This window comes from Pinus tabuliformis, chromosome 6, assembly GCF_031772625.1.
Source record: "Pinus tabuliformis cultivar Carrire ecotype Pingquan chromosome 6, CPIR1, whole genome shotgun sequence".
NCBI lineage: Eukaryota > Viridiplantae > Streptophyta > Pinopsida > Pinales > Pinaceae > Pinus > Pinus tabuliformis.
The window spans coordinates 1,456,465,582-1,456,609,760 of record NC_142292.1 but is presented as its reverse complement, the minus strand read 5'-3'; the positions used below and the strand labels follow the sequence as shown (position 1 = coordinate 1,456,609,760).

The following is a 144,179-nucleotide window of genomic DNA, read 5'->3' as shown; positions in this document are numbered from 1 at the left end:
TTCCATTTATTTTTGTACGTCAAAAACTTTTAAAATTCAAAGAAAATTCACATCCTGATGACTACAACTTCAAAATATGGATGGCCTCAGTCCTACAGGATTTGTTAGCCAATTGGTAAAGACAAAAAGACACAAACATCAGCAAAAGAAAACTAGAATACCAAAGACTGATTGCCCAAGTGGATCAAAATTGTCCTAGAACTAAAATACATAACATAATCATCATTAAGTATCCATTTTACCCGTATCCAGGTCATTAAGGCCACCAAACCTAGGTTAAGAAAACATTTAATATGCATGTGCCTGTGTGTCATTCTCCCTTAAAATTTATCCAACCGGTCCTAGAGACGCTTATGACCTCTACGAAGGGGGTGTAATGGATCTATCATATGCCACTAGTTATGTATCCATTTTACCCGTATCCAGGTCATTAAGGCCACCAAACCTATGTTAAGAAAACATTTAATATGCATGTGCCTGTGTGTCATTCTCCCTTAAAATTTATCCAACTGGTCCTAGAGACGCTTATGACCTCTACGAAGGGGGTGTAATGGATCTATCATATGCCACTAGTTATGCTAGATATCATTCAGAAGAAAAAAAAATAAAAAACCTTATTGCAGTCATTGTGTCGATATTTGGGCAGTTGTTCTACTGATGGAATCAGTTGATGAATTTGAAATTCAAGTGAAATGAATGGCAGATGCAGGTGAATGCACCCAGGGGAAATGACGTTTTGCTTCACTAGCTTCTCCCCTTCATCTAGGTGGTGCACATCATGCACTGCTCCATGTCCGTAGAGACTTGCCCCTCTCCAAGTTTGGCCTCGCCGATGAATTATAACCCACGGAATGGAAACTTTGCTCATCCCAAACTACTATTGCTTGCCAACTCTACAACTCCATGTACAATTGAACTGGCCCCAAGCCGAAAAGTCTCTAACTACTGACACACCTGTGCCTCACTCCAAAAACCCACTATCAAGACATTCCCCGACAACAAAAATTCTACCCCTTTAAAGTCACAGAAACAACAACCTTGAGCCTCACTCTGTTTGTTGAACCCACTAGTAAAAAAACCACCACTCACGAAAATGCCTATAGGGTCTCCAACCATACCTACTGATTCCAACTGGAACAACATAGACAAGTATACCACCTACAATCGACCCTTTGCCACACCACCCTTTTGTAGAAAGGAAATCAACATAGGACAAATCACACACCACTGCCGAGGTTTTCAATTTCTAATTGGCCACCCTAGCTTGACCCCAGGGCTCCCACAACTTTCCTCTAGGAATAAAAAATGACAAAAACCAAGATACAAAAATAGAAAAGCAAGAAAATGAGACTAGAAAAACTAAGTGATTTGAGCGACCACTGAACAAAGGCCTCGAGGATAAACCATGGGCCCTAGAGACTCACACAGACATGTGAGAGCCTATAGTAGGGCCAAACTCAGATGAACTAAACCATGGTAGAAAGAGATATACTACAATTTCACTCCATCACCAAATATGTACAACACTTTACTATGCCAACCATTTGGGGCATAGAAATTCAATATGGTAGGATGAGACATATTACAATTTGAATCCATCACCAAATCAACGTAGTCTTACTGTAAGACAATTCATATTTGGTGTGTTGTGATAAGGCTTGAAAGAACATATACTACAATTTCACTCCATCACCAAATATGAACAACACTTTACTATGCCAACCATTTAGGGCATAGACATTCAACATGGTAGAATGAGATATACTACAATTTGAATCTATCACCAAATCAATGTAGTCTAATTGTGAGACAATTCATATTTGGTGTGTTGTGATAAGAATAAGCATCCCACTAGTATGACCTCTTATCCTTTGCTACGTCATAAGGTATATCTAATGTGAAATATTGAATATACTAATAGTAATTGAATAAATTATTATAAATTACTATTATATATCCCACAAACTAGGGATTTTGGTATACCTCGTGCTGGATGTTATCGTAGGGTTCTTCCATTCCCTATCATTTTCCGCGAATTTCAAACTGTTTATGTTCCTCGTATTGCTTTGATCAGAACACATATATTCAAACCCATTTCTCTCTGCGCCCACTGACGCACCAAATCCCATGTAGAAATCTTCCAATTACAGAACGTATTGCAGTCAAGTGACGATGACTCGTTCAGATCAAACAAATTTCCGTGTAGTGTAGCTCCATGTGCTGCAAAAATATCGGAATGGGCAGATTACTGGTCAGCTAAACTCAACATATAAAAGCTAAGAGTTTCTAGTTTGATATGGGACATCTGTCAAAGGTGATGGGTTTGGAATCTGTGGAGATATTAATCTTATTATTATGCTTTTTGTTAGCTGTTGTTTTAAATATTTCAGTTTCATTTCAGTTTTAGTATTTGGCTTTTGTGGTTCCAAAGATCAGGTTGCAGATATTTTCACAAACTTATATGAGATTAAAACAAGAAGTTGAGATATTAATTTTACTGTCTATTACCTATAATCACATTTGATTCTATTGTCTAGTAAACATAGTAGACAATTCAGGTTTATTTGAGTTCTATTCAGTAAATGTAAAATTATACTTCAATCATTTATTATTAATCTATTTAGTTATTATTATTCTATTTAGTTATTTTAAGTATTAAAAAGAGTAATATCTTGTACGTGTTTAGTTTTATACTCCAGTCATTTATTATTAATCCATTTAACTATTTTAAATATTAAAAAGAGTAATATCGTTCCACTTTTCGTTTTCATTCTTTCACATAATAGTCTTATGTGATGGAATCATTCACAAGTGGACTGCAGCCTGACCGGTAAAAGTTTGCATTTTGTTCAATAGGCTACAGTTAGAAGGCATAATCTGAAATTATAGGATTACTGCGGCCATTGGCAGTTACCATTTCCATGTGTTTCGCTGCAGTTCTGATTCTGACGTGAACATGTGACCTTGTATTGGAGAAGGAGATTTTGACATCGACTTTGGTGGTTGTGATTCGTCCATTAACAGCTTCTTAGGTGGTTTTGGTTCGTGCAGGACAGGATCTTGCGTCACATTTACTCTGCCGTTTTTTCAAAATTTCTACACCCTCACATGGGGAATCAATAAATTTTACTGCATCCATATACCATCGTCAGTCATTATCGAATCTCCACATATCAATTTCTGAGAAGGAGACGCAGCGGAAATGGCTCCCAATTTAATGCGGAGAAGAAGACAAGTTAATGCCTGCAAAACAATTGTTGTCACCTTATTTAGCCTCTCAATACGATTTGTTGTCATCTTATGTAACGGATTCGTTGAGATTCACGTGATTTTGGGGTACTTTTCTCCACCCACCATAGCCATGAATTCGAATGTACTCCAACAGATTCATAATCTCCTGGGGGTTCCAGGACCCCCTGTTGACGTGACCTGCAATTTATTGGTAGGACTCATGTATCTGCAACAAATTAGATTTATCGATATATTATGGCAGATCCGCCCCGTCTAAATCGAATGGCTAACCTTCGTCGTCGTACACTCTTTAAAAAATTCTCAATGATGACGAAAACCGACAGCAACGTTTGACAATTCAGACGGAGATACTCCAATAGAAACAACTAATGTGAGCTGATTTCCAAGTGATGACTGTGCTACGTGACTTGCGTAAATGTTTGTCTTTCATTTTGCTGTAACGTATATTTTTGGAATCCTTTACTACATTAGCTTTTGTCCATACTTTTTCTTTTTTAAATTTAAAACAAAATAGTAGAACGAAACCCGTACAAAAAGTATTACTTTTTTCCTTTAAAAGAACGTAAAACAATAATACACGAATATATTCTTTAAACAATAATAAATTAAAATATTTATGTTAAATAGTAAAATACACTCAATTCATTAAATATTAATATTTCCTCCCTATTTTCATGCTGTTTGGTCATATATATATAAGAGTTGTCTATAATGCGACTTTTTATATATATACAAGTGTTATAGACTAGCTCTGCTCGCTGGGGCCCCTCCCCTCGTTAATGAATTCTTCTCTGCACATCGACCTAGTCACTTATTCATTGCTTTTATGAGTAATATGATTATAGTTCTATTGTTTTCTAAATTTCTCATACTGGAAAGGGTTACGAGTCAATATTGCGGCTTCATTTAAGCTTGAAACTGGGTTATTTTGTTCGTATTGGTCAGCAATTGGGGTACGTTAATGAACATTAGGATAGTCACATGGGTAGCATGTTTATCGATTCTTCTTATTACAAAAATTATTAATGTGCGGTACTTATCGCAGTTGTCCTCATTGTTAAGTTATAAATACAATCCACTACAAAGTTATTAAGTTAATCGGAAATTTAATAAATTTTCATTTTCTTAGTCACAAAAAACACTAGAAGCAAGTCTGGAACCAAACGAAAACACTAGAAACAACTCTGGAACCATAGGAATTGTACGTAGCACCTTATTTCGCAGTGGTCAAAATTTTAATTTGTTTAAAGCTGCAATATTCACAATTATATCGATATCTTCATATTGATTCTCAATCTGAAAAGTGATGCCACACCTATAGCAATAGCTTTTATACCATACAATTACAAATTAGTTAATGACCATTAGGATAGTCACATGGGTAACATGTTTATCGATTTTTCTTATTAAAAATAATATTAATGTGCGGTACTTATCACAGTTGTCATCACTGTGAAGTTATAAATACAATCCGCTACAAAGTTATTAAGTTAACAGGAAATGTAACCAGTTTTCAATTTTTTGAGTCACAAAAATACACTAAAACAACTCTTGAACCAAAGGAATGGTACACAGTACCTTTTCTTATAGTGGTCAAAATTTTAATTTGTTTGAAGTTGCAGTATTCACAATTATATCACTATCTTCATATTGATTCTCGATCTGAAAAGTGATGCTTCCAATCGCAATAGCTTTTAGACAATACAATTACAAATTAGTTCAAACGGTAGTCTTCGCTAATAATACTAAAGTGAAAAACAATTTTTAAACTGCTAAATCAGTATGAATGTAATGCCCCGGATAAATGTAATTATTTGATTTTACTATGGTAAATGATGAACTGGATTGACAACATTATGGTTTTGAATTTAAATAATATTAGTTCTTTTTTTTGAAAGAAAAATTTCTAAGAAATGTTTTCAAAAGAAACTGGCCACTTCTCAAGGGGGAAGTTAGAGGCAAGAAAGTTGCCATGATTCCCAACCCTAACTATTTTTCCCCTGACTAGAAGGGTTTCCAAAGGAAAACAGTAAGGGGAGAAAGGGAATGCTCTGTGTGACGGAGGAAAAAGACAAAATGAAATTGGCTAAGTCTGGTGATAACCAAATAGCCAGGCACTAAGTGCGAACATCTTGTTGTGGAAAGTGGTCCTGCAAGAGAGCAAGGGGGGAGATTCTGGTCCCGGAGGACGAATCTCATGGACGAGTGGCAGATTGAAAGCAAGAGAACAGAGATGCACAGAGGTAATCTCAGCTTTCAAGTAATTAACAAGCAACAGTGACCCAGGTAAGGACTGAATTGTTCTCTGTTTCTTTTTACAAAAAAAAGAAAAGGAAACTCTAAACATTGAGGAGGCGTGTTGTATTAGATGATTGTAATGTTGCAGTTATTTATTTAGAGATGGGGAAAATGGATAAGAAAATAGATGGTAGCTATTATTGTAGGCTCGGTAGTAAGGGTTGAATTGCTGACGGCAAAAGAATGTATAATGTATATTGTACTTATACCCAGAACCCTAGGGGCAGGGTTCTATTTTTCCCAAACCCTAGGTGTAAGGTAGTATTTCTAGAACCTCAGATATAGGGTATTACTTCTAGAATTGCTCTAAGAATTAACTGTGGCTAAGAATGAAGCCGAAAACACATTCACAGGGGAAGACCGTTAACAGAATTAGCTTACTGTCCGGTAAAACTATAGACAGGGTGGCTACGCTACTTCTGTTAGTTTATAGCCTGGAAACTACTCTTTTAAAACAATCAAGTATGCTCGGTGGCCATGCATAAATCAAAACCCAACAATCACAATCTGTTACCCTCACTTTAGGGATCCGAGATAGACACATGACTGCACAGAGAATTTATACCACAATAGACAAGTAAACCTCAATTGAGGTGTACTTCCAAAATGTGCCACAAGGTAATTGGGACAGATTCATATACACAAAAAATACAATTGAGTGACTGTAGTTATAATTCTTAGGGTGAATCAAGCAAACAGCTCTCAGGTGAGAGCGCACAAGCAATTCATTTATTATCAAATAAAAAAAGTTAGTAGGAAATTAGAAGAGCAGAAGACGTAGAAATTGTAACTACGAAAATCCTATCACTGTGCATGAAGCTGGTAATTCAAAGAAAGTAAGGCATCATAGCAAAAACTGTAATGTATAACCAAACACAAAGGAAAGCAAGTATAATCCATAGATGCATTGACCCAGGAGGGGTAGATTTGTTATTGATCAAATCCGAACAAACCATTCAATAAACTGAGTACTGTATCATGACATTTCGAATAGTCAAGAAAATCAACAGAACCATACAATATTACAGCCAAATCCATTGTAAGAAGTCAGGGAACTTGATAAACATATGTATATATTGCATGAATACCAAAACCGACTCGTCTAGAAATTGTAAGAGTTTGGCTCTCGGCATGTGTCACTAGGCCGAATACTACCCAAAGCGAAGTGTTCCTTTAGATTAAAAAAAACTTTACATTCAACCGGAATAATACAGTAGTTACATTTACAGAAAGTAGGGAGAGCCAACAGAGGGCTTGGTCCCAATGTCTTCATGAAACCTAGCATGGACCCAAATAATTGAAAGCATAAATACAACTGAGCTAGCCAGAGGCGTTGAGCCTGAGAGAGGCCTCGATGTGGGTGGTCCCTTGTATAGGACAAATTGTCAGAGAACCTAAGCATCATATACACAATGTTAAACACAGTTCCAGTATAGAAACCCTCGCGCAACATTTTTATAGGAGAAAAGAGGGAAACAATTGACGTATTTGACCAGCCTTAGACCTCATACCTGGAATGCCTGAGCTTGAATCCATTTTTGTGGGACTGGGTTCCCAAGAAAAGCCAAATCTAAGGGCGGACGTGTGAGAACCTTGCACAGAAGAAACGGTATTAGCTAGTGACTAAGCCATAAAACATTATGCTTCATACAAGGCGAGTAAAACCAAAGAGATTCCTAGCATTTGTAACAGTGGCACACGATGCCGCATGTGGAAATAAGAATGGCTTACCCATAGCCGAGTTCGAGTGCATAATTCAGGCGGTAGCAGCATAAACACCACCTGATAGCAAATTGGAACCCAAGAGTCGAACACACAGACCCATGACTGAGAACGACATTCAAGCAGCAGCCTGGGCAAATGGCAAATGAATGAGCTTCTGTGAAGAGACCATGCAATGTGAATAGACCTGAACTATCTACCACCATCGGATCGACGAGTTGACTCCCAAACCATTGATTGAGTAAGGATCCCGAGGCGATAGCTGTGTTTGAGCAGCGCTACACCTGCCATGTACAGTGGCAGTGCAGACATTAATGAAACATACCAAATCAACAACAGTAAGGTGGTGGAGTCGACGGTCTCGGACTCATGACTCATCCTCCCACACCCAATCGACGGCGTATAACAAACCTTTCTATAACTAGAGTAAATGCTGAGGATTTCCATCTTCGTTGGGAGATGGATCCTTGTACACGTAGGCAGAAGAATTAATTTACTTTGAAATTGCATAAGTTTAATATAACACGCCGAGCGAAGTAATGGCATGAGAATATGTGTAAATGCATGGTATTTAACAGTGACAGTTTACATAGGTGGTAAATGCTGGTAATTTAAAAAAAAAATGTTTAGGGAGTATGACAAGTGGTATCAGAGCCACGTTTTCAAAACTGTGGCCTCTGGGGAATAACTGACTGAAGTAAATTCACTATATATATATTCTGCATTTCTAATTATATTCAAAAAAAAAAACTGTGTCATGCTAAACCTGTTCTCTGCTCAGATTCTTAGGCCAAGACCAGGACAAAACAACAGACAACCAACATGAGAAGGGCAAGCAGTGGACCACACAGATTTGTAGTAGGACAGGGACCTGCAACAAACCCGGGAGATAACCCAGAATTATGGGTACAACTCGGAGAGGAAGCTCGCAATACAAACCAGGCTATTTTGGAGACAGTGCAGGAATTGAAAAATGAAATGGCCCGGTTACGTGAAGATAATGCACGACTAACGATGGAACAAGAGAGAATTATAAAAAGCTTGTCCGACAAATAGAACTAGCCGCCAGCTAATCCCAGTGCGGAACAACAAAGAATGTCTGAAGAAAATAACCACCACACAGAACCTAAAGGGTCGGAAGAGAGGGAGGAATGATCTGATAATGCATCTGAAAAATAGACCTCAAAAAGGAAACAAATAGAGTTGCAAGGAGAGTTCCGTAAGATTAAATCGCCGCACTTAGACGGGGAACATGAAGAAGCAGTTGAGGCATGGTTTATTAATATGAACAAATATTTCGAGTTATACGAATACGATCACAACCTTAAGGCACGGCTGGCCATTTTCCAACTGTAGGGAAAAGCCAACCTGTGGTGGGAAGAAGTTAAGATCGTAAAGGGAGTAAGCGAATAGACCATAACTTGGGAAAAAATTTTCAAAGGTACTTCAAAGAAAGATACCTGACCGAGCGTTTTTATGACGAAAATGCAAGGGAATTCCATGAATTGCAGTTGGGGCAGCAGACCATGGACGAATTTACCACCCGTTTTACTTCCTTGCTTCATTATGTGCCTTATATTAGAGCAGAAAATCTAAGGTGCAAAGATTTGTTAGTAGTTTACCCCTGTATATGCGAGAAAGGATTGATTTTGACAATCCCAAGATAATGGACGAAGCCATACATAAAGCCAGTATTTGTTACCAACAAAGTAAACAGAAAGGGGAAGTTCCAGGTAAAAGATGGAATGATAAAAGAGGTAATATGTCAGCTAGAAATAGTAAAGGAAATCGCAGTGGTGGAAGCAAGGGAGTTGGCAAGGGGTAGAACAACAGAACTATACAGAAAAACTCATTCAAATCCAAGCCAACTAGCGAGTCCAGAGTCGGCGAACAGCCTGCAAGATTGGACAGCGAAGGGACAGCAAGACCTCCAGTATAGTGTTGGGGTTGTGGAGGGCCTCACTACGTCAAAAACTGTCCACAACGAAAGGGAACCGAATAGTTATCCCAAATTCATGAAGCATCGACGGTCAGCGACGTAGGACGTAGCCTACTGAGGATTAATGCAACCCTGGATGATCGTCAGGAGGAGTACCAGCCGACCGTGGTGGAATTCGAAGGTAAAATCTCAGACCTTACTATAGCTATTTTAATTGATCATGGAGCCACATTAAGTTATATTAGTCCTAAGGTTGTAGAACATTGTAAACTACAACCTATTAAATTCAAGAATCCGTGGCTAGTACAGCTGGCTACGGGGGCCAAGAGGCGGGTGCTTGCAAAAGTCAATAACTGCTCTTTAAAAATAGCAGGGCAGCCAGTAATGGCAGATTTAAATGTGCTTCCCCTTGGTTCATATGATGTTCTGATCGGTATGGACTGGTTAGAAAAGCACTGGTCATTGGTCAACTGCAAAACAAAGACTATTTATTATAGGGATGAACATGGAGCAAGGCAGGAAATGCAAGGAATTAAGTGGCCAGTGCAGGTTCGGCCAATAATTGCATCTCAGTTAGCGAAATGCATTAGAAAGGGGTGTCAGATTTATGCAATTCAAGTGGGCTATGTCAACTTGAAAGATAAAATAGCCACGTTGGACAACATCCCTATGATACAAGAATTTGTTGTTGTGTTTCTAGAAGAGATTCCCGGACTGTCACCTAAGAGGGATATAGACTTTACTATCGAATTGGTACCTGGGGCAGCATCGGTATCTCGAGCACCCTATAGAATGAGTATACCTGAGCTGACAGAGTTAAAAATGTAGCTACAGGAGCTGTTAGACAAAAATTATATTCGCCCCAGCGTGTCTCCCTGGGGGGCTCCAGTATTATTTGTTAAGAAAAAAGACGGGACCCTTCACATGTGTATAGATTATCGTCAGTTGAACAAACTGACTATCAAAAATAAGTATCCTCTACCTCGGATTGACGAACTTTTCGACCAAGTGAAAGGTGCAACCGTATTCTCCAAGATCGATCTGCGATCAGGATATCACCAAATCAGGATTAAGGAAGAGGACATAGCTAAAACAACTTTTAGGATAAGATATGGACATTACGAATTTGTGGTGCGACCCTTTGGGTTAACTAACGCCCCCACCACTTTCATGTGCTTGATGAATAGCATATTTCATCAATATTTGGATAGATTTGTGCTGATAGTCATCGATGATATATTGATATATTCCCGCACTATGGAAGAGCACAAGGAGCACCTCAGGTTGGTGCTGCAAACCCTCTGAGATCACCAGTTATATGCCAAGTTCAGCAAGTGCTACTTCTTCAAGGAAGAAATACAGTATCTGGGTCATATAATCACAAAGGAAGGAATCGCGGTGGACCACAAGAAGATAAAGACCATAATGGAGTGGCCTGTATCGAAATATGTAGAAGACATCAGGTCGTTTATGGGGTTAGCTAGTTATTACAGATGATTTGTGGAAGGCTTCTCAAGAGTAGCATACCCATCACTTCCTTACAGAAAAAAGGAAAAGCATTCAAATGGACCCAGGAATGTCAAAAGAGTTTTGAGCAGCTTAAGCACCTGCTCGCCACCGCACGCATTTTGAGCATAGTTGATCCTAATAAGGACTATGTGTGTGCACTGATGCAAGCAAGGAAGGTGTGGGAGGCGTGTTGATGTAAAAAGGGAAAGTAATTGCTTATGAGTCAAGGAAACTAAAAGAGCATGAGCAGAAATATTATGCTTATGACTTAGAGCTCGCAGCCTTCATACACGCCTTGAAGATGTGGCGACACTATCTCATGGGAACGAAATTTTTATTACTGACAGACCACCATAGTCTGACCAATTATTTTAGCCAGCCCACTTTAAATGCGAGGAAAGAATGGTGGGTAAATTTACTAAGTGGTTTTGACTTTGACATCAAACACTTGAAGGGGAAAGAAAATCGGGTGGCAGACGGTTTAATTCGAAAATTACAATGTTTGTATGAAATTTCCTTTAGCGAATGGAAAAGCCCCTTCGAGGAAATGATTAAAGAGGCAGCAGAACCAGATACTGTATACCAACAAATAAAACAGCAAGTACAGCAGCCTACCAGCGAGGAGAATCGGCCAGGCTATGAGGTAGATGATGCTGGAATGTTGTATTACAAAAAGAGGCTATATGTACCCAATCAAAACAGTCTTAAAAATCTGATTTTGGATGAATTCCACATCAGTCACTATGCTGGACACCCAGGGTATCAGAAAATGATCACTGCGCTTCAAAAAGAGTACTATTAGCCGGGTATGAAGAAGAATGTGGCCGAGTATTTAGCACGGTGTTTGGAGTGCCAACAAATTAAGGCAGAGCATCAACATCCAGCGGGGCTATTACAACCCTTACCCATTCCGGAATGGAAGTGGGAAACCATTTCTATGGATTTTATAATAGGGTTGCCTAAGACCAAAAAGAATAACGACTCTATCATGGTGGTGGTGGACAAATTGAGTAAAGCGGCACATTTTATACCTGTGAAATCCACCTACAAAGCTATACAGATTGCCCATATCTTCATGCAAAATGTGTTTAGATTGCATGGACTACCGAAGACGATAATCTCAGACCGTGACGTGAAATTCACATCGGTCTTTTGGAAGACATTATTTGCAGAATTAGGGACACAGCTGAACTTCAGTACAACGTATCACCCCCAGACCGACGGACAAACAGAACGGGTGAACCAGGTGGTAGAAGACATGTTAAGAGCCTATGTAATGCAGCAACCAACTCAGTGGGAGGAGTATTTGCACTTGGTTGAGTTTGCATACAATAACGGCTATCATACTTCCTTACAAATGAGCCCCTTTGAGGTCTTGTATGGGCGGAAATGCCGCACACCCTCAAGCTGGGGTGGACCTGAAGACAAATTAAGGTTAGGGCCAGAAATGCTTAAGGAGATGGAGGAAATGGTCAAAAAGGTACGATCCAATTTAAAAGTTGCTTAGGATAGGCAAAAGAACTTTGCTGACCAGAAGAGGAGGTTTAAAGAATACCAAGTCGGTGACCATGTATATGTGAGAATTCAAGCAAGGAGGAGTACACTGCAATGGAGCAGGTGTGCCAAGTTGGCGCCCCGATATTGTGGACCATTCCAGGTCTTGGCAAGGATTGGGCCGGTGGCTTACCAGCTCACCCTGCCAAGTCACATCCAGGTCCACAATGTCTTCCATGTCTCTGTGTTAAAAAAATACGTTTATGACCCTAAACATGTGATCATATGGCAGGATATTCAGGTGAGAATTACTTCCAGTAGACCAGTCTGAAATTTTTTTTTTTTTAACTGATTTAGAATATTGCATATTGCAGGTCGAACCGGAAGGAGAAGTCTTGGTTGAGCCGCTGAGCATTCTCGACCGGAGAGAAGTATAGTTGCGGAAGCAAGCTATTACCCAAGTTAAAGTGCAATGGCAGCACTTTGGGCCTGATGAGGCCACCTGGGAAGATGAGGAGCTCATGAAGAAAGCTTATCCAGAGTTGTTCTTGGTCAACGGACATCGGGACGATGTCCAATTTCAGGAGGGGGAGATGTAATGCCCCGGGATAAATGTAACTATTTGATTTTACTGTGGTAAATGATGAACTGGATTGACAACATTATGGTTTTGAATTTAAATAATATTAGTTCTTTTCTTTGAAAGAAAATTTTTTAAGAAATGTTTTCAAAAGAAAATAGCCACTTCTCAAGGGGGAAGTTAGAGGCAAGACAGTTGCCATGATTCCCAACCCTAACTGTTTTTCCTCTGACTGGAAAGGTTTCCAAAGGAAAACAAGAAGGGGAGAAAGGGAATGCTCTTTGTTGTTGGGACAGACAGAGGGGGGAAAGACAAAATGAAATTGGCTAAGTCTGGTGATGACCAGATAGCCAGGCACTAAGTGCGAACATCTTGTTGTGGACAGTGGTCCTTCAAGAGAGCAATGGGGGAGATTCTGGTCCCGGAGGATGAATCTCATGGATGGGTGGCAGATTGAAAGTAAGAGAACAGAGATGTGCAGAGGTAATCTCAGCTTTCAAGTAATTAACAAGCAACAATGACCAAGGTAAGGACTGAACGATTCCCTGTTTCTTTTTACAAAAAAAGGAAAAGGAAACTCTAAACATTGAGGAGGCATGCTTTATTAGATGATTGTAATGTTGCATTTATTTATTTAGAGATGGGGAAAACGGGGCCTTAACCCAGAGTACTGATAAGAAAATAGATGGTAGCTATTATTTTAGGCTTGGTAGTAAGGGTTGAATTGTTGACTGCAAAAGAATGTATAATGTATATTGTACTTATACCCAGAACCCTAGGGGTAGGGTTCTGTTTTTCCCGAACCCTAGGTGTAGGGTAGTATTTCTGGAACCTCAGATATAGGGTATTACTTCTAGAATTGCTCTAAGAATTATCTGTGGATGATAATGAAGCCGAAAACACATTCACAGGGGAAGATCGTTAACGAAATTAGCTTACTGCCCGGTAAAACTATAGACAGGGTGGCTACGCTACTTCTGTTAGTTTATAGCCTGGAAACTACTCTTTTAAAACAAATCGAGTATGCTCGGTGGCCATGCGTAAATTAAAACCCAACAATCATAATCTGTTACCCTCACTTTAGGGATCCGAGATAGACACATGACTGCACAGAGCATTTATACCACAATAGACAGGTAAACCTCAATTGAGGCTTACTGCCAAAATGTGCCACAAGGTAATCAGGACAGATTCATATACACGAAAAATACAATTGAGTGACTGTAGTTATAATTCTCAGGGTGAATCGAGCAAACAACTCTTATGTGAGAGCGCACAAGCAATTCATTTGTTATCAAATAAAAAAAAACACAATAGGAAATTACAAGAGTAGAAGACGTAGAAATTGTAACTATGAAAATCCTGTCACTGTGCGTGAAGCTGGAAATTCAAAGAAAGTAAGGCATCATAGAAAAAATTGTAACGTATAACCAAACACAAAGGAAAGCAAGTATAATCCATAGATGCATTGACCCAAGAGGGGTAGATTCGTTATTGATCAAATCTGAACAAACCATTCAATAAACTGAGTACTGTATCATGACATTCCGAATAATCAAGGAAATCAATGGAACCATACAATATTACAGCCAAATCCATTGTAAGAAGTCAAGGAACTTGATAAACATATGTGTATATGGCACGAATACCAAAAACCGACTCGTTGGGAAATTGTAAGAGTTTGGCTCTCGGCATGTGTCACCATGTCGAATGCTACCCAAACCTAAGTGTTCCTTTAAATTAAAAAAAAAACTTTACATTCAACCGGAATAATACAGTAGTTACATTTACAGAAAGTAGGGAGAGCCAACAGAGGGCTCGGTCCCAATGTCTTCATGAAACCTAGCAGGGACCCAAATAACTGAAAGCATAAATAATGCTGAGCTAGCCAGAGGCGTTGAGCCTGAGAGAGGCCTCGATGAGGCTGGTCCCCTGTATAGGACAAATTGTCAGAGAACCTAAGCATCTCATATACACAATTTTAAACACAATTCTAGTCTAGAAACCCTCGCGCAACAATTTTCTAGGAGAAAAGAGGGAAACAATTGATGTATTCAACTTACCTTAGACCTCATAGCTAGAACGCTGGAGCTTGAATCCATTTTTATGGCACTAGGTTCCCAAGCAAAGCCAAATCTGAGGGTGGACGTGTGAGAACCCTACACAGACGAAACAGTATCAGCTAGTGACTGAGCCATAAAACATTCTGCTTCATACAAGGCGAGTAAAACCAAAGAGATTCCTAGAATTTGTAACAGTGGCAAATGATGCCGCATGTGGAAATAAGAATGGCTTACCCGTAGCTGAGTTCGAGTGCATAATTCAGGCTATAGCAGCATAAACACCACCTGGTAGAAAACTGGAATGCAAGAGTCGAATGCACAAACCCATGAATGAGAACGACATTCAAGCAGCAGCCTAGGCAAATGGCGGAGGAATGAGCTTCTGCGAAGAGACCATGTAATGTGAATAGTCCTACACTGTCTACCACCATCGGATCAACGAGCTAACTCCCAAACCATTGATTGAGTAAGGATCCTGAGGCGATAACTGTGTTTGGGTAGCGCTGCACCTGCCACGTATAGTGGTAGTGTAGACATTAATGAAACATACCAAATTAACAACAATAAGGTGGTGGAGTCGACGGTCTCGGACTCATGATTCATTCTCCCACACCCAATCGACGACGTATAAAAAACCTTTCAATGAATCAATTAATTAATATTTCAGAAAGAAAAATAGCCAATTAATTTTTTTTTTAAAATTATATTAAATAGTTTAATTATATTAATTAAATGTTAATAGACAACAATTCATGATAAACATAAAAACACTTTATGATATTGAATATGTTGTTAGTATTAAGAAAATCATAAATAAATTACTAATTTAATGCATAATTGTTTTAAAGATGCATCTCAATTTTTTATTTCTTTATAGTACTATGCATATTGTAAAATATTCCATAAAGGTTAAATCTCTACCAATTTCATAAGACAGTGGTTCATATGACTTATTTTTAATTAGTAAATTTAATTAAAATAAAAAATGCTATCACTATTTTGTAGATAAATATCAACTTTTGATTTCCCAATAGTTCTAAGAATATTTTAAAATATTCTATAGAGATTAAAACCCCACCATCCACCTAATAATTATTGATAATTAAATTAAAATTCTAGGAAACCTTTTCCAAAACACACAAAATTATTAACATAATAATAAATAAAAAAATAAAAAGAAAAAAAATTCTCCATAATAATATATTTTAAAATTTTCGTAATAATATATTTAATTAATAAATATTTTATTTGTAATGAGTAAGTTTCAATTTATTTTAAATAAAATATATTTTTGTGAAGGATATTTTATTTTTTACTTTGATTTTTCCTATTTTTGGATTTCCCATTTCAACAATATTCCCTTTAATTTTGCTATATTTTTATATTGTTTTCTTACAATATTGTTTCTTTGGTCCCCAAAGATAAGGATTGTCCCCTAATTTTGCTATATTTTTATATTGTTTTCTTACAATATTGTTTCTTTGGTCCCCAAAGATAAGGATTGTCCCCTTGAAATGTTGTATGTTTTAAAATTTAGATGTTAGATATTTTGTTTTTTTACTTCGATATATTTTTATATTTTATTTTATTTCTTTCCATTAGATTTTTTTTAATAATTCAATTTTTATTTTTAAATTTTGGATATTAGATTTTTTTTTTTATATTTTGTATTTGAATATATTCTTTTTATTTTTTCTATTCTCTATTTTTTTTTTTAAAGTATTAGTTTCTTACCATGGTCCTTGTTAATAGAGTCCACTTGAAATGTTCTAGGTTAGTTATTTTATTTTTTTACTTGAATTTTTGTCTAATTTTTATGATTTCCCCATTGAATACAATTTCTTTTATTTTTTCTATTTTATTTTTAGTATTTGTTTCTTACAATATAGTTTCTTTGGTCCTTGATGATAGAGATTGTCCACTTGAAATGTTGTGTCTTATGAAAAAAAAAAAAATCATTTTTTTCCCAAAAATTTATTAAAAACATAATTATTATGAAAATATCCACATTCTAAATTTAAAAAACATAAGCAAAAAATTGAAATATACATTAAAAATATCTTAAAGATAAAATGAAATAAAATACTAGAAAAATACAAAAATAGAAAAACACAAACAAACAAAAAATTGCAAACAAAAAAAAGGAGAGTGTTGTTGGGAACCCCATATATGCACATGCATTCCACCCTTGCACCCCTAAAGCTCCCCTTGCCCATACTCTCTCATAAACATGTGTGGCCTCTTCCTTCCCTATCCTCTCCCACAACCATGTGGTCTCTTGGTCATCTTAGCAATGACATCGATTTATGTGGTTGTTAATGAGCCTCCCCTTTCCAGCGTCTCCCATAACATTGCCCGTTGACCACCATAGCGATGACGTCAATTTTTGTGGTGGTTAGTGGACTCTACTTTTGTGGGAGCAATTGGGAAGGGGAGTGGAAGTGTTAGGGGTGTTGGTGTGAGTTGATTGTGTGCTAATGGCAGTATGGGGAAGGAAACACTTAGGGGTCTACGCATAGGCTAATGTTGTTATTCAGATGACTAGTGGGTTATGTGATTTTGGAAATACTAGAGAGGAAAGGAGGGGTGGAGAAGGTAAGGGTTAAGGTTGGTGGCCCATGGGAGGGTAAGGGGTGTGGGGGTGTTAGATACATGATTATGGGATGCATATGAATGAATTGGGGGTTGTGGAAGAGGGAAAATGTTAAATGGGTGTGGGGGAGAGGGGATGCTTGAGAATTTGGTTTTTATTTTTTTTTCCTTATTATTGTTGTCGTTCTTATTTTTTCTTTAAAGAATTTTTTGTTAATAAAATTTTTAACTGTTTTATTCTTTATTTTTAATTATATTTGTTTATAATTTTTACTTATACGTTAAGTTTTACTATGGATTTTTTATGACAACTTTTTGATGTTTCAGCATCATGCTTTTTCTTTGCATTTTTAGTTGTCTTTTTTCCGAGCCTATTTTTCATATTGCATTTGTTTTAATTATTTTTATCCATGTTTGTCTATCTCTTGCTCTTTTCTTTAAAGTTTATTTTATAAAATTTTATTTGTTGTCTATCTGCTATGAGTTTTATCTTTTTTAGAATTTTTTAAAACAATATTCTTGTGTTTTTTTCTCCTTATTTTCCATTTTAGTTTAATTCATCTCTAAAATAGTATAATAAGTATTTTCAAATAAAAATGAGACAATCAATAATATCTAACCTCAGCCACAATAAAAACAAATTTATAGCATTTTTATTTCTTTTATTTTTATGTTCATAAGCTTTTCCCTAGCTACCCTGTTTGCTTAAGTCGCATGCAAGGAAATGCATGAGTTTTGTCGACTTCCCTACAGCCGTGAAGTTCCTATGAGCACAATCATATAATTTTAGTGAGGCTGTTCATTGAGCATTTTAACTTAAAAACAAGCAATGTCATTTTGTTTTTATAATAATAAAATTATATCATTCGTGAAAATGGAAATGGATTTCTTTTAATTGATTTTAGTTTATAAGATCATCAAAATAAACAATAAATTTTAATTTATGAAATTAAATTATGTTATTGTTGTTTTAGCTAATTTTTATTTTTTATTATTTTTAATATAGAAATAATCTTTCCTATATTAGAAAAGAAATTTATAGTAAAAAAGAAATTCAAAAAATAACAATTTGAATGTAAACACATATTTGAAACATTTAATTTTGAAGAAGCATGACTATAACAAAGAAATCTATAAATTTCAATTTTAAATAATAAACAAAATTTTCAACCATTTAATATGGGTGTATGGTCTTGCCATTACTAAATAATTGATTATCCATTTCTTGAAAATGTTTTGGGTAAATATTTATATTCACAACTTAAAAACTAAAATAATAGACACAAATATAAACCCCTTTAATTTTAAGATGTAATATGCTATTATTATTAAATAATCAACCATTTAATTTTAAGATGTAATGTATTACTATCATTAAATAATTAATGACCTGCCTCTTTAAATTGTTTTGGGTAAATATTTATATATACGGATAAAAAAAATTGACACCTACTTTACCAGAAACGTGTTTTGGTTAACAAAATTTAGGTTTAATTTACTACTTAAAAATGCACGTAAAAATTCTATGCAAACTGTTTTACAACAACTAACCAATTTTGTGCTGGTGTTTACTTGAGGATTTATTGTTTCAAAATGAAAATAATATTTCAGGTAAAGGGTGAAGGGCTCAACGATTTCTAACATATTTATTGGTCTTTTTTTCCATGTTTGATTCATAGTTTTAAATTGCAAACAAGAATTTCATTCAAAGTGTTTAATGACCCCGAAGATATTTGTTGGCTTTTGTCTCCTTTTGTTGGCCTTTTTGTTTCCAACTTAAATATAATTTTCTGTTTGAAAATGCAAACAGATACTTCACCAATTGTGATTAACAAACAAGAATAAATACATATATATATTGGCTTTTGTTTTTTATTGCCAAAAATATAATACTAGCAATTTCTTGGTCTTTGTGTTTTCTATTTAAATATAATTTATTATTTGAAAATGCAAACAAATACTTCACTCAATGCGATTAACAAAGAGGAATAAATACATATATATTGGCCTTTAATTGTTATTGTTAAAAATGTAATACTAACAATTGCAATAGATGTTAAAGGAAATGCCATAAGGCATAAATAATCATGACATATAAGGATTTTCCCATTACAACCATATATTGTGTATGGATCATGCCCTCAATCATATAAGTTTAGTGAGGGTTCTCATTGAGGATTTTAAATTCAAAAATAAACACTACAATTTATAATGTCATTAAGCTTTCATAATAATAAAGTAATATCATTCATGAGAATGGAAATTGATTTTGGTCTTTGATAGCATAAAAACAAACAATAAAAATTATATATTTTTTAACTGATTTCAATTTATGAGATTAAATTACATTACATTTGTTTTAGATCATTTTTACTTTATTGGTTTTTAGGATAGAATAACGTAAAAAAAATCATAATAGAAGAGAAATTCACAAAATCTTAATTAGAAAATAAACACATTTGAAACATTTGATTTTTAAGATGCACAATTATAGCAAAGACATTTATAAATCTCAATTTAAAATAATAAACACAAATTTCAAATATTTAATGTTCACTATTTAAAATTGCAAATAAGCATTTCACTGAAAGTGGGCTTACAATTTCTAAAATATTTAGGGCTTAACCATTTCTAACATATTTATTGGTCTTTGTTTTCCTAGGTTTAATGACCAATAACGACCAGAAAGAGATTTGTTGGCCTTTGTGTTTCCAAGTTAAATATGATTTTCCGTTTGAAAATTCAAACAAATACTACACTCAATGTGATTAACAAACATGAATATATACATATATATTGGTCTTTGTTTTCTATTGCTAACAATATAATACTAACAATTGCACCATATGTTATGAAGGAAACCCGTAAGGCATAAATTCGAGAATAATAGTGACATATAGAAGATCATTGAATATAAAAATTAGTAAAAAAAATTTCATTCAAAGATAGAAGATAAAGAGAAATCACTTACATTATGCCAAATTTATAGATTCTATAACTTTTCCAACAAAGATTTCCTCTCAATCCTCAAAGATTTTATTTCAAGTTCCAATAGAAAATATTTGATCAAAATGATGCTCTTTTTAATATTAAATTGTCTAACTTGATCAAAAGCTTACATTATTTAACCACTTGCTCTTAAGGTGATAAGATTTATCTTTGCTCTTCCTTGCTTAACTTTTTTACCACTTTCTCTTAAGGTGATAAGATTTTCCTTTGCTTTTCCTTTCTTAAATTCTTTTGGCCATTTGGATTGGTTTGTGACATAGGAGGTTTATATTCAAAGTTTTTTTCCAAAATGACAAATTCAAAATTTACAATTGGATGAATTAGTTTAAAGTATGGCTACCGAATAGATATATCAATAAAGCTAGTCACTCACATAACAACTTTACAATGTTTGATAAGAGAGAAGTGGATATTTTGTTGAACAATGATTAAATAATTATTTTAGCTGACATGACAAATTTCATTCACTATTCATAGGTATCATGGTGAACTCTTATGGTAGCAGCCACAAGGTTTCCTTTAGTTAGCATGATATTCTGCGAGACCTAACTATGTATTTGATCGGATAAGGGCCTATAAATAAAAGCAAAATACTTTATATGCCTCAGAAAGTAGGCTGGATTCCCAAAATGTGGAAAAGGCTACAAGGTGTACATTTCATGCTGAAAATGTTTCCGCCAACACAATTTGGTGCATATTTCTTTCTCCTCTCACAGTAAATTAATTTTCTTTGACACCTTTTAATTCAAATCACTGTTTCTCTTCTTCTTTGAATCTTTCTTGCTTTCCCTCTATTTTTCATCTAAAGTTTCTCCCTATTTAATGCATTCCCTTTTAGCCATCCCCAGTCACTTCTTATATTTTCTTCCCTTCTTTTTTTTCTCGAGGATTTTTCAGAATAAAAGTAGTCATCCTATCCCTAATATCTACGTCAATAATGTACCCACATGCAACACATCATGACGATATCATTTGTGTCTTTGATATTAGAATATTTGTCTCCAAATTTCTACATCGATAGCACTTGACTGTATATTTTTATAAAACATTCCAACAAAGAAACCATATTTGCATTGTCATGGGAACTATTAACAATAGAAGTTCCAGTCGTCTTCTCAAACTTTGACTCAACATTCAATTCACATCCGAAGGACTTTGTCATATAATAAGATTGCCTTCCAAGAGATTTTTCCACATCTACCATAATAAAATTATTGGTGTTGATGCCATTGCCTCGTCTTTCTATTATAGTAAACATTTTCAACATCTTATAACTATAGAAAGCATCATCACGGTTGCTCGCACCAATTTTTTGGAGAGACATTGTGCTTGCCATCATTCTCGGGCACATGGTATGTTTTTTCATATGATGCAAACTATTGTATTCTTTATTCTTGATTATTCTTCCCTCTTTAGTGACTTCTTATCTTTTCCTCCCTTATTTTGTTATGGAGGATTTTTCAAAATACAATTAGTGAGCTTATCCCTCATATCTACATTAGTAATGTACCCACATGCAGTACATCACAAGGATATCATTTGTGTCTTTGATATTTTGATATTAGAATACTTGTCTCAGGAATTCCACATCCATAGCACTGGACATATCTTTTTACAAAAACTTTGAGAAAAACAACCATATTTGGATTGACATGGGAGGCATTAATAGTAAAAGTTACAGTTTTCTCGTCAAGCTTTGACACGACACCCAATTCACATCCAAAGAACTTTGTCCTTAAGAAGGTTTCCCTCCAAGGTATTTTTCCACATCTACCATATTAACAATATTCACTACTACACCAAGGGCACTTTTAAGACATTTTTTAAAGACAAAAGAAATATTTTGTCTCAAAAAATCACTTTTTATTTTAGTTATTTTACATTAAAATTTAATATCAATTGAATTGTCTTAAATATAAATTTTAAGACAAAAAGAATTTGAGAAAAAAATACTTAAAGACAAAACATTATATTTAAGACAAAAAGACTTTAAGAAAAAAAGATTTTAAGACAAAAATAGCTTGAGACAAAAATATTTTAAGACAAAACTTTTGTTGGCATTGTGGCACTGATTTAGAGCTATGGCACACGTGTTGTCCTTGATGGCAACTCACTTTGGTGAAAGATTTCAGTACAGGCTCTCAGAATGAAGGAAAAATATATATATACGGAGGTTCACCTAGGAGAAGGCACGTATACACGTGGGTTAGACGTTACAAAGGCGCGTATGCATATACACGCACTTTCACGCAAGGAAAAGCATGTATATGTTGGAGAACTTAATTTTGGTCCGCGGTATTTAGTCCTTGGTATTTGAACCTATGATTTTGGACCATGGTATCTCGTCAGAAGTGTTGATCCGAAGTATTGGGTCCATGGTATTGTTTTATTATGGTTTTGGACCGTGGTATTATGAAAGGCCTAAGACTATAAAAGAGGAAGGAGATCATTTGGCAAAGCATCATTGGAATTAATTGAATATCTGAAGAAGGGCTAGATCTGGAAAATTGGTTATTGGGTTATGCTGCAGATCTGGATCTGAATGAAGGAGGAACCTGAGCGCAAAGAGAAGGATAAGTTCCATTGATGGGTCATAATCTTAAGGCTTGAATAATTGTATCTTTGTATGATTTTGATCCGTTATATGTGGCACATGCTTGATCTATAAATCTGGTAATATGCGTTAATTAAGGTCTGAATATTTGAAATTATCCTTTATAGATTTGTATGTAGGTTCAGTGAAGTGAAGGCGCGTATACACATTGGTTCTGTGAGTAAAAACAACATAAACGTAGGTTGGTCCAAACACAGAAGCGTATGCACGCAGGTTTCTGGTTATTGAAGTAGCGTACATCTCTTGAGTTGTGTTCTAGCAACTTCTGTTTGATTGGTGCAGTGTTCTGGGTTTAGAATTTGGTGTGTAATTACTGTTACTCTGTTCTGGGTACAACTGTCAGAAAAGTATCTACTTGATTCAATTCTAATTGGTGAAAAGGAGATTGTTTGATGCAGAAATTCTTGATGATTGATTGATGTTCATGGATCCAGTCTGGAAATTTATGAAACGTGGTCCTTGGAAGAAAGAGAAGGTTGTAGCCTTCAGTAGGCCAGCACCTATGTACTAGTATCTTGGCTAGTGCAAGAGAAAGGGGTTCATAGCTCCCTTCCAGGAGAAGCTGGAGAACGAGAGAGGGTTGCAGCTCTCTGCAGGTTGCAGCTTGCATACTGGTAAAGGACTGCACGAGTACATTGTAAGAAGAAGTTTCTAATTAAAAGAAGATAGAGACGAATTGCAGCAGGTGGTTTTCACCCACATTGGGTTTCCACCTTATATCTTGTGTTCTTGTGTGTGATTATCTTCAGCTCTGTTTTACTATTTATGGTTACTATTTATTTGATTCTAATGCACAGATTAATGATCAACATCTGTAAGATAAATTAAATTATAAGTCTGCATTGTATATGCAGGTTTCCTTCTTTGTAGTTGCGTATATACGCGGTTTTATCTAACTGAAGTAGCATATATGATCTGGGTTTAAAAAGAAAATAATTGACATGATAATACTGATTCACCCCCCTCTCAGTATTATTTCTAACAATTGGTTTCAGAGCAGGTCCTTCAGAAGTAGCTTGATTGCTTTAAGGAAGATCTATCGTCATGAGCAACTATGAGAGAGAAGCATCAATCAGGCCACCAATTTTTGATGGGACCAACTTCGTCTATTGGAAGGTAAGAGTTACAGCCTATCTTCAATCTCTTGGTACAAAAGTCTGGGATATCATAGACACAGGTTACACTTTTCCTTCAACAACTCCTACAGATCCGGCTGGTAAGAAGCAATATGAAACAAATGCAAAGGCTATAAATACTCTATTAGGATGTCTATCTCAATCAGAATTCGTCAAGGTTATGCATTATAAATCCGCAAAAGAAATATGGAACAAGATTGTTCTGAGCTATGAAGGAGATGAACAGGTAAAACGAGCAAAACTTCAAACCCTCATAATTCAGTATGAAAATCTCAGAATGCACAATGATGAAAGTGTGGCTAACTATTTCCTTCGTGTAGATGAGATTGTTAATTGTATGAAAAACTGGGTGAAGAAATAAAAGAGGTTGTTGTGGTCGAAAAGGTTCTAAGATCTTTGTCCCCTATGTTTGAATCTAAAGTTTCTGCAATAGAAGAAAAAGAGAATCTACGAAGCCTTACCATGTCACAGCTGCACGCAATTCTGACTACTTATGAAATGAAGAAAGGAGGACCATCAGACAGGAGAGAACTTGTTTTCAAGGCTTCAAGCAAAGGAGATTACTATGAGTCAAGACATGTGTCAGAAGAAGAGGAAGAATCAAATTTTGTCAAGAACCTTCAACGGGGTGCTGGAAGATTCAGAGGTAAGTTACCTTTCAAATGCTTTGCTTGTGGAAGATTTGGTCACTATGCTGCCAAATGTCCTCATAAGGATGAGATTGACAAGGGTAAGGAACCTGTTAGATGGAACAAGAAACAGAATGTAAATAAGAAAAGCTATTACACTCATGAAGATAGTGATGGACTTTCAAATAGTGACGAAGATGAACAAGGTAATAAATATAAACTTTTAATGGCTTCTGAAGATGATGATTTTGTGGATGCTATAGATGAAGAAAGTCTTTACGAAGAGATTTCTAGACTCAAAATTTGTTTAGAAGAGAAGAATGTGATCATAGATACTCTACAATTCCAACTTGCTAAAAAGGAAAAACATCATGAAAAGTTAGAATGTGAAATTGTGGGACTGAGAAAAGAGATTGAGAAAACAAAAGCTCTTAATCTTAGATTTGTTAAAGAATCTGACACATTAGATGAGATTATGAAACTGCAACGCTCTCCACCAATCAAGACAGGTCTGGGATATAATGAAGAAACAACTCAAGCGCAGAAACCATCTACCTCTAAGAGTTATCTTGATGCTGCAAGGAGAAGTGAACAAAGACCCAATGGAAATCACCAGGTAAATTGGGGGCAATCTACTTTAAGGACAAATAGAAGCTACAACCAGCCACAGGTAAAACCTTCTCAATTTGCCTCAAGAATGCCTGTCAATAGGAACTACAATCATTTGGCTGGTAGATTTGATAATCACAGGAGTTTCTTCAATGGCCAATGTTTTTCTTGTCATAACTTTGGTCACAAAGCAGCTCAATGTGTTGCCTATAAGACAATCATGACTAGAGAAGCTCATAAAGAGAGGAGTATGACTGGGATCATGAAAAGGACCTACAACAACTTCTCTGCTCTTGAAAATGAAATATAATGTTCTATTTGTAACAATTTCGGTCATGAAGTTTCTGAATGTAGGAGAAGGTTTCGACAGACAACTCAGAAGAAGCAAGCCTCAAGTGCCAAATCATGGAGAATAAAAGAACCCCAACCAGAAAGATGTGGTATAGCCTTATAAGCGGAACGACAGGAAAATCAATGGTACATCGACAGTGGATGTTCGAAACATATGACAGGTGATAAAGAAAAACTTCAGTCATATAGTGCATTAGAGAAGGAGAAGAAGGTTTCTTTTGGAAATGACACCCCTGCTCTCATAAAAGGTAAAGGTTTTGTTCAGTTGAAAGAAAGGGTCAAAGCTGGAAATGTCACGTATGTTGATGGCTTAAAGCATAATCTATTAAGTGTCAGCTAGATGTGTGATCAAGGATCTGAAGTAATATTTCGATCAAATGGATGTAGTGTTCGTGATCTTGATACAAGAAAAACAATGATCAAAGGCGTAAGGACTCCAAATAATTTATACATATTCAAATAAGGACAACATCAATGCTATCTAAGCAAGAATGATGAACACTGGCTATGGCACAGAAGATTGGGGCATCTTAGTTTCTCACAGATAAGGAAAGCATGCAAATACCAGGCAGTTCGTGGTCTTCTAGACATCAGAATCCCAGACAATACAATATGCAAATCATGTCAGTTTGGTAAGCAAACTAGAACTAACTTCCTTGAGAAGGAATGATCAGCCAGCAAGCCGCTTGAACTTGTCCATACTGATGTATGTGGTCCAACTAGGAAAAGGTCACCTCGAGGAGAAGAATACTTTATATTATTCATTGGTGACTATTCCAGGATGTGTTGGATAGGACTTATGAAGCACAAAGACGAAGCCTTTGAAAAGTTCAAATCATTCAAAGCCTTGGTGGAGAATGAATCATATCATAGAATCAAATGCCTCAGGTCTGATCGAGGAGGAGAATTTACCTCGAATGAATTTTTCGATTTTTGTGATGAACATGGAATAAGAAGGGAATTCTCTATAGCTAGGACTCCTCAACAAAATGGAGTAGTAGAAAGGATGAACAGAACGGTTCAACAAATGCCTTGTGCAATGCTTGATGAGTCTAGAACTCCCGCAACCTTCTGGAGTGAAGCCGCATTTGCTGCAGTTGTTATTCTCAACAAGAAAAATGTCCGGGTGAACAGTACTCAAACTCCTCATGAGCTCTGGTATGGTGAGACTCCTTCGGTAAAATATTTCAAAATTTTTGGAAGCAAATTCTATATTAAAATTAATGATGAAAATCTTGGTAAGTTTGAACCTAGAGCAGATGAAGGCATTCTCCTTGGTTATTCTCCCCACAACAAAGCATATAAGTGTTACAACAAAAGACTTGGAAGAATTGTTGACAACATTGATGTAGTGGTTGATGAAGAAGGAAACATTCCTAGGCAAGTGAATTCTGAAGATTTCGAAGATGAGGAGGACTATCCTTCAACATCAAATAAGACTTATGATGAAGAAGAAGCTCAAGAGGCACCAAAAGAGCATATAAGAATAGAAGATAAGACTCCATCCAGGTACGTTCAGAAGAATCATCCAGAATCTCAAATTTTGGGGCAAAAAGAGGTAGGTATACAAGCAAGAAGAAAAATTGCAAAAGCCTCAAGCTATTTGGCTTTTCTCTGCTCCACTGAACCACAAAATGTAAAAGAGGCATGCAAAGATGAATGCTGGGTCAAGTCAATGGATGAAGGACTTGAGCAGATCGAAAAGAATAACAGTTGGGAGTTGCTTCCTAGACCGAAAGATAAGAATGTCATAGGGACAAAATGGATCTTCACAAACAAGTTGAATGAAAATGGGGAAGTAATTAAAAACAAGGCCAAACTTGTTTGTAAAGGGTATGCTCAATAAGAAGGAATAGACTTTGAGGAAACTTTTGCTCCCGTTGCTAGACTTGAGGCCATCAGAATGTTCCTTGCACTCTCTAGCTTTCAGAAGTTCAAAGTATTTCAAATGGACGTGAAATCAACCTTTCTGAATGGAGACTTAGAAGAAGAAGTGTTCATTGAGCAACCAGATGGTTTCATTCTTGGGAATGATCCAAATCTTGTATGCAGACTAGAGAAGGCTCTCTATGGTCTTAAAGAGGCTCCAAGGGCTTGGTATCATCATCTGGACAAATACCTTCATCAACAAGGTTTCTCAAAAGGATCAGCAGATAGCAATCTTTATATAAAATTTGAAAATAACAAATTGCTAATACTTGTTGTGTATGTTGATGATATCATCTTTGGCAACAATGAAGAAGCTATGAGTCAAAGCTTTGCCTTGGTGATGCAGAAAGAATTCGAAATGTCCTTGCTTGGAGAATTGACATATTTTCTTGGATTACAAATCCAACAAAATGAAGGCGGTATGTTTTTGTCTCAAGCCAAGTATCTCAAGTAGATCTTGAAGAAATATGGCATGGAAGATGCAAAACCAGTATGTACCCCTATGGTTACAGGATGCAGCCTCAGTGCAAATGATGAATCAGCAGTAGTGCATCAACCAACATATAGATCCATGATTGGAAGTCTGCTTTATCTGAAAGGTACCCGACCAGACATCATGCATGCAGTGGGAATGGTTCGAAGATTTCAGGTAAATCCAGAGGAAACTCATCTTCAGGCAGTGAAGAGAATTTTCAAGTATCTTCAAGGAACTCAAAACTATGGCTTATGGTATTGTAGAGATACATATCTCACTCTTCATGCTTATAAAGATCCAGATTGGGCTAGAAGCGTGGATGACAGAAAGAGCACAAGTGGTGGTGCATTCTTTATGGGTTCCAGATTAGTATCTTGGTTCAGCAAGAAACAAAGTTCGATTGCTTTATCTACAGCTGAAGTGGAATATGTGGCTACTGCATATTGTTGCATTCAACTCCTTTGGATGATGCAAACCTTGCAGGATTTTCAAATAACTTGTACACCACCTATCTCCATCTCATGTGATAATACAAGTGCAATCAGCATTTCAAAGAACCCAGTCATGCATTCAAAGACCAAGCACATACCTATCAAATATCATTTTCTCCAGGAACAAGTGATGGAACAAAAGGTCAAGCTGGAGTATGTTCCCTCTAAGGAGCAAGTTGTTGATATACTCACCAAACCACTGCCCAGGGAGACTTTTGAATACCTCAGAGAGAAGCTAGGAGTAGTTGATGCATCATCTTGCTATTAAATCTTGTCTGTTTTAGATAAGAATGGGTGTACGCGAGTTGCCTGAGGAGGATCCGTGTACATACGCCGGTTTATGCAGAGACAGTCATGTATATGGAGGCTTGATGGATATCAATAGGGACAGGCTCTAGATGAAGATAGTCTGATATGGGTCTGACAGAGACCATCTGGCACAGGTTCAGGGGGAGCAGATCAACTTCTAATGATGCATTGTTGGCATTATCTTAGAAGCTTTTGGTTCAAGTTCACAACTGTTGTTGGTTTTAGGTGGAACAAATGTAGAGGGAGAACAGAAGGAAAACATGGTTGCTGATCTAAATGGTGATTGACAGATGCTGCTGATATCAGTTATTGGTGACTTTCATAAGTCTTGCTATAGATATTTCGTCTCTATGTCAGGTATCTCTTTTATGGTGTCAAGGTCATGTAACGGCCTATTTTGGTTTCCCCACTATGCTTGGGATGAAGATGTAATGTAATTGATTGACATATGTAAATTTCTTATGTATCCCCACTTGGTTGGGTGGATGATACCCACTTGGTTGGGTGATGGATGTATGTATTGAGTCCTTTGGTGATAGGAAGGTCTTTTATGATGTATAAGTCATGGTTCTTCTTGAAGAACATCTTTTTGCAGACCTTGCCTACAGTCAGGGGGAGCATGGTCAGCACAGCAGGGCAGAGATTTCAGCATGTACTCAGGGGGAGCACAACCCTCTATCCTTGATGATAAAGGGGGAGAATGACTTTGAGGATCTTGGGGTTGCCATCAAGTCCAAAGGGGGAGATTGTTGGCATTGTGGCATTGATTTAGAGCTATGGCACAAATGTTCTCATTGATAGCAACTCACTTTGGTGACAGATCCCAGTACATGCTCTCAGAATGAAGGAAAAATATATATATGCAGGTTCACCTAGGTAAAGGCGCATATACACGCGAGTTAGATGTTACAAATGCGCGTATGCGTATACATGCACTTTCATGCAAGGAAAAGCACGTATATGTTGGAGAACTTACTTTTGGTCCGTGGTATTTAGTCCTTGGTATTTGAACCTATGATTTTGGACCATGGTATATCGTCAGAAGTGTTGATCCCAAGTATTGGGTCCATGGTATTGTTTTATTATGGTTTTGGACCGTGGTATTGTGAAAGGCCTAAGACTATAAAAGAGGAAGGAGATTATTTGGCAAAGAATCATTGGAGTCAATTGAATATCTGAAAAAGGGCTAGATCTGGAATATTGGTTATTGGGTTATGCTGCAGATCTGGATCTGAATGAAGGAGGAACCTGAGTGCAAAGAGAAGGATAAGTTCCATTGGTGGGTCATAATCTTAAGGCTTGAATAATTGTATCTTTGTATGATTTTGATCCGTTATATGTGGCGCATGCTTGATCTATAAATCTGGTAATCTGGGTTAATTAAGGTCTGAATATTTGAAATTATCCTTTATAGATCTATACGCGGGTTCAGTGAAGTGAAGGCGCATATACACGCTGGTTCTGTGAGTAAAAACAGCGTATACGCAGGTTGTTCCAAACACAGAAGCATATGCATGTAGGTTTCTGGTTATTGAAGTAGCGTATATCTCTTGAGTTGTGTTCTAGCTGCTTCTATTTGATTGGTGCAGTGTTCTGGGTTCATAATTTGGTGTGTGATTACTGTTACTGTATTCTGGGTACAGCTGTCAGAAAAGTATCTACTTGATTCAGTTCTAATTGGTGAAAAGGAGATTGTTTGATGCAGAAATTCTTGATGATTGATTGATGTTCATGGATCCAGTCTAGAAATTTATGAAACGTGGTCCCTGGAAGAAAGAGAAGGTTGTAGCCTTCAGTAGGCCAGCACCTACGTACTAGTATCTTGGCTACTGCAACAGCAAAGGGGGTTGTAGCTCCCTTCCAGGAGAAGCTCGAGAATGAGAGAGGGTTGTAGCTCTCTGCAGGTTGCATCCTGCATACTGGTAAAGGACTGCACGAGTACATTGTAAGAGAAGTTTCTTATTAAAAGAAGATAGAGACGAATTGCAACAGGTGGTTTTCACCCACATTGCGTTTCCACCTTATATCTTGTGTTCTTGTGTGTGATTGTCTTCAACTCTATTTTACTGTTTCTGGTTACTGTTTATTTGATTATGATACACATATTAATGACCAACATCTGCAAGATAAATTAAATTATAAGTCTGCATTGTATACATGGGTTTCCTTCTCTATAGTTGCATATATACGCGGTTTTATCTAACTGAAGTGGCGTATATGATCTGGGTTTAAAAGAAAATAATTGACTTGATAACACTGATTCACCCCCCCTCTCGGTATTATTTCCAACAACTTTGTATTTAAGACAAAATTTATATTTAAGACAAAATTTGTTTGAGACAAAATTTGTTTAAGACAAAACTTTATATTTAAGACCAAAATAGTGTAAGACAAAATTATTTTGAGACAAAACTTTATATTTAAGACAAAAATAGTTTGAGACAAAAATATTTTAAGACAAAACTTTATATTTAAGACAAAAACAGTTTGAGAAAAAAATATTTTAAGAAAAAACTTTATATTTACGACAATGTCCACTTAAGACGAAACCCATTTAAGACAATTAACAATTAAGACAAAAACATATCAATTTAAAAATTGACTATGAGGATACCTTTGCTCTTGTAGCAAGGTACTCATCTATTAGATCAATTCTTGCTCTGGCTATGCAAATGGGGTGGAAGATCCACCAGATGGATGTAAAAACAACATTTCTCAATAAGGTTATTGAGGAGGAGGTGTACATCGAGCAACTAGAAGATTTTGAGACATTTGAACGAGAGTCTCATGTGTGCAGACTCAAGCGAGCATTGTATGGTTTCAAACAAGCACCCTGTGCTTGGTACACCAGGATCGATAGTTATCTCATCGGTTTGGGCTTCACCAAAATTGAAGCGGATGCAAACCTCAATCACATCTTGGTAGAAGGTAAATTTCTTATTATTGTCTTATATGTTGTTGATTTGATTCTAACTAATGATGAGAAGCTGATCAAATCTTGCAAGGAGGACCTTGCAAGGTTATTTGAAATGCAGGACGTGGGTCTCATGCAGTACTTCCTCTGGTTGGAAGTATGGGAAGACTACAGGGAATTGTTTGTCTCTCAAGGCAAGTATGCAAATGAGATACTACAGAGATTATGCATGGATAGATGTAAACCCACGGAGACACCTCTAGCAAACAACTGGAGGAAGGAGGATGTCACTTCAAGTGAAGAAGAGGATGTCGCTTTAAGTGAAGAAGTGCATGCTACCATTTATCAACAACTAGTGGGCTCAATCATGTATATTGTGAACACATGACGCTATATGTGCTATGCAGTAAACCATCTAAGCCAAGTTATAGTTAGGCCAACCAATTTATTTTGGAAGACAATTAAGCATGTTTCATGGTACCTCAAAGGCACTACCCAGTTTGGACTATGGTATAGATAGGTAGAGGGAGTGAGGTTGTGTGGCTTCATAGATGCAGATTGGGTGCAAAGTCCATCAAACCGAAAGAGTACATTAGGTGGAATTTTCAGTGTTGGGTTTTCATTTGTTTCTTGGTACAACATGAAGTAAAGATATGTGGCACTAAGCTCGAAAGAAGTAGAATACATGGCTACAAGTCAAGAAACATGTGAGGCGATATGGAGGAGTAAGATACTTGTTAGACTGTTTGGTTAGATGATGGATCCAACTGTGATCTACTGTGATAATTAGAGTTGCATTAAACTCTCTGAGAATCTTGTATTTCATGATTGATCCAAGCATATAGATATCTAGTATTAGCATTTATGGGACTGTGTGAAAAGACGAATAATGTTGCTAAACTACATTCTGATAGAGGAATAAGATGCTGACATTTAAAAAAAAACTTTTTCAAGAGGGAACTTTGAGTTCCACAGGTGTAGGATAGGGGTGGTTGATAATCCCTTTCTTGCTAAGAGGGAGTGTTGAAAAATGGAGAAAGAAATTCTCAATTTGATTTTGCCTTGATTAAATTGATAAAATTTGAATTTCCACATCAATAGACAACTTGGATGAAGTTAACTTGTGTGACATGGCTTGTGTCACCCGGTTTACTTAGTAAATTGGAGTTGGAGGAGATAGAGTTTAGTTAAGCATGTGGGATTGCTAATTTGTAGCAACCAAAGTCAGTTATCTCAAGTTGTTTTCAGTTAAACTAGTTCCAAATATTGGAGGATCTAGTGGAAGGTCAGTTGTGCAATGGGACTTCAGTGGCAAGACACATGTGGATGGTGACTGCAAAGTGAGTTGTGAATTGATGAATCCAACAATAGACCTTGTTGATGATGGTGAAGCTTCCAATAAAGAAGTGAATAACATGTGTGATTTAGTTGGTATGATTGTAGTTGATGATGACCTCTTTGCATCAGATTTCGAGGCATTTAAGTTTGAGAATAGATTCAAAACATGATATTATTGGTATTAACTGCACATTATTTGATGACTTCATTTGTATTGTAGGGGTTCATACCTTTCGAAATTTGGATGTGGTTGGTGATGTGAATAATACTCAACTTCTAGTAAAGATTCATACGAACTCTAACAAGCATATGGATTCTTGTTTACAAAGGGACACCCCTCTCGACTCAACTCATTGGATTATTTGTTTGTTCATGCTATTTGTTATTATCAACCTTCCTTATCTAAGGGTTTGATACTATTTTCTTCATTTATTTTACATGGCCCAATGAAAGAAGAATAATGGAGCTTGTATCCACAACTTTTCCATTTCGCTAAGTTACAAATAAAAAGAGTCCAATTCTATAGCCAATAGACTAATAGCCTCTTGATACACCTTTGGTGAGCTATGCATAGCTCTCACCTATCATTGTAGCTTAATGAAGTGGAATCTAATAGATCTAGTAGGACAATGTTCAATTTTATGCTCAAGACACTATTAGAAATGGAGTATTTGTGAAGGCAACGATCTCCATTGGGGATTTCCATTTTTATTACAACAAACAAGAAGAATCTTGGTGTTGGAGGAAGAGATAAAATATATCTACCAAAAACATAATATCATCGCTCTCCTAGTGCCATTAATTTTTGTTAACTCATTCGAATGCAGGTAATGTATAAGGATTCGTTAGTGTATATGAAATTTTCTCTCTTTCCAATAGAAAAATAGGTTCATCCTAGTATTAATATATAAAATAAGGTTCATTAATATGTATGGTTCAATTTCATTTGATGATCCTATTTCTCCAAAGGATATATATATATATATATATATATATATATATATATATATATATATATATATATATATATATATATCTATATATATATATATATATATTATATAATTTGTTTGGTTTAAGATATGGTGATACCTTTAAATATGAGGTAATTTTGGGTAAAATTAGAAGTGGAACAACAAGTTGGGGTTTGAATTTCCTTTGTAGTAGTAGGCTACTTGAATTTTCCATCGAAATGTTTTGTTGTGGCCCAACATAGAATAATCTTTGGATGGAAAGGTTTGTTATGGGTGGTATGTTTTTTAGCCCTTCAACTCATTATATTCTTTATTTGTTCATGGTATTTTTTTTTCTCAACTTTCCTTTTCCAAGGGGTTGATAATATTTGCTTTATTCATTTGTCATGGCCCAGTGAAAGAAGAAGAATGCAACTTGTCTCCACAAATTTTCCATTTTTCTGAGTTACAAATAAAATAGTCCAATTCTATAGCCAAGAGACTAATAGCCTCTTGATACACCTTTAATGAACTATGCATGAAGACCTTGGATGAGGGTATAACTACAATCTAGGTTTTTGAACTCAAGAGTTGGTTCTTACACACATTTAAAATCTACCCCTTTTCCTATTTGATCATTGTTTTCATACTGATGTTTTATATTCTAGATCATTTGATTAAAATTTGTAAGTCTATCTAAATGTATTCATGATTTGGAAGGCATATTTTGATGTAAATGAAGCTTTTATATCTTCAAGAAAGACCTTTCCTAGAGTGGACAATGAGGTGGTGCAAAAATTTATATGTTGACAAATGCTTTGTTCCTAGTGTTTGGCTTATTATCTTCAATTTATTGGTTATATCATTGTTTCCACTTCTTGCATCTTAAATTACTTTGTTCACATTTTATGCTCATGTTTCTTGGGCTATATTGATCTCATTTTTTTTGTTTTTCTCCATATATCTTAGTGAATTGTTGTCACTATCTTTTAAATCAATGGTTGTAGATTCTTCATTGGCATCATAAAGTGGAGGCAAATAGCTGCAACTATTTTGAGTGCCATGGTTATAATGTTCACCGTTGTATAAGCACTTGAAATATCCTAAAACAACCCCATTATAGTTGGAACCAAATTCCAACAATCTAGCTATGTTACCATGATCAACAGGATCCAATGTTTCATGATGAGAATAAATTAACAGTGCCATATTTGGGGATCTCATGTAGTCACTCTCATTCATGGATGATGTAGTGTAAGTCCATTACTTTTTTCTGAATTTGGATTATAAAAAAAGGAGGCTTCAATTGGGTTCCAGTTGTTGTAGCCATGCAATGTATTTGAAACTGGGAGTCCTTGAACATGTAGATCATTGTTCCATTGTAATATATATTGCAAATTATGGTTCTTACATTTTTATTTTCTAGAGATGGTTAAAATTCTTGAATTTTTAGCAGCTTACTCTCATTGTTGAGAGATGCAGATTCTTCGAACAAGAACTATGGAAATTTAATATGTACTTTGGAAGCCTCAATATTCTTTGAGATTATCTCACCCTTAACAAGCTCTTTCTCTATCCAAGAGTTCTAGTAATTTTAAATAACATTATCTATTCTTCTAGGTGGATGGAATGCTATGTATGCCCACATGCACATATTTAATCCATTAAAATATATCTTAATGTCAATCCTTTAATGCACCACCAAGAACTATTAAATCGATGAAACTTAAACCAACCTTTTTCTAAAAATGGTATGCAGATGAATGATAAGCTTTTATTCATTTGGACTAACACTACCTCACTTGATATCAACTCTCAAGTAGTTGATCCATCACAATCTGTAGCTCTTTCTGCAATAAACGTTGAAGACCTACCATGAAAGTAAATATGAGTCGATGCACAACAATACTAAAAAAAAACCATAATTTTAGTTGTTGTTAGGCATGTTATTATTGGGTGAGGGTTTATAGCAATATGCATTGTTGGTCCCACATTTGTTCAACCAATATTTGCCCAAGGTTAGAGTTTTGGGAGTCTCTCGATTTATTGGATTTTTGACAAAGACCCATGGCCTTACCGTCTCCACATCGGAGGAACCCTTGGAGTGGACTCACCATGCAGAGTCTTGAAAAACTATTTTCCCTGCTAGACTCACTGTGAAGAGCCCCAAAAATCTATTTTCTGAGCTATTGATGTGATAATTAATTAAAGAAACTTTACCGACTACATTCAAAGGTTATGTGCTTAAACCCCATGACGGGAGAATAACAATGTTCAAAGCTGATGAGTGAAGCCCAATAAATGACATATGGCCAGAGCTAGATCCTTTGAAGGAGAGTCTCAAAACTGACCCTATCTTCATGACTCATCATTGTCACTCATAGTTGAGGTTGCATCCACACTTATGTTGAAGAGGCTATTGAAAAGGATCTATTAGATTTTCCACAACATCAAACAAACAAAGCATGTTGAAACATAACAAAAAATTATGCAAGTGGGATAGAGAAAGTGTTAAAGAGTTGCCGCATGTAACATCCCTCACTAGGGATTCCTCGAAAACCCTCAGGAACACTAGAGATTTTTTTTTTAACAACATCTTTAGAGTGCACTCAAAACACACTACCTCTAGACAAGAAATAACATCAACCATATATATAAGTAATTACAAAATTCAAAATATTTAAACAGAGCAAGAAATTCATTGAGAGTTTGTTAATTCATTGTAGTTCATAGTCTCTCTTTAGAGTTTTGACTTTAATCTATGAGACATGAATATGGGAGTATTTTTCTTATTAGTCCTTGTCGTCTATGACATGGGACTATAGTAATCGATTGTATTAGTTAGCATTAGTACTTGTGCATATTAATCCAAAGTTTTTATGAACTTTACCATGTTCATAAAATGACCATTGTTCTCAGTGTGTTGTCAACGTATAAATTTATCAATTTGACTTTGAGGACAAATAAGATATTTGATGGTATTATTTGGCATCTTACCAAGGAATACAAACCATATCATTAATATTATTCATACAATATCTTTGTTCCATGAATTTTGTTTGATTTGTATTTCCAAGATTTGAAACTAATGCTAACATTAGCTTATAAACATTAAATGCTATCTATAACCATGGAAACAATGAAGAGGGCTAGATGGATGTGTGCATGTCGGTTTGGTGTATAAGGAATGAGACACTTGTTAGTCTTCTTATTCTTCTCCTGGGAAAAATCAGTGGCTGCCTTCAGATTTAGCTGTAGCTCTAGACTTCTTAGAAGGGTGCAAAACCTCTCCTCTTCTTTAGCTTGACAACCCAACTTCAACTCTAAATGCTTTAGATTAAAAACCCAAATTCAAATCCAAGGCAAATGATTTTATATTTAACAATGGAATTGTGGTTAGAATTGGTGCTAGTGGGATTTAAGACTCGTCCAAGCCACCTAACGTCTGCATCTGAGCTTTGGTCAGTGCATCTTACATAAACTGCAAACATTCGAGGGGAGATGACATCCAAAACCATGATCAGTAGAAATTTCATTTGGAAGTATGCAATGTTTATTTTTGTGTAGTTTGGTAGGTACTCCAAGCCCTAATGTTTGAGTGTTGGAGGTCAAAGCGCCACAAGTACGCTTGGGGGCTTGGAAACCAAGTATGGGGTTTTCATGCATGTGTTGGCATGCCCTATAGTCCCTAACATGTCGTGGAACACTTGCACATGCATTAACATACATTAGCTCTTGACACACATTGGCACTTGGCATGTATTAGAACCTACTATTAGTGTGCCTAGCATGCCCCTTTTGAAAAAGATAAAGTATTGACTTATTAACCCTATTATGTGTTCATTTCCTTGCATTTTAGCTTGGTTCTTCCTTTTGTTTCCTTGGCACTCCTTGACACATATTGGAATACCCTGGTGTTATGAGGAATAATCACAAGTATAGACACAAGAAATCTCCCTAAGTTTCTAACAAAACCTAGTAACATTCCTCCACTTAAGTTGAAGGGGCTATTATGAGAACGATAATCTTTCTAATCCTTTCAAACTTTTCACTTCTTATCACTTTGGTGAAAATGTTCATAATTTTCTCATTTGCAGAATAATGTCTCAAATGAATTGACTTGGTCTCTACATGATATCGAATAAAACTCTTAATGTTGACATTCCTAGTTTTATCATGGAATCTTTAATTATGGGATAAATTGACCGCATAAGTGTTGTCAACTAGAAGAGGAGTATAATTCACTCATTTCTCATACAAATATTCAATTATTTTCTTAAATCACACAATTTCATTTATTGATTCTTTAACTACCATGTATTCTACCTCTATTGTGGAATTTTTTGGAATTGATTGTTTATGTGACCCCATGAGACAATTATTGATCTAAGAATCATGAGCTAGCCTAAAATTCAACACTCCATTTTTTTATCATCAACAAAGTCTAAATAAGAATATCCAATCAAGATGAATTCATCCACCTTGGTATACTTGAGTCCAAAATATTGAGACCCCTTTAAGAATTTCAATTTTTTTTTTACAACAAACCAATGTAATTCACAAGGAGTTTGCATAAACCTAGAAATTATCCCAACAACAAATGAAATGTATAATTTGGTGGTGCTAAGGAAGATAAGACTTCTAACAAGTTGTATGTACTTGGTTACATCCTTAAATTCATTTCCTTTTTTTGATGTGAACTTTAAATTATTTCCATTAGAGTAGAATGAGGGTTACATTCAACCATGCCAAAGCTATACAATAATTCTCCAATGCACTTATTTTAGGATATGAATATGTACTTTGGATATTGGGTCACTTCAATGCCCAAGTGGTAGTGAAGATGTCCCAAATTTATCATCTTAAAACCCTTTTCAACTTTTTCTTTATCGATGCAATATATATTTCATTATTCCCTATCATCAACAAATCATCTACATACATTACAAGATACACAACAATTTTGACAACTTTCTTGTCAAACATAGTTGCATCATCAAGATTAAAGTGTTTGAAATTTAATTTTAGAAGATGTTCAATTAACTTTTCATACCATGCTTGTGGTTCTTATTTTATGCCATATAAGGATTTAATGAGTTTTCACACTTTTTATTATCTTTCCTTCATAACAAAGCCTTTTGGTTGATACATGATGACATTATATTTCAAGTCTCTATCTAAGAAAGTATTGTTTGCATCCATTTGATGGGATTCCCATCTATTTTGTGTTTCCAAGGAAAAGAGAGTGTACATGGTGGCTCATTTTGTTGTGGATGAAAAATTCTCTTCATAATCAATGCTTTCTTTCTATGCAAATCAATTTTCAATGAGCCTTACTTTGCACTTTTTAATTGAGTCATCTAATTTGTACTTGTTTTGTAGACCCACTCATAGCAAGTTGGTTTGGTTTCAAATGGAGGGTCCATCAACTTCCAAGTTCTGTTCTTGATGATATCTAACATCACCTAAAGTGTCATGCTGACCATGATAGGGATATCCTTCTCAATATTCATGTTTATACATGTTATATGTTAGTATTTCTATCTCATGGTTTTGATCAAAAACCTTTACAACGAAATGACATTAGCAACCCGTCTTTTTCACAAATGAGAGTCTCCATTTCACTTTTTGTTCTCCTCTTCTATCCTCTAGGTCGTACGAGGAAGCATAACTACATAAAAATATTAAAATGTCAATAGATATGACCAAGGAAAAAATCCTATGAATACCAACAACTAACCAATGCATTTCTAAAATAATTACACCTCATATTGTAAGGAAGCACTAGCCCTTGTGCTTTGTTTTTTTTTTTTGCGAGTGAAAGAACATCAAGTTTTTGAGTTCATTTTTTCTCCTCTAAAAAATTCAGGAACTTTATGTAAAGGATATATATATATACATATATATATATATATATATATATATATATATATATATATATATATATATATATATATATATATATATATATATATATATATATATATATATATATATATTCATTTCAATCAATATTCATGTTCATTCCATACCAAAGTAAATATTTACTAGAAAATAGGTTCTTGTCTTTAAGGTTTTACACGAAACGGCTCACGATAGTTTGCCATTTTCCTTGATTTACCATTTTATATCAATGCCTACAAACAATGTTGGAACAGATTAACAAAAGATCCATCCACATTAGAAAAAGAACAATATCTTCATTTTACTATTTTTGAATGTTTGCAAAATTTCGATTGCTTAATTTTGAGTTGAGTGGAATTTGGGAAGATTTCTTATTTATAGTGAAGTGCTTGCTTTAAAGAGAGTTTGCATGCATGTGCTTAAGCCTAAGATCTCTAATATAGCCTAGGAAGGGGTGCCTTGCTTGAGGGCCTTTTGCTATTTTAACACACCTTATCCTTTATTATTTTAGTCGCTAGGCATCATACTATTTTAGAGAAAATAAACCTTTATTCCCACACCTTGCATGTGATCCTCTTCTTGGAAACTCCTCATGATGCAATTCAACCTAGCCATATATGCAAGGTTTCTTTTCTTTTTGAAGTTGAATTAGACCTACATTCATCCACACATGCTAATTATTACAATGAGAAAGGCAATGATTGAGAGGTGATATAATTAAAAGGGATTATTATTGACATCTTTCGTGTTTCAACCATGAAAACAATGAAAAATCTTGGAGAGTTTGTGCTCAAGGAGGATTATTCTAGGCAATGTTTGTATTTCATCCATACAAAAAACAATCAATAGATATATCTGGTTACTAAAGGAAAACAACAAGTTATTACAAAGGGGGCACGATATTGAACTATTTCGAGTAGGTTGGAACTTCATAATAAGAAAAAAATAGACGTCGTGGAGAAGTAGTGCCATAGCATTGTGTTGACTTGTTGCTGATACATTTAATAAGTTATCGTGAGTATTACGTGCTAAAATAACACATATTTTAGAAGACATGCGCCTCAGTAAAGGTAATTTCAACATATCTTCTAATTAAAGGAAAAGCATTAGCTACAAAGTGTTTTGAGCAAGTGTCTACTTTCAACAAACCTAGTTTTGAAAGAGAGAAAATTCATCGGAGAGGAATAATGACATCCAAAATGATCTAGCACATAGGACTTTAACCATAATTTGATCCTCTTCTCTTTCTTTGACTACATTCTCTCTCTTCCTATTCTGTTCTATAAAGGAGAGGTGCAAGTCCTCATTCTAGAGGGTGGATTTACTTATATAGGCATCAAGAGCTTCTCATCATCTACCCTCATCCATTTCAGACTTGATAACACTTCCACTACTACATGTAAGAGCTTGATAGGGTAGCCCATGGTATAATGTCTCTGTGGTTTACTTTCTAACACTTCATTAATATATGAAATGGATTCTAATATGCTTATTTTATAGCTTTTCGAGTTTGTGCGGTTGTTTTGTATATGGTATCATGTTCCAAGGATTGTGCTATCATTACAATGCACTTATTTAAATTTTACTTTCTTATAAGGCGCATTACTTTCATATAAGGTGCATAATTTTACTTTCATGTAAGGCGCATTACTTTCATATAAGGTGAATATTCTTTGCTACTTTTCCATCTAATCACTATAGGAATTTTAATTAAGAAAATCGTCATGACCCTCTATAATTTAATTTATATTTTAATCTCTGTCCTTTTTAGAGCACTCAAGGGTAGCATTATCTGTTGGATTATTTTAGACTTACACCCAAATTATGCACAAACATCTTAAGGTAATCCTCATGAATAATTTTTTTTAGTAGTAATCCTCATTGAGATAAAGACACTTAATGATTAAACAACCACAAGCATTATATTGCTATAGATAAGAGTATTTTAAAACATTTTTTTAAGGCCAAATAGATATTTTGTCTTAAAATCCAAAATTATTATTTTTCTTTAAAAATTAAAACTATTTTTATTGTCTTAAGTTAGAAATTAAGACAATTCGTTCGATTAAGTTATAAACTAAGACAATTTGTTGAAACAGTAGTAGCAAAATTATGAAAAATAAGAGGGAAGTAAACACAATGATGGATGGAGATAGGTAATTGTTACAAATAGGTCAAATGAAGAGCAGGAGGTTGACTGGTTGACTCTTTCGATGAAAGCATTTTTGCATTGTTTTCCCTCTTGAATTATAGGGCCAGGTCCAACCTCACCTCCTTTTGTAGTGGTTTTTATAGGGCTAGCCTCACCTCCTTTTGCAGGGGTTTTGATAGGGCTAGCCTCACCTCCATTTGTAGGGGTTTTTAGGCTCTTCGTCATGCATATGGACTCTACCACTGCATCTAACAAATTGTGGAGCGTAAGCTTCTATGGAGCTAGTGTCGGTAACATGGTCATAAACATGGAGGTATGGGAACTCCAGGAGATGAATATGATGAATGTGGGCATCGTTTTGCATGCTAGCGGCCTGCCTCTAGCAGTTTGAGAGCCTACAACTAGGGCCAAATTTATGAGAGAAAATTGTGAGTGATGTGATACGATGTTGTGGCCCTCTATTTCCCAAAGCTTAAGCAACTCTGGATGTTAGGGGTGGGGGACGTGGACAGGGTTGCTATCGAGGCACTTGTCAAGCATTGTCGCAATATTTTAGAGCTCAGATCCTTTGATTGGATGAATGCTGATGATACGACGCTATAACATGCAATGTCTCTGGGCTAGTCTTCCAAAACTGGTTGCGGTGGATGTATCGCACAGGGATATAACCCTAGATGTGACTTTCAGGTCGTTTCTTTTGGAGATATTAAAGGTTCTGTGTGCATTGAATTATGGAGAGCAGTCATTGCACTTGTGATGTTTGTGGTGATTGATGATGAGACTGTAATTGTTGATCCTGCTAGGGCAGAAGTTGCAATGCATGAAGGTAGTATTGGGTTCTGTTGGATCTTGTAAAGTCATGTCGAGAGGGGTACAACGAGAAGCAACAAAGGTACATTTACCTTTGCATGAATTTCTCAATATTACTTGTTCATTGGTGATCATGTTAAACCAAAATTCCAAATTTATAGGTCAGTAGGTCTCTTTTTGCCTTGGAGTACATTGCCCTTTGCATGAATTTTTCAATCTTATTTGTTCATAAGTTGTACTATGAAACGAACATTCCCAATTTATAGGTCAATCGGTCTCATTTTGCCTTGCATTCTGCACAACTTTCTCAATTTACTTTGCCATGGGTGATTTTGTGAAATGAATCATCGCTATTAGCTACATTTGTTAGTTGTGTGTAGTTGGAGAGTCAATTTTCTTCAACACTTCACCAGTTACATGTTCAAAGGCTCAATCAAGTTGTCCACAAGTGAATTTTATGTGTTCTTCTACGAGCCATAGCAAATTTTTTAGTCAATGTAGATGTTTCTAAAGCGATCAATGCATATGTTGCCAAAGTTGTTGCTATGGAAGGGGCAATTAGAATTTTCATAGTATTTTGTTACGTCCCCTAATAGATGGGTTGTTGAGGACGCTGTGGAGGATTGTCAAACCTGTCTGTAGGAGTAGAGCACAAGGTGTTGACTATATTCTATTTGTTTATTTTTTATCTAAAAACTAAAAATTAAAAAGTGAATCTTTATTTTCCCCTTTATCAAGCACCATGCTTTCATTGTTGTGCATGTTGGTGGTGTTGCCTACTCATTGTATGCAATGGAAGTGCAATGTAAATTATAGTTGTCATTATTGATTGGCAAAACTAGGATGTTTGACTAAATTCTACTTCATTTTGCTATCATCCAAATAATAACAAGTTTTCTTCCTTATTTCCAAATAACACATGAAGCTGATGTTTTTTTCTTTGGCTTAGAGTGCTATTGCAAAGGCAAGTGGCATAAGAAAATTGGTAGATCTTCTATTCAAATGTCCTTCTTGTAGGCAAAGGGTTATGGTGAGCTATAAACTCTGATTTCCAAAACTTGACACACAAAACTCTGAAACTAACAATGATTTGTATCTTTAAGAGTTCTCTTTTATGATAATAGAGTCGTGGTAAATCATTCTAGCAGATAGATAGGTCTCTTTTTTGCCTTTGCTTGCCACAAAAAGTGTGCAAATAAACCTCATAGTCTTGAATGATGTCTTGATGGAAGATGTATTTTCTCTACTTTTGTTTGAGAAACAAATATTACTTACTTTGTATAAGATTCAATCTCTAAATATATTTTGAAGAGAAATGAAAAGTAAGCCAGACTATTTGAATTCATTTTAGGGACACTCTTTGCAGAATGTGCCTATCGTTACTCCTTTCAGGTTTTGAATCATTAAGGATTGGAGCAGGGAAAAAACAGGAGCATGGAAAAAAGAAGAAAGGAATAAACACCTAGGTAATGCAAGGAGAGAGTTAGCAGCTGGGGAATCGGTTGTACAAGGGTGGGAGCCTGTTCTTGCCGAGACAACATAAGGAGGGATACAACAAAGCAGATATATATATATATATATATATTGCCACAGGTTAGTGTTAGAAACCTATAGAAAACTTGGGGCAATAAATTATCTTTGTTATTGTTGTCTTTGTGGGTTTGTTGTAGGCAAGGATTTTAGCAATAAGTTTGTAACCAATTCCCCTCCTACTGCATATCTTGTGCCATTTTGACATCGAATTTCCTTTCCATGGTACTAGATCCCCTGCAATCATGATGTTTTCATAACGAATTTTGTTGTTGTTGTACCGAATCATAAGGGGCTTGTTCACCTTCATTCACCCACCAAAATATGTATATTTTAGTTAACCATAGGAGACTTGGTCAAAGATGATCACACTTCATTAATATTGTACTTTTATAAATACCTAATACAATGAAGAGTGTACCATGTGCCCATTGCAACAATTTAGTCTCTCTACTACAATGATTGATCTCTTGGGGTTTCCTATTCTCATATATGAGTATTTGCACTGCTGATAGCTATTTAATGTACCTATTGACTTTATTTTTAGAAATTCCAAACTTTTACTCTGCTTCCCTTTTGGAGGACTTTTTTGCAAATTCTTGTTTTAACAATAAAATATATGCTCAATAAATATTCAAATTTTTAAGTTTTCCATCTCTAACATCTCATTTATATTGAATATGCAATGTGATCCCTTGACAACATGTTCCATGGAGAGAGGAGCTCATATCTCTCTTATTTATTGCAATGACTTTTCCATGGTGCTTGAATGTCTTTTAGGTCTTGCACTACAATCTTTAATGACAATTATAAATGGGCTTGAAATCACTGATGTAGTTCCCAAAAATGTGATGAAAATACTCAACAAGATTCACTCACATAATTAGAATCAACATTATCTGGGACTGGACCTGCATATGAAGTCCTGCCAGTGAAACCTTATTTTTTAATTTGGCTTGTTTTTTAATCATTTCTGGATTTTACACTTCACAAAGTGGATCAGAATATAGAGGATCAAGATCAGTCTTTTCTTTCTGAAACCAGATTCAAATTTATTATTTGAATGCAAAATGACACAAAGTTGTAACATCTTATAAATGTTGTATACTAATTTCTCTCAATAGACAATAAATGCAAGGTAAAAGGATAGGGACACTCAACATAAAGAACCAAAATTAGCTATCTAAACCTCATAGAGTTAGCGGGGATGCATGCAACATGCAGAAGCACCAAGATTCATGGCACCTAAAGTAAAGTGAATCATTAATTCTCTTGACACATTTAAAATCAACCATTTAATGTTGACTGTATTGAAAAGAAATCTGGTTTACATATATTAATTGTGATTTTGGAAACTCTTATTCCAAGTAAAATTTGATCAAGCTAGACTTGACCAAACATTATTATGTCTAGACATTAGATTCAACACGTTTGAAATGAAACCCTTTTAAAGTTTTCTATTCAAATAGAAATAATGTGGTGGTTATACTCTGCCATCATTTCTATGAGAAAACATAAGCATCTTCAAGAACTACATATTAAATCTACCATTGAACCTTAAGTTGTGTAGCATAGCTACAAATTGGACTTTTGTCATTGTGGCCAATTCTAGGTGTATGGCACACATTTTAAGTTGGTGGTTGCACTGTGTCACAATTCTATGAGGAAATATAAGCTTCTTCAAGACAGATGTATTAAATGAACTACTGAACCTTATACAAATTGGACTTTCCCATTATGACCAATCCTAAATGTATGACATACATTTTTATACTTTCTTCTATTGATTACACTTGTCATGAAGACAAAGATAAAGTGTGCTCAGTTGGAACTCTTATTTGTTAAACACGCTTCATGGTGCCCATGAAAAGATCATTGTTATGCAAATCGAAAATCAACCATAGGTCAAAAGTGCAAAGACATCTTTGCTTGTGCCATTTTTTTAAATAGAAATAAATCAATTTCATTCTGTTATTACCCATTTTTTTCACTTTTTGATGTACTATTCTCTGATTTTTAATAGAGTAATGCAGGAAAAAATATCCTTGTTTTTCACAACTTTTACTATTTTATTTGTTACTAGCTCACCTAAGCTGCCTGATTCTATTGGCACTTGAATTTGGAGATTTGATATGTAGACACTCAGGCATGGCCTTTCTATTTTGTATCTTCTTTATGACTTGTCTTTCTGAAAAAGCACACAAAGAGACATAATTTAGTTTGAAAGGGGTTAACTCATGTCATTGTTGTCTCCTTGTAAAGTCATAAGATACCATACACATCATGTTGTTGATTGTGCAGATAAGGGAAGTGTGTTAAGTAAATCACAAATCAAAATATGGACTGAAGAAACTGGCCCTGGAGAAAAAGATCATCAGAAAAGGTAAGTGCCATGGCAGAGCAAGGAGAAACAATGCCAGCTCCTTCACTATCACCAGCACTAGGAATTATATCATCTCCAGCACGAGCACTATCTCTATCTCTATCACCAGCACCAACACCAACACATGAAGAACAGGTACATTCATTCTACCAGTGAAATAATAAACAAACTTATTTTTTTAATTGGATGGGTCATTGAATGTTATAAGGAAAATACTCTTTTGGTGTAATTGTTTTGCTTCTGAAGTTGTCCTTGTTCCAATATCTGGTTGGAACTCTAGAATTTTGGGTGCTATAACTGTTCTGTATCAGGAAGGATTCTAATGTACCATATGAAATTAGATAATATTGAAGCAATAGTAAGATATAAGAGTTAAATAAATCTCACACTAAAGTGAAAATATATGCTCCTTGCCAATGGTCTTGTTGTGCGTAAGATTTTGTATGTTTGAACTTTGTGTTTGTTTTTTCAGCTTGGTCCTTTTTGTTTCTGGAAATTCTCCTCACAACTGTCCTTCAGCTAAGTGGCTATGCTATGAGGTATGAAAATAACCTAGGACCTATACCCACCCATATCTGAACCCACTCGATGGTTTTAAACCCAAGTTTTGGTGTTAATACAAGCCCAATCACTTTGCTCTAACTGCTAGACCACACATGTATGTGCTTCAGCTTACTCTTTACCAGTTGCATAATCAACAAATGAATTATATTCATTCCTGAAAGTCATGGAGGATTAGAAGTGTGGTTGATACACTATTATATTGTAATATGACTTCAGGAATAAAAAGGAAAACTGGAAATGGCAGGAAACGGGCTTCCAAAACCTACAATGGGTGGGGTCCACTATGGGATCGAAACTTGGAGTAGACATCTGTAGGTAATGGTGAGAAAGAGGGAAACCATAGGAGACATGGAGAAAGAGAAGGTCCATCAGAACATCAGAATTTTTGACATAAAATAAGAAAATAAAGTCATATATCATTCACACATAAAGCAATAAAGAAGTTATAACTTGATGCCTGTATAATGAATTAACTTTTCATTGCTAAATTTAAAATTTGAGAATACTGCATCAAAATTCAATGACGACTTAAAGAGAACATTGAAAACTTACCATTAACAAATTCAATTGCAAAGAACCAATTGTTAGAACTTTTGTCATAAGCTACATCAGAAAATGGTGAAAATGTATTACTCACTAGAGAAGAAGTCAATATTCTTTTGTATAAGCAGTTTCCTTTGATCAGATTTGAGCTATCAGATAGTTATTCATTTGAGGAAGTCTTGAATTATATTAGGAAAATCCAAAATTATTCTGAACAAAAGAAGACAAGGTATTTGAATGCATTGCTAGCAAGGAACAACACAAGTGATCATTAAAGTTCGATCTCAACTATTACTAAAAAGTGGATATCTGAGTCTTTTCAAATAGCTGGAGAATTTGGTCACATGACTATGTTGATTTTTTGAAGTGCCTACTAAAATCACTTATGTTATCATATCTGGAGGAGTTGTCACATTGGGATCATATTTTTTCTCCTACACTTGGTCCAATTTTGAACTGGCTAGAAAAAGAAGGGAACAATAACAGTTTGCTTTGTCTTCTATCAAGGAGTGGAAAAGTAGTCTCCATTGATGGTTCAGCAACAATGGAAGGCTTCTTGACTACTCCAGTGAAGTGCTCTGCAAAGAAAACCCTGATCAAGTTGCAAACTACGGTTTTTTTAATCTTATCATCTAACCATCGAGATAAACAATTTTCAATTATTTGCAACCAAAAATTCTTTAGTGAGACATGGTTTACCATGCACATAGTCCTGGAATTCAGCAAAAGGAAATGTTGATTGAAGTTACAATACATACCTGAAGCACTGATTGGTGTTGCCTATTGATTACAAAGCCCAATAAATTACCTTGTCTGTTAATACTACATTGACAGGGCATTATTCTTTCTATACTTATTTGCAAGAGTTGTGTACCTGTAATTGATTAGAGTTTTAGTGGGTTTTGGTTCTTCCAACCTGTAGCGATTAGGGTATAATGAGTAGTGAAATGGGATTGTTGTTTGGTTAGATTAGCAGGTCCAATTGGGTTAATGTTGAGATCAAAAATTTTTATGTTCTTTGGATCAGGCATATCAGACTTGTATACCTTGAAAATATACATCAAATTCCATGCAATAAGTCTTATTTTCAATAAGAAATTTCTATTGCACGAATGGTTGGTGATCTCCCTGAATTCGTTGTCATAGATTTTGTTAATTCAATTTACCTGATTCGTTTGTGAACTCTGTCAAATCTGTATGACCTTATGCAAAGAAATACTGGTCTTTCTATGTTTGCAAAAGCTTTTTGTAGTTGGTTGGTTTGCTAATAGAAACCATGGAAGTAGTTTTATAAGGCTATTTTTTTTTTGTGTAGAATGGACACCCTTCAGATACACATGCCACAGACAGGTGTAGATGGCATGAATGAACTAAAAAGGATTGCTTTGTGGTTTTATGAGAAGATTTATACATATGCTATAAGTTAGGTGTGCTACTTCTCACATTGGAATTGCTGTGACAATTAGTTTTCTTCTGAGGATAATGCATTTTATTAAATTTTGTTATCATGAAACGATACCTAATGAACTACTTTCTTCAAATTTGAACCGAGATAATATTTCATAAATATCCTATCTATGAATATCACCATGTAAATATATGTCCTTTCATTCAATGTCAGATGTCATTTCCATTTGAATACATATTGACATTTCAATGTGGCATATCTATGGAGTGTTCGTTTGTTTTCAAAGCCAAAACAAGTGATGGGTTGTGTTGTGAGGTTGGAGGTTTGAATTTATGTCAAGTAGCACCATCAGTTAGTCGATGTTGTGGAAGAATTTATGTTTGCGTGTCTCAGTTTTTTATTTTAAAGGAGGATTGCAGATCGTATTGGGGTTTATTTCTTAATTGGATGATGCTTATTGTTTGGAACAACAATTCATTTTGCAGTCGCTAAGGCAGAGTGGGTGATGAAGGAAAATAAGGCAGATTTTAAGTAGGATTTTTGGCTGAACGGTTCTACTTTTGCAAATTCAGGTTATTTTATTTGTTTGGTTATTTAAAATTTTCCTTTAATTTTGTTGCGAAATCCTATGCGATAAAGGTTTTTTTTGCTTTATGATTGATGAAAGACTTCATTTTTAATTTGCTGGAGTGATCCAATCCCAAAATATATGTCATTTTCAATAATTGTGAGATTTTATGTCTGTTACGACACATAAGATCATAGATTTATATCTGTAAAACCAATTTTGTTGATTGCAGAGAGTGAAACAAAAATAGAGTCGTCTTCAGTCTGTAATACAGAATATAAAATAAATCTCAGAATCCAAATCTTGTGACCCCAAAGGTAATTAAATTTGCTGCATACATATCACTTCATTTTTCGTACAGCTCCATACATCCATTTCATGTGATATGTGCACTTGTTTTTGCCTTTGTTTCCTCATTACTGTGGAAGAGTCAGACCTTTTGTTTTCACTGGTAACTTGGATACCATGAAAAATAAATGATCTGCATCCCCCCAAGAGGGTTTCTTTGCATCCATTTACCATCTCTGTATTAAATGAAATGCATATCATTTGGAAATGATTTTGTATTAATAAAGAAATTTTTATTTGGGGTAAAAACTAGTGTTTTACTTTCCTTAGAGAGAGTGGATGAGCATCAACATAGATAATGACCAAAATCCAAAGTGGTCCTACGAGATATGCCACCACGACTCCATGTGATGTTAGTATTGGACTAGGAGAGCATACTATTACATCAACCCTAGGATTTGCCCCCCAAATCCTTCTGCTAGATTGGAAATCCTAGTGCAGGTAGTGCCTTATAAAACACCTCTATCTCATAGTTGTTACTCACACTCACAATTAGTAGGAGTACTAATGTCAAACAAAATTATAATCACAGGATATACCAATGCATTACTAAGACATGCAATTGTTGTGGACATCACCTAGATCACAACCGTAAACTAGGAAGAGAGACAAAGATGACTCAGTAAAAGTTTCCTTATCATGCATGTGCAAGGATATTTCTGGGAGTGCATTTACAAAATTGAAAACTTCTTACTAGATCTTGAAATTAGTTTCTTCCCAAGATCATTCTATACAATACATTCTACTCATTATATTCACCATTCTTTACATATATATATATATATATATATATATATATATATATATATATATATATTATATCTATGTTCGTCTACTGAGACATGTCCACGGGATTGAACTTTCGATTACTTGGATACACAAGGGCTTGCCAACATGCCTTTTTCCAATTGTGCTACCACCTCGCGGACTTTGCAGAATTTATACTGCAAATGGAACAACTTCGCATTGTCAGGAGGTGATGTGAATCCAAAATGGCTAGGTGCTAGATTTCCACCTTTTAAACTTTAAAGCCTTAATAGTTTATAGATATCATTAGGTGAGTGAATTATACTCACATTGTTCATACCTTGTATTTGCTTGTTTTTGACGAAATTGATCTCTTGGCTTAAATAAAAAACTTTATTCCCTCAGATGGCAGTGGTCATGATGTCAAGAAAAATGCGATGCAACATGGTAAATTTTGATAACCTTGCAGTTTACTAAACATGTTCCTTGTGTGCACAAGGTTGATTTTTTAAGTTTTAAATCTACAGTGAGGTTTGAACCAATAACTTGGACTTATATAATAGAAAGATGAGTCTAAGAGCATGACCTGATGGGTTATGATGATGAGAAGATCCTTTAGGAGTAAAAAGCAACCAGTTGTATGTAGGATGTTAGACCATTCTATAGGATAAAATCTAAAAAGTGCATTCCAGGATAGATGATATTCATTATTTAAAATGACTTATTCTCATGAAGGTCCTAGCAAAAGGTAAGTCAATGCAATTAGATTTTTTTGGACATAAAAGCTTCATTTAACTAATGGTAAAATGTTATGTAGAGAGAGTTGAGAGAGACATTCATAGACCTTAAATTAAAGCAGTTAATCACAACAAATGCACCAATGCACCACATTTATTGATACACATAATTTCTTTTTTATTAGATACCATGGAAATGGATCTAAGATGAATCCCATCATATGCACAATTTGTTAGGCAGTCTTCCAGGTATCTAAAGTTGTTCTGTGTCAAGGATCTGTTTCTTGACTAGGTCAATTAAAGGAGATGGATTTGATATGAATCATGTAATTCTTCTCGATGTGTAAATAATGGATGCAATGATTGGTTTAGCCAAGTAGAAGCTCATGATGCTAAGTTTGTTGTGTGCTGAAATGAGAATTCACAACATAATTCACGAATGTTGCAACACTGCTTCGAATCCTATGTGAGAACCAACATGCCAACATGTCCACTATAAGTCTAGGTTCAAAGCTTGGACATAGATAAGCAAGATGGGTTATTAACATAAATAATAGAAGTTAGCCATCCTCAAATGCAATGAGGCAAGTGGAAGGTCCATCTAGCTCAAAGTCAAATTCATTTGCAGCTCACATCTGTTGCTGTTACAAAACAACCTGAATTATTTCTCAACTGGAAATCTTCTAAGAGTGAGACCGTAAGTATTTTAATCCTCTTGTTTATGACTGTTAAAACTAGGTTTGCAGTAGGTCATGAAAACCATTGAGGATAGCCAAACTAGTGGCCAAAGTAAGAAAAATGAGGGTATTTTTTTCTATTATGTGACCTACCTTAGTATAGTGAAGGCGATAAACATCTTGCTTTACAAACCAGCACATAGTGACTTACAATTAGTCTCCCCATGAACCAATATCTTGAGAGAGAGAGTTTGAAGAGGCATTTATAAAACTTATTCAAGCAGTTAATAATGAGAAATGCACCAGATTTCTTGATACATAGAGTCTCTCTTTCTGGCCAGATTCCACAGAAATGGATATGAGATGAAATTTTCACCCACACAATTAATCAGGCGGTCTTCTAAGTATGTAAAACTAATTTGTATCGAGGATGTGTTTCCTGATCAGATATGATGGAGGAGATATATCTAATATGAATTCGATGTGCCTTTGTTTGCACAGTTTTTACACTAGAGCGAAGGAACTATTGTCCCATAGATCCAACATCGATATCTACCATATTACTTATAGAATGCTAAAAGAGTCTCCCATAGATCTCTAGGCACATGACCTCTCACATATAATATAAACAAATAAAGGAATCGAATATGCACCTGGTTTCCCTTGCCTGTTGGTGTAGACTATTGACTCGATTCAGCTGCCAAAAATATTTCTCTTCATCCAGAGATCTTGCAGCAACACTTGTAATCTGTCACCTACGTACATACTACAATCATAGACAAACAAGGAAAATCCTTTGCCCCTAATAGAAGGAAAATAAGTGTACATAAGAGAATGAATTCATAACAATCTATATAAATGTATATCAAAGAAAGTAAAATCACCTTGGAAACAAAGTATTCCTCTCCAGTTTCCTAATCCTAACCCTTCCTTGAATCACACAGATTGGGCTCATTTATGTAAGTGGGAAAGGTATCTTGGTGACAATTCTTCACCATGACAGGATAATATGAAATCTCTCCTCCTCTTTCATACATCCACCCTTGAGAGGGTTTAGTTGTATACGCTCTTCCTAAATTTGGGAGGATTTATTTGGTCACAGAGGGATGAGAGAAGTTATGAAGTTTCTCTAATAATTGACCCTAAGCCAAATTCATGACACTCTCACTCGTTCTGATCATCTTGGGAAAGAAAAAATATAGAACCTTGAGGCATTGATTCTCTGTGAAAAAGGCATCATGTGTAGTCTGCAAATGCCATGACAAGATGTACACTGACATGGAGTGATGCTACACAGGCTGATAAGGGAAAAGAAGAGATGGGTTATATACAGGAGTAAAAACAAGGGTGAAAGGGAATTCACTTTAGCCTGCAACTGTTGTGAGATGAACTCTGGTCTCTCTCAATACAATGAAGTGGAAAATAGGGTCAAAAATATTCCAAATATCTAAGAAATGGATACAATGACAGTTTTATCCCAATATGATAATCACAATAGATGACTCTTTTAGGTGTTGATAGGACAACTCTTAACATAGTCATGGATGAGAGATGTGGGGTTAGGTGCTAGGTGTACCACATTAATCTGACATCCAATCTTAATGTCGTTACTGACACCAACAATAAAACACATGGCATTCTTTGTAGTTTTTTAACGGAATTTTCATGGAATATTATTAACTTCTCAGGTTTACATCACAATGAAGCTGCATCCCTCTTGTGTTTCTTTTGTTTCCAGGAATGTGTTAATAATTCATTTTCATTGCTCTCAATTTTTACTTCTGGACTAAATATATGCATGGCTACATTTATTAGCATAGATACACATACAATATCCAAAATAAATGAAACAATTTTTTATATTAGATTGGATAAGGTATGACTAGGATATGGTGAAATATATACTAGTTCTATTTGGCTTAAGGGAGGGAGAGGATGGAATTATTTGGTCTAAAACGAATACTATGGAATGTATATTGTAGAGATAGAATACAAGGTTAGTTTTGAGGAGGATGAAGAGGGTGAAAAGAAGTGGCGATGGAATTTATTATGGAAACTTAAAGGCCCTTTGAAAACTATGCTACTCATGGCTAGCACCATCAAATTAATTACTGACTTGGGGAAATTGTTAGAAGAGGTTTTGATAAGGTCCTAGCAAATGCATACTCTGTAAATATAGTGACAAAACTATTGATCATCTACTAGTGCACTGCCCTTGTAGTAAAGAACTTTGGAGTGAAGCTTTGAAATTGACAGACATGGAAGAAGAGTGGGTAGGGAATACTTTGGTTATTTGTTTGGATAAATGGTTAAAGGATCAAGATGTGAACGATCGCAAGGTGTTTCCTTGTACTGTAGCATGAGCTCTTTGGTTGCCCAGAAATAAAATGATCTTTCAAATTAAGGAGGCTATATATATATATATATATATATATATATATATATATATATATATATATATATATATATATATATGTCAGGTTTGTGAACAAATTAGTCTTGGTTATGGAGGGGTTTGGAAATCTAGCAGAATGAAGAGTCCTAGAACTTTGAAAAATCCAGAGATTGATAAAGAAGATGCATATGGATATTTTATTGGTGCATGTTATGGGAATCCTGGAATTTGTGGAGTTGGTTTAATGATAAGCATAGTTTTACATTTAAGTCTGTTGTGGGTGGTGGGGGACAAATAATAGGGATGAATTGTTTTCTCTCTCGTTGTTAAGAATTTAATTTCTTGGATTTCAGGTCTTGGGGGATTATAAGCTCATCATGGATTGGGAAAATGGAAAAATTAAACTGGGAAACTTAATTCTTCTCCTGATCATGGAAAGAGTCAAACAAGTGAAAAGTTCATTTTTAAAATTCTCTTTTCAACACATATATAGAGAGTTGAATGTTATGGTTGATGATTCGATGAGTTACCCAAACAAGCTCTTAAGGCACAATAATGCTCCTCTTGACCAGAATAATATTATCTCCTTACAGTGAAATGACATTAACCATTGACAACAAAATAATATAAATGCTCTACAACAATATCACCACCAGGCTCTAAAGCAGCAATAAATGATGCAAGCACAAGAAAAACAACTTAAGATACATAATAGCATCATTTTCAACATCAACAACAACATCTCAAATAGCAACATCAACAACTTCAACAACAATGGTTCCAACAGTTACAATAGAAAAAGCAGCAACAAGCTGCTCAGTTGCAGGCACAGTTTCAGGCACAACAAATGTTGCAACTTCAACAAATTAATGAGTTGAGTAATGAATCAATGACAAAATAGTCTGTTGTTAAACAAAAATTTATATAAAAACATCATATATTAAGTCAGTGTTCAGTTTATCACCAGAAGCAACTTAAGACAGGGTCAACACTTTCTTTTTCTTCACCTCAACTTCTCCAAGCTGCTTCTCCACAAGTCTCTCAACAATCCTCCCCACAGGTAGATCAACAAAGTTTAGTAGCATCTCCACTTCAAGTTCCTAAATAAACTCCCATGTAACTTGCAACCTCACCATTTATAGCACCTTCACCCTCTTCTCTCCCAACTCCATCACCTCACATAGAACACACTGAGAAGAAGTCTTATGCCATTTCTTAAATTTGAAATGTTGGAAGTGCTTAGGGATTTCAGCAGATAGCTCCTAGATTAAATCATGGTTTGTCTCTAGCTATTGGTACACCTGGAATTTATACTTCATCACTATTAGCTAATTTTTCTCCTAGCCCAACTCAGAATACAATCAACCAAGATGGACACCAAACAGTTTCATATAGATTTCTGGTGCGAGGCAAGTCATGCACAACAAAACCCACATTGGAGCGCTTGGTAAAAGTGGTATACAGGTGTGAACTCATTTTCTCAGATTATATCTGGAAGGATAGTTATTTTCTTTTTCCACATTATTTTAGAAATTGATCATAAAAGGTCTATTTATTTTTACATGTTGCCACATTAATAGTGCAAGCTACCTAACCTATGCAATTTTTAGGTTCCATGGATATGTTAAGTTTTCCTTAACATTTCGGTATAGCTTGTGTTTACATCCTTTTGTTTTTTGAAAACAAAACAAGCATCATGCCTTTTTGAATTTTAATATATCGAAACTTGGAATTCTCCTTGGGTTTCATCGTTGGTGTAATAGACACCCAACCGATATTATAAATTCCATGATGAGACTTTTAATCATCATTTCTATTATAGTAATTCATCATGGTTTCTCCTAGATGATGTAATGGTAGTTCCGCAGTTATGTATAGGGGACAACAATATCCTTTATCAATTAATAATGCGTTATTGTTCCACAATGGAAATTATTATTCAATTTAAGAAAATTATATTGAAGACAATGTAAAAATGCTCCAGTAACATAAGGGAACAATAAATTGGATGTAACATGCTATTGTTGGCTCTATTGGGTGATACATTCAAATGGGAAAATTAATAGTTAAAATTAATTATTTTATATAGTATTAGCATAAAAACTAGGATATTGTTAGAAAACCTTAAGGATCTTTCACCATTTTATTTATCAGTCCGAGGAATGATTACTAGAATTGTTTTCTTTTGAAAATATATCATGGAGTTCATTATACTGGTTCTTTGTTATATTCTTGAGGATGAGTTGCAGGTGATTGCACTGTGTACATGCACCCTAGAAAATAGTGATCAAGGAATGGTATTAGGAGTCTGTATTGTAACAATAATCCTGGTTCAAAATCCCTCCAAATATATCTTGTTTTGTTTAGAGTATTGGTTTTCTACTTTTTAGTTTGTTACCTTCCAATTTATGTGTTGGTGGATTTGGTTTCAAGTAAGAAAGTATCCATGTGGCATAAACCCCCTTCATAAGGATATGTCACTGTAGTAATAGCTTGAATTGGGACCCAAGCAATCTTAATATTAGAGACTTCAACCGGGTTTTTGCTGGTGACGAGGAGCTGTTGAAGTCCCTAATATTTAGATTGCTTGGGTCCCAATTCAAGCTATTACTGCAGTGACATATCCTTACGAAGGGGGTTTCTCCCACATGGGTACTTTCTTACTTGAAATCAAATCCACCAACACATAAGGTGGAAGGTAACGAACTAAAAAGTAGAAAACCAATACTCTAAACAAAACAAGATATATTTGGAGGGCTTTTGAATTTTGATTATTTTTACAATACAAACTCCTAATACCATTCCTTGATCACTATTTTCTACGGTGCATGTACACAGTGAAATCACCTGCAACTCATCCTCAAGTATATAAAAAAGAACCAGTCTAATGAACTCCACAATATATTTTAAAAGAAAACAATTGTCAGTCTCCCTTATTATTTTACCATGTTTGAAGAATTTCAGTATGTGAAGTTGACTATTCTGAGAATCATGTTATGCTTTTGATTACTTTAATATGTTTAACTGACTACCAGGTTTCCAACACCACTTTCCTTGAGGCTAAGTAGCGTCAGGAGATAGATTAAGCAAAAATATGACTCCATTATTCTGTCATGCTTGGAAGTTGGAACACTTCTATTTCAAGTTTCCCTTAGACACCATAAACAGTTGTAATACCAGTTTGAAGATCATGAGAATTGTTGGTTAACTCAAATGTTGAGTTCATGTTGAGATGTATCTATCATGGAATGTTGTTTGATGTTTTTCTTTTCCCTAAAATTTACGGATCAACTCAGTCTCCCTAAAGGACTTGAGGGTTGTTGTGAATGAAATAGGTTTAATGGTAAGCTTGATAGATAGGATGGCAAGTTCTGCACTAGGTAATGGTTCCAAAGTTGTTGTCGGAGAGGATTTGGTTACCAGACAAAACTTAGTTTGCAAGAAAGAAATCTAATGTCACAGGATGGTAGTGTTGCGACAAAGAGAATGAGACACAGTATGAGTTTGATGCCCCTAAGTAGTGCATCTTCAAGTGGAAGTGTTATCAATAGTCTCCAACAACATAATAATCTAGAATCTCCAGAAATGGAGTTTATGAAAACCTCTAAAATCAAGAGGCCAAGATTGGAGGTGTGCTATGTAGATTCACTTATATCTTATATATTAGTCACCAATCTACGGTAGAATCTAATATTTGCAATAAAGGAGTGGGTAAAGGGGCTTGACCTTGTTGACCAATATCTTACCTTGTTCATTCATTAAGGGACTTTTAGAATTGTAAAGAATAAAGTCAATGTATTATAAGTACTATGGGGAGTTGTAGGGTGCCAAATGGTTTATAGGTATTGCTTTAAAGGATATCTAGTAAAAACAAAGACTTGCTTTATTGGCAATATGTATTGGTCGGCGGGGGGGTTTGGAAAAAGGATTTTTGGAGGTGTTTATCAATACCCAGTGAAGTTAAGGGTATTATTTAATATTCCATAATGCAGGTGCTATGTCACAATTCATTAGGTGAAGGCCCCATGGGAGTGGATGAAGCTTATGATGTTCAACACAATTAAAGTGTTGTTTCTAAGGATATAGTCATACTTTATCACTAACCTTATGATCACAAAACACATGGATGTGTGTTAGGTTACAATAAAGAGCATAATTGGGCCATATTTTTCACAAATGCAACAAGAAACTTATAGGCATTGATCTATAATTCCTTCCTTGTTGAACATGGAGATGACAAATGGCATCTATATATTCAAAGTTAATGTGGATCCATGCTAGTGCCATATAAATGCTATTATATCCTCCAATTTCTTCCTCTCTTGAAATCCATGTTATTTCCTCCTTATTTGAAGATGCAAGTGTCCCTACTTGTGAAATGGGATTAGGGAAATGTGTAGAAAAATCGTATTCTAGAAACTATTTATCTTTGGTTGGGAGCTTACCCATATTTCCCATGAGGTAAATAGTTATAATGTCATGTAGAGTAGATTTTTGACACACCTTTAAGAATTTATCATTATTGAATGGGGGCTAGAAATCTAAATTAGATATGGGATCATATTTGTCTAGATGGGAAGGTTGATATAGTTTGAGCTTGTAGGAATTAATTAGTGGAGAATACCCTATTGCAGAGGAAGCTTTGGGTTGAATGAAATTTCATGAACCTACTGTAGAATCTCTGAGCTAATTTTTTTATTTTTAATATATTTTTTCCTTATACTATTACTTATGATGGATGGCATATGATATGTAGTAAACCTTTAACTCTATAGAAGATATTCATGGCCTTGTGTATGGTCAAGAAGATTCCTAAACCTAAAATGATGACAATCTACAATTCAAAGTTAACAAAGATATTTTGGATATTAGAAAGTCATTTGTATCATGCTTATGCATGGTACAAGATCTATATCCTCCAGAAAAGCTACAATAAATAATTAGTATAGAAGGATTTGCAGCTGATTGCATCATCTGGATTGTTGGCTTCCATTTCTATTATGTCCTATGATCACAAGCATTGGGATGACCATTTTGAGCTAGAGAATGAGAAGGAATGAAGTTCAAGAATGGTCAGTCTTTTAGGTTTTTGGATTTAGTTTGGATTCTAAAATCGATACGAGAGAAGTGGTAAGTTATTTCAATGAAAAGGCTTAAGTGTATCTGTCACTGTTTGAGATGTTGCATTTGTATAGGTTTTTCTAGTATAATTATTATATTTTACGCTTAGTTCAAGGAGTTTTCTTCCAATATGTCTAATAATAATATGTCTGTTTGGTAGTTGTCACGCTCAACACTTCTATATGAAGTGGTAAGTAATAGTTATGGAGCTCATTAAAGAATTTATTTTTGAAATTAAGTCTTTCCTTGAGGTTGCTGAGAAGTCAAAGCACACATATATTCTTCTAAGCACTTTTTATGCTTGTACGGGTTTTTGTTTTAGCAAGCTACATGGTTTCAATTATTACTGGATAGAATGTGGTGCAATATTAGGACAAATTTTACTATATCTACTTATATTTATAGCTTATACTAAAGTTTTCTACCATATAATCATAATGCGCTTCATTTTGTAATAATTCAAAATGGTCTTCACTTCAAACTATTTGGTTCTACGTATCTCCATTATTATTTATAAAAATATGGTTTATGTTAACTCTTACCTTCAAATATAAGTTAACATTTGAGGATATGTGAGTATATGTTAATTGTACCAACTTTAAAGGCTCTTTAGGTTCATGAAAGGAAAGTGGAATCATCTAGTTATGTGGGTAACTTGTGTCTTTATTATGTTTTAGGTTTCCAAAGGTGTCATGACATGTGTTCTGCCGGAAGTGACTAAGTTGTATCATCTATTGGAAAATGATTTACACCCTTTAGGTATTGCTGAATAAGCTTACTGACAAATTTTCTTCATCTTCTCCAGTTCCATAAGTGCAATTGGAGCAACACATTCCTTCTTTAGAAAGGCTAACTACTTTGAGAGTGTTACAACAGGTGATGGGATTTAATTCCTACTTTTGTTTTATGCTCTCTATTATTGCGTGGTTTGACTACTTGTGATTTGTAATTGTGACCTACTTTTAGAGTTACACAGCTTACAAAATATGATAGGGAATTTAATTATTACTTTGTTTAGTTAATTTGTCTCTACTATTTTATGCCATATGGTGTGACAATCTTGGATTTGGTATATTTCTTACACTTTGGGGTTAAAGTGTACACATTCTCTTGTGTCTTCTAAAAGTAGAATTCTTGAGGTTTTCTAAAGTTAACCCTTACATGTTTCTAGGTATCACAAGCGCATCAAACAATGAAAATCACAGTCCTGTCAAGGATGATACCATTTTCTGATTTCTCTATTATAAAGAGGCTTAGTGCGGATGATATGAAGTACAATTTTGTATGGTTGAAGATTAACCATTTAAAAGGAATTCTACAGTTTGGCAGTCAGGTGAAGTAATACAATTTTCTGATTTTCAATATTTGGTATAAAAATATAGCTTCTGCTAATTTTGAGGATTTGGCTTTTGTGCATGGAGTCTTTTTTAGAGTGAGCATCATATAAGCTCGTCAGTTAATTTATTTATGCAATACCTTGAATCAGAAGAGTCCATAAATCAAAATCTTATTGATTGTCTAAACAGTCCATATATCAAGGCTACGAATTACAGTAGGAGGGGCCCAATACCTTAAGTATTGTTATTAACTTACAGGCCAAAGGTACCGCCTTAAATCATAATGCAGGTATGGTTATTATCCACTCTTAGGGATAAATTTACATGACTTAAAGTACTCTGATGACATGAGAAATAAAATGATACAGTCAAATTTCCTTCTGGGAAATAGAATAGTCTAGCAGATACCAAAAAGAAGTCTTTACCATATGGTGTATAAGTTAAGCTTTATGCTGCTAGTAAGTAGGGCAAGGGTGTGAAATTTTGGCAAGTAAAAAAAAGACCTTTAGATCCCATTCCCAAAAAGATGCATTGAGAATTGACTCTTTTCAATAACCACTTCTACTTATCAAAGTTGATAATGAGGGGTGTTCCAACATCAACTGTGTTGAAATATGCTATTTTTTTGCCTGAAATTTATCGTGTAGCTGTAATTTTTTTTGTTTTTAAATCAATGGATATAAATGTAATTTTAAGGATTGCCATAACTCTTCACATAATTCTTTAAAGAGTGCTAGCTCAATGGAAGAGCGTCTGCCTTACAAGCAGGAGGTTGGTGGTTTGATTCTACTGTGTGCTAACATGGGATTAATCAACAATTTTGTAGTTTATTTTTAATTAAATGTCTTTTATATCGATTTATTTCAATGGTGAGATATTTCTGAATTCAATTTTTTATATTTTCTCTAAAGAGACAAAAGTGATCTTTAAATAATTTTTTTACGTCTCTAGAGAGGCAATAGCTAGTATTAAAGACATATTGTCTCTAATCCAAGTGTTGTCTCTAGAGAGACAAAGATAAAATTGTCTCCAGAGAGACAAAAATGAAATTGTCTCTTAAGAGACAATAATTCTTGTTTTATATATTGTCTTTATAGAGACAATATTTTTTAAGACAATAATATTTAAGACAATATTTTTTAGACAATAATATTTAAGACAATATTTTTTAAGATAATAATATTTAAGACAACGATTTTTGAGATACCCACTTAAAGACAATATTTAAGACAATACACAAGTTTTATTTTGTCTCAAGTTAGGACAATTTACCCAAAAATTGTCTTAAATATTGTCTTAAAACCCCTCTTTTAGTTGTAGTGATTGGACTTGATGCTATTTCCATTTATTTCTATTTTAATAAGCAATTTCGACGTCTTATATCTGTAGAAAGTATCATCACGGTTTCTCACACACATGCTTTGGAGAGCCATTGTGCTTTCCATCATACTTGGGAACATGGTATGTTTTCCATGTGATGTAAATTGTGAAAGACGGTTGCTCACACAAATGCTTTGGAGAGCCATTGTGCTTGCCATCATACTTGGGAACATGGTATGTTTTCCATACGATGCAAATTGTGCATTCTTGAGTATGTTGGATAGATGAGCCAGGATGACAGCAAGGTAAGGCCTAGTGGAGCTCACATTATACATTAATAATCGATCTCATATCAATGCAAATACAGTCTACCATACCACAAATTATAGTCTATATCCAACAAAATCTATTTAAAACCAGAGATCTATGCCCATGTCATAGGCATGAATATGAAATCTATAAAAAAAATTCCTATTAGTAGATAGAAGTAACAAATAGAGATACTTGATTTCATTAAATACACCCACTAAATTTTAGACATTGGCACATTTTTATGAATCATTTATCCCTCTTGGTAGCTTAATTTCTAGGGTTATATGTGTGTAGAGCTTAAAAACAAGTCAAATTTTTTTATATGAGGAAAAATGGAAAACTTGGGGCAACTTCAAGATATAAAAGCATAAACAATTTGGAAATAGTACACTAACCTCTTCAGTGACACATCTTAATCATCTTGTGTGCTTGCCTCTCGGGCTATTGGAGGAAGGTTTGGTGTTAGAGATATTTTTGTTTCCTATCTTTCTATGGGGGTAAACTCTTATCTTATTTCTATGTTATTTGTGAATTTCTTTGAGTAGAATGTAGGATTACTTTGGAAATAAGATTTTAAAGGAGGAACTTTATATCTAGACGAATGAAAAACCGTGCACTGATTGAATTCATGTATGAAATAGTATAATGAGTGTTTTCAAATGGGAATATATCCATTTTGATTTTGTTAAAATGAAACAATGAATTTACAATGTTGGGATTGTATCTCACCTGGGCCACAATAATAAATTTTTAGTGTTTTTTTTATTTCTTTTATCTTTAAGTTGACAATCTTTAATATGGTTGGATGTATAACTCAAAGATTTAAAACTTCGAACTTTAGCAAGCATATTATTACTCCTTGAGTCTATTCTCCCTAAAGAAATATCATATTTTTCATATTTATTAATTTTTTTTGACATGCAAGGATTTGAACATTGAATATCATGATTTACTTAGTACTTCATAACAATTTCATTGGACATTTTTCATACTTATGTTAAAAATAAAAATATACCCAATTATTTTTATACATTAACAACTACATCCATAAATTGTATGAATAGAAATTTCACCACTTGTTACAAAAGAAATGCCTTATGTAAACTAGAGCCATCTCTATTTCCCATGTTATCTTGCATAACCTTCAAAGGTTATGTAAACCCACAATTATACCTTAGATGAGACCTCACCTACTCACAGGTGCTGAAAATGTTAGTGTCTGAGGGAGCTTTGTTGGCTTACATCTTAACCCTAGGTAATTCCTACATTCCAACAGTATTGATGGTTGTTGTACGAGGTGTCTAAAACTGAAATAGTTTATACTTCATTTGTTGTTGCCAATGACATTCATATAGAAAGTGTTCTCCTCCACAACCCCAACATTCAAATGGCCTTTCCTTCCTCCAAATATTGTAGGGTCTTACCTTAGCCTCTAACTACTTATATAAATGTTTTCCCTTCTTAATGATGTCATCAGGTTTCTTGGGCTCTTCATATCTTACCTTATCCTAAAATGGTCCTTGTAATCAATTGAGTAAATACTATATCTTCATCTCTTCATCTTTGAGAAATGACACATATTCCAATAATGCTATGAAATGATTAGCATAGTTGTCTAGGGTGAGTTGCCCCATTCATATTTCATGTAATTCCCCGATATTGTCATTATGATACACATCTCTATCTCAACTAGTTGCTTTGGTTACAACAATCCTTGCATGTATGACATGTTTTGTAGTAGTATCATTTTTAGATTTGTTTGATATTTTTGTTCTGTAATGACTTTTTCATTATCTTCTTTGCAACTCCATGGGTATTCCTTTAAACTCTTCATTGTCTCAATAAGGTCAAGAGATGTTACCTCTTCTCTCCTCTTCTCCTCAACAGAGATAATTTTAGTACCAAAATGTGCCTTTCTATTGGACATCCTTCTCTTTCATTTCACGATTGGAAAGTCTTCTTATATGCTGAAATAACACATAGAAATTGGTAGCATTAAAATAGTAACAATTAGACATGTCTATTATGTTTAGTTCATGTGTTATTATGCCCATATCATCCTATATGTTTATATTGTTCCACCAAAGTCAAGTCATCCTTCAAGTAACGTTATTGTATTCATATATACAGGGAAATAATTTCACATAAGTACACATGCATGTATAAATATTAAATTAAAACTTAATTTCTTTCCCACACTTGTGCCCGTCCAATTTTGATGTAGAGCCTTAGATCATATACTAATTGTAATATAGTATTAAAGCCCTCATTCCATAAGTTCTTGAGGCCATCCACGTCTAGTGTTGAACCATGCTCTGATACTCCTTTGTAACAGACCTAGTGCCTTAATACTCGATTAAGGATATGGGGTATCAATTTTGCTATTCTTCATGATCTCAATCCACTCTAGTACCACTTTGTAACAAACAGAACCCCTTAACCCTTCATTGGGGATATGGGGAGAAACATTTTCTCTAAATCATTTTCTTAAACAATTCCCACAGATTCTTTAATATCCATCCGCAAAACCACATTTTGTTGGGGTATTTCATTAAAATGTTTATCTGCATTTTTTATTTCTCTCATACCCCAATCATTCAAAGACTATATCTCGGAAATTATAAAGGACCAAAATCTAAAATTTTTACCACATGTACCTTGAGATAATTTCTCTCTCTCCTCAATGTTTCAAAGTATAGAACCTCTCAAAAAGAAAGTTATGGAAAAAATTCCAAGATAATCATTTTTAAGGTCTTATCTCAAGGGCATTCAAGAGATCCAGCTTCCTGATGGAATATATATAAATATGTACTGAACAAAGATATGAAATCTTTGAGAATTTCATTAGAGTTTTCCCTAACTATGTTCCAAGTTTCGAGCCTTTGAAACCACCCATAAGAAAATTTGTAGAAAAAAAAAATTCAAGCTCAATTTTCTTAGAGGATAACTCCAAAAATATAGCGAATCAAGATATCAAATATCTACAATAATTTCCTTGGGATTTCTCCTAAATATGGTCCAAGTTTCTACTTCTGAAGCTACCCAAAAGAAAATTGAACTAGATAATCAATACGATTTCCCCTCACTATGTCCATGTTTCAACCTCTCAAACCTCGTAGAAGGAAAATAGTGAAAATGCCGAGATAATTGGTTACCCCATAAATCACATTTTGGTTACCTTGGTTACCCCATAAATCACTTTTTTCATTTCTGCCATTAAACTTCATGAAACCACTTATAGCTTCTAGAAGAAATAAAAAGTGAATGAAAAATGCAATTAATAGGGAAAGCATACAATTAACAAAAAAGGCATGAAATTATCCAAAATTATCATGCATTGTCATGCATCCCAATTAATGTAACTTCCAAAACCTAATGAGTTAAAACCCACTTCTCCATACTTTACTATCATAACTAGTATAGTGATCATAAATAAAATAATACAATAGCAACAATAATTCATGCCTGTCACTAGATGGACAATATAATAGTAAGAATAATTCATATGTATCACTAGATCAACAATAAAATAGAAACAATAATATATGCATATCACTAAATAATTCATTCAACAAATATCAAGAACACATAAATAAACATGTATATCTATTGTAACCAAAAAATAAAGGAAATAAAGTAAAGTGAACCACATTCCACTATCAATTGTGTTGCAATTTTTCTCATAGTTAGCCACCCCCTCCTAAATCAAACTAAAGTCAAAGATTTAACACATAATTTTCCTAAATCAAACTAAACTCAAAGATTTAACACATAATTTTCAGACTAGATTTAAAACACGAAAAAATAAAGCTCAATATCCTTCGCATGTAGTAAACCTTCTTTCATGTAACGTAGGCTATCACTCATCGCCCTTAACTAGTCATAAAATCTAAACCTCTATATGTTATACCACCATTTCTTCTGCTAAATCGAAATTCTAACAGAATTATAATCTCCTTGGGGTTCCAGGACCCCTGTTTAGCCTTTTTTTGCGTGCAAAGGAGATCTACCCATCGTCGAGAGTCTTTTTATGTAAGTACGTAAACACTGATCCAAGAGTTGATGATCTCCTCTGCGGGGAATAAACACAGTACTAAGCAGCTAAATGGTCATAGCAATAGATCTCTGGCCACTGAAGAAGCATTCTGATGTGAGCCGTAATTTCTGAGTAGAACTCACGTATCTGCAAAAACATTATCGATATATTATGGCCAATCGAATGGCTAATTAACCTCATCCCTAGAGTCTTTAAAAAACGCTCTCGTTTCCTACCAAATGATGACGAAAATCTACAACAACGTTTGACAATTGAAACCAAGATATTCCAATAGGAACAACTAATGTGAGCTAATTTGCAAGTGATAACGACGGTGATGCGTGAGAATCTTCTTAATCAACGGAGGTTTTTCCTAAACATTCGTCTTGATTTTGATGTAACGTATATTTTTGGAATCCTTTAGCACATGACCATTTCTCAATAGTTCTCAATGGAGTTGTCTATAATGCGACTTTTTGAAGATTCCGGTGACGGAATCAGGCGAAGAAATTGAGGTCAAATCTTGATTTCTTGCAGTTAAAATGGTTTTTTAACTGCATATTTGGATTCAGCACCCTGAAAAACCCCTGGGACGCTTTCATTATGCAGAAACTAGCTATCAAACTTGCGATCCTAATAATTCTTGCCGAATTTCGACCGGAAAAATCCGCCGAAAAAGCTTTCAAAAAGTCGCGTTATAGACAACTCCGTTCTCAATAGTTTTTTCTTTTTTAAATTTAATGTAATAATTTTTTTATTAAAAGAAATAGGACAATGAAACCCGTATACAAAGTATTTCTTCTTTTTTTTCTTTAAAAGAACGTTAAGATAAACTTTAATATTTATACTAAATAGTAAAATACATTCAATTCATATAATATTAGTCTTTAATTTATAGTTTTCGGTAAGGCTTTAATTTAGTATAAAATCAATTAAAAAAATTAAACTCATTATGTTTTATTAAATTTTTTATTAATAATTATAATACCATAAAATTTAATTTAATGTGGGGTACTTATCACATTATCAAATTGTTTTTCTCAGTTGTCATTATTATAAGTACTATCCACTACAAAGTTATCAAGTTAACATGAAATTTATCAAGTTTTTTTTGGAGTCATTAAAAATACTAGAAAATTTGAAGTAAAGAATGGTGCTACTTGCGCCTTTTCTTTTATAATGGTTAAATTTAATTTATTCAAAGCTGCAAAATTCACAATTATATCTATATCTTTATATTGATTTTCGATTTCAAAAGTGATGCTACCAATAGCTATAGTTTTTTGGAATATAACTATAAATTAGTTCAAATTGTGGCCTTGGTTAGTGGTACCCTCATAAACCTAAAGAATGTCACACATAACCCATAATTAATTCAAAGTACATAATTTTTTTTTACATTAATTAACAAAGTTATCGGTACATAGATTTTACCATGCGTGTACATAATAATTAATTTAGTTAATTATGCCATTGGGAAACATATTACCTAACAACTACTAAATCAAAATCTTTGAGAATATTCTTTGTTGATTTACCTTCTATGGATGTACTGTCATGTGGATTAAACAAGTGCTTGTTAAATTTCAAGGTTTGATGTTGATTAAATGAAAATCACTAACTCTAAAAGGTGGGCCTCGAACCTTCGAGTTGCCCTCCAGGTGTACCCCATTTCCTTTACCACATGGCAATTGTCTGGCGCTTGGATCAGATATTGTACTAGATGGCTGATATCATGGAGGGAGGGGTTAGGGTAACCACCTACCCGGATCACTGTTGTTTGCACTCATTCTCACCCTTGTTCATCCAAGGACCTTGAATTGCAACTCATCCCTTGTTCTCTCTTTCTCTGGTGGAAAAATCATAGGGACGTAACATTGTTGGTTTTCCACATAACCTATGTTTCGATCAGTTTTTGGCTTAGCTTCATATGGGTCTGCCACGCCCGCAACAACTTTGTTAAGGTGTTCTCATTATTTCAGTTGTTTTTATTGTTTTGGTTTGACACTTACATTAAATTGTCACTGACTGGATTTCTTTTCGATGTGTAGATCAACCTGTGGGGTTCCAGAGTGGTCACCATGCTCTTCAACCTCTAAGGACGGAACAAGTGACTTACCATTATACTCCCTACTCAAGTTCCACAAACTTTGTTTCTTGGTGAGTCGTTTCTAAAAACCTTCCAAGGTTCTTAATTTCTACTTTGTAATAGTTGAAATGGTTATGGGTTGTGCCACTTTTTTCTTCTAGTTCTGGAAACCTCTAAGGGTTAGGACCACGACCTCCCTCTAACCAGTTGAAGATGTACTGGGTTTTGTTATGTTTTTAATCTCTTAGGTGGGGAAAGTTGTTGCTATGAAAACCCTTTGGTATAAAAGATCTTAGTGAGGATTTCCAACATGTTTCCTTAATATGTGCCCTACATTTGCTCTATAGTTTTATTGACTGTTTTATTAAATGTGATTTATGAAATTCATATGTACTCCACTTCTTTGCCTTCCACAACATGGGGATGTTGTGGCGGCTAGCCAGCATTTGTTGATATGAAAACCTTTATGAATATTTTAGTTAATTTGTTCAATGAGTGAATAGGTTAATTAATTCTAATAATTAGTAACTCATTGACGAAACTCCTTATGTGTTGTGCATTAGGCAATATGCTTGCTATGTTTGCACAAGGAAATGACATCCTCACAACAACTTCCTAAGCACTGTGATTCTATTATTTTAGAAGAAGTTCTTCATTGGTTTGTTCCTTCATAACATTGAATATTAATATTCTTGTTCACTACAATTATGGTCATTTCCCCCTTTTTTTAAGTTATTAAAATTCGTATTGATGTTATTGGTTAGTGTATACAAAATCATTGATTGATTCTGTCTAAGGTTTATAATTACTCTTAATTCAGTTTAAGATAATGTTTTCATAGTTCTGTATGTTTACAACAGATTATACTTTCCCTTTCCTTTTAAAAGGGTTTCCTATCACTATTTCATTCTACAGAAGCAGGTGATGCCTTAAACAAATGCTTCATACCATTTATAAATACATAGGACACATCCACTTAAGTTTGTTTTGTCCTTATACAGTTTGTAATTCTATCTATCTCTTTAGAAGGACGAAATACTTGTACAAAATATTCTCTCTCCATCTTGCAAGGAAGTATAATTGAAATTTACAGTTTATGTTTGTCTTCCTTACAACAAGGAACACTAAATGTATTCTTGGGTCTATATTTTTGAACATAATTGAATAACATAGTGTTTATTCATTGTTTGTTATACAATAAGAGTTAGGTAATTCACACAATGTATTTCTCTTTATTCTAGTGAAAAAGATTTGATAATACATGCAGTATGGTTCTTAGTCTATTTAAGAAAACTAATTGGTTTAAACAGGCAATATGATTATTTGTGTAAGCCATAGAAAATAATTAGTTTAAACATGCAATTGAATTTTATCTATTCCACAGAAATAGTTGGTTAAAACATGTTATTTAATTATTCATCTTTTCTATCAGGCCATGAGGTAACTCCTCAAATGAGAATATGTTTATTCATTTGGGTTGTTCATAGTTATATACACGAGGGAGTGACTCTTGAGTTTCATCCCCCAATGAAACTTCATTTTCTCTTATTAATTATTTACAATATTTACAATTGTTCACCCAACCCCTATGATTAGGTGTCAACATTCCCCACCTTAATCTAAAGGAATGTTGGTGAGTCCAAGCATCATTTTGAATCTTTCAAGCTTTTCTCTTCCAAGCGCTCTAGTGAAGATGTCTGCAATCTTCTCATTAGTGGAACAATGGCGAAGCTGGATTGCTTTGTCGTCAACATGATGTCGAATCAGATGATATTTTGTATTGATGTGCTTCGTTTGATCATGGAACTTTGGGTTCTTGGCCAACTTTATTGCAGAGGTATTATCAATCATAAGTGGTATCGTATGTACTTGTTTTACCTTAAAATCTTCCAGAATTTTCCTAAGCCACACAATTGTTTTTGTTGCCTCAGTTGTTGTCACACATTCTACCTCTATTGTGGAATATGCTGGAACTGATTGTTTGCATGATCTCCAGGAGACAACTCCTGATCCAAGACTCATAAAATAACTAGAAGTAGATATCCCAGTTTCTTTGTCTCCATCGAAGTATAAATCAGAGTATTCAATCAAGCTGAAGTCGCCCACCTATGTATACTTGAGTCCAAAGTCTTGAGTTCCATTTAAGTACTTTATAACTCTTTTTGCAGCAGCCCAATGTCCCTCACAAGGATTTTTCATAAACATAGAGAGGATTCCAACATCAAACAAAATATCTAGTCTGTTAGTATTCAAGTAGTTGAGACTTCATACAATCTGTCTATATTTTGTTGCATCCTCAAATTCTTTTCCTTCAATGGATGTGAGCTTTAAGTTTTTCTCCATTGGAGTAGTTAGAGGATTGCATTCAGCCATGCCAAACCTATTCAACAGATCTCCAATGTACTTCTTTTGAGAAAGGAATATGGACTTCGAATGTTGAGTTACTTCAATACCAAGATAGTAATGAATGCTTCCCAAAACAGTCATTTCAAAACCATTCCTCAATTCCTTCTTTATGGAGGCAATGTAGCTCTCATTTTTCCCTGTCATAAAAGGATCATCTACATATGCCACAAGATAAACAACTCTTTTTCACACTTTCTTGACAAACAAAGTTGCATCATCAAGATCATAATGTTTGAAATTGAGTTTCAGAAGATGCTCAGTTAATTTTTCATACCAGGCTCGCAACGCTTGTTTGAGGCCATACAAGGACACAAGTTTGCATACTTTATGTTCATGTTCTTTGATAGAAAATCCTCCAGGCTCGGACATAAAAACATTCTCTTTTAGATCTCCATTCAAGGAAGAAGTTTTTACATCCATTTGATGGACTTTCCAACCGTTATGATCTGCTAGGGCAAAGAGTGTACAAATGGTAGCCCATTTTGTTGTGGGGGAAAACGTCTCCTCATAATCGACCCCTTCCTTATGTACAAAACCTTTTGCCACAAGCCTGGCTTTGTGCTTTTCAAGTTTGCCATCACCTTTATACTTGTTCTTGTAGACCCACTTGCATCCAATTGGTTTGGTTCCCAATGGAGGATGAACCAGCTTCCAAGTTCCATTCTTTATCAAGGCGTCATACTCCTTTTGCATCGCTTATTTCCATTCATCATGAGAAGTGGATTATTTGAAAGAAGTTGGTTCAAAATCTGTAGACAAATTCAATTCACAATCATAAGAAACATCCATATCAACAAGTGAATAAAAGTCATCTACATCACCTCCATTTTGCCGGGTTTAATTTCCTGTTCTTGTCTTTCCAACGTCATAAGGATGGACACTTTCAAGTGTGTTTGCCAGCCACTTTGGGGTACCTTTATGAGATGGTCCAGGATACTCAGTTGATTGAGTTGGGACTGAACCAAGATTGAGTCTCCCAATTATGTCAATCACATCACTCAAAGTATCATTAATGGTTGGAGATTCATGCGGGGGAGAGAGTGCTTTAGAAGAAGATTCCACAGGTTGATCTAGTACAGGAATCCCCCCTTCAAGATGTGGAATCTGATTATCAAATTCTTCAAATGATTTTTGATTTGCGAATCTATCCAAGTGATCAATTTGTTACTCAACAATATTGTTAGCTTTTGATGATTCAAGAAAGATTACATCTCTAGATACAACAATTTTTTTATTGACTTCATCATAGATACGGTATGCTTTGGATGTGTTTGAATAACCCAAGGAGATACTTTTATGACTCTTTGCACCAAGTTTGTTTCTATGTACCTTTCTTATCAAGGCATAACAAGTGGAACCAAAGACCCTGAGATGCTTTATCGAAGGAATATACCCTACCACATTTCATAAGGAGTCTTATTTCTAATATCATTAGATGGACATCTATTCTTTACATATACAGCACATAGAACTGCATCACCCCAAAAAATCAATTTTACATTCTTGAAAAACATCATGGAGTGCACCATATTTAAAATTTTCCTATTCATTCTTTCAGCTACTCCATTCTGTTGGGGATTATAAGGCACAGTTGTTTGATGTTTGATCCCATGTTGGCGAAGATAGTTTTCAAATTCATTCAAAGTGTATTATTTTCTATTATTAGTTCGAATAGAGCCAATATGAGATTGTGCATCATTTTAAATCCATGTATGAAAGTTCTTGAATGTTTGAAAAGCGTTAGATTTGTTCTTCAATAAATAAACCCAACACATTCTGGTGTAGTCATCAAAAAATGTCATTATATATTTATTTCCATTTGCAGAAGGAACAGACATTGGACCACATAAATCTGAATGAATTAGTTCAAGTTTTTTATGTGCCCTAGAATGTGAATCATGAAAAGACTATTTCTTATGCTTTCCTAGAATGCAAGCATCATATTGCTTAAGTTTCCTAGGAATTGTAGGCAAACTAGTAACACCATTTTTCTTCAACAAGCGGAGGCTGTCATAGTTCAAGTGTCCAAATCTAGCATCCCATAATAAACGTGATGGAAATGTACCTTCATCATAATGAGAATTGTATGAGAAATTGTGTGCACGAGCAGAGGTACCTTGCAGCTTGAGAAGCCTTTCTTCTTCTATCCCCATCATGACAAGTGAGTGATCTAATGCTTTTCCTACCTCAACCTTTCCATCAAACATATGAATGGAATGTCCTTTCTGGTGGATGTGGACCAAGGACAACAAGTTTCTCCTCAGATGTGGGAGATATAAAACATCATGTAGAAGAAAGTCTCAAAGACCAGGAAATTTAAGCCTCATTGTGGCAAGTCTAGATTATTTGTGTTTTGATTTGTCTGCAAAGTATATTGCTCCATCAATATTGTCAATAAATTCTTCAAAAAAATATCTTCTAAAGGTCATGTGGCAAGTTGCTCGTGAATCAAGCAACCAATCAATTTTCCAAGAAGCAATTCAAACATTAAATAAGTCTTCATTTACTCCAATATTACAGTGTGCCACAACATAGTGAGTGGATTCAAGTGGTTTACCTTTATATTTGTCATTACTTTTACCTTTGGGTTGGTTTCTTTCTTGCTCAATTCTGTCCCAAGGAAACTTGCATGGGATGCATCATGTGATCCATCTCTATTGCAACGTATGCAATGAAAATCTAACTTTTCTCCTTGAGAGTGTCTGGCCCCCTGCTTATGAAATTTCTTCTTCCTCTAGAAGAATCTTGAGAAATATTCTTCTCTCTATGTGCAAGACACACAACCTCTTCAGAAGACTGAAGAGTTATCTTCTTCCCAAAAGCTTTCTCTCTTTCATCAATTTTTTTCACAAGGGACTCAAAGGTAATTTCTTTGAGGTTTCTATTTTCTTCCAATCACTCAAGATAATTTGAGTAAGTAGGATAAAGTTCCTTGACAAAATATATTAGAGGAATGCCGATTTCAACATTAGTGACTTTCATATCATGCATAATAGATTTTACTTCTGATGCAAGAGCAAGATGATCATCATTTTGTAATTCAAGGATGAACAATTTAATCATGGTTTGAACAACTTCAAGTGTAGAGTGTGAGTCATAGAGTTCCTTTAGTTTTTGTAAGTCTTCTAAATCATTTGAAAAGGGTGAAATATGGCGACTCACCTCTTCATTTACTAATGTTGCAATCAAGGCATATGTCTTGATGTTGTTATTTTCCCAAATGGTGAATTCCTTGTCTGAGGTAGGTTGTTCTGGTTCTTTGCCTACGTCTCCAACACACACTACTTTCCACAGCTCATTAAAAATGAGAGCGTGTTTGATTTTCCATGACCATTATGGATAGTTCTCCTTGTCAGTGAGAACCACTCCCACAATAGCTATCAATGAATGCATTTTAAAAATCTGTGTACTGTAAAAATGCTTATGTTGCCAATGTATAAAATTCATACTTCTGGTGGTACAAAAAAATTACAATATGATATGTATAGATCAGAGGTATTATTGGGGGAGGGTATATTTGGGAGACAGAGTATGTGGGGGAGGGAGTATGTAGGGGAGGTATCAAAAAAAAATGGGTGTATAAGGAGTAGGGTCAGCGTACTGATTGAACAGTGGAAGGGAGGTATTTACTTTGCAATGGAGTAGGGGCAGCGCATTTGTATGGAGGGGAAGCTCATTTGTGTGGTGGAGAGGGAGAGGAGGGAGTGCTACGAGTTAACGGGGAGCAGAGGTAGTGCTGCGAAGTTTTATAACAACATGAAGAAACCGGAATATCAACAAAACAGTGACAGGAGTATGGAAAATTTGTCAAGGAGTCTAATGGGGAGTCAAGCCACGACGTTATGCCACAGAGAGTGTGGTGCAATGGGGAGCCACAGAGGGTGGTAACTGGGAGTCGAACCGCAGGGAGGCACAACGAGTGATATGGTAGACATTGAAAAATAAATATACACTTAAGCCAACAAGGAGGTCGTTCAATTATATAACTAAACATATATGGAGTAGTGCAGTGTGGGAAGATTTTAACGCAACATATGGAGTGATGTGAGCCCTTTCTCAGTCCCTTCGGTATTTATATAATTGACCTATGTAGATGTGAGAGAATTGCAGTTACCATTTTTTATCGCTCCTAATTCCTTTACCCAGCTCGTTCCGTTCATTCCTGCAGCAATGTCTAATATCATTGCATTCCTCACATCACCATTTTTGACATTATGGCCAGATGCCTCTTCTTATCTTGAAGAAGGTAGCTTCCCTTCTGAAAAAAGGAACCTCCCTCCTATGTGCTTCCTCTCCTATTGAAGAGGGTAAGGGAAATTTGTCTGAACAAAGATGCATCATTAAAACAAATGTGGATGTACACTAAAATTATCATGCAGAGGGAAGAACTCAGAGAATGATAATAGGTAGAGAAATTGACAGAAATGACAGATTCTAGAGCTACCAAAAAATGACGTAATGGATTTACACGAGTAGAAAACTAAAAATAGGGGTTGGCTCTGATATAATGTTAGGCCAGGAGGTAACTCCTCAAATGATAATCTCTTTATTCATTTCGGTTGTTCATAGTTATATACATGAGGGAGTGACTCTTGAGTTTCATCTCCTAATGACTCTTCATTTTCTCTTATTTATTATTTACACTATTTACAATTTTCACCCAGTCAATATGATTAGGTGTCAACATTTTCCAAAGAAATAATTGGTTTAAACATGCAATTCAATTCTCTGTCTCTTTCACAGAAAATAAGTAAGTGAATCATTCAGTAACTAGGGAAGTTGTTCCTATGCTATCCTCCTATCTTATTGATTATCATTACTTCATTTTACTCATCAGAAAAACCATAGGGAGACTTGCTACTTATCTGAATTTTTTTTTATCGAAAAGATGGAATAGGGATGTAACCACTCCTCCCTTCTACGAAATTGGAAATTATGTCCAACTAAACCTCTCCTCCCTTCCACGGAATTGGAAATTTTGTCAAATTCCCCCCTAACCTCCACTTCCAGCACGTATTCAGTTTGCAACCTTGACAGGTAGCTCGTCTTTCGAGACCTCAAGACCCTCCTAGTCTAGTTTGGAAAAAGAAACAAATTACTTCGAATCAGAAGGTTTCCACTAGTTTAGACCAGATCAAGACAACCTTGAGGCAGTATCCTCAATTTCACTTCCTCGAGTAATATCATTTTTCCTGGTGTCTAACCCCCACCTTGTCCCACCTGAGATATTTTTAAAAATATCTAGGGTCAAGGGAAGAAGTTGATAAATGTCCTTTTCCCAACTGTCTAGAAGTTACGAAATCATTAGCGGATCCTCATCTGTATTCCAACTTCTCAACTATTTTTTATATTTCTTTTAAATTAATAATTAACAACAATTGTTATCAAATACTTATTTCTTGTAACATAGTTTCACTCACAATAATGATTAAAATAAAACATCAATAATTATGAAATTATTATTAGGCCTGAGGGTGTTAAATCTTCCCCTCCGAGTGCGAAAAAATGTTCTTGGTGTTTATTCCTTCCCTTGAAATAGGCCTGGGTATGCTTGTTCCATGGAATATTTTTCTTCCCGGGTAGGCTCTTCTAGGCTAAAGTGCTTTCATTTCACTTTAACCAGGGTAACGACTTTCCTCTGCAACATTGTTTCTCTCTCCCCAAGAATACGTAGGGGTTCTACAAGAACTTCTCTGTCCGGTTCCACCTGTAATATATGATTTAACATTAGTTTATACTTTCAATAAACTAAAATCAGATATGTCTGTATAGAGATTTTTTTTTTTTATATATTACCTCTGTATCCTTCTAGTCGATAATATGCCTAGAGTCATACTTATATTTTTTTAGTAAAGATACATGAAACACATTATGGACTTTCATACGATTGGGCAACGCCAGTTGGTATGCAACTAGTCCTACTCTTTCTTAAATTTTGAAGGGTTTACAAAATTGGGGTGATAATGTTTCACAACTTCCCACTTCAAAGCACTCTTTCTTAGTTTAATTCATACATACACATGATCTCCAACTTGTAATTATTTGAAGGTTCTCTTCTTATTCGCATATGTTTTTTGTCGAGCTTGAGAAGCCGTTAGATTTTGACATACTTTTCTTACAGTTTTCTCCATTTCTTCTAACATATCAGGTCCCAGAATTAATTTATCTTTAGGCCTTCTCAAGTTAGCAGGTGTTCTACACCTTTTCCCGTATAGTATCTCGAATTGACTCATTTTATGGACTCATGATAACTATTATTGTAAGAAAATTCCACCAAGTGGAGGTACTCCTCCCACTTGCTTGGTTGTTTCATTACATACATTCGTAGTATATCTTCAAGTACTTGATTTAGATGTTTAGTTTTCACATCGATTTGGGGGTGATATGTTGTTCTAAACTAGACTTGAGTACCCACACCTGTAAACAATGCCTTCCAAAATGCATAGGTGAACTTCATATCTCGATCAAAGAATATTACTCTTAGTATATTGTGCAATCTGAATATTTCCCTCATGAAAATATCAAAAATTTGAACTACTTGATAGGTGGATTTTACAGGAATAAAAGGGTTTGTCTTACTAAATTTATCCACAACTACCATAATGGATTCATTTTGCCTCTTAGATATTGGTAGTCCAATTATAAAATACATGGTGATAGTATCCCACTTCCATTCCAGAATGGGTAAGGGATGGAGTAAGCCTACTGGATGTTGGTGCTTGACTTTTACTTTCTGGCATTCGAGGCATATAGATAGGTACTAGGCAATATCATTTCTCATACCAGGACAAAACTACACTTTTCTCGATGCAGAGAGAAATTTTTGATATTTTGGGTTGGCTGCGTAGGGGATTCTATGAAACTCATCTAATATCATTTTCTTAATTTCCATTTGATTCAGCACATAAACCCTTCCTTTGTAGCTTAAAAAATTGGCACCCTCTATTTTGTAATCACCTCACTTCCCAGTTTTCTACATTTTGTCCACTTCTTGACACAAAAATCTGTATTATGGATCCTTTTGGGTAGCCTATTTGATCTAATCTGAGAAGTGGATCTGCACTTGACTATAAGAAATTTCATATTCATAGTGAAATATTCTACTTAAGGCATCAACAACGCGATTTTATTTACCTTTCATATGTTTGATGTCAAAATCAAACTCACTTAAAAAGTCCATCCACCTAGCTTGTCTTGCATTCAAGCTGGGTTGTTTAAAAAAGCTTGTTAGACTACTATGATCAGTTAGAAATAAAAACCTTTTTCCTAGTAGGTAATTTCGCCACACCTAATGAGCATGGACCATTGCTATTAGTTCCAAGTCATATGCGGAATATTGTTTCTCATATTCCTTTAACTTACGAGATTCATAAGCGATTACTTTATCTTTCTACATCAATACGTGTCCAACTCCCTCTTTACTTGCGTCAGTACATACAATGAATTTTTTTTTAGGGTCGAAAACCTTTAAAATTGGGGCGGTTGTTAGTAAATGTTTCAAATGATCAAAACTAGCTTCAAAGTTCATAGTCTGTGGTCAATTTAAACACCTTTCCCTTTTTTTGCAAGGAGGTTATGCGATAAGCAATCTGGGAAAAACCTTCAATAAAACATCGATAATAACTTTCCAATCCCATAAATGACCGAATGTCAGCTACACTCTTAGGGACAATCCATTGCATAATAGTGTTGATTTTCTCTGGATCCACAACTCTGCCCTCTGTAGAAATAACATGTCCCAAATATTGAATGCGGTCTTTGTAGAATTCACATTTATGGTATTTTTGCACAGATTTGTTTTCTCTTAATACTTGCAACACTATTCGTAAATTCTCTTTATGTTCTTCCATGTTTTCTGAGTAAATTAATATGTCATTGATAAAAATCATAACAAATTTTTCTAAGGATGGAAAATCTCATGTATTAAACTCATAAAAGTTCCAGGGGCATTAGTGAGCCTGAATGGTAAAATGACAAATTCATAATGACCATAACGAGCTTTGAAAGTTGTCTTGCAGATATCATCATATTTAATTCTTATCTGATGATACCCTGATCGCAAATTGATCTTAGAGAACATAGTGGCCCCATTAGCTTGGTCAAATAGATCATCAATTTTGGGTAGCAGGTATCTTTTCTTAATAGTTAACTTATTCAGCTCCCGGTAATCAATATATAATCTCAAGGTATCATCCTTTTTTCTCACAAACAAAACAAGACCTTCCCAAGGTGACACACTTGGGTGAATATATTTTTTTCAAGTAACTCTTGCAACTACATTTTGATTTTGGTTAAATCAAGTATGCTCATTTGATAGGGGGTTTTGGAGACTAGAATAACACTTGAGATTAATTATATAGTAAAATCAATATCCCTTTTTGGAGGTAATTTGTGAATCTGTTCCGGAAAAATATTAGCAAACTTCTGAACTACTACTATGCCCTCTAATATATCCATTTTACTCTTAGAGTTGTTGTATCCCACTTGTACCACATAAATATGGAAGCCATTTCAAACACACTTGCATAATTGGTTAGTTGTAGCCCACCTGTACCGCATAAATCTAGCAGCTCTTTTGAACGCACTTGCCTAATTAATTAGCTGTTATGTGTCACAATTTGATATTTATTGTAATTCCCTATACATCTTGTCTACTTTCTTCGTCGGTGAGGAAGTGAATGGTCTTCTCACTATAATTTACAGTTTACTAGAGATCATAGGATCCTGGGCGAAATATATTTAAAGTCACCTTAATCTGTTGTCCCACAATTTCCACAGGACAATCTTCTACCATAGAAATGACTCTTATTTTTGTTCCTTTGGCCAGTTGCATTAGCCAAGGGATGTTGAATTTCACTGCTTGTAATCAACTCAATTCCATAATTCTAGGACTAATATAGCTCAAGATTTCTCTTGGATTTATCAAAACAGAAGTAGAATGGTCAGCAATGTTACCTTCGAATTCGACCATCGCAGGTTGATATTCGGCTGGGTCATCATCCAAGGCTACGTTAATTTTTCGTATACTCCTCGCCACATCTCCCACTGTGGAAACCTCTTGAATGTGAGTTGTTGTCTCTGCATAAGCACGGTGAGGACAATTTTTATAATAGTGGGGTTCTCCACAGCCCCAACACTATAAGGGTGGCTTCTGAATTTGTATAGGTTTAGGATTGTTGGACACCTCACCCTGCTTTCAATCACCCTGAACTTTCAACCTATGTTGATTCTTCCCTAGGCGGTTACCTTGCTACCTCCGAAAAGTGATTTTAACACCCGACCCCTTCATGTTTCTATTCAAGAAAACTTTCTGCTCTTTCTTGTTTATCCAACTTTGGTCACCTTATCCCTTCGACTTCATTTGCTGGTGGAAGAGCCAGGCTTTATGGATAGCCTCATCCATAGTTCTAGGGTTATCAAATTCCAACTTTTCTTTGATGAATGCAGGGAGGTTGCTAATAAACCTTTGAACTTTAGCCTTCTCCACCTGAATTTATGGAACATACCTTAGCTTTGATATAAAGTTATTCATATATTCATCTATAGATAACTAGCCAAGTTTCAAATGGTAGAACTCCTTTTCTTTTTCATTGTAAAATATTTCTGTTAAATATTTGTCCTTGAAATGTTTCTGAAAATTGTCCCAAGTAATATCTTGCTCGTCGATATTCCTCACAGTATTAACTTCTTCCCATCATAGGGTGACCTTACCTTGCAACTGGTAGATAGCCAGCCTGGCTCTCAAATTATCATTGTACTCATAAATTTTAAAATATTTTTTCATATAGATTAGCCAAGATTTGGCAGTATCTTCTTTTTCTCGATCAAATGAAGGTGGTTTAATCTTTTTGAATTCCCCTATAATTTATTCTTTTGTCTCTTATTTCCCTTAATGCCTGAAGCATTCTTAGATCCTTCTTCATGCTCCAATCGATCTGTCTCGGTCTCTTGTTGATTCCCTTCTTGAGTAGGTACTTTAGTTTGATTTCCTCCTTCGGGGCTTGGCACAGGGTTTCTCTGATTTTTCCTATTAGAGAGGCTTTTCAAGATTATAGTTTATCACGATTAGTTGGCCCAATTAGGTCACAATGTTGCAACCTTTCCTCTAGTACCACTTATCACACATAACCAATAATTAATTCAATGTACATAAAATTTTTTGCATTAATTACCAAAGTTATTGGTACATAACTTTTACCATGCATGTACATCATAATTAATTTAGTTAATTAATACATTGGGAAACATATTACCTAACAAATATTCAATCAAAATCTTTAAGCAGATTCTTTTTCGATTTACCCAGTATGGATGTATTGTCACGTGGGTTAAGCAAGTGCTTGCCAAACTTCAAGTTTTTATGTTTCTTAAATGAAAATCTCTAACTCCAAACGGTGGGCCTGGAACCTTCGAGGTGCCCTATAGGTGTACATTGTTTCCTTCGCTACATGGAAATTGTCTAGTGCTTGGATCAGATATTAAATTGGATGGTTGAGATCATCGAGGGAGGGGTTAGGATAACCACCTGTCCATATCGTCATTGTTTCCATTCATTCTCACCCTTTTTCACCCAGGGACCTCATTCTGCAACTCATCTCTCACTTTCTCTCCCTCTGATGGAAAAAACACAGTGATGTAGCGTTGTTGGTTTGCCACAAAACCTATGTTCCACTCGATGTTTGGTTTAGCTGCATATGGGTCTACCCCACCTGCAACGACTTGCGTAAGGTGTTGTGCTTATTTCTATTTTTTTTTGTTGTTTTGATTTGATGCTTACATTGAACTATCACTGACTGACTTTCTTTTCGCTGTGCAGATCAAGTTGTATGTTTCCAAAGCGGTCACCATGCTCTTCAACCTTTGAGGATAGAACAAAGGAGCCTCCTTCCACTGCCAAGTTAGTAATGCTCTCGGTTTTGTGGCTTCCCATTATACTCCCTGCTTAAATTCCAAAAACTTTGTTTCTTAGTGAGTCGTTTCCAAAAACATTCTGATCTTATTAATTTCTACTTTGTAATAGTTGAACTAGTTATGGGTTCTACGCCTTTTTGGTTGTGGAAATCTCTAAGGGTTAGGCCCACGACCTCCCTCTAACCAATTGAAGTTGTACTAGTTTTTTTTATGTTTTTAATCTCTTAGGTAGGCAAAGTTGCTGCTATGAAAACCCTTTGCTATAAAGTTCTTAGTGAGTATTTCCCATGGGTATCCTTGATATATTCCCTACATTTTCTCTATGCTTTTCTTTAGTATTTTATTAACAGTGATTTATGAAATTCGTATGTACTCCACTGCTCTACCTTCGACAACTTGTGGATGTTGTGGCAGCTAGCCAACATTTGCTTATATGAAAACCTTCTCGACTCTTTTAGTTAATTCTTTCAACGAGTGAACATGTTAATTAATTCTGATAATTAGTAACTCACTAATGGAGCTCATTATCTGTTGTGCATTAGGCAATATGCTCGCTCTCTTTCCGCAAGGAAATGACATGCTCATAACAACTTCCTGAGCACCGTGATTCTATTATTTTATAAGAAGTCCTTCATTGGTTTGTTCCTTCATAGCATGGAATGTTAAGATGCTTGTTCAATATAGTTATGGTCATTTCCCTTTTTAAGTTATTAATTCATGCTGATTGTATTGGTTACTGTCTACATAATTGTTGGTCAATTCTGACTAAGGTTTATAATTAATCTTAATTGAGTTTAGAGACAATCTTTTTATGGTTCTATATGTTTACATCAGACTGTACTTTCCCTTTCCTTTTAAAAGGGTTTCTTATTACTATTACATTCTACAGGGGTAGGTGATGCCCTAAGGAAATCCTTCATACCATTTATAGATACACAGGACATGTCCACTTAAGTTTGTTTGGTCCTCATACAATTTTTAATTCTATCTGCCTCTTGAGAAGGATCAAATACTTTACAAAATATTCTTTATCCATCTTGCAGACAAGTATAAAAAAAAATTTACAATTTATGTTTGTTTACCTTACAATGAGGAACACTAAGTGTATTCTTGGGTGTATATTTTAGAACAAAATTAAATAGCATACAATTTATTCCTTGTTTTTTGTACAATAAGAATTAGCTAATTCACACAGTGTATTTCCCTTTATTTTATGGAAAATGGTTTGATAATACATGGAGTATGGTTCTTAGTCTACTTCACAGAACTAATTGGTTTGAATATGAAATATGATTCTATGTCTAATACACAGAAAATTAGTTTAAACATGCAATTTATTTATGAAATAATTGGTTAAAACATGCAATTTAATTCTCTACCTCTTCCATAGAAATAATTGGCTTAAACATGTAATTTAATTCTCTCTCTATTTCAAAGAAAATAAGTAGATGAATCATTCAGTAACTAGGGAAGAAGGTCCTATGTTATCCTCCTATCTTATTGATTATCATTACTTCATTTTACTCATTAGAATAACCATAGGAAGACTTGGTACTTCTCTTAAATATTTGTTATCGAAAATATGGAATAGGGATGGAAGCAGTCATCCCTTCCACAAAATTGGAAATTACATCCACCTTCCCCCCTAGATTCCACATCCAACACAGATTGGGTTTGCAACCTTCACACGTATCCCATCTTCCAAGACCTCATGGTCCTCCTGTTCCAATACGGAAAAAGAAACAAATTAATTTGAATTGGTAGGTTTCCACTGGTTCATACCATCCCAAGACAACCTTCAAGGAGTATCAACCTTTTCACTTCCTTGGGTAGTATCCTTTTTTCTGGTGTCTAACCCTCGCCCTGTCCCACCTAAGATCTTTTTAAAAATCTATGGGGTCAAGGGAAGAAGGAGATTAGTGCCCTTCTCCCAACTGTCTCGAAGTTCCGAATTAATTAGTGCATCCTCATCCATTTTCCAACTTCTCAATAGTTTTTTTTTTTCTTTTAAATTAATAATTAACAACAATTGTTATCAAGTGCTTCTTTCTTGTAACATTGTTTCATTCACAATAATAATTAAATTTAAACAATAGTAGTGTTATGAAATTAATTAGTCTAGAGGGTGTTACAAATAATTAAAAAAGATCTCAATCATTGGATGAAAAATAATTAATGAATTAATTAATATTTTTTAAAATTATATTAACTAGTGTAGTGAATAAATTAAATGACCAACTTTTGATTTTTGGATATTACAAAGAATATTGTAGAATACTTGATGGAGGTTAAATCTCTACTATTCACTTAATAATTTTTGATAATTAAATCAAAGTTTTGGAAGCCCTCTTCCGAAATTGACACAACTTAATTAGTATTATTTATTATCAATTATAAAAATAATAAATATATACGTTAAACATATATACATTTAGAAAAACATGTAGCAAAATTCTTACCTATGAAAATTTAACCTCACTTTACCATGGATATTCCTAATCTATAAATAGGCCTTGTTACATTACCATGGGTCAATACTATGACATATCAATACCACATGCCCAAAGAAAAGAGAAATTTGTTTCATATGACACTTGTTCATATCACATTTTTTTAATTAGCAAATTTAATTAAAATCAAAAAAATGATATAACTACTTTGGAGATAAATAACAAATTCTTATTTGTGAAGAGTGTTAGTAATATTTTAGAATATTTCAAAAATGTTAAAACCCATCATCTATCTAATAATAATTATTGATAATTAAACTAAATTCTAGAAGACTATTCCAAAATACACAAATACACAAATCTATGATCATAAAAATAAACCAAATAAAAAACAAAACAAAAAATATCCATAATAAACTTAATGTAACATCCCTCGTGAAAAGTTAATGTTGGTAAATAGTAAAAGTAACTATGAACAAAGACTTTATTTGAAAAGTATACAACTCTGTTGTTAGTATTATGATAATTAAAAATTGTGTTAGTATTATTTGATTTGAGCATATGATTAATCATGATTAATAACTGTGGAGACAGTTAAAAATAAAACCCTAACTACCTTCAGGAGGTAGTTGAGTCCCCAGAGGAAAAAGGGGAAAGATTGCCAAGTCTGGTAAGGATCAGATGGCAGAGAAAAAAGAAGGATGCTATGTCTGGTTAGGATCAGATGGCATAGGAAAGAGGAAAGGAATTTTCCTGTATGCGCTATGTCTGGTTAGGACCAGATAGCGAGATCTGGCAGAGCCAGAGAAACTACATTCAAGAGGTATGCAAGTGCTTGGGGGTGGAAGATCGCGAAGAATCTTCCTACGGACGGGTGGATTGACAAGCATTACAAGTAGGTTTGCAGATAAGCAGGTATGGCTTATAATGCATATATCTAATGGAATATTTCTTGTATTGTTCTGTACTGAGAAAATAGAAATAGTTGAAAGACATCTGACTATTCTTCTTTAATAGAAAACAAGAAAAGAACATTAACCTCTGTATTATAGACAGAGATTGAAACAACATGCATTCGGTAGGGAAGAGTATTAAAATTCCACATGAAAAACTTGCATTCCTCATTCGAAATGAAAACAGAAAAAGAAGTAAACAGGTCTATCATTTCGGTGATAGCAGGAATTCATCAACGGGGAATGATACTGTAAACGCTATATTTATATTCAAGAATCGAGGTAAAGAACTAGAAATCTTTGTGCACAGATAAACGAAAAAGAAATGTCTACGCGTTCTTTGCTAAAGGACTGTATTATACACATAAAAGCATGACATATACCCATAAGGCGAACCTGGTGTGTCTCGCCGACCAACTGAATCCGTATACAGGCTGTGTGACTTTTCATAAAACAGTGCTGTTAAATATTGAACCCCGGTCAAGTAGACCGTGAGAAAAACACAGAGAGGGTTAACAAAACCGGACCACACCGTAACAGTTCCAGATAATCATATAGCTGTGACGCGCAAACGGACTAAATAGATTTACACATTCACTGTTAACAACATAACAAATAAGTATGGATGCCGAGGAAAGAGCAATGGTAACCGGGGTTACATGCACCCTCAGCCAGATTTAACCAGCAAACCCCCGCTTTGGTGAACCACTCGAGCCGAAGCCGAAGCTTGTGCTCAGCCAGCAAAGGCACCAAAGTCGGAATCTTGTGACAAATATATTCATCGTTTAAACTGAAAGGAAACAATAGATACTCTGTAAAAGATATATATATTATTAAACATCAAACATTAAGCCTGTAACCAAGCCAGTTCAGAGAAGGTGAATAACCAGAAAGAAATAGGACGAGTAGAGCTGAACCTACGGGGTTACCCATGATACAAATACTATATTTCAACAAGTTTAGACAAGACCAAACCCTCTCAGTCCGGAGTCACAGTTTAATAAATAATTATTGTCTGCGTTCAAAAGAGAACCAGTACATAAGCTAAAACGACAATTACATTTGATAAATAAGTCATGGCTATACAGACAATACTCATAATGAAGTGCCTCCTAATAGAGGAGTCCGTCTAAACAGGGGCTAAAAACCTATTGCCATCAGGGAAGACCCTGAGCTTGTGCAGGGAACAGACCCGAGAATTAATGCCCGGCATCCCTGCCAAGGGAATAAAAAAAAAAAACTCAGCCATTGTTTGATAAATCCAGTATACATAGTTGTGATAGTTTTCGAACCTTACCTGGTAATAGGCTAACCGGCTGAATGGAGGAAACCCTCGTTCATTATGGATTAACGATGAACCACCTGCATGGAACCATTAGCCGGGTTAATAGATGGAAAAACCCTGGTGTAAATCAATGAAAGAATGTAATGAATAAAGAAAAAACATTAATACCAGCAGTAACCAAGTCTGGTGTCGTTTAAACAAGGATGTCCGATAACTTCAAAGGGTGAAGAGGCCGAACCAAAAAGCAGGAGCTGCATACCTGAGACCCAAGGGCGGTGTCACTGGATGCAGAAGGAATGCCGACAGAGCTAAGACTTACAGTGCTGTGGCGACACAGAGGCAATGAAATGAAAAACTAAAGCCACCCGAAAGGAAAAACATACATATAAATAGCTCTAATACCTCACCGTTTCGTGGCACTACTATAACCTTTTATCTGCAGTAAACCTCAGATAGTCGTTCGAATGCCGGTGGCTCTCGGTGAAACTTCAGGCGCGAAAATGGCAAGCCTGAGGTGTCAGGCCGTAGGCGCTTGGAGTACCAGGCGCACATGGCAGCTTGCCATCTGCCGTTCATCCTTCCAAATGGACGATGTTAATTCCTCCAGTTGGATCGAGGCTAATCGCCGGACAAATTATCACAGCCCCCAGATATCTCGGGATATGGAAACCTAAGTTCTATAGCTGTTACCATAAATACACCATTAAGACTGACAGTGCCAACTGTGCGATAATCAGTTCTCGAGTTACCATTATAATATATGCGTATGTTACCACTATAATATATGTGTACATATAGTTAGTCAACGAATGTATATACCCGCGAACTTGCAAAGTGATATATGTTGATTATATTTCATTATGTCTGTTGCATATTTGGGATTTTGTGTTAACAAATAAATGTTTATGATTAAATGCGTAACCATACATATGTAAATGTTAATGTAGAAAGCATATGTAGAAGAAGTTAATATTGTTGTAAAAAAAAAAAAAATTATGTACAGCTTGGAAGTGTGACAAATTGGTATCAGAGCCCAAGTTTACAACTCTGTGACCTTTGGGAAAATTTCAATTTACACAGCAATGTAAATATACATAGTGTCATGACAAAAATTGAGTGTGCTAAAGACAAATTATATCTGTTTAATGAGTTATTCTTAAGCAGGTAATAGCAAACAACAGAATGAGAAGAGCAAATAGTGCTCCTCATGGAAATTTGGATCAACCCGATAACATGAGGCAACCTCAGGGAAATCCTGAGCTTTGGGTGCAATTGGGAGCAGAAGGCGGCAATACTGATTCGACGCTATTGAGGACAGTTCAGGAGCTAAAGGACAAAATGGCCCGGTTGCGTGCAGATAACGCAATTTTAAATGTAGAACAGGAAAGGATTCTGAAAAGCTTATCCGATAAGCAACATCAATAGTAGTCACATCTGAGGCCTGAACAGCCACGAGTAATAGATGAGCAGAGCTATCATACTGAACAAGAGGAAGCAGAGGACAGAGCAGAGACGCGAGGAGAGAAGTCTGTCAATGCTTCTGAATATCAAACCCCAAAAAGACCCCGGATGGAACTACAAGGGGAGTTTCGGAAAATTAAACCACCTCATTTCGATGGGGAATCAGAAGAAGCTGCAGAGGCATGGCTAATTAATATGAATAAGTATTTTCAAGTATACGAATATGATCATCATCTTAAAGCAAGGCTGGCTATATTCCAGCTGCAGGCCAAAGCCACACTATGGTGGGAGGAGGTCAAGATGGTGTGGGGAGTGAGTGAGCAGGATGTGACCTGGGAAATGTTTCAAAAATATTTCAAGGAGAAGTACCTGACAGAACGCTTCTACGATGAAAAAGCGCGAGAATTTCATGATCTGCGGCTTGGACAGCAGACCATCGACGAATTCGTAACTAAATTCACATCCCTACTTCGTTACGTGCCATATATTCGTGAGGAGAAGGCTAAGGTACAAAGGTTTGTTAGTAGCCTACCTCTGGCAATGCGAGAAAGAATAGAGTTTGATAATCCGAAGACGATGGATGAAGCAATTTGGAAGGCAAGACTATGTTATCAGCAAAACAAACCAAAAGGAGAAAATTCTGGGAAGCGTTGGACAGATAAGAGGGGTAGCAGAATGCCTATGGGAAGTAAGGGAGCTCGCAGCAGCTTTCAAAAAGGATTTTCGAAAGGGGCCAATACTAGAAATCCAACCAAAAATCAGAACAGATTCAAGCCTCCTGCAGAATCCAAATATAGTGAACAGCAAGTTAGATTGGACAATGAAGGCTCAGCTAGGCCACCTGTTCAGTGTTGGGGTTGTGGTGGACCCCATTATATTAAAAATTGCCCTCATCGGAAGGAAAGCGATCAGTTGTCCCAGATCTATGAAGCTTCGACTGTAGGAGATGTGGCTCGATCTATGCCCAGAATAAATGCAGCACTGGAGGATCGACAAGCTGATTATCAGCCCACAATGATAGAGTTTGAAGGTAAGATCTTTGATCGAACTGTTTCTATTTTAGTAGATCCAGGAGCTACTTTAAGCTATGTAAGTCCCAAAGTTGTGGAAAGCTGTGGTTTACAAACTACTAAATTTAAAAGCCCTTGGTTAGTACAGCTGGCCACTGGGGCCAAAAGACGAGTACTAACTAAAGTCAGCAACTGTCCATTAAGGATAGCTGGCCAAACAATAACAACTAAATTAAACGTACTCCCTCTTGGTTCCTATGATGTGCTGATAGGAATGGATTGGTTGGAACAGCGATGGTCTGTAATTAATTGTAAAACAAAAACAGTCTCTTACCGAGATGAATTGGGAGTGGGAAAAGAGATTCAAGGCATCCAGAAACCAGTGCAGATCCAGCCAATCACGGCCTCACAGCTGGTTAAATGTGTCCGGAAGAAATGCCAGATTTATGCAGTACAAGTAGGATACGCAGATTCTGTGGATAAGGTTGCAACTGTTGAAAATATACCGGTAGTGCAAGATTTTGCAGATGTATTTCCTGAAGAAATTCCAGGGCTGCCGCCCAAAAGGGATTTAGATTTCACCATTGAGCTGGTACCCGGAGCAGCCCCAGTTTCCCGGGCACCCTATCGGATGAGTGTGCCAGAGTTAACTGAGTTAAAAATGCAACTGCAAGAGCTGCTGGAAAAGAAGTATATCCGTCCCAGTGTATCTCCTTGGGGAGCTCCTGTGCTATTTGTAAGAAAAAAGGATGGAACTCTGCGTATGTGCATAGATTATAGACAGCTGAACAAACTGACTGTTAAAAAAAAATATCCACTACCCCGCATTGATGAGCTGTTTGATCAGGTAAAGGGGGCGACAATCTTCTCAAAGATCGATTTAAGATCGGGTTACCATCAAATCAGAATTAAAGATGAGGACATAGCCAAGACAGCTTTTCGTACTCGTTACGGACACTACGAGTTTGTGGTACTTCCTTTTGGATTAACTAATGCACCTGCAACATTCATGTGTTTGATGAACAATGTATTTCATCAATATCTAGACAAATTTGTATTGATCTTCATTGATGATATACTTATATACTCCCGGAATATCAAGGAGCATGAGGAACATCTGAGGATAGTGTTACAGACATTACGGGAGCATCAGTTATATGGGAAATTCAGCAAATGTGATTTTTATAAAGAACAGATCCAATATTTGGGCCACATTATTATGAAGGAGGGTATAGCTGTAGACCCCGAAAAGATCAAAACTATAATAGAATGGCCAACACCCAAAGATGTAGCGGATATTCGATCCTTCATGGGGCTGGCTGGTTATTATCGGCCGTTTGTAGAAGGTTTTTCCAGGGTTGCCTACCCTATCACCTCCTTGCAAAAGAAGGGAAAAGTGTTTAAATGGACAGCAGACTGTCAACGGAGTTTTGAACAGCTCAAACATTTACTTACCACCGCACCTGTGTTGTGTGTGGCATATCCCGAAAAGGAGTATGTAGTTTGTACAGATGCCAGTAAGGAGGGCGTGGGTGGAGTGCTAATGCAGGAAGGTAAAGTGATTGCATATGAATCCAGAAAGTTAAAAGAACATGAGCAGAAATATTCTGCCTATGATTTGGAATTAACCGCGGTGATCCATGCATTAAAGATGTGGCGCCATTATTTAGTGGGGAGAAAATTTTTGCTAATGACGGATCACCACATCTTGACTAGTTACTTTAGTCAACCGACTTTAAACGCAAGACAAGCAAGATGGGTGGACTTTTTGGGAAATTTCGATTTCGAAATTAAACACTTAAAGGGAAAAGAGAACATAGTAGCTGATGCACTGAGCCGAAAAGTGCATTGCATTTATGAAATTGGTATTAGTCAAGGATGGTCCACCCTTGACAAAGAGATTGACGAGGCTGCGATGCAAGATCAGATTTATTTGCAAAAGAAGCAATTGGTACAGAATTCAGATACCCGTTTAATACAACAAGGGTACACCTTGAATGCAGCCGGAATTTTGTGCTACCAGAAGAAGATTTATGTACCCAATCAGAGCGGCATTAAAGAAAAGATTCTGGATGAAAATCATAAAAGTCCTTATGCAGGACATCCTGGTTACCAGAAATTAATCACCTCGCTAAGGAAGGAGTACTACTGGCCAGGCATGAAAAAGGATGTGATAGAATACCTGGCGCATTGTTTAGAGTGTCAACAGGTGAAGGCTGAACATCAGCACCCTACAGGATTACTACAGCCATTACCCATACCAGAATGGAAATGGGAGACCATAACCATGGACTTTATTACAAGTTTGCCGAAAACCAAAAAGAACAATGATTCTATAATGGTGGTAGTAGATAAACTCAGCAAGTCAGCTCACTTCATACCGGTTCAATCCACTTATCGTGCAGCTCAAATCGCAAACATTTTCATGCAAAATATATTTAAACTTCATGGGCTGCCGAAAGTAATAATATCTGACCGTGATGTTAAATTTACCTCAGCTTTTTGGAGGACCTTATTTGAAGGTCTAGGAACTCAATTGAGCTTCAGCACCGCATATCATCCGCAAACTGACGGACAGACAGAGCGAGTGAATCAAGTAGTGGAAGACATGCTGAGGTCTTATGTGATGCAGCAACCTACGCGATGGGAGGAGTATTTAAACCTAGTGGAATTTGCCTATAACAATGGTTATCATGCATCCTTGAGGATGAGCCCATTCGAAGTGCTTTACAGCCGGAAATGCCGCACATCCTCCAGTTGGGGTGGACCGGAGGACAAATTCTTGCTGGGCCCTGAGATGTTGGAGGAGATGGAAGTTATGGTGAAAAAAGTTCGAGCTAATCTAAAGATGGCACAGGACAGGCAGAAGAATTTTGCAGATCGGAAGAGAACATATAAAGAGTACCAAGTGGGTGAGCATGTGTACATCAGAATATGAGCTAGAAAAAGTACCCTCCAATGGAATGCTTGTGCCAAATTGGCACCGCGTTTTTGTGGACCATTCCAAATTCTGGCACGAGTAGGGCCGGTAGCTTACCAGCTCGCCCTACCCAGCTATATTCGGGTTCATAATGTCTTCCATGTATCAGTTTTAAAGAGATATGTGTATGAACCTAGGCATATAATAAGTTGGCAGGACATTCACGTAAGGGAAGACTGTTAAATAATGTAAACTGAAATAGAATACTAGTAAGCAGCTAATCTGATTGTCATGTGTTTCAGGTGGAACCGGAAGGAGAGTTCCTGGTCGAACCAGTGAACATATTAGATCGGAGAAGAGTCGAGCTGCGGAAAAAGGTCATCAGCCAGGTTAAAGTGCAGTGGCGGCACAATGGGCCTGAAGAGGCCACCTGGGAGGATAAACAGATGATGAGGGATACTTATCCCAGATTGTTTTTGAATGAACAGAAACATCGGGACGATGTAGACTTTCAGGAGGGGGAGATGTAACATCCCTCGTGAAAAGTTAATGTTGGTAAATAGTAAAAGTAACTATGAACAAAGACTTTATTTGAAAAGTATACAACTCTGTTGTTAGTATTATGATAATTAAAAATTGTGTTAGTATTATTTGATTTGAGCATATGATTAATCATGATTAATAACTGTGGAGACAGTTAAAAATAAAACCCTAACTACCTTCAGGAGGTAGTTGAGTCCCCAGAGGAAAAAGGGGAAAGATTGCCAAGTCTGGTAAGGATCAGATGGCAGAGAAAAAAGAAGGATGCTATGTCTGGTTAGGATCAGATGGCATAGGAAAGAGGAAAGGAATTTTCCTGTATGCGCTATGTCTGGTTAGGACCAGATAGCGAGATCTGGCAGAGCCAGAGAAACTGCAGTCAAGAGGTCTGCAAGTGCTTGGGGGTGGAAGATCGCGAAGAATCTTCCTACGGACGGGTGGATTGACAAGCATTACAAGTAGGTTTGCAGATAAGCAGGTATGGCTTATAATGCATATATCTAATGGAATATTTCTTGTATTGTTCTGTACTGAGAAAATAGAAATAGTTGAAAGACATCTGACTATTCTTCTTTAACAGAAAACAAGAAAAGAACATTAACCTCTGTATTATTGACAGAGATTGAAACAACATGCATTCGATAGGGAAGAGTATTAAAATTCCACATGAAAAACTTGCATTCCTCATTCGAATTGAAAACAGAAAAAGAAGTAAACAGGTCTATCATTTCGGTGATAGCAGGAATTCATCAACGGGGAATGATACTGTAAACCCTATATTTATATTCAAGAATCGAGGTAAAGAACTAGAAATCTTTGTGCACAGATAAACGAAAAAGAAATGTCTACGCGTTCTTTGCTAAAGGACTGTATTATACACATAAAAGCATGACATATACCCATAAGGCGAACCTGGTGTGTCTCGCCGACCAACTGAATCCGTATACAGGCTGTGTGACTTTTCATAAAACAGTGTTGTTAAATATTGAACCCCGGTCAAGTAGACCATGAGAAAAACACAGAGAGGGTTAACAAAACCGGACCACACCGTAACAGTTCCAGATAATCATATAGCTGTGACGCGCAAACGGACTAAATAGATTTACACATTCACTGTTAACAACATAACAAATAAGTATGGATGCTGAGGAAAGAGCAATGGTAAACGGGGTTACATGCACCCTCAACCAGATTTAACCAGCAAACCACCGCTTTGGTGAACCACTCGAGCCGAAGCCGAAGCTTGTGCTCAGCCAGCAGAGGCACCAAAGTCGGAATCTTGTGACAAATATATTCATCGTTTAAATTGAAAGGAAACAATAGATACTTGTAAAAGATATATATATTATTAAACATCAAACATTAAGCCTGTAACCAAGCCAGTTCAGAGAAGGTGAATAACCAGAAAGAAATAGGACGAGTAGAGATGAACCTACGGGGTTACCCGTGATACAAATACTATATTTCAACAAGTTTAGACAAGACCAAACCCTCTCAGTCCGGAGTCACAGTTTAATAAATAATTATTGTCTGCGTTCAAAAGAGAACCAGTACATAAGCTAAAACGACAATTACATTTGATAAATAAGTCATGGCTATACAGACAATACTCATAATGAAGTGCCTCCTAACAGAGGAGTCCGTCTAAACAGGGGCTAAAAACCTATTTCCATCAGGGAAGACCCTGAGCTTGTGCAGGGAACAGACCCGAGAATTAATGCCCGGCATCCCTGCCAAGGGAATAAAAAAAAAAACTCAGCCATTGTTTGATAAATCCAGTATACATAGTTGTGATAGATTTCGAACCTTACCTGGTAATAGGCTAACCGGCTGAATGGAGGAAACCCTCGTTCATTATGGATTAACGATGAACCACCTGCATGGAACCATTAGCCGGGTTAATAGATGGAAAAACCCTGGTGTAAATCAATGAAAGAATGTAATGAATAAAGAAAAAACATTAATACCAGCAGTAACCAAGTCTGGTGTCGTTTAAACAAGGATGTCCGATAACTTAAAGGGTGAAGAGGCCGAAGCGAAAAGCAGGAGCTGCATACCTGAGACCCAAGGGCGGTGTCGCTGGATGCAGAAGGAATGCCGACAGAGCTAAGACTTACAGTGCTGTGGCGACACAGAGGCAATGAAATGAAAAACTAAAGCCACCCGAAAGGAAAAACATACATATAAATAGCTCTAATACCTCACTGTTTCGTGGCACTACTATAACCTTTGATCTGCAGTAAACCTCAGATAGCCGTTCGAATGCCGATGGCTCTTGGTGAAACTTTAAGCGCGAAAATGGCAAGCCCGAGGTGTCAGGCCGTAGGCGCTTGGAGTACCGGGCGCACATGGCAGCTTGCCATCTGCCGTTCATCCTTCCAAATGGACGATGTTAATTCCTCCAGTTGGATCGAGGCTAATCGCCGGACAAATTATCACAGCCCCCAGATATCTCGGGATATGGAAACCTGAGTTCTATAGCTGTTACCATAAATACACCATTAAGACTGACAGTGCCAACTGTGCGATAATCAGTTCTCGAGTTACCATTATAATATATGTGTATGTTACCACTATAATATATGTGTACATATAGTTAGTCAACGAATGTATATACCCGCGAACTTGCAAAGTGATATATGTTGATTATATTTCATTATGTCTGTTGCATATTTGGGATTTTGTGTTAACGAATAAATGTTTATGATTAAATGCATAACCATCCATATGTAAATGTTAATGTAGAAAGCATATGTAGAAGAAGTTAATATTGCTGTAAAAAAAAAAAAAAATTATGTACAGCTTGGAAGTGTGACACTTAAATTAAGGAAAAAAAAATTACATTACAAATTTATTAAAGAAAATCACAAAAATAACAATTACAAATCAAAAAATTTCCCAAAAAACTAACAAACCGAAAAATAAAACCATATATATAAAACCGTTAAACTCATTTGCAAAATTTGGAAAAAAAATATATCTAAAATACTTAAAAACTCTACAACTTTTAACCAATTATTCTGGATTGTTGACATAAATCGTTTATCATTTTCCTTAATTCATATATTGTCTAAATTGATTAAACATTTAATGTTATATTCAAACAATATATAAATTACATTTTCCATAACCACATTTCTAAATTTATTAATACTAATTATTTTTTCAAATTTAAACAATTTCAACCAGACTAAAATTTTAAACTCAAATCTCCATTATAAAAGAGATAAAAAAAATAAAAATTATTATTATAAACCTATCCAATCCTAAAACTCAATTATTCGTTCAACCACCAATTTTTTTTAAATTTTTATCAATTTACATTTTTTTAATCAATATTACATTAATATTATTCGTTTAATTTACTAATCTGCTTTCCATTTATCTACCATCTTTACGCCTAATCCTTTTTTTTAATCTAATATTTTTTATATTTATATAACTCCTCTCCCTCCTCTTTCTCTATGGATTTTATTAATTAATTAAATAAATTTATATATTTTATTTCTATTTAATATCATATCATATTTTATATTAATATATTTTAAAATTTTCAATAATAATATATTTAATAAAATTAATAATTAATTTTTAATTATTTTAAATTATTTTAAATAAAGTATATTTTGTTGTTTATTTACGATGGATATGTTACTTTTCTACTTTGGTTTTTCTCTAGTCCTTTGGATTCCACATTCCAACAATATTCTTTTTAATTTTTCTATTTTCTTTTAAATTATTACAATTTTATAATATTGTTTTTGGGGTTCCACATTCCAACAATATTCTTTTTATTTTTTCTATTTTCTTTTAAATTATTACAATTTTATAATATTGTTTTTGGGGTTCAGGTAGGATGTCCATTTCAAATGTTTTAAGTTTTAAAATTGGGATATTAGTTTGTTTTTTTTTAACCTTTTTTTTAGTTTTTTTAATGCTTTAAGTATTATTTTTTTAGCATATATGTTTTTTTGATCTTGATGTTGATAGAGATTGTCCACTTAAAATGTTGTAGTTGGAGATTTTATTTTTTTATTTTTATTTTTAGTTTTTTAGATTTTCCATTTCAATAATATTTCTTTTAATTTTTTTTTATTTTTTAAGTATTATTTTTTTCAAATATTATATTTTTGGTGATAGGTATTGTCCAAAATATTCTTTCAAAAATATAATTAATTGTCACGAAAAAAATTAAAAAAAAAAATACATTAAAAATATTTTTAAAATAAAAGTTGGAAAACAAAAAATACAAATAAAAATTGCAAACTTAATAAAGAGAGCGAATTATTAAGCATCATCCATTCCTCCACTTAATAAAGTGAGGGAATTATTCAACATCATCCATTCCCCACTTATACACATGCATCCCAACCTTGCACCCCTAAACTTGACCCTCCACATTCACTCTCACAACCATAGAGCCTATTGGTCATCATAGAAACAACAACCACCATTGACGTGGCTCTTAATGAGCCTTCACTCCCTAGCCTCTCCCACAAGCACATAGCCCATGGTTGCGGGTGTGAGTTGCATGTGTAAATGGGGGTGTGCGGAAGGCTGCAGTTAGGGATCTGAGAATATACTAATGTTGTTGCTGTGATGGCCAGTGGGTCACGTGGTTGTGGAAATAGCCAGAGAGGGGGAAGGATTAAGCCTCACCCTCCACATTCACTCCCACAACCATAGAGCCTATTGTTCATCACATAAACAACAATCATTGATGTGGTTCTTAATGAGCCTCCCCTCCCTAGCCTCTCCCACAAGCACATAGCCCTTGGTTGTTGGTGTGAGCTGCATGTGTAAATGGAGGTGTGTGGAAGGCTGCAGTTAGGGATCTGGGAATATACTAATGTTGTTCTTGTGGTGGCAAGTGGGTCACGTGGTTGTGGAAATACCTAGAGAGGGGGAAGGAGAGGGGAAGGGTTAAGGGAATCGTTTTGAATTGCATCTACACATATTAGGGAAGTGGGGGGATCACAGGGAGAGGGTTAGCTACACGATTATGGAACACATATGTATCTGTGGGGTTGTTGGGGAGGGGAAATGCCAAGTGGATGTGGGGAGAGGGGAGGTGGAGAATTACCTATTAGTTTGCAATTGGTTTTTGGTTTTTATGTTTATTTTTGTTGTTGTTTTTATTTTTTTCTTTGTACAATTTTTTATTTTTATTTTTCTTGTTATTTGGGATTTTTTATTTATATTTTGATTTTTTACTATTTATTTTTTATTATAATTTGTAATGTTTTAGTTTTATATTTTTTTTTTTCATTATTTTTTTTTTTAAGTTTATTTGTGTTCATCTTGCATTTTATTTTAAATAATTGTATTCATATATGTTTATTTCTCTTTCTTTTCTTTAAAATAGATTTTATGGAATCTTATTTATTTGTTTGTTTCCTTTTTACATTTTTCTTTTTATGAATTTTTTTCTTACATATAATTGGCTATGAATTTTATCTTTTTTGAGAAATTTTGAGAAAAATATTCTTTTGTTTTTTTTAACTTTTTCCATTTTTTTTTTTTGTAAGTCGACAACTTTTATTAATTCAAGTAAAATTCACATCGTGATGAGTGGAAATTAAAAATATGAATGGACTCAATCCTACTAGATTTGTTAGCCAACTCGTAAAGGCAAAAAGACACAAACACCAGCAAAATAAAACTAAAAGACCAAAGACCAATTGCCCAAGTGGACCAAAATTGTCCCGAAACTAAAATACATCCCACAATCATCATTAAGTATCCATGTTACCCGGAGATGGCTCATTAAGGATTCCAACCCTAGGTTGGAAAAATGCTTGATGTGCGTGTGCCTTCATTTGTGCCATTCTCCATTCAAATTTATCCAACCTCTCCTAGAGTCACTTCTGACCTCTACGAACAGATTCTAATTGATCTATCATATGCCACTAGTTTTTATGGATATCATTAAAAAATAAATGACCTTATTGCAATCATTGTGCCAATATTTGGCCAGTTCTTCTACTCATGCAGTCACTTGATCAATTTGAGATTCAAGTGAATTGAAAGGCACATCCAGGTCAACATACCTAGGGGAAACAATGTTTCGTTGCACTAATTTCTCCCCTTATTCATTTGGTTCACATTATGCACCACCCTCGTCCACTGTAACAACTGGCCTCACTCCAAAGATCTACTATCAAGATGTTGCCCAACAACACAAAGTCTACCCTTTGAAAGGCACATAAATGACAACCTCCCACCCTTGCTCTGTGTGTTCAGCCCACCACTAAAAAAACCACCACTCACAAAATCTCCTACAGGATCTCCAACCATGTGTATTACTTCCAACTGTAACCACAGGAAGAAGTATAGTTCCTACCATCAACCCTTTTCCACGACACTCTTCTGTAGATAGGAAACCAACATATGACAAATCACACACCACCATGTGGCTTTTAAATTTCTAATTGGCCACCCTAGCTAGACCCAGGTCTCCCACAACTTTCCTCCAGAAAAAAAGACAAAAACCAATATACAAAAATAGAAAAGAAAAAAATTATTCTATCAAAACCAAGGGATTTGAGCGACCACTAAACAAAGGCCTCCAGGAAAAGCTATGCACCCTAGAGACTCACATGCCCATGTGAGGTACTATAGTAGGGTCAAACTGAGACGAAGCAAACCATGGTAGAAAGAGATATACTACATTTTCACTCCATCACTAAATATACACAACACTTTATTATTCCAACCATTTGGGGCATAGAATTCAACATGGTAGAAAGAGATATACTACAATTTGAATCCATCACCAAATAAATGTAGTCTTATTGTGAGACAAATAATGTTGGGTCTGTCGTGATAAGGCTGGAAGAGTAGGCATCCCTGTCCATGTGATGTCCCTTGATAAGTCATAAACTTTTTTGTATATCTATCTTGCGGACTATTAGATATACTCGTGTGGTGTTATAGTGGTAGCACAATGATTACATCTAAGGCCTCACCCAAGTTACTCCATAGTGCTAGCAATTTGCCATTGTTAAAAATAACACATGTGTGTGTAACATTTTCCAAGCACGTTCTAACATAATTTTAATTAATTGTTTTTAAATAATTTTACTATGAACAATATTACTTAAGTCATTATGTGAGGATTTAAGTTACAAAAAATATTTGGTTATGTCTTTTTTACTTTTCAATTCAATTTAAAAATTGTCATGTCTACAAATATCACTTCAATTTCCATTAAGTTTCAGTTTTATGAAATTAAATTCTTTTTATTTATTGTAACTTTACTCTAATTTTTTTGTTACTTATTATTCTAGATTTATATATTTAGTCTATAAATTATTTTATTTTATAATAATAATAATGATAATTGCGCTGAGAGGTGCTCTATAGCCCAGTATATGAGACAGATGTTGTCACCTAATGTTACATTAAAAAATATTAAAAAATATGTAAGGTTACACTACAAAATACAGAAAAGAAATGTGTCGCTAATATATATTGTACAAGGGCATATTAAAAAGAGATCGATCAACTTAATCATCGAATAACAAAGAAAATTAGGTAAAGGAAGTGGAGGATTCCATAACTCAATTTTGAAAATGATATATATACAATTTAAAAAGAGATCGATTGTCTTATTCATTGAATAAAAAAGAAAATTAGGTAAAGGAAGCGGAGGATTCAATTGGGCCTATACTGTAATAATAACCAGGTAAATTTCGTGGTGTTTAAGTAATAATAATAATCAGGTAAATTTATATTTCGTTGCTTTCAGCTTTTCGATTGTAGGAAGGTAAACTCAATATAATGGAAGGTGCTCAATAAAATTAGTAGGAGTGAGGGGAAATATTGAGTAACATATTTATTAGGTGGGGGTGGTTATAAATATTGGGTAACATATAATATTGTAATATTATATTTTATGTAATCAATATATTTGTAACAATTAATATAGATCTCTTCCATCTATAAATTTAATTAATAAACAGATAAAAACTTAATGCTTACATTATGACAATATTTTTAATCATGAATATTTACCATGGATAGTATTAACTTGTAAGTAGGGTTTTTCACAATACCATGGGCCAATACCCACAAGATAAAGATATAGAGAGAGGAGGGAAGAAAATTATAATACCATGGGCTACTGACATGGTTTATCAATACCATGGGTCATCTAGACTTTGGATTATTATGTTATGGGCCTAGGCTTTTAATTGTTACAATATCATGGGCCAATACCATGGCTTATCAATATCACATGCCAGAAAAACAATAACTTATTTCAAAATAAAAATATTTTACAAATATTTTATTTTAATTTAATTTTATAACATTTTTTAATTAAATCTAAGAGGAAAAAGGATATAATTACTTTTGAGGTATATCTAAACCCTCCATATTCACCACTACTAACAATATATTCATAGAGATTAAATGGAGGTCTTAACAAATTAAAAAATGGAATCCTTTTATATATACATATGTGAAATTTATATAATATAAACAATATTATAAAGAACTAGGATAGATGCATCTTAACCAAGGATACAAGAGATGAGAAAGCAAAGTGATTTATAATGATAGAGGAAAGATAGTGCGTGATTCTTTTAATTTTTTTATTATTGTATTTTCTTTAACATGATTGATCCAAAATATAGGTTTAATATTTTAAAACCAATTATGTTTTATTTTAATTTAGATACTTTCTTAAATATAATACAATGTGATCATATTTAAGAAAGAGAGTGAGATGGGACGGGGAATAGAGTGTGGGAGAGAGACATAGAGGTGAGAGACACAGTGAGAGAGAGAAAGGAAGAGATAGAGGAGGGTGAGAGAGGTAGGGAGAGAGGAGATGAGGGAAGAGAGAGAAAAGGAGAGGATAAAGATAGGGAAAGAAGGGGAAGGGAGAGACAGGGAGACATAGATATGGAGGGGGGAGAGAGAAGGAGAGAGGGAGGGAGATAGTAACAGAGTTGGAGGTTTGAGAGAGAGTGTGTGTATGATGGGGGGAGATAAGGAGGGAGGTGGGAGAGAGGAAGTAAAAAGAGAGAGGACTTAGAGAGAGAGGAGAGAGAGGGGGAGGAAGAGATGGATTTGAAAGGGGAAGAAAGACACAGAGAGAGAAAGCTGGAGAGAGAGTGACAAGGGAGAGATAGAGACTCAATGAGAGAGAGAGAGAGAGAGAGAGAGAGAGAGAGAGAAGGCATAGAGAGAGAGGGAGAGGGAGAGGGAGGGAGAGAGAGAGATAGATATGGAGAGAGAGTGTGTATGTTTTGCGGGTGAGAAGGAGAGATAAGGGGAGATAGAGATATAGATGGGGCGGGGGAGAGGGTAGAAGAGAGAAGCAAAGAGAGGGAGGGAGGAAGAGGGATAGATGGGATATAGATATATAGATGGAGGGGGTAGCAAGAGAGAGAGAGAGAAGGGGAAGTGATAGAGAGGGAAAGGAAGAGGGAGATATAGATATATCCATCTCTTCATATCTATCTATCTCTCTCTCCCTTTCCCCTCCCTTTCCCCTCCCTCTGTCTCTCTTCATATTCTCTCTCTCTCTAACATTTCTCTCTCCATATCTATATCTCTTCATCCCTCCCTGTCTTTGCCTCTCTCTTCTCCCTCTCCCCCCCATCTATATCTCCATCTCCCCTTGTCTCTCCTCTCTCCATATCTATATCTCTTCCTCCTTCCCTTTGCCTCTCTATTCTTACACCCCTCTCCCCCCCGCCTTATGCATCTATCTCCCCTTGTCTCTCCTTATCACCCCCAAAACATACACACTCTCTCTTAGTGTAAGCACAAAAAAATTATTCAACCATAAATACAATACTTGAATTTTCATCATAAATAAAATGTTTTCTTACCCAAAATGTTTGCTTCTTGAAACAATAAACTATTTATAATTGGGTACATTATTATTATTCCCATTTTCCATCATTCAACATTGTTAATTACTTTGCATTCAAGCGTAGTAATAGAAAATAACTGTCATTGAAAATTATTTGGGGTTTAACAATCCATAAGTCACAATGATTGAATTTCAAGAAAAATACTATTAATATTGGAGAGCAACTGAGACAAGGTAAGTTGTTTACTATAGTAGCTCAAGTTAAATATATGAATGGTTTATGATAAAGATAGGGAAAGAAGGGGAAGAGAGAGATATGGAGACATAGATATGGAGGGGGGTAGAGGAGGAGAGAGAGAAGGAGAGAGGGAGGGAGATATTGATAGAGTTGGAGGGTGGAGAGAGAGTGTGTGTATGATGAAGGGAGAGACGAAGGGAGGTGGGAGAGAAGGGGAGCGAAAGGAAGGAAAAAGAGAGAGGAGAGAGAGATGGAGGTTGAAGGGGAAGAAAGAAATAGAGAGAGAAAGGTGGAGAGGGAGTGACAAGGGAGAGATGGAGAGTCAGTGAGGGGGTCTCCATCTCCCCTTGTCTCTCCTTCTCACTCCCAAAACATACACTATCTCTCCACATAAAAATTATTCAACCATAAATACAATACTTGAATTTTCATCCTAAATAAAATGTTTGCTTACCCCAATTGTTTGCTTCTTGAAACTATAAACTATTTATTTTTGAGTACATTCTTATTATTCCTATTTTCCATCATTGAACATTGTTAATTACTTTGCATTCAAACGCGGTAATAGAAAATAACTACCATTGAAAATTATTTGGGGTTTAACACTCCATAAGTCACAATGATTGAATTTCGAGAAAACCACTATTAATATTGGAGAGCAATAGAGATAAGGTATGTTAGTTACTACAGTAGCTCGAGTCAAATATATGAATGGTCTATGATTCCAGCTACTCTTTTCATATGATCGATATGAGAAAATGGAAAAACTAATAGGTGTGACAATAGGAACAGTAGAAGAAAATAGTTTTAGATTTATTGCAATGAAGATTGTTTGTAATTAACTATATTCTTAGTATTCACATTTTCTATCTATCAAAATTGTTGCATTGACACTTTGCACTCAAAATTTGTATTTCATCATTCAAGTTACTAAGAGTCTCTCTCATGTCAACAAACTGAGGTAACTAAGCAAAGTTTAAATTAAATTGACCAAATTAATCTTAGACATATTAAAATGATCGAAATAATTAGATGTCCAAGAAATTTTGTATGACCACACATGACTGAAACCGATCATCTTAACATCGAATCTATCAAGGAGCTCAAATATCTCAAAGTGCGAACCTTTCATCTTAACATCGGATATATCAAGGAGCTCAAATATCTCAAAGTGCGAACCTTTCCTCAAATTTTTAACCCGGTAATAATAATAATAATCAATTATCCATATAAAACCTACAAGTATTATGTCATGAATTACATAATCCACAAATTTCATATTATTAAATAGTAAAGTAAAATACAATTTAAATAATAAAATTTAAAATTTAAATACCCATAAATCAAACTAACCATAAAATAAAATTATAATTTAATAGATTTTTACGATTTATTTTAATATTGTATATATATTCATTAACTATTTTATTTGTATAACAAAACTATATATACCAAACCACCAAGTAAATATATTCTATTTATTCAACGTTCGCAAACTAACTATATTTTCTTGGCTAACAGAGTAGTGTGACTTCGTTTAAAGAATATATTTATTTATTAAAATTTCAGTTAGTTAATTTTGAAAAAAAACGTGAGAAATATTTATGGTATTTTGAACTAGCATGTTTCATAAATCTATCTCCTGTATTTCATTTAAAAGCCATTCGAAAGAATTTACGATACAAAATCATTAACCGTTTAACCACGTGTTGGCTGTTATCGTAGGGTTCTTCCATTCCCATATCATTGTCCGCGAATTTCATTAACCGTTTAACCACGTGTTGGCTGTTATCGTAGGGTTCTTCCATTCCCATATCATTGTCCGCGAATTTCAAACTGTTCATGTTTCTCGTATTGCTTTGATCAGAGCAAATATATTCGAAACCAGTTCTCTGCGCCCACTGACGTAACAAATGCCATGTAGAAATCTTCTAATTACGGAACGTAATACAGTCAGGAGACGATGGCTCGTTCAGATTAAACAAATTCTTGGGTAGTGTAGCTCCATGTGCTGCAAAAGTATCAGCATAGGCAGATTGCGGGTCAGCTAAACTCAACATAGAACAGGTAAGATTTTCCATATGGACATCCGCCACGCAAAGGTGTTGGGTCTCGAATCTGTTGATAGGTTGATGTTAATGTTATTGTGATCTATAGGTGTCGAGTCCTATTTTAAGTTGTGGTTTCAAAAATCAGTTTGTCATAAAGTTATTGTGCAAAAATGTATTTGAATTTCAAAAGAATTAAGCATTGTAAATGACTACACTTGTAACAATTCAGATTGAGAAAAGATGTTGAGATACTAATCTCTCACTATAGGTTAGATATCATCACATTTGATTATATTGTCTGTTAAATGTCTTAAACAATTAAATTTTACTGCAATTCTACTCGATACTTATAATTCTACTCCATGCTTTTAGAGTTCTACTTCAATAATTTATTATTAGTCTATTTAGCTATTTTGAAAATTGGGAAAAATACTTTTCGTTTTCCTTCTTTGCCCGAATCTTCTTCAGTGATGGAATCATTCAAAAGTGGACTGCAGCATGACCTGCAAAACTTTACATTTTATTCGATAGCGTACAGATTCTGAAATTATAGAATTACTGCTGCCATTGGCAGTTACCATTTCCATGTGTTTCGATGCAGTTCAGATTCTGACGTGAACATGTGACCCTGTATTGGAGAAGGAGCTTTTGACATCGACTTGGGTGGTTGTGATTCGTCGATTAACAACTTCTTAGATGGTTGTGATTCTTGCATGACAGGAACTTGCGTCACATTTGCTCCGCCATTTTTTCAAAATTCCCACAGGCTCACATGGGGAATCAATAAATTTTACTGCATCAATATACCATCGTCAGTCATTGTCGAATCTCCAGATATCAATTTCTGAGAAGGAGATGCAGCCAAAAAATATCGTTGGAGGAAATGGCTCCCAATTTAATGTAGAGACGATGACAAGTCGCAGCAGTTTCCACACAGTTTAATGCCTGCAAAACGATTGTTGTCACCTTATTTAGCCTTTCCATGCGACTTGCGTTGCATTCATATATCAGATGTAACAGATTAGCTGGGATTCACGTGATTTTGCGGGGTACTTTTCTCCATCTAACATAGCCGTGAATTTATTGGTAGGACTCATATATCTGCAACAAATTTAAATTTATCGATGTATTATGGCAGATCCGCCCCGTCGAAATCGAATGGATCCTCGTCCTCAGAGTCTTTAAAAGATGCTCAATGATGACAAAAAGCTACGGCTACTTTTGACAATTCAGACCGAGATATTCCAATAGAAACAAGTAATGAGAGCTAATTTCCAAGTGATGACTGTGATGCGTGAGAATCTTCTTGAGCAACAAAGACATGTTGTAAACAATCTTTGTCTTGATTGTGATGTAACGTATATGTTTCGAATTCTTTACGACATCAACAATTCTCAATAGTTTTTCTTTTTTAAATTTAATGTAGTATTTTTTTGATTTAAAAAAATTAGTAGAATGAAACCCGTATAAAAAGCATTTCCTTTTTCTCTTTTTAAAAGAAAGTAAAACAATAATACACTTAAATATATTTTTTAAACCTAATAAATTGAAATATTTATATTAAATAATAAAATAAATTTAATTGATAAAATATTAAAGTTTTCTCTATATTTTCAATTGAGATGTTGGACAGATCACATACATTATACAGGACTGTTTGAGATAGATGTTGGACAGATCACATACATTATACAGGACTATTTGAGAAATCTCAAACAATAGGAAAAACTATAAAAATCTCCAATCACTCGTATAATTTAATTTATAATCTATTACAAATTTGAAAATAGTTATTTCTATTTAATTTTTGATTAATAATAATTATATTAAAAAATTAAAAATTATATCAAATATAAATCTAATGAATTGTTTACTTTCTTACCATAATAGAATTGTAAATGGAATATTCCAAATATCATTAAATCTTTGAACTTGAACATTATTGGCATAGCTTGACATTCACACGTGCCAACTAACGCCATCTTCAGACGAGATCTGTCACGCCCTCAACCTTTTTTTCGCGAGTTGCCCAACTTGTGGCACCGTCTAAACACTTAAACATTTTCATTGTTAAGTTGTTTTCAGAACTACGCCTAACATTCATATAATTTTCCATGTTAACTTATTAATGTGTGAAACACATTAATAAACACCAAACCATGCAAGAGACACAAACACAATGTATATAAGTAAATATGTATAATCAAATATGTATAATCTGTTGTTTTTACAATTTCCCTGGGAGAATAGCTCGACCGGTTCTTTTACAAATTACAAATGAGAGGCTGCCATGCAGCTCAGCCAGTCCACCGACCTAGCCGCTGCACCATGCAGGCCTACCCGAGAGCTCACCGCACACTTCATTCAGCCTCACTTGAACAACCTCTTCGTAACCGGCTCATCTCCCTTTGTCGACTCGCCACTCTACTGTGGCACACCTACCTCTGGTTCGTGTTGTCTCACCGCGATCACCACCATGACTTGTTGTGCGAGCTCCTCGTGCCAGCACCCATAGCTCGCTGCTTCGACCACGGGTGCCCACACCTCGAATAGCCCCACCCACGAGCTCGCCTGCCTGAACTCCACACTGCTCTATTCACCCTCATGCAATAACCTGTTGCCTGGCGGTGTTGTGACCTGCGAATCATTCGCTTGGCTTGCCCCTCCTTGCGACTAACCTGCTACTCAACCGCGCTGCCTCTACTCACTGTGATACTATCTCTACTCGACCAGCGGGCTCATCCTCCGCTGCCTCGCTTAAGTGGCTCGCCCAATACTTAGAACCTCTAGTCCGATATGGAATGGAAGACTCGCTTGTTTTTTACCACCATGGATCCGCCATTATATATGATCGTTCGACTTGGTAGGAGCTTTGACTTTTAGTCAAGCCGACCCACCACTTTACTACATCGGCCATGGTGTAGGGCGCCAATGTGTGGGACTGCCCACCCATATAACTTTGCCAACTTCCAAACACTTAGTCATTTTTCGCAATGACTCGTGCGTTCGCACCTTGGCTCGTTCAGTTAGCTAATTGCACCATCTAGCCGTGCCCACAACTCGCTGGTTGAACCACCCAGCTCGTCTCTCGCCTGTCATGTGCCCATGCCAACTGCCACCAACTCATTGGTTAAACACTCCCGGCTGGCACGCCCGACTCACCATCTCACAACAATGACTCGTGGGCGTTACATTCTCCCCCACCTAAAGTCATTCTCATCCTCGACAATCCGGCTATCCTCCGTAGCCTCCTATCGTAGTTTGTAATATTCTTCTTCCATCTCCATAATGAGTCCTCTATTTCTTAGCTATCCTCCTCCGGTGTATCCTTCCATCTAATGAGAAATTCTCGTCTCATGCTACTTCCAAGTCATGTTGTTCGACGATCCAGGATGTTCTCCAAAACAAGGTCCGGTCTGTCAACAATCATGGTTGGTCCCCTCAGTGGCTCCACCATATCTAGATGTTCTGCATCAAGTCGACACTTCTTGAACTAACTAATATGTAAAACAGGATGTTTCGCATGCATGTGGCGCGGAAGTTCCAACTCATAAGCAACTTCTCTCACTCACTTATTAATTTGAAATGACCCCTCATGGTTCCTTGTCAAAGATCTTGCAGTCCCCTTAGGTGGTTGAAACTGATCTCTGGTAATCCTGAGAAAAACCTTATCTCCCACACTGAAGTGTGCATCCCGCTTGTCCTTATTTGCCCATTTCTTCATCCTCCTTGCAGCCTCGTGCAAGCGCAACCGTTCCAACTCCAAGGTCTCATCCAATGCCTTCATGAACTTCTTCGCATGAGGACTCCTCAAGAAACCTCTCATCAATATGGTGTGAGGAGCGATTGGCAATTATCTATTCACCAACACAAATGGACTATACTCTATTGTGGAACTCTTATGCATGTTGTAGATGAACTGAGCTACATCCAAGGGTTCAGGCCAATTCTTCTAATCAGCTGTCACATAACGTCTTAAGTAGTCCTCCAGCAATGCATTGATTCGCTCAGTCTGCCCATCTCTCTATGGATGGTAACTCAAACCATCAACCACTCTGTCCTGACTAGCTTAAACAATGTGGTCCAAAATATGCCTGTAAATTGTGGATCTCTATCTAACACAATGCTCAATGGCATCCCCCAATACTTTACTATTTTTTTGAAGAACAAATCCGCAGTTTCCTCGGCTTTACAAGGTATCTTCGTTGGAATGAAGACAACATACTTGGAAAAACGACCAACCAAGAGCATAATCCCATTGTACCCCTGAACCTGAGGTAATTGATTGATGAAGTCCATCGAGACACTCATCCATGGTCTCTCTTGAATTGGTAAAGGATGCAACAACCCTCCAGCCTCTGGGTGTCTGATTTGTCCTGTTGACAAATAATGCATGTGTGCACATACTCCTCTACATCCTCCCTCATATTCTCCCAAAAGAATCCTCTCTCCAATAATGCCAAAGAATGATGTTGCCCTGGGTGGCTAGCCCATGGAGAATCGTGGCACTCCTTCAAAAGGTGTCTCCTAAGTCCAGATGACTTTGGAACATAGAGTCGGTTCCCAAAGAATAAGAGTCCATCTCGGAGAAAAAACTTTCGTGTCTTCCCCTCCTTTATCTACTTCACAATATTCTGTGCCTGAGTATTAGTCTCAATGCTCTCCTTGAGCTTATTCTGCATCTCTTCTGTCATCTGTACTCGACTCCTACTTCGTGCTTCCTGGTGTTCCTCCCTCTCCAATGCTGCTAACTGTCCCTTCCTACTAAGGGCATCTACAACTCCATTGAGTCTACCCAGCCTGTACTCAAAAGTCATGTCGAACTCTGCCAAGAAGTCCTGCCAACGAGCTTGCATCGCTGACAGCTTTAGTTGTGATGCAAAATAACTCACTGAAATGTTGTCAGTCTTGCCAACAAAAGGCTTCCCAATCAAGTAATGCCTCCATACCTGCAAACAGTGGATGATCGCAGTCATCTCCTTCTCATGAACCAGATACCTCCATTCTCTATCCTGCAACTTTCGACTCTCATACGCCACCGGATGCCCATCCTTCATAAGAACTCCTCCTATCACAAAATATGAAGCATCTATGTGTACGTCAAACGGTCGCTCAAATTCAGGTAACTTCAGTATTGGTGTTGAAACCATCCTCTTCTTCAAGTCATCAAATGCCATCTGACATTTCTCCGTCCAATTCCATCGCTTGTCCTTCTTTAGAAGGTCTGTCAGTGACGAGGTCACTTTGGAGTACCCATCTACAAACTTCCATTGGTAGTTGGTCATGCCCAAAAATGCCCTCATATCATGGAGATTCTTCAGTTCAACCCAATCCTCTATCACCTTCACCCTATTTGGCTCCATCCGTATATATGCTTGACCCACAATGTGTCTAAGGAACAGAATCTCGGTCTGGGAAAACATACATTTCGACTTCTTCAAGTACAACTGACTCTTCTTCATCGCCTCAAACACCAAAGCCAAGTGTTTCTTATGATCTTATATGTTATCATTGTACACCACGATGTCGTCCAAGTATACTACTACGAATGAATCCAAGTATGGACATAGTACATCATTCATAAAAGTGCAAAATGTAGCAGGAGCATTACATAACCCGAATGGCCTAACAAGGAATTCAAAGCTTCCATAGCTTGTCACAATCGCGGTCTTCCTCTCGTCTCATTTCGCTATCTGCACCTGATTGTACCCATGCCTCAAATCTAGCTTGGAAAACACTTGGGCTTTCGCAAGCTTATTGAAGTAATCGGTAGCTAATTGCAAAGGATACCTATTCTTTATTGTTTTCTTGTTGAGAGCACGATAATCACAACACATCCGTAGCTCATTCTTATCTTTCTTTTGCTGGAATAATACTGGAGCTCCATAGGGGGACTTTGAAGGTTTTATGAAACCTGCATTAGTTAACTCCTTTAACTGTCGTTTCAATTCCTCCAAGTCCGGTCCTAACAACCGATAAGGAGCTTTGGCCGGAAGTTGCTTCCCTAGCTCTAGCTCAATTCTATGGTCCACCGCATGCCTTGGCAGAAGCTTCTTTGTTAGCTCATCGGGCATCGAATCTGCATATTTGGCCAACACCTCGAAAATTTCAGCTGGAACAGGCGTCCCCACTCCATCATCACCATCAACTTCTCTAATGACTGTCACATATGTCTCTACATCTGACTCCTGCATAGCCTTCTCCAAACTCAGTGCAGAAACATGTTGCACCTTGACTTCCTTCCTTTACTTATGAGTAGGCAAAGTCCAAGTCTGTGATCCTCCAATCAGCATAATCTCATCATAGAAGGGGACAATAACCACTCTATTGCCCTTCAAGAAAACCTGCCCCAATATCACATCAAAGTCATTCATCTCCATCACCTTGAAGTCCAACAGGCCCTACTAGTCTTTGATTTGGACTAGCACTTCATGTGCCAATCTAGCCACTTTAGCCCTTCAATTCACTGCCTTGACCTCCACATCTGATGGAAAAATCTGCTGTCCAACTTCCTTCTTTAAACGTGTAGTCATGAAGTTATGCGTGGCACCCATGTCCACCAATGCTTGGATGGTCTTGCTATGAACCACCAAGTCCAAGAACCCCAAACTGTGAATCCACGATTTCCTGTTCAAAACAACAGACTGCATACATATGTGGTCTCTGCAATTTCCTCTGATACCATCTGTGACGCCCTCAACCCTTTTTTCGTGAGTTGCCCAATGTGCGGCACCAACTAAACACTTAAACCTTTTCATTGTTAAGTTGTTTTCCGAACTACGCCTAACATTCATATAATTTTCCACGTTAACTTATTAATGTGCAGAATACATTAATAAACACCAAACCATGCAAGAGACACAAACACAATGTATACAAGTTAATATGTATAATCTGTTGTTTTTACAAATTCCCCAGGATCATAGCTCAACCGGTTGTTTTACAAATTAAAAATAAGAGGCTATCATGCAGCTTGAGTAGTCCACCGACCTGGTCGTTGCACCGTGCAGGCCTACCGGAGAGTTCACTGCACACTTCGTTCAACCTCACCCGAACACCCTCGTCGTGCCTAGTTCGTCTCCCTTCGTCGAGTCGCCACTTTACCGCAACACACTCGCATGCGGTTCGTGTTGTGTCACCACGGTCACCATCGTGACTTGTCATGCCAACACCCACAGCTCGCTGCTCCGACCATGGGCGCCCACACCTCGGGTCGCCCCGCCCATGAGCTCGCCTGCCCAAACACAGCGTTGCTCCGTTCAGCCTGCTGTGATAACCTGTTGCCCGACGGTGTGACGAGCTACGGCTCGTCTACTTGGCTCACCCCGCCCTGCGGCTAACCGACTATCCTACCACGCTGCCTCTGCTCATTGCGATACTACCTCCTCCTGACCAGCGGGCTCATCCTAGTACTTAGAACCTCTGTTGCGATATAGAATGGAAGACTTGCTTGTCTTCTGCCACCATGGCTTCGCCCTTTGGAGATAAAAATCAACTTTTGATTTCCTAATAGTACTAAAAATATTTTAGAATATCTCATAAAGGTTAAAACCCCACCATCCAACTATCAATAATTAAATTAAAATTCTAAAAACCGATTCCAAATTTGCACAAAACTATTAATATAAAAATGAACCAAAAAATAAAAAGAAAAAATCTCCATAATAAATTTAGATGAAGAAAAAAATTAATACGAATTTATATATGAAAAAACAAAAGTTAACAATAAAAAAAAATTCCCAAAAATACAGAAATGAACCAAAAACAATTATATATATAGATAAACAAAAAAAATATCAAAAGTTTTTTAAATCTTTGTGTTTGGATTTATAAATATATGTCAGTCACAATATTGAGATAAATGGTTTACAAATTTCTTTGTTTATGTAATGGATTATACATTGATTTTTTTTAAAATAAGATATAAATATGAGCTTAAAGGACATATTAATTACATTTTCCACAGCCACAACATTAAATTTATTATTAAAAAATATTCTTTCATATTTAAATATTTTATTTATTTCAATTAAACTAATAAAAAAAATTATAATATAATCATAAATTCTCCATTACACATTACATACATTAATAAAGATAATAAACACTTTATAATATAATCATAGATTCTCCAGTACACTTTACATACTTTAACAGAAAAATTGTTAATTATTCATCCAACCATCAAACTTAATTTTTCAATTTTGATTAATTTAATAAATTTTTTAAACAATATTATTTTTTTGAATGTGCTACTTTTCTTTCCATTTATCCTCCATCATTACCCCTTATCTTTTTCCTTTAATTCAATCCTTATTTATATTTATATAATTTCCCTCCCTTCTCTTCTTATATGCATTTAATTAATTAAATATTTTTTTGACCTTTTATTTCTAATTTAAAATTTTCTTATTTAATTTCGATATGATTATGTTTTAATAATTTTATTTTTATATATAGGTTAACTTTAATTTTCATATCATATTTTATAATAGTATATTTTAAAACTTTGGATAATAATATATTTAATTAAAAAATATTTTATTTATAATCAGTAAATTTTATTTTATTTTAAATAAAATATATTTTTATTATAGATATTTTATCTTTTACTTTGTTTTTTTGGTTTTCTATTTCAACAATATTTTTTTAATTTTCCTATTTTTTTATATTGATTTCTTATAATGTTATTTCTTCATCTCACAAGGATTGTTCAATTGAAATGTTGTATATTTTAAAATTTGGATATTTTATTTTTTTACTTTGATTTTTTTTAATTTCTCAGTGTAATTATATTTTTTTTGATATTTTTATTTTTACTTCAAAACATGTGGTATTTTTATTTCAAAACATGTGGTATGTTTTAAAATTTAAATATTCGATATTTTATTTCTTTTATCTTTATTTTTTTTGGATTTCCCATTTTAATATATTTTTTTTAATTTTTTAATTTTTATCTTTTTAAGTATTAGTTTTTTACAATATTTTTTTTGAATGTGCTAACTTTTATCTTTTTAGTTATTTTATTTTTTTATTTTTATTTTTCTTTAATATTTTGGATTTCTGAATTTTTTGGATTTCTCAATTGAATAATATTCTTTTTATTTTTTTCTAATTTTTTAGTATTAGTTTTTTAGCCTATAATTTTTTTGGTCTTTGATGATAGAGATTGTCTATTTTAAATGATGTATTAAAAAAAACATTTTTTTTCCAATTTTTTTTTTTAAATAAAACTATTATAGAAATATCCATACTCTAAATTTAAAAAAATTAAACAAAAATTTACAATATATATTAAGAATATCTTAAAAAAAATAAAAAAAAAAATAATATAATAGAAGAATGGAAAAACACAAAAAAAAAAAAACAAATTGCAAACAAAATAAGGGGAAGGCATTGTTGGGCAGGCGCCCCATATATACACATACATCCTAACCTTACCCATATATACACATGCATCCCAACCTTACGCCCCTAAACCTCCCCTTCCCCATCCTCTCCTAGCACCATGTGGCCTCTTGGACATCATAGCAATGACATCCATTTATGTGGTTGTTAATGAGACCACATAGCAGGTTGACCACAATAATATTAACATCAATGTTTGTGGTGGGTTAGTGGGCTCTACCATTGTGGGAGAAACTCCTAAGGGGAGTGGAAGTGTCAGTGGTGTTGGTGTGAGTTGATTGTGTGCTGATGGGGTGTGGGGAAGGCTAGGCATTGGCTAATGTTGTAGTTGTGATGACGAGGCATAGACTAATGTTTTTGTGACGACCAATGGGTCATTCAATTTTGGAAATAGCTCGAGAGGGGAAAAGAGGGTGTGGAAAATGTAAGGGTTAAGGGCATGGTTGGGGTTTTCATCAACACATATTGGGGTGGGCGGAGGCTAGATACATGATTATGGGATGCACATGAATGGAATGGATGGGGGTTGTGGAGGAGGGGGAATCTTAAGTGGGTGTGGGGGAGAGGGGATGCTGAGAATTTGGTTTTTGTTTTTTGTGATTATTATTATTGTTTTTTTTATTTTTTTTCTTCATAAGGTTTATTTTTTTTAATTGCTTTTTTCTTTATATTTAATTAATTTTTTTTTTTATATTTTTTTCTTATACTTTACGTTTTACTATGTCTTTTGTTATTCCATTTTTTTAATGTTTCAACATCATGTTTTTTTTCTTTTATTTTTTAATTGTCTTTTTTGGGAGTCTATTGTTCATCTTGCTCTTTTTTTGAGTAATTTTTATTCATATTTGTCTATCTCTTTCTCTTTTCTTTGAAATTGATTTTATGAAATTTTATTTATTTATTTGCTTCATTTCTGCATTTTTCCTTTTATGCAAATATTTTTTCTTAAATATACTTGCCTATGAATTTTATCTTTTTTAATAATTTTTTGAAAAAGAATATTCTTTTTCTTTTTTTCACCTTATTTTCCTTTTTAGTGTAATTTAAGTAATTTCTTAATCTATTTTCAAGTAATTATTTAAGAACTTTCTTTTTCTAAATGTTTGTTCCAAGAACATGGTATCAACTAACTCATTATTTTAACCTTCCCAAGAAAAATAATGTGACGGGTAGCACCACTTTTCAATTTGAGAACCAATTTCAATGTTTTTCCTTAATTGTGAAAGCCATGGCTTAAAAAAAACTAGAATTTTTTACTACATTGAAAAAATGGGTACTATGGATAGTGTCAATGTTTTTCTTAGGTTATTTTTTTTTGGTGTTTATCCCCTAAAAATATGTGCATACAAAGGTAATTCTTTTGTTTTGATGTCAATTTTTTATATTTTTATCTTGTCAATAACCATGTTTTTCACATTATGTGTCAATCATGTCACTCCAATGACCTCATAAGCCTAACTCTTACTATCCATGGTTATCAATAATTTTTGACATTTTTTGGATTTTATTTTGAACTTTTCCACATCACGTAACTTTATTTTCTCTTTTATTCTTAAGAGATTGGCTTTAGTTCATTACATTTGCAACCTCTTTTCTCCAAACATATTTTGACTCTCAGCTCATCCTGTTGACAACACGTACAACGTTGGACTCTCATTTGTCCAATATACAACTTCTCCCCCTAACATAGGTTGGCTTTGGCTCATCCCCTAGTTTAAAACCTGATCCATTGTATAGTTGGGATTTGATCTCATTATTGTCATGAAGGTTGGTCTCATTAACAACCTCCACTCTACTTGCATATTTACCTATGTTTCTTGAGTCATCTAATGGACTCTCTAGTACAGTTTTGTTTGTTCCATCCCCTATATAAACATACCACTATTGTAGAGTTTTCCTCCAGTGCTATTGACAACCTACATTTTGGTATCAAATTTATCCGTGTCCTTTGGCTCGTGTTGACACCTAATATTTGGGATTAGGTAAATCCATGTAAATATTGTAAATTGGAAAATAAAGAGAATTGGAAGACATCATACATTTTGTTATCAAATTTATCTTTGTCCTTTGGCTCTTGTTGACACCTAATATTTGGGATTAGATAAATCCATGTAAATATTGTAAATCAGAAAATAAAGAGAATTGGAACACAAAGATTCATTGTGAGATGAAACGAAATAGAATCCCTCTCCATATATATATTAATTTTCAATCTTAATGAAAAACACAATATGTGTAACATATAACATTAACATTACAATCATATGAAACAGTTTTTTTTTTACCATCAACTACGATAACTTAACATTCGTATTAATTGAAATTCCATATTATCATATAGAGTGTCGAACGACACATATCATAAATGATTTACAATAAGTCAATATTAACTATGATATTTGTTGATTTTACCATACCCATCCTTAGTTTCTTCCCACAAACTCATTAATCCTTGACATATCTTTAAGTACATTTTAATAAATCTCCTCGAAGGTGATGTCCTCCCATCATTTCCTAAAATGTACGTGTCTAGCTTACATTTAAGTTCTAATTAAAATGCCTAGTTGGAGTGTTGTCTAATGCTGCCAGTTGCCAAGCCTCCATTCTTTCGAATGCCATGTGGTTCTTGCAGAATCGTCTGATCGAAGGGGCTTGATCCGATGATTCACCAGGAATCGAGGTATTATGGATAACGACTCAGTGGCCTACCTCCCTCCTTTGGTCATTTGTCTTGGTAAGCTTCTCAGAAACTTGCTCTGCAAAACCCTAGCTCCACCGGGGATGCACTTGTTCAGTAGGACTATGTTTCTCCAGTCATATGCAACAGAGATTTTTGCCGTTGCTTCAAGATCTATAGTCGTTGTAGCCATACATTCTCCATTGCTACTGAATTTTTGTCTTTCATACTCAAGTGATGTTGTGGTTTACAGTGACTTGATTTTTTTACAGTTCAAGTTTGAAGTTCCCTTTCACCTCATGCTTTTGGATGTTTGTCGTAACTAATGGAGGGCTTTTAATCTCCATCTGTAGGCACGATGACTGCTATAGCTTCTATTACTCTTGGCGTCAAGGATAATGCTCTTAGACTCTTGAAATGTAAGGTGTCGAGTTTTAAGTTTGTCCCTCTTCAAATTCTCTATGCTTTTTGTTTCCTCAATGTTTAACCACCACAACATATTGTTGTAGGGCAGCCTTTGTCCAACAGGAGTTTGGATGCATGTGCCCAGGTCCAGAATACCCGACGACGAGAGGACCTGAGCTCCTTCATGAAAGAATAGAATGGTATGAACGCCTCCCTTAACATTGGCTTGCATTCGGCTTGTGTGCCTATTGTTTTCTAATAGATCTAATTAATATTTTCTTTTAATAGTTAGACATGAGTGCGAAACCCTTGTTGTAATAAGCTTCAAGCCCTTGTAGAAGAACTAGACTTCATTTACTTTTCTCGTTGAAAGTTCTATTATTTGAGGACTAGTGTATCCACCCAGTTGTATGAAAAACTTAACTATATGGTTGTCTTTAATGGTTCTCTTAGTGTGCATAGCTAAATTGTATTGCTGTTTTATTCACATTGTACTTAATTAACAGGGTTTGGTATTCGTGTTGAGTTGTTTCTTTTCAAATATCAATTGTTGTACAAGGTCTTCCTTTTAATTGCATTTATTGGTTCCACATGGCATATATAGTTTCTCTCCTTAAACTCTTTTACTACGTTCTGAACCTTCTTCTACCAGAACAACATTCCTTCGTGTCCAAACAGGTTTGGCCGAAGGAATAAATCTAGGGAGAAACTATAGCTTGCTCTAGCAGCGAAGTTGAATATCCCGACAATTTTCTTGAGTCTTTTTTTTTTTTTCGTCTTTCTCAGTTTACTTCAGCAAATTAAAAATTCAAATCCGTAGACTTAGTTTCCATGCCCTAGCCATTTCGGGTTTGCACACTTGTGGCCCAATCGCTAACCCTTACCCAAAATGGAAGAGTTCTTCGTTGAGAACCAAGATTGTTACCAAACTTGGGTTTTTATAATTGGTCACTTCTTTCTGTTTGATTGAAATCTTCCATGGCTACACATTGTATATTCCTACCACGGAATTCGGTTATGCATAATTTCTATTGTAGCTTGATTTGTTTTCAGAGATTGATTTCCAGTATGGCAATGCTTTTACACCACACGTTATTCAAATCCCGATTCACCCAGAAGAAATTTTGGTATACTGTTGTTTTATAAACGTAAAATAATATCCCTTCTTATTGATATGGAGTTTCATTAATTACACATTCATTAGGTTATACAGGTTTCTGGGATTATATATATATTTTCATTTCTTTGACAAGAATAACCATGTAAGTAGACTTCTTCACATAGTTCTTACACATGTATACAATCTTGTTCTTATTGTCAAAATATAGTTACTATAACTAGACTGGTTAAGCTATTCTTTCACGTAGCATTCGTTATTCTCTGTTATAACCCCAATAACTTCTAAGTGTCATATACCCTGATAACCCCAATAACTTCTAAGTGTCATATACCCCGATAACCTCGCATGTAAAAGTAGGGAGTTAGAAGTTTTTATACAATTACCACAAGTAATTAAACAATTCACAACTCCACAAATCATCATTAACCGTAGATATACTATTCATTATTACATCAAGTAAATTGCCATCGAAGCCAGTAAGTTTCATAACCATTGCATAACCTTTCGCCACCACTGTAATAACATAAACTGTCTCATGAATCCTTGCATCCATTTCTTGATATCCTTAAACATATTAGATAATCATATACTAAGACGTTATAGTTGTCACATCAAATAAAGAACCATCATCATCAAGGACTCATCATTATCAATGGACACAAAAGGCAATCACATCATTTGAACACCAATTTACCCTGGAAACCCCGTAGGGTGAAAACCAGCAAACGTTTAATCTTATTATTAAACGCTCGTGAGGGATTTCACCCCTCACTCAATGGCTTATAAGGGATTCCATCCCTTAACCATTGTTATAAAATCATTACAATAAGTTATCATTAAGTTATCACATAACTAGCTAAAAGCTAATACAATTTCCATGTAATCTTTCACTTACATACCGCCACATACAATAATCCTTGTGGCATGATTGTTCTAACAATGTATGTTCCTGCAACTCGAACTCATCCGCATGGACCAATAATCCTTTTCCTGCCATAATGTTAAACATCACTTTCCTTTGGCACCATCATCTGCCATCATTTCCTGTCAATGTAGTTGTCAACAAGCTTGGAAACAAGATTAGATGTCATATTATTCAATCAATAAGCAACTTCTAAAAGAGATCTTTTAACATCTACTCATATGCATGAGCACGCATGACATACTATTTAACTAGTACATGCACCCAAGTAAATATTGCTTGACCTCCACAATGTTTATTTACATTAATGCATAATTCCCTTTAGGAGTTCTAACTCATTGGTTCTACTAACATGTATAACACATTCATTATATCTTCATACATGTAATCGACTATTGTTTCCATGCTTAAGCACACCACCCATGTTCTTGTCATGAAACAAGTATGGATTCTGGTTCTTGCATGGACACTATTTATGTGTGTCTGTTAAGGAAAGAATCTCTATCTTTGTTTTTCAAAAGGTCTCTTATAAAGTTATTATTTCCGTGCATGAAGAATGCTCTCTTTTCCTAAAAAGACACTATATTTGTGTATAAAAAACATACATTCTTCTTTAAGCAGGTTAGAATGATTATCGATGTGCCAAGAAAGCATATCATATCGCAATTTCTATCATGCATGCAATGCATAAATTTCTCACAAGAAACTTCTAAATTAACTAGTATCCCAAAGCAATAAAGCATATATCCCTTCCAATAAAATCCAACTTAACTTCTACTTCTTTTATATGCATTCTTTCTTTCCATAAATGCAATATTAACTTCTATTTCTTTAATATGCATTCTCTTTTCCAAAGATGCAATATTTACCTCTATTTCTTTAATACGCATTCTCTTCTCCAAGAATGCAATATTTACTTTTATTATTTTTTTAATATGCCAAAAATGCAATAGCTATTGTTTGAATATGTGTTTTTCTTACCCAAAATAGCTATTTCTATACGCAAAATAACATATACTCATTTCACGTACTAACATAAACTCTTATATTTTCCAAGATTGTCATAAATACTTATCTCAATAGTGGCTCTCTCCATGCTTCCACTGCATGCTTCCATCACTTGCAACACGGAGAAATAACCTCCCTTGGGGAGGGGAAACTCTAACATGGACCCAATCCATTAAGCTTGCTAAATAAATCTGCTCGCTATATAAATCCGAGCACTAATAGGTGGATAATAAAAGAGCGGGAAGCTCTGTTTTTAAGAAATCAATGCTAATTTCTTATTAACTTATAAACCCAACCGTAGAAAGGAAAATTAACCTTTAAAATAGTGAACTCAATATCATGAACAACGATTCACTTGCTTACCAGAACATAGAATTTTACGGCAAAACGAAATCTAGACAATCTACACTGAATAAGTCTAGAATAGAAGCGTATTCATAGAATCGAGAGAAGTCTGCGCATATCAATATAATCAACAGAGAATTGCAATTCTGTGCGTAATCTCTAAATAAACCAAGTTACCAGGAACAATCCACCCAACGCCTGGTGTATGGTTCATTCCCACGCAAAACCTCCTTCCATCTTCCGTCAGAGATTTCTTTATGGCCGCCAACACAAACTCAGCGCCTGATCTTTGAAATGCATGCTCCGGCATCCAAAGTTGCCAGATGACAACAAATACATCTAGAAGAAAGATTTCTTGTTGCCATCTTTCCCAAAACTTCGCAGTCATTAATGTGGTGTAACGTATACCCCGAAGCATAGTTATACATTTATTGAAAGGTGCGGTAGTTGGAGGAATAAGTTGTTACAGGCTTCCCTCCATTGCTCGAGTTTTTACACATATCAAGAATCAGTTTTGTAACTAATATGTAACTCTTGAAATTACGATACGTAACTAATTTATTTTACCTTGAGTTATTTTGGGGATGTTACATACTCCCCCCCTTAACAGGAACACTGTCCTTGGTGTTCATCTTTCATTGGAACTTTAGACTTTACTCATGGTATTACCATCTAAACCACACAAAATGTGATCCTTTCTCTTTGAAATCAACGATTTCATTCCAAGAAAAGACTACAAACAAAATAGTAATGATATAGTCATAAGAAATATCATTAGTTATAAGCATCAATAGTCATAAGCATTCGTAATTGCAAAAATATGCAACTTCTAATCGCCACCACTTGGCCCTTATTCATTCATAATAAACAATTATCTATGTCAACTTACCATTATTTACCATCTATTCATGGAAATCATGAATACTTTCATGTAAGAATTTTAATAGTGGTTGGACAACTCTTCCACCCTCCATGGTAAGTAATTCCTGCAATATATGACTAACAAATTCAATCACATTAGTCACTATATTTTGAGTCAAATGAAATATGTTTGACTATCAATCAATTGTGCAATGCTAGATGCAGGGAAAATTTTAAGAACCCCCCCTAAATTTATAAATATAATAAATGGGCGAATCTCCATGGTATATAGGAAAAATGGAAGGCGATTTTATCAATAATATAATATGTATATATAATTTTTTGGCGAATCTCTCACCAGGCATGGCGAATATTTTACTCAATTATAAAATCTTGTAAGATCTTGGCGAGTCTTTCACTAAATAATGAAACTTTGTAAAGTCCTAGTGAATCTTAGCATAGGCTACATGCTCGTTTAATTCCCCCATTTAAATAGGCTACATTCGAGGTGAATACCATGGGTCAATACCATGTGCCATTTTGGTGAATACCATGGGTCAATACCATGTACCATTTTTATTTTTATTAATTCTAATATTAGGGTTAATAATGGTTTTTTGCATGGTATTAATAACAATCTAGTCCATGGTATTTGTCCCATAGTATTTTGGCCATAGGTTTCACCTAAATATAACCCATTTTTTAAGTGTTAGTAAATATAAGGTGACTTATGGAGTAAATATAAAAAAATGTTTTATTTGTTTACCAGACCTCTCGTTTATTTATATTTTTATTAATTTACCATACCTCTTTTACAAATATGGTATTTGGCCCATAGGATTCACTTAAATAAAACCTCTTTCTTGAGCCTTTATAAATAGAACGAGGGTTATGAACTAAATATAAAAAGAGGTTTTATTTATTTACGATACGTCTAATTTATTTATATTTTTATTTATTTACCATACCTTTTGAGTAAGTATAAAAAGACATTTTATTTATTTACCATACCTCCACTTTACTTATATTTTTATTTGTTTACACCCTTACATGATATAAGGTGACTTATGGAGTAAATATAAAAAATGTTTTATTTATTTAACATACCTCTCATTTATTTATATTTTTATTAATTTACCATACCTATTTTATAAATATGGTATTTGGCCCATAGGATTCACTTAAATAAAACCTATTCTTGAAAATGGGCGAACGGATTCACTTAAATAAAACCTATTCTTGAAAATGGGCGAATGGAAGGTTGTAAGTCCTAATTTCAAGGGCTAAATTTACCTTTTCTACGTTCTCCCTTAAAATAAGGTGGCCTATTTGAAGTGATTTGTAAAAATGTACTATGATACAAAATATTCGCCCACTAAAAATTTAAAACCCCTTAATTTCGCCAAAGGGCGAACATTCGCCCCTAAAATAATCCTTGGCTAGATGATTTCTAAATCACAGTGCTTTTACAAGTACTTAAAGAGCACTAACACTAATCATCAAATGATGAATCACTGCTCACGTGCACAATGAACGAATTCTCACTAAAGACATCCGCAAGTGCTTCTAGATGTACCAAAAGAGCACCTAGCTCTCTAATCATCAAAACTGTTAATCACTGCATCATTTGGAAATGGTCTTAGCCCCTACTGAGACTTTCACATGATAAATAAAATGATACAGGAATTAAAATTTCCAATAACTCCTTATTGAACATTAAACTCATTTCTTGTTAAAAGTGCATAACACATTTCACACAACTATATATAGGATTTATTTTCAACATATCATATAGCTGATTCATTCATTTCTTTAGCTATGAGCACCATAATAGGCTAAAGAATTCCCAACCCATGGGAACTGGTTTCCACAACCAAATCGAGTCATTTTCACATCCAGACAGTTTCTTTGATAGAGACCTTACCAGGTCTAACATGGAATTCCACTGGCCAACCAGCTCAAGAATTCCAGGGAGAGGAAATCTGGGCAGACAAGTACCATCAACCCCTCCGGGCAGGTAGCTGCCATCAACCCAACTCCGGGCAGACAAGTACCATCAACCCCTCCGGGCAGGTAGCTGCCATCAACCCAACTCCGGGCAGACAAGTACCATCAACCCCTCCGGGCAGGTAATTGCCATCAACCCAAGGCATTCCAGCCTTTCACAATCCGGGCAGACAAGTACCATCAGCCCCTTAGGGCAGGTAACTGCCATCAACCCAAGGTATTCCAGCCTTTCACAATCCAGGCAGACAAGTACCATCAGCCCCTTCGGGCAGGTAACTGCCATCAACCCAAGGCATTCTAGCCTTTCACATCTATCTGCAACTGTCTGGCATGTTAAATTTCTCTGTTACCAATCCTTCCCAAAGTAATTTACATAATGAACCATATAATCATTATCATTAACAAAATAAACATGCATGTACACCATGCATTTACACTTATCCCTTATCATGGGTCCACAACATCTAGATTGATGGGAAACATATCCATCATACATGTTGTATGCATGCAAATTTTCCAAATAACATATTTCATGCATATCATATAACATCATTCTTTCTCATTTATGATTGCAATTCACATTTCAGCAATTTACGTGATGAGTTTTCTTGTTGCCATTAAGCTACCACTACTTAATCCCATCAGCAACGTTAGTTATAAATATGCATCAGTTAACACATATTCAATTTCCGAGCATTTTCATGCATACAATATTGTCATGCATAAAAGCATATGCAAATATTCATTAATGTATAAATGTCAACAACAGTTGAGTTAATAATCTAAACATTTCCAATTTTGCCATAGTCTGTTGTCTTAATCCAAATCGTCATTAATGGAGTATTATCTTATGTTTACTATGGCCAGCATTGGCCATGCATCATTAATATAATTAAGCATAAACTCTCTAACATACAAGAACATAACTCTATGTCACAATGACTAATCTTTGTGCATACCATTGCTTATCATATAAGCCCTTCTTTAATGTATGCAACACATATTCCTTCCACTAGAATACTACCAGCATTTCATACAACAAACTACATACCTCTTTCTTAAAGGAAGTCATTTTAACCTCATTCTTCTATCTTCCCTCTCAGGGAATTATTAAAGATATCCATCTTTATGCATAAAAATCAAGATACAGAACAAGATTTTCTTATCCATCCAAAATCAGGAAATCACACAACTCATCTAGCAAGACAATCTCTTCAAAAGATTACTGCCTTCAAGAAAGTTAACATGATTACTTCCTCTATGTACACACAGAGTCATAATTCCAAAGTCACAATAGCTACCATTATGCAACATGTCTTTTCCTAACACAGTTACTTTACTTCGATGCACATAGTTCTTTTCGTGAAACAAGTAAGGATTTTGTTTCTTGTATGAACACTATTCTAATGTGTCTTTAAGGAAAGAACCTCTATTTTTATTTTCAAGAAAATTCTCATAAAATCCTTCATCTTCATGCATGAAGTATGCACACTCTTCTAGAATGAAACTATATTTAAGTATATATATAATACACTCTTTCTTCAAGAAAGTTAGAAATGAATATCTATGTGCCTAGAAGCACATCTTTAGCTATCTTTATCATGCATGTAATGCATAATCATTTCACTAGAACTTAGAAACTAACTAGAATCATAATGCAATTAGTATATATATATATATATATATATATATATTCCAAGAAGCTTTTATCAAATAAAGATACATATTTTAATTCAAGAAAACTTGGCCACCTTCCATGCTATGTCCTCAGGACATTTATATGCCTCATCCTCTTTTCTCAAGAAGATACTTTGGCTATATTTAGCAAGGATTTTGTAGACAAGAGACAAGCATTTCACACACAAGACTCACGTGGAGTCTTTCTAATAGGAACTACCTATTTTCTTTACCAAGAAAACATACAAAATAATCAATCTTTAACTGCATGCCTTAACACATTTTCTTTACCAAGAAAATCTATAAAAGAACCATTCTTTTATTGCATGCATTCAAATACTTTCTCTACTAAGAAATCATATAAAACATTCATACGTGTTCTTCAAGAAAGTGAGCAAGATACTTATCTTATCCTTGGTTCAACATGCATAACTAACAAATTAAACCACCCTTACCGGAAGCAATTGCTCTACTTATGCAATTAGAAGCATAATCTCCTAAGTGTCACACATGCACCCGAGTTACCACTTGATGCTAGATGCAACAACTATCATAACACTACTATGCGACCCTTTTCAGAATAATGACTTCAAGGAGACATTACGAAAATCATTAACATCAACACACTATAGTTATCATTTTCCAACTCCATAAGCATGGTCAATGGAATACTCACATGCACATCGAGCGCTTATCTAGTCGTCCCCAGACTTAGAGTCTTCTGCAAGATTCTGATACTCCAAACTTGCTCTATCTGGTCATCACCAGACTTAGCGATTCTTTTTCCCATCTCCGTCTGTCCCTACAGCACGGTCTCCTTCCTACTCCTTGCTTCCATTTCCTTTGGAAGCATCTATAGTTGGGGAAGGTAGTTAGAGTTTACTGACAACTGTATTAGCACAGGTAGTCTATTTATGAATAATTATCACATGTAATTATACCATGAATGGGTCCTAGAAATGTTACTCACTGAACATGCCTCTACAATTAACTTCACACTGGAATGCAATATGCATAAGAAATCCATCATTCCCGTAGCAGAGATAAATTCAACCATCATTAAATCGAGGCTCCAATGGTTTTTATCTCCCAACAAGTAATGATTAACATAAACACATACCATGCTAATGGATTTCAATTAATTATAGGGTAATCATCATTAAATCTATTAGGACATAAGCATATACTATTCATCATGCATTCTCATGGTGAATAAATTTAAGAACTCTTCTCATAAACAACTGGAACTATAGCACAGAGAGAGTAAGAATCTTCATACACACATTCCATGCATGTGACATCAATCAAACTTCACTTGTTTTCGAATTGTAATAATCTTAAGTCCAATTCAGTTAATGCATATAAGTTCTATGGGTTAGTCATACAACACTAACCAATCTCAACTACCAATCATCTTCATGCATCCATGACATGACTGATTCAAAAGTTAGTTATGACAATCAAGTCTCGCTGCTTGACTCATTTGACTTATTGCATGTTTTCCAATATCTAAGGGTTCTTCTATTGTCCTTTTAAAACAATTTGTCATCCCATTCAAGGATGTTCCCCATAATTTATATTCATGCATTGACTCATTAAGTTTTGTTCATTGTAACTTCAATTTTGTTTAATAAATGAATCATTGTTATTGCCATATTTGCAAAGTAAAAGTTGGTAGTTGATTGTCACTTCCCTCAATGAATGTTCAATATTGTTCTTAAGTGTAATGAGTGTTCAATACTGTTCGTAAGTGCGACAAAAGTTTCATTGTCTTTTATCCTCATCAGGAATCCAATGTTGTGAACGTAGTTATGCAACAACTTTATTACTTACTACTCAAAGCAGTTATAAACATGAATCACACCTATCATGCCAAAAGTAGTGGACTACATAAATGAATATGTGAATGATTAAACTCATACCTGAGTTAATGCCTACTGATGGCGTACCTCAATATCCTTTCCGCTTACCAATTCCCAAAGGCGCCAGTGCTGCAACCTTTAGCTCTGATACCACTTGTCATATACCCCGATAACCTCGCATGTAAAAGTAGGGAGTTAGAAGTTTTTATACAATTACCACAAGTAATTAATCAATTCACAACTCCACAAATCATCATTAACCGTAGATATACTATTCATTATTACATCAAATAAATTTTCATCAAAGACAGTAAGTTTCATAACCATTGCATAACCTTTCGCCACCACTGTAATAACATAAACTGTCTCATGAATCCTTGCATCCATTTCTTGATATCCTTAAACATATTAGATAATCATGTACTAAGACGTTATAGTTGTCACATCAAATAAAGAACCATCATCATCAAGGACTCATCATTATCAATGGACACAAAAGGCAATCACACCATTTGAACACCAATTTACCCTGGAAACCCCGTAGGGTGAAAACCAGCAAACGTTTAATCTTATTATTAAACGCTCGTGAGGGATTTCACCCCTCACTCAATGGCTTATAAGGGATTCCATCCCTTAACCATTGTTATAAAATCATTACAATAAGTTATCATTAAGTTATCACATAACTAGCTAAAAGCTAATACAATTTCCATGTAATCTTTCACTTACATACCGCCACATACAATAATCCTTGTGGCATGATTGTTCTAACAATGTATGTTCCTGCAACTCGAACTCATCTGCATGGACCAATAATCCTTTTCCTACCATAATGTTAAACATCACTTTCCTTTGGCACCATCATCTGCCATCATTTCCTGTCAATGTAGTTGTCAACAAGCTTGGCAACAAGATTAGATGTCATATTATTCAATCAATAAGCAACTTCTAAAAGAGATCTTTTAACATCTACTCATATGCATGAGCACGCATGACATACTATTTAACTAGTACATGCACCCAAGTAAATATTGCTTGACCTCCACAATGTTTATTTACATTAATGCATAATTCCCTTTAAGAGTTCTAACTCATTGGTTCTATTAACATGTATAACACATTTTTTATATCTTCATACATGTAATCGACTATTGTTTCCATGCTTAAGCACACCACCCATGTTCTTGTCATGAAACAAGTATGGATTCTGGTTCTTGCATGGATACTATTTATGTGTGTCTGTTAAGGAAAGAATCTCTATCTTTGTTTTTCAAAAGGTCTCTTATAAAGTTATTATTTCCGTGCATGAAGAATACTCTCTTTTCCTAAAAAGACACTATATTTGTGTATAAAAAGCATACATTCTTCTTTAAGCAGGTTAGAATGATTATCGATGTGCCAAGAAAGCATATCATATCGCAATTTCTATCATGCATGCAATGCATAAATTTCTCACAAGAAATTTCTAAATTAACTAGTATCCCAAAGCAATAAAGCAGATATCCCTTCCAATAAAATCCAACTTAACTTCTACTTCTTTTATATGCATTCTTTCTTTCCATAAATGCAATATTAACTTCTATTTCTTTAATATGCATTCTCTTTTCCAAAGATGCAATATTTACCTCTATTTCTTTAATACACATTCTCTTCTCCAAGAATGCAATATTTACTTTTATTATTTTTTTAATATGCCAAAAATGCAATAGCTATTGTTTGAATATGTGTTTTTCTTACCCAAAATAGCTATTTCTATAAGCAAAATAACATATACTCATTTCACGTACTAACATAAACTCTTATATTTTCCAAGATTGTCATAAATACTTATCTCATTAGTGGCTCTCTCCATGCTTCCACTGCATGCTTCCATCACTTGCAACACGGAGAAATAACCTCCCTTGGGGAGGGGAAACTCTAACATGGACCCAATCCATTAAGCTTGCTAAATAAATCTGTTCGCTATATAAATCCGAGCACTAATAGGTGGATAATAAAAGAGCGGGAAGCTCTGTTTTTAAGAAATCAATGCTAATTTCTTATTAACTTATAAACCCAACCGTAGAAAGGAAAATTAACCTTTAAAATAGTGAACTCAATATCATGAACAACGATTCACTTGCTTACCAGAACACAGAATTTTACGGCAAAACGAAATCTAGACAATCTACATTGAATAAGTCTAGAATAGAAGCGTATTCATAGAATCGAGAGAAGTCTGCGCATATCAATATAATCAACAGAGAATTGCAATTCTGTGCGTAATCTCTAAATAAACCAAGTTACCAGGAACAATCCACCCAACGCCTGGTGTATGGTTCATTCCCACGCAAAACCTCCTTCCATCTTCCGTCAAAGATTTCTTTATGGCCGCCAACACAAACTTAGCGCCTGATCTTTGAAATGCATGCTCCGGCATCCAAAGTTGCCAGATGACAACAAATACATCTAGCAGAAAGCTTTCTTGTTGCCATCTTTCCCAAAACTTCGCAGTCATTAATGTGGTGTAACGTATACCCCGAAGCATAGTTATACATTTATTGAAAGGTGCGGTAGTTGGAGGAATAAGTTGTTAGAGGCTTCCCTCCATTGCTCGAGTTTTTACACATATCAAGAATCAGTTTTGTAACTGATATGTAACTCTTGAAATTACGATACGTAACTAATTTATTTTACCTTGAGTTATTTTGGGGATGTTACACTAAGCCACTACACCATTTGAGATTAGTTGTCTAAGTTAACTGCAACAGAGTAAATGCAAATAAAGTGATATTACATAGATTAAGTGTCAATACTGCATCCATCTAATTCATACTACTAGCATATAATATTAACAGGCATGCATTACTACTTATCTGCCAAATTCATACTACTAAAAAACAATATTAACAAACATGCATTTACTACATATTTGCCATTGGAAGATCAGTTGGTTTCTAGATAAATCCTCTCCACCCTTCCAATGATAAATTGTTGATTACGTCAAAAAATCTCCCCCCAAGATCCTCTTTATCCTTTAGAACAGTTTCTCAAGGCAGTAATTCTATTGCCTCAGCCTCAGGACCCAAAGTCGAGCCTGTAATTACTTTTTTCCACCAGGGAAGATATTCTTAAAATGTTTTTATTTCCAACCCCCTTCTCCTCCCCACTCTTACCTCTTGTAAGAGAAAATAAGGTAAGGGAATAATTGCTTCTAAGTGATAACTATTTGGTGAAAAGAGAGTTATTGAGGTTCATCGGTAATTTCTCAGATCTTCCATAGAGACAATGTTAATGTTTCCAAAACATAACTTAATTACCATTCCTTATTAATAACATCACAATAACTAATTGTGTATCATTTAACTCATCTGTAATAGTAAAAAAAAAATTCCAAAAGTAAACTAAAATTCTGGGAATGTCACATCCCTCCCCCCTTAGTGGAACATCGTCCCCAATGTTAATTCTTCCATCTACTCCTGAAATATTCCACGATATGCCTCCTGCATAAAGTATTTATCCTCCCAAGTGGCTTCTTTCGGGCTGAAGTGCTTCCATCGCACTTTAGGCTGGATGATAACTCGCCTTTGCAATGTTAGTTCCCTCTGATCGAGTATGTGCTGGGGCTCGACCAGAAATTCTCCTTTTGGCTCGACCTACCACAAGTACAACTTTCATATAATTAACATGCACATAAACATATATATAGATGACAATAGATTTTTCCTATATCTTATATTTTTTTTTGTATACCTAAATCTCTTTACCATTTATGATGTGCATGGGGTAATACACATACTTCTTTAAAAGGGAAACATGGAATACATTGTGAACCCGAATGTGACTGGGTAGTGCAAGTTGATAAGCAACTGGTCCTACTCTATCTAGAATCTAGAAAGCACCACAGAACCGGGGGACCAACTTGGCACATTTCCCTCATCTCAATGTGCTTCTATTTGGTTTAATCCAGAAATACACATGATCTCCTACCTAGAACTCCTGGTAGGTTATTTTTTTATCAGCATACGCTTTTCTCTTATCCTATGCGGCCTTCACATTTTTCCAGACCTTTTACATTGTTCTTTCCATTTCCTCTACCATATCCAGTCCTAATATCATTTTGTTCTCGGAAGTGTTCTAGTTTACAAGGATGGTACATTTTCTTCCATAGAGTACTTTAAAAGGACTCATTTTCAGTGACTCGTGATAGCCATTGTTCTAAGTAAACTCTACCAAGTGTAAGTACTTTTCCCATTTCCTGGGTTTCTGCATCACATAGATACGCAACATGTCCTCTACCACTTGATTAACTCTTTTGGTTTTTCCATCAGTTTGGGGGTGATAAGCAGTGGTGAGGTGAGTTTGTGTGCCTAACCCCATGAATAATGCTTTCCAAAAATCATAGGTAAACTTAACATCTCGATCAAAGATTATGGCTCAAGGCATGCCATGCAGCCTAAAAATCTCTTTCATAAATATATATGTTCTTTGGGCGGTTTGGTATGTGGACTTAACAAGTATAAAATGTGCAGTCTTTCTTAGTTTGTCTTCCACAACCATAATCGAATCATTTTGTATTTTTTTATTGAGGTAAACCAGTTATAAAACCTATGGTTATTGTATCCCACTTCCATTCAGGGATGGGTAAGGGATGTAGTAACCTAGTAGGATGTTGCTGCTCAGCTTTGACTTGCTGACATTCTAAGCATTTGGCTAAATATTTAGCAATTTCCTTCCTCATACTAGGCCAATAATAATTTTTCTTGATAGCAGAAAAAAGCTTTTGATAACCTGGGTGAGAAGCATAAGGACTTCTATGAAATTCATATAACATAGTTTGCTTTATTGACAATTCATTAGGAACATATATACGGTTTCTAAACATTAGCAAATTCTCAGAGTTAATATTGTACTCTTTTTTCTCTGCAAAATCCTGTGAAGATTTAACTTGTTGATAGAGATAGCCATATTCAGGGTCCTTCTGATGTGCTTCCTTTATTTTCTCAACAAAATTGAATTCGTCTTCACTAAATTAAATCTCGTAGATATGATCCAGCTTCCTTCTTAGTGGATCTGCCACTCAGTTCTCTTTTCCCTTTAAATGTTTGATTTCAAAATCAAATTAACTTAAAATGCAGTCCACCAAGCTTGGCGCGCATTCAAGGTAGGTTGGTTGAAAACACTAGTTAAGTTGTGGTCTGTTATAAGAAAAAAACTTTTCCCCAGCAAGTAATGCCACCATACTTTTAAGGCGTGAACTACATTAGTTAACTCCAAATCATAAGAAGAATATCTATTCTCATTCCCTTTTAACTTATGAGATTCGTAATCAATTACCTTATCGGTCGGCATTAGAACTCTGCCTACACCCTCTTTACATGGATTTGTAGAGGCTATAAAATCTTCCTCAGGATTTGCAATCTTCAATACAGGTGCAGTGGTGAGTAAATGCTTTAATTTTTCAAAACATTCTTGACAGTCTTTGGACCACTTGAAACTTGTTCCCTTTTTCTGCAAGGAAGTAATTGGATAAGCGACCTTAGAAAACCCCCTTATAAATCTCCTACAATATTCAGCAAGGCCCATAATGGAGCGTATATCCACCACATTGGTTGGAACAGGCCAGTCCATGATGGTCTTAATTTTCTCTCGATCGAATACCATCGGAGGATATAACATGTCCCAGATACTAGATTTGATCCTTAAAGAAATCACACTTGCTAAACTTGGTGTAAAGCTGGTTTTCTCTTAATGTTTGTAACACTATCCGAAGGTGTTCTTTATGTTCCTCTATACTTTTAGAATATACCAGGATGTCATCCATAAATATAAGAACGAATTTGTCAAGGAAAGGATGGAAAATTCCATTCATCATACTCATGAATGTTGCTCGACCACAAACTCATAATGGACATAGCATGTTCAAAATGCACTCTTGTATATGTCTTCATCTTTAATTCGAATCTGATGATATCTTTATCATAAATCAATTTTTGGAAATACCACAAAACCTCTAACTTCATCAAAGAGGTCATCAATTCGAGGTAAGCATTACTTATTTTTAATGGTTAACTTATTTAACTGTCTGAAATGTTTGCATAATCGCAAAGTACCATCTTTCTTTCTCACAAATAAAACTGGGGCTCCCCCAGGGGATATGCTGGGTCGAATATAAACTTTATCAAAAAGCTCCTGGAGCTTCATTTTTAGTTCAGTTAACTCAGGGACACTGATTCAGTAGGGAGCTTTGCAAACTGGGGCAATTCCAGGGACCAACTCTATGGTAAAATCAATTTTTCTCTTGGGTGATAGCCTGGGAATATCTTCTGGAAATACATCTTTAAATTATTCAACCACTGGTATTTTCCCCTAGGCAGACAGTTTATCTTTAGAGTTTATGTAACCTACTTGAACCACACAAATTTGATAGCCTTTACGCATGCATCTTCCTAGCTGATGGGTTGTAACGGGTCATAACTTGACTTCTCTTCTTACACCCCAAAATTCTATTCTGGTGCCACTATTAGACAGGAAGTTAATGGCCTTATCTTTACAGTTTACTAAGGCACATTGTTGTTCCAGCTAGTCCATGCCTAACAACACGTCATAGGAACCTAATGGTAGTATATTTAAATTTTTCTTAATCTTCTGTCCTACCAATTCAATTTCAGAGTCTTCTATTTTTGCATTAAATCTTATTTTAGCACCTGTGCCTAGTTGGACTAGCCATGAGCTTTTAAAATTTATACTTTTTGGAGGTAATAAATGAACTACTCTTGGGCTAACATAACTCAAGCTTTGACCCAAATCTATTAAAATTGAAACAGTGTGATTGGATATTTTACTTTCCAGTTCCACCATCGAGGGTTGATAATCTGCCTATTGATCTTCCAATGATGTGTTAATCTAGGATCACCGACAGTAAAAGCTTCGTGAACATTTGCAACAGGTTCTGCTCTCGCTATATGAGGGAATTTTTGTAGTAATGGGGTTCCCCACAACCCTAGCAATGCAAAGGAGATTTAGGAATCTAACTAGGTTCCAACTTGCTTGATGCTTAATTTTGTTTCACTTCATTCTAAGGTCTATAACTATGCTAAATTTTTTTAGCAGATCCATTTGGTCCCTTCCATCCTAGATATCTGGTACCAATATTTTTCACTTTGTTATTGGCTGTAAAAATTTTCTTCCCTTTCTTACCTAGCCAATTTCTATTACCCTCGACCTTTTGCTTCATTTGATGGTAACAGATCTGAGCCTTTCAGACTACTTCATACATCATTTTCGAGTTATCAAACTCCAATTTATCTTTCATGAAGATAGGTAAACTGCTAATCAAGCATTCAACTTTAGCCTTCTCTTCACGAATGTAGGGGACATATATTAATAGCGAAGTGAAATTGGCTATAAATTAATCCATAGACTGTTGTCCTAGTTTTATGTCATGAAACTCTTTTTCTTTATCGTCATAGAACCGCTCAGTAAAATATTTGTCCTTAAAATGCTTATGAAATTTCTCCCATGTGACCTCCTGCTCATTGATTTCTTTGACAGTTTTGATTTCTTCCCACCACAGCGTGGCCTTGCCCTGCAATTGATAAATTGCTAACCTTTCCCTCAAATTGTCATCATATTCATATATTTGGAAATATTTATTCATATTAATTAACCAAGATTCTACCGCTTCTTCAGCCTCACCATTATATTTCGGTGGCTTGACCTTTTTGAACTCCCTTTAGATATCATTATTCTGCATTTTTAATCCCTTCTTACTGGAGATGTTATTAGATTCTTCTTCGTTACCGGTTCATCCCCCTTCAGACTCAAAATGTTCCTCTTGCTGTCTATGTGACTCAGTCCTATTTTCTCCATCTTGGCTGGGATCTGGATTCCTCTGATTCAGTCTATGTGACAGAGTTTTCATAATATTTTCTTGATCCAAACATAACCTTTCATTATCAAATCGCAAACTCTACATCTATGCTCGTAGCTGTTGGGCTATCTCTAATAACACAGCATTTGTACTTGATTTTTCTTCGTCCAGCTATACCCATACCTCTCGATTACATCCCACAGTTCCACTGGAGGGGGTGGATCCTACTCCTTGTCCCATGTTGCATCCACTGCTTCTCTATGCATCATAATTTTTTGTTATTCCTATGCTCATCTACTCAAGCCTCAGTGTAGTAACCCGAGGGCTCTGATACCAATTGTAACATATAACATTAACAATACAATCATATGGATTTTTCTTTTCTTTACCATGAACTAAGATAACTTAACATTCGTATTAATTGAAATTCCATATCAATGTATAGAGTGTCGAAGGACACATATCACGAATGATTTACAATAAGTCAATATTAACTATGATATTTGTTGATTTCACTGTACCCATCCTTAGTTTCTTCCTACAAACTCATTAAACCTTGACTTATCTTTATGTACATTTTAATAAATCTCCTCGAAGGTGATGATCTCCCGTCATTTCCTAAAATGTACGTTTATATCTTACATTTAACTTCTAATTAAAATGGCCAACTAGACCTCTGTCTAATGTTGTCAACTATCAGGCCTCCATTCTTCTGAACGTCATGTGGTTCTTACAACATCTTCCGATTGAAGGGGATTGATCCACCGGTTCACCAGGAATCGAAGTATTATGGCTAACGACTCGGTGACCTGCGTCCCTCCTTTGGTCATTTGGCTTGGTAAGGTTCTCAGAAACTTGCTCTGCAAACCCTAGCTCCACTGTGGTTGCACTCGTTTAGTAGGACTCTATTTCTTAAGTCATATGCAACAAATATTTGGCCCGGAGCTTCAAGATCGATAGTCGTTGTAGCCATACATTCTCCACAACTACTGAATTGTTGTATTTCATAATTAGGTGAGGTTGTGGTTTACAATGACTTGATTTTTTTACAGTTCAAGTTTGAAGTTCCCTTTTACCTCATGCTTTCAGATGTTTGTCGTAACTAATGGAGGGCTTTTAATCTCCATCTGTAGGCACAGTGACTGCTGTAGCTTCCGATACACTTGGCGCCAAGGATAATTCTCTCAGACTCTTGAAAGGTAAGGTGTCGAGTTTTAATTTTGACCCTCTTCGAATGCTCTATTTTTTTCTATTCCTCAATGTTTAGCCACCACAACATCTTGTTGCAGGGTAGACTCTGTTCATCGGGAGTTTGGATGCATGTGTCAAGGTCTAGAATACTCAACGACGAGAGGACCTGAAGTCCTCCATGAAATAACAGAATGGTATGAACGACTCGCTTAAGGTTGGTTGGCATTCAGCCTATGTGCCTATTGTTTTCTAAGTGATCTAATTAATATTTTCTTTTAACAGTTAGACATAGGTGCGAAACCCTTGTTGTAATAAGCTTTAAGCCCTTATAGAAGAACTAGACTTCCTTTACTTTTCTTGTTGACAATTTTGTTATTTGAGGGCTGGTGTATCCACTCGGTTGTATGACTAACTTAATTATATGGTTGTCTTCAATGGTGATCTTAGTGTGCACAACTAAATTGTAATACTATTTTGTTCACATTGTACTTGATTAACAAGGTTTAGCAGTCGTATTGAGTTGTTTCTTTTCAAATATCAATTTTTGTACAAGGTCTTCCTTTTAATTGAATTTACTGGTTTTGAATGGCATATAATTTCTCACCTTAAACTCTTTTACTAAGTTTTGAACCTTCTTCCACCAAAACAACATTCCTTGGTGTACAAACAGGACTGGCCGAAGGAATAAATTTGGGGAAAAACCGTAGTTTTCTACAACAACAAAGTTGAATCTCCCGACAATTTGCTTGAGTATTTTTTTTTTCTTTCTTAGTTTACTTCAGCGAATTAACAATTCAAATCTATAAACTTAGTTTCCATCCCTTAGTCGGTCTGGGTTTGTACACCTGTGGCCCAATCGCTAACCCTCACCTAAAATGGAAGAGTTCTTCATTGAGAACTCGGATTGTTAACAAACAGGGGTGTTAATAATTGGTCACTTCTTTCTATTTTATTGAAATCTTCCACAGCTACACATTATATATTCCTACCATGGAATTCAGTTATGCATAATTTCTATCATATCTTTATTTATTTTCAGAGATCGATTTCTGGTATGGTAATTCTTTTACACGATACGTTATTAAAATCATGATTCACCCAGAAGCAATTTTGGTATACTACTGTTGTATAAAGGTAAAATAATTTCCCTTCCTATTGATATGAAGTTTCATTAATTACACAGTCTTTAGGTCATACAAGCTTCCAGGCTTATATATACATATATATATATATATATATATATATATATATATATATATATATTCATTTCTTTGACAAGAATAACCACGTAACTACACTGCTTCACATAGTTCTTACACGTGTATACAATCTTGTTCTTATTTCCAGAATACAGTTATTGTAACCAGACTGTTTAAGCTATTCTCTCACGCAACTTTCGTCATTCTGTGTTATAAACCCAATAAATTCTAAGCCACTACAACATTTGAGAGTAGTTATCTAAGTTAACTACAACAGAATAAATGAAAATAGAGTTATAGTACTTAGATTATGTGTCAATACTTCATCCATCTAATTCATACTACTAGCAGATAATATTAATAGACATTCATTACTACTTATCTTGCAAATTAATAGTACTAACATATAATATTAACATACATGCATTTACTACTTATCTGCCATTAGAAGATCAGTTTACTGCTAAATGAATCCTCTCCACCCTTCCAATGATAATTTGGTGATTATGTCCAAAAATATCCCCCCAAGATCCTCTTTATCCTTTAGAACAATTTCTGAAGGCAACAATTCTATTTCCTCGGCCTTAGGACACGAAGTCCATCCTGCAATTAGTTTCTTCCACTAGGGAAGATAATCTCAAAAGGTTTTCCCACTGAACTCTCCTTCAACTCAAGGAACTTATTTTTTCCAACCCCCTTCTCCTCCCCTCTCTTCCCTCTTGTAAGAGAAAAGAAGGTAAGGGAATAACTGCTCCTAACTGATAACTGTCTGGTGAAAAGAGAGTTACTGAGGTTCATCGGTAATTTCTCAGATCTTCCATAGAGACAGTGTTAATGTTTCCATAACTTAACTTAATTACCATTCAATATTAATAACATCACAATAAGTTTCGATAACTTAACTTAATTACCATTCATTATTAATAACATCACAATAACGAAAAACTTGATTAGGAAAAAACTTGGTGGAGCTCCCTGGAACGATGAACCCTAGCTTCGTAGACGCCGCCTCCTCTCCTTCGGCCGCTGCCTGGTCCCTACTCAGCCATGTTATGGACGGCGGAGCGCGTTTCAGCCCCAGAGTGTTGTTTTCCCCCTTAAGAAATGATCTGCAGGCTGGAACGTTGATCCCTTTTCTATTGGATGCCGCCTCTCTTCCTATGACCGCCGCTTAGCCTCTGTTCGGCCCTGAGGTTATTGGCAGAGTGTGTTTCAGCCACAGGACGATGGTTTTCCCTTTAAGCACTGAAATGCAGGTATTTCATCTTTGTCTGAAAGCTTCCCACGCCTGTTTAGCTTCCGCTCGGATTTCTGGGGCTGCCAGACTTTGGCCCTCCGTGGCGGCTTCGGGCATCCTATGCTTACCTCAGACTGCAAACATGAAGGCCAAGGATGATCAGGTGGATCATTCTCATGATTTTCCTCAGATGACGGCAAACGGGAAGTTGTTCTCTCATCCTCTGCCTCCCAAAGATAGCCAGTACTCTGTTTTTAAATTCCAGAATTTCCTCAGAACCCTGGATCTATCTGGACGGGCCATATGGAGGCCTGATAGAGCAGGATGCATCAACAGTCTCAATGACGATGGATTACCCCCATCCTCTTCTCTCATGCCCTTCAGGCAAATTCAGAAAAAGAATACCCAGCAAAGCTCCCGCCTCCCCTTGTCTCAGATCTGCAGAGGAAAGAGGAGCTCTGATTTTTTTGTCTCGTTTCAGATCCAAATCAAGCTCATTTCCGGTAAAACCCTGCTACAATGGGTGAATTCCACAGATCTAGTGCAGGACCTCAAGCACGCACTGGATCTCAAGCTGGGGATCCCTTCGGCAGCTCAACGACTTCTCTACGAAGGTAAACAACTTGAGGATCCATACTCTCTTTCTTTTTACAGTATTAAAAGAAATGCTTCCATTAGTATTGCCCTTCGTTTGAGAGGGGGAGCTGCAGGACAATCATCTTCTGCCAAGGCATACTCATACAAAGAGGTTGTCCATGCACAGAAACAGGAAAAAACAGTTCCACCAGTCCAGGCTCCCAAACCTTTTCTGGTGGACAAACTGGAGGAAACCCCCTCAATCGAAATAGGGCATCCAACGCTGGATGAGCAAACCCAAAAGTTTGCAGAGCACGGTATTATATGCAGGTTCAATGGGCTATGGCCGCACACAGCAGACCTCTACCAGTGGATTCACTCTAACTGGACCAACAACTATCGAGTTCTCTTATGCTCAAAAGGCTTTTTCATTACAGTGTTTTCTTTTGATGAGGACTACCAAAAGGCCTTAAAAGAAGGGCCATGGTTCTGGGGTTCAGCAGGTCTATTTCTCACCCCCTAGTTCCCAAACTTCGATCCATCTACAAAAATCATCACCAAGCTCCCAATCTGGGTCAGACTACCTAACCTCCCGGCACATCTATGGCACTTCGCAGTGTTCCAAGGGATAGGTAACTCTCTAGGCCGCCTTCTAGACACAGACACGTCTAGAGGAGAAAAGGGCCTATACACCTTTGCCAGAATATGTGCAGAAATAGACATGAGAAAAGGTCTCCCGGACAAGATCAATCTCAAGATTGGAGACTTCCACTGGACTCAGAACTTGGACTACGAGAACACAGCGTTCCGCTGCCGCAACTGCCATCACACAGGGCACCTTCAGAGCTCTTGTCCCTCGATGCCAGCCCAAAAAAAGAAAGCCAATCCTAAGCAGAAATCCAAAAGCTGGAAGCCTCATGATCCTCCACCCATGGACGATTTTGATTTCAGCTTGGATGAAGAGGAGGAGAATGAGGAGGAAGTGGCTGCAAAGATGGCACAGGATCCGCCCTCGGTTGAGCCTGAAAATTTGTCCGTCCAGCCATTCTCTCATAAAAGAATTCATGAATCTTCTACCTCGGATTCAGATAAGGAAAACTCTCAGTCAACCTAGCTCAGTTTGCAACCGATGCCAGCTCAACATTGCCCTCCTGAATGGGTCAAAGTTGGTAAAAAGAAAGGGAAAAAGTGTCTAATAGTTGACTCTGCCCATGTTGGGTAGAATCCTATTCCTTTCTTTCGCTCCCTGGTTCTTCTAGTTAATTCCTGCTCATCTCTTCCTTCTTCTCACTTCTTCTAGGAGCCGAGGTGGATAGCATATCCTTGCTCATCTCTTCCTTCTTCTCACTTCTTCTAGGAGCCGAGGTGGATAGCATATCCTTTCCGGCTGCCTGTGCTCCTGCTTCTCCTGGTTGAATTTTCCTGATGTACATTACTTTCCTTTAATAGACTTAATCTTTACCGAGAAAAAAAATAACATCACAATAACTAACTGTTTATCAGTTTTCTCATATGTAATAGTAAAAAACGATGTCCAAAAGTAAATTAAAAGTATGGGCATGTCATAATATAATTCGTGTAGTTACCACCTGGTGTGACATCGTATCAGAGCCAACTCCAACAATTAGTTGTTTTTGTTGTAAGTCTTTCCATTGACTGCCATTATTCTTTGTTCTCTGCCTCTCTCCCTTCAAATAAAATTTGTCTTGATTCCCTGCTTTGTTCTATGTCTTTTGAATGCATACAGCTCTTTTCTCCCCCTCAAATTTCATTTATTATTCCTCTTGAATCTCAAATTTTTGTGCACATTATTTTTTATGATCATGTGCTTGGAGGTCCGCGTGTAAATGGTAAGTTGCAATGACTGTGCATCGTATGTCTGAAAACTCTATTGGTGTCGCTGCCCAAATGACTGAAATCTTATGTGGATGGATTTAGAGTGTTTACGTTGGATTCATGGTATGTTTTGTGCATTGGTTTTGTGAATGTTTGGATTTTTGGGTATGATAAAATACGCTTGCTATTGTAATTTTATATGTTCATTGATTCGTTTGAAGACCGATATATGCAAATATCAATTGAATTTTTTTAATGCTTCATATGTGCATTGTTACTGAATAGTGTGATGCGTCAGTGTTGAATGCTCATACATTATACAATATGTGTTTGGTTTCGGAGCCATGTTGAATGCTCATAAATTATATGCTTGAGTGACTAGTATTATATGCTTGATTGTTTTTAACATTACATACATTATACAAGATGTGTTGAATGCTCATATACAATATTTGTTCCATTGTTTCTTGGAGAGTGCTTTAATTCTCTTATGAAGACCAAGAACGATGCAAGGCATATATAAAATTAAGTTTGGTGGTTCGTGCATAATTTAAAGTTTATGCATTCTAAAATTATTTTTATATGTTGAAGCCCGATTTTGAGGAGCTGTATTGAGTTTTTAAGAAAACGTATGGTCATTATAAATGGTGTATAATTAATGACTCATAGGTGATGTTTTATAATCATTTATGTCCCTTTCTTAAGACCATGAAGTGTATGAGTGGAATGGTGTATTTTTTTAAGGTTTGAATGGTGTGTTTTCTAAAGGAGAGAGTGGTGTGTTTTTAAAGGTGTGAGTGGTATATTCTTTTTAAAGAAGGTGATTTTTGTGCGAAGGAAGTGTGAGTCATATTGTGTTATATGATAGTAAATATTTGAATATATATTTGATAGTCTAGAATTTTTAAACATATAAATGTATGTCAATTATTCAGTTGCAAAGACACATCACTTTTATTGCAAGTAGTTTGGGCCCAGTTTAGATTCTATAATGCATTCACTCATCTCCATTGTGGGAGTTGTTCTCTCTAGAAAAGAGAACCATCTTGAGTGGTCCCTAAAGATAAAACACACCCTTAATTTTAATGAGTTGCGGAAAGGAGTTTGTGAAGGAGAAGGAGATAATGCACCTAAAATCCCCACTTTAGAAAAGGAGTTTACCATTTGGAAAAAAAAGAACAACACGGCATATGCCTTTATTGCAGCATCAATAAATGAAGAGGTGAGTAAATGATTTTCAAATGCCTTTGAAGCTTTAAATAAGTTTAAGGAATTGTATGACTCACACTCTAAACTCGAAGTTGCTCAATGGACGATTAATTTATTGAGTATTGAATTGAAAAATGACAACCCTCTTGCCTTAGCATCAGAAGTAAGATCCATTATGCATGATATAAAAGACACTGGGGTTGAGATAGACATTCCTCTCATAGCTTATGTAAAGGAACTATATCGCACCTATTCACATTATCTTGAGTCATTGAAAGCAAGTTGAAACCTTAAGAAGTTTACCTTTGACTTCCTTGAGAAGAAGTTTGCTGAGAGAGAGATGGATTTTGGGAAGAAGAAAGCTCCTCATTCTACTAAAGAATTTATATGTCTTGCAGAAAATGAGAAGAACCATGTGCAAAATTCTTCTAGAGGAAGAGGTGGCAAAAGAGGAAGAGGAAGGAGGAATCTTAGAGGAAAGGGGGGCAAAGAGTTCCAAGGAGAAAGGTTTCATGGACATGATGCATCCAATCGTAAATTGGCTTGGGATAAAATTGAGCAGGAAAGAAATCAAGGAAAATGTAAAACACCTGACAAAGGGAAATTTAAAGCACCTGAGTCCACTCATTATGTTTTAGCACATTGCAACATTAGAGTAACTGAAGACTTATTCAATGCTTAATTTGTTTCATCGAAGTATGATTGGTTTCTTGATTCAAGAGAAACTTTCCAGATGAATTTCAAGAGATATTTATTGAATAATTCACTGACAATGTTGATGGAACAATATACTTTACAGACAAGTAAAAAATCAAGCTATCAGGGCTTGGCACCATCAGGCTCAACCTACGCAGTCTTCTACACTTTCTTCTGCATTATGTTCTATACCTCCCACAGTTGAGCGGAAACTTGATGTCTTTGGTCCATATCCGCCAGCAAGGACACTCCATTCATATATTTGATGGAAATGTTGAGATTAGAAAAGCATCGAATCACTCACTTGTTATGACAGAGATTAAAGAAGAAAGACTTTTTAAGCTGCAAGGAACCTCTACTCATGCAAAAAACTTCTCATAAAATTCTCACTATGATGAACGTAAATTTCCATCATGTTTTTTATGGCTTGCTATATTTGGACACTTGAACTATTAAAACCTTCATTTTTTGAAGAAAAATGGTGTCACTGGTTTACCTACAATTCCTAGGAAACTTAAGAAATGTGATGCTTATATCTTATGAAGGTATAGAACACAATATTTTCATGATTCTCATTCCATAGGGCATAGAAAACTTGAACTCATTCATTATGATTTATGTGGCCCAATACCCATTCCTTCTGCAAATGGTAATAAATATATGATGATACTTATTGATGGCTACACTAGAATGTGTTGGGTTTATTTATTGAGGAACAATCTGATGCTTTGAAAACATTCAATAACCTTCATGCATGGATTGAAAATTATCCATAATCTCATATTGACTCTATTCGCACTAATAGTGGAAAATAATACACTTTAAATGAATTTGAAAACTATATTCACCA

General features: G+C 35.4%; 1 pseudogene; it reads right to left on the bottom strand.

Annotated features, from left to right (window-relative positions):
• Positions 1–35,118: 35,118 nt before the first annotated feature.
• On the bottom strand, positions 35,119–82,523 carry LOC149264108 (uncharacterized; annotated as a pseudogene).
• Positions 82,524–144,179: the final 61,656 nt, after the last annotated feature.